Consider the following 144,179-nt stretch of genomic DNA (forward strand, 5'->3'; position numbering starts at 1 on the left):
GCTAACAGTGCACCAGTAACTGATGTTGAGTAGGAAGAACAAGTGGGAGAAACGCTGACAAATAACATGTGCAGGTGATTAAGGGACGTTTCCGTGGTGGATGCGTGTTCCTAAGTTGAATGTCAGATGTCTTCAACGGAATGTACAATCCGAGAACCATTATCTTTTGAGAGTAACAATTTGTAGATCATAATTTCAGTGGGACTACTATTTCTTACTAGCTTCTTAGTCTTCTTTGCACGCTTTATATGCCCTATCTTTACGATGAAGGATGTAACTGGATGCATCGATATCTAGATTAAGCAAAGTCCCTTCACGTGTTGCGTCCACTAGGAATAGATAAGCATTCTCATTTCCTTCAATAGCCTGATGTCCCGGTATGCAGAGGAAGTTCCTCGAAATCCTATATCACCTCTATATTATGTTTAAAGATAACACTGTGGTTCCTTCGTACTACTGCGGTGCTGAGAACTGACAGTACGCTTACCCAGGATGGTAAGCCCAGGGTCTAGTTCACTCCAAGCCGTGTGACGAACCAAGTAGTTTGCACGACGACCAGTGCCGCCGCACTATGTTTGACGTTGTCGGGAATATGATGTTAACGCCTGATTTTACACAAAAATTTCACTTGTTTCTATGGACACTGAAGTATTTAGGCTTAACTCGACCTACAAACTCGTAGCTTTGAAACATTAATTTTTGTCTTTGCAGCGATTTTCTGCAGCACCTGCAAGGAATTAGTTGAAGGCAGTGTACTGACTGTTAGCACTCTACTTTTTCAAGTCCAATAGTCGGACCATACATCCTCTCTGAATGGTGAATTAGTGAACCACAGAGCGAGGCTGCGCAGTGGTTAGCACACTGGACTCGCATTTGGGAGGATGACGATTCAAACCAGAGTTCGGTCATCCTGATTTAGGTTTTCCATGATTTCCCTAAATCGCTTCAGGCAGATGCCGGGATGGTTCCTTTGAAAGAGCACGGCCGACTTCCTTCCCCGTCCTTCGCTAACCCGATGGGACCGGTGACCTCGCTGTTTGGTACCGTCCCCCTAACCAACCAACCAACTAGTGACCACTTCAACTTTACAGGGTGTTACAAAAAGGTACGGCCAAACTTTCAGGAAACATTCCTCACACACAAATAAAGAAGAGATGTTATGTGGACATGTGTCCGAAAACGCTTAATTTCCATGTTAGAGCTCATTTTAGTTTCGTCTGTATGTACTGTACTTCCTCGATTCACCGCCAGTTGGCCCAATTGAAGGAAGGTAATGTTGACTTCGGTGCCTGTGTTGACATGCGACTCATTTCTCTACAGTACTAGCATCAAGCACATCAGTACGTAGCATCAACAGGTTAGTGTTCATCGCGAACGTGGTTTTGCAGTGAGTGCAATGTTTACAAATGCGGAATTGGCAGATGCCCATTTGATGTATGGATTAGCACGGGGCAATAGCCGTGGCGCGGTACGTTTGTATCGAGACAGATTTCCAGAACGAAGGTGTCCCGACAGGAAGACGTTCGAAGCAATTGATCGGCGTCTTAGGGAGCACTGAACATTCCAGCCTATGAGTCGCGACTGGGGAAGACCTAGAACGACGGGACACCTGCAATGGACGAGGCAATTCTTCGTGCAGTTGACGATAACCCTAATGTCAGCGTCAGAGAAGTTGCTGCTGTACAAGGTAACGTTGACCACGTCATTGTATGGAGAGTGCTACGGGAGAACCATGTACAGCGTGTGCAGGCACTATCAGCAGCTGATTGGCCTCCACGGGTACACTTCTGCGAATGGTTCATCCAACAATGTGTCAATCCTCATTTCAGTGCAAATGTTCTCTTTACGGATGAGGCTTCATTCCAACGTGATAATTGTAAATTTTCACAATCAACATGTGTGGGCTGACGAGAATCCGCACGCAATTGTGCAATCACGTCATCAACACAGGTTTTCTGTGAACGTTTGGGCAGGCATTGTTGGTGATGTCTCGATTGGGCCCCATGTTCTTCCACCTACGCTCAATGGAGCACGTTATCATGATTTCATACGGGATACACTACCTTGTAGCGTTGCTCTTCGGGGTCGAAAATAAAAAGAATTGTTACTTTTTTTTAATGTCGAGAAAGTGAATATTTTTGGTGAGCCACTTGGCAACAGAATCAGGGATTTATTACGCTATTATAATAACTACGTTGACCATTAAATACCTGAATAAGAGCAGCATATTGATATATATATTTGAGATCGTTCGGAAGAAACATTATCATTTCTGTGCATTTTTTATAGTCGCGATGTAGTCATACCCGGATCAACACTAAGGGACCAGAAGATTTATAGACTTTAAAAGAAATGCAACACTACACAAAAAAAGTTGGTTCAGAAATAAGAGGAAAACTATAATGTTCCTTCTGCCTCATGCTGCGTTCGGCCCATCAGCGTGATCGTAATTTCTGATGATGAAGTAACACAAAAATAATTATCATTCAGGTAAATAAGGAGATGGAATCATCAAGGTTAATTTACGAAAATAAGCACACTTATCTTTAACACACGTTTTTTTTAATGCTACGTACCTTTTCATATTAAATTACAATAGATGACCATAGTGGTTAAATACTTTATACATAACAGTCAAAATGTCCTCTTGATGCTGTCTGTTCGTAATCAGTTACCAGAAACTACATGCTTTCTGATTGAAAAAAAAAAACATTTAGCATTTTCACTCAATATTTTCACATAGAATATAAAATACAGTTGCGGAACGCAGCAAGTCCGCGTCCGCTTCTCATGGAATACAAACAGTAAAAGGTGAGGCGCCAAAAGCCTCATTTGTCTTGAAACAACAGAATTCTTTTTTATACCATTAATCTATACATGTACATAGAGATTTACTGGCACCGCGCAAGAACGGCAAAGATAAAGAATAATAGATTCTGTCGCTGCTATGCGATGGTTCATTTCTTTTACTTTACAATTGTTCGATAACTTTAGGCCATGAGGCGTTTACTATTGAGCGTATATTAATGTTTGTGAGACGAAAATTACTAATATTACACTGCTTCCCATGAGGAGGGAAGGAATACCGAAGGTATTACTTTCATCCTCATGCCCATTGGAATATTTGTAATTTTCGGGTGTAACATACAGGTTATTAAAATTTTCATTTCACATTCATTCTATAATAAAAGAATTATCGTTTCAATTTCTAATTACTGATTGTGGATCATTGTGAATTTGTTCTGTGTTTCTATCAGTGTTTGCATGGATTCAGTCTTTCTTGATGATTCTTAAAATTAAGGCTATAAGCACACATATTTACAAAATTTATAAGGAAATAGAGTCACACTTCATTTTTCATCGTGCAAAAGTAATTTGACTATCACAACTGGTACACAACTTTCTGTTTTGACTGTATTCATTATATTGTCATCGTCTTGTCGATTGATTGCCTTGTCCGTTGTCGCACTTAATTATACATTTATTTTCGTCGCACATACACTATTTATGATAGACTTGGATTGTAGAGCGGCCACTGGTGATGGCTTCGACAAGGAAGTCCATTTCTTTCACTTTCAGGGCTCGAGTGTGGCTCGCCGAATTATTTCACATATGAAACAGATAAAATATCTTTTATTAGAATAGCTTACAAAACTAATTTTATATACGTGTCGGATGGGATATAGGAGGATAGGATCCTTTGACGTATTTTCGTGTGCTTATTTTCATTCGTATCGTGACCTCTCGTTAAAGTTTACATTTCAACAGTGTTCAGAGGTGACCTTGTGACTTGTCTCTGTGTACAATCAGTCATTATAATAATTACGCTAACTTCTCTATCTTAGAGTCTCTCAGAAGGTTTATGATACATACAAAAATGTTTTCAGTACTGGGTGTGAATGTTTTTGCTACAGAATGTAGCGCACAGCAACCGTGTTGGCGGTTGAACGTTTACATTATTTCGTCACGTGGTGGCTGTCCGCCTCCAATGTTGCGAGCAATCTTGAAATTCAATCTGTGCGCGCGCACGTGACCGTAGCTTTCTTGCAGAGCGTTGATTTCGCGTTTGAGATGCCGTGCGTCGCTTTTGTTCGGCTTTGTGGGTTTTAGATTGCTGGAGGGAGCTTCTGCCACCGAAACTGCCTCACATCACTTCCTGTCCACTATCCAATTATGGATTCACAGGTAGCTACCGCTGCAGCTGCATGTGTGGAATGACACTGATTATTACACACTGCACACATCAATGAATTTTTCACACATATGGTGCAGTAGAATACTGCCACTGAAAATCGTCGAACTTTAAAACTTCACTTGCACTGTGGTGAGCGTCTGCGTGAACGGTGTATTAAAAGAAATTCTCGCTTCATAACATCACACGGTGTTTACAAGTTGATTTACATACTAATATTTACAAGAGTTCATTTAAATCGAGAAATAATCTAATTGACCACTTTGAATCAGAACAATTGTTTCTTAATTAGTCTTTTTCTTTTTATTTATGCCTACGGTCACAGGTAGGCTATTATAAGTCCTTTTTCTTTGACCAAATTCATTCCAATCTCCTTTACAAATTAATTTCATTCATAGTAATCTTCATCACGCTTGCTTATTCATTTTGTAGGCCCAATACATTTTTTAGTGCTCATCTTATTTAGTGACTTGTGAGGGGAGCTTCATTTATGTCAAAGTTTTTCTCGTATGTGCTTGTCTTTAAAGAAAGTTCGAGGACAGATATGAAAATAGCAATTCCGCCTCTGAATTTCATGTAGAAATACAAACAGTCGAAAAAGAAAAGTGGGCAAAGCGGGCCTACTCGCAAATCGTCGACAGAATTTAAATTACTCCTCAACCAGGTCGAAAATTTGATTTACATTACACATTATAAAAGCAATTTGCGCGTTGCGAACCTACTCATTTTTATTTGTAGTGCCTCACTTCCCAAGCACACGTGCATCTTTACAAGTTGATACTGAGGAGTGGATAGGATCAAGGATCTCAAAGGATTTGCACTTAGGAAAGGGATTCAATAATCACATAATCACAGAGAAAACAATAAATATTGCAGTGCGCACTTAAAATAAAATCTATCACTTCAAGCATGTATATCTAATATGTATCTTGCTGCAGCTTGCTTACTACTCTTTGCTCATTTCTTAGACTAAGTCAAGTTTATGCATTACGCATTTGGGTATTAATTATCATTTGTATATATAAGCCTCTCACTAGAGTGTTGTTGTTTGCTGCTGTCGCGACCTGTGAAGCTTGGGTGAGATCCTTATTCTATTTGCTGCTAGCTTGTGAATTTGCAGTATCGCTAATGCTCAATAGTACTGTGAAGTTGGCATAATAAATCATGTTACTCATATGTTCTTTTACTCAGCTTCTTTATAGTCTGGACTCATCTTACTTTGCGTTGTATAATAAACTTCCTTTTTATTCCATCACGCTTTTACTTAAGGTTAACGTCAGGCCTTTTTAGAACAATTTCACTGCGTTATCAATCTGTTCATGCTTAATCCTAGGTATCTGTTTACTTCAAAGAGGTGTTATTTCATCGCTGGCACAGCACTGTGCTGGAACTTAGAAGTTAAATCTACCGACTGTTTTACGCTAACAGGTGGTACCTTATTTACGTCACATTTGAAAATAGCGAATAACCTCATGGAATCGAATCTTTTCACACAACTTTCCTCTTTTGTCTGGACGTTTAAGTATTTCCTTTTAAAACAGGTCATTAATTTGTCCTCGATTAAATTTCACTTACTAATACTAAGCACATATAATCATCATTTTAATATTACTATTTAGCGAGAGAAGTGCATTATTCGCTCCTTCCTCTTTCCTCATTTTAGTACCTCGGGGCTAATTAATACCTCTCGAGTACATCATTTTTCTTACATACTAACTTAGAACTAAAATTGAAAATCGCCTCTAGGACATGTCCTCCTGTTTACATAAAGATTATTCATGTAAATACTTGTCTACAACTTATTCTGTATTTTATTTTCCAGACGCGTTGTTTTAATACATAAGGTTTCCCTTTAGCACCGGTTAACGTCCGTAGTCAGTTCAGTTCCGTTCATGTTACTCATTGGTTAATCCTGAACTCCAATACCTTAGAATTTTCTTACAGCTTAAATTAACTTAATTCCTGGCGTTGTAAAATTTTCTTAAATCATGATGGTGGAACAATCCTTTGATTTCATTCGTGGCAGGGTCAGATAACAAATAGCTACCAATGTGTGGTTTCCTCATTATCACAAAGGGACCTTCATAAATGTGTTGCCACTTACGATTCTTCTTTAACAACAGGGATGGTTTAAAGTGAGTCCTGACTAATAACTAACTCCAAGAAACTTCTGCAGATGCTCTTCAAGAGCCTCAGGTCTCGTTCTTATGGGTACTATAATTTTATTGATTAATCTTGCATCTAGGACTAGCCTTACGCTACCATCTGATTTTAGTACAGACAATAAAGGACTCGAATAAGGTGAATGAGATTCTTCTATCACATTCCAGCGTAACATTTTCCTGATCTCGCACTTGACAGCTTCTCGTCTCGCATATGGAATGGAATAGCTTGTTCTACAGTAGGTTGAATGGGGCCGGACATCCATTCGATATTCAAAGCCTTTTATTAGTCCAGGTTTCTTAGAAAATACTTGAACGTAATCTGTTAACAAATTGTAAAGCTCATTCTTCTGTTGTTTGGATAATTCAGTGGACTCACTAGCTTTACCGTATAATTCATTCTGACCGGGAATTAGGTCTTTATACTCATCGTCATTAACACTTTCAGGATCTGTCACGTCTTCTGTCTGACTGTACTGTTGTCTTTTAGTCCAAGGCCGTACTGCTATTTGAAGCACCCCAAAGTTTGTCTTCACCTTACTTCTTAACAAATTTACAGTTACTTGTTGCTGGCTCGCTACTAGAGTACAGATTCCACACTCGATGTCAATTTTAGCTTTCGTCTGCCTCAAGAATTTCATACTCATGATACATGGCACTGATAGGTTTTTAACAATAAGAAAAATGCACGTTACTGAAATAGATTCTATCTGGATTTGAAGCTGAGTCTGAAGATTTACACCTTGTGTTAGTGGACCAATTGCTCCCGATACGGTGCAACCTTGAATTGGAAGTGATAAAACTTTGCATACAGAGGATATTTGCTTAAATAAACATAAAGATAATACATTTATATTAGCTCCTGTATCTACAATGGCTGTTACTGGTATGTTGGCAATTGATACTCTTATGGAAGCTTGAACTTGTTCGTCCCATACGTCATCATTGTCTTTCGTCTCAGTGTCTGCTACTAGATCATCCCGTAAGTTTGTCTCTTTGTCACACCTAATTGCTTTAATTTCGTGTGGACTAAGGGACAGGGTGCCCCCATTCAAACCTGCAGCATCCTCTAGGAGGCTCAAAGGTGCTGCTTTTAATTTTCCGCTCGACGCTTACTTTCCTGCTGATTTAGATTTCTTAAAGTTTCTTCCGTCTGTAACTGGTGTTGGTTTTGTGGTACGAACTCGGTTGGAAATGCATCTTGTTGTCCTGGCGTATTCGCTTGCGCATAATAAATTTGCGTATTATGCGGGCGTTTAGGCTTCAGACTTCCCAAAGGTCCGTTCGCTTGTTGCGTGAAGTGTATATTTTGTGGCTGAAAGGTATTTTGCTGTTTCTTGTGTTGATTGTAACCGTTACTAAAAGGTGTACGTTGGTCTCCACCTTGATTATGCCATTTATTTCCTTGATTTGAATCGTAAGACTGATCGTTTTGATAATTACCGTTGATCGGTTGCGTGTTTCCATATTGCTGGGTCCGTGTATTATAAAGTGCATTTCCGTACTGAGGTGGTGACGAATTATATATTGGATTGTATCTCTGGCCGTTATTGTACTTATTTTTGTATTTACTGTTGGAGTACGAAGTGTCTTTATTTTTGAAACCGTTGTGGGGTTGGTACTGGCCGTCACTGTGACGCGCTTTCGCTCGGCCACCATTGTTGCCTGCGTATTCTGTATTGTGCTGGCCGCCTGCACTGAAATGGGCGTTGCCATCAACTCTAGCGTCCTCGTAAATCAGATCTAACGAGTCTAACACAGATAGGAAAGTGTCCGTATCGTCCTCAGACACGTTTACTAACTTTTCTCTGATCGCAATCGGTAGCTTAGTTTTTAGAATCATAATAACGTCTTTGGCGGTGATCGGCGAATCCCAGAACTTAATTTTCGCTAAATATTTTTCAAAATATCTTCTCAAACTACCGCGCTTACTGTTAAACACTTCGGCGTTGTAAACCTCTTTTCTCAGGCGCTGCTGCACACCAGAACTCCAGAATTTAGCTAAAAACATCTGTTACAAACTCTTTGTAACTTTTACAAGAGTCGACCATTTCGGTTCACCATAAGGCAGCATCGCCTACGATAAATCCACAAACGAATTGAATTAGCTGGCGGTCACTCCAGCTATTCGGGAAAATTCCTGAAAAATTTCGGAGGAACACTATAGGATGAATTTCTCTTTTCTGTGGGTGAAAGGTAGGAAAAATACGATGTTTGATCACGCTTTCCTCCTGCTTCAAACTGACAAAAGTGGGTGGGCTGGTACTCTGGTTAAATTGTGCTTATCAAATGGTGAACGGTAATGTACCTGCTGTTGTTCATTACATCGTGGTGAATTATTCCACTCTTCTGACACGGAAGGTGGGGAATTTTCAACTTGACATTTTAGTGTACGAACTTCATCAACTATCTGTTGACGCCATTCAGGTAAATCTTGAGCTAACGTTCGTCTTATCTGGCCTAATTCTGACATGACCGTGTCTCCTGTTTTTCCAGGGGCTGCCAATATTTCAAAGGTCACGTTTTTGACCGTTTCCCTGAGTTCGTTCTTGACCTTGTTTTCTATGAATCCGTCTTTGTTTTTAATCCACTCTTGGTAGTGGTCGGACAATGCTTCAGCATGTGCCTTAACAGTATTCTTTATTTGATCCTCTACATTAAGAGTCTCAATCTGTTTGGAAAGACCATCAACAACATTCTCGATCGTTTCTACTGCGGTTTTAACTCCTTTGACCTCATCAGAGATTGCAGTATAATCTTCTTTTAAGGTCGCAGCTTGTTTTTGATATTCCATCACTTTTGAATTTATTTCTCCCTTGGCTGCTTCGATTTTTTTATCTAACCGTTTTGAAATATCCTCTATTTTTTAGTCTACTTGTGTGTCAATGTCTAGCCTCATGGTCGTGATCTGACTACTGATTTGGCTTTGGACATTACCCAACAGTGTATTTAAATCAGCTGTTATGTCTGCCTTAGTTCGGCCTTTACCGAATTTAACCGTGTATTTAGGTCATTTATCTCCGTTTGCAGATCTGTTTTTACTGAATTTATGACTGTTTTTACTGAATTTATGTCTGTTTTTACCGAATTTATTTCTGTTTTTACTGAATTTATGTCTGCTTTTACTGAGTTGCACAGATTTGTAAGGACCTGATTTTTATTGTGCCGTCTTTCGGCCTTCTCTTTTTCTTCGCGGGCCTTTTCATCTAATCTTTCCTGTTTTTGGCTTTCGAACTTGCGTTCCATTATTGCTTCGATCATTGCAGCCAAGTCATTTTTTTCAAAAGCGGGAATAGTTTGCACACTAGGACCAGCTTCTAAAACTTCGGTCGAGGCTGCTTCTGCCTCCGCTCGTGTACCTATCGCGCGTGATCGTAATGGATAGTGAGGTCCATTCGCATCACCGCTGTCGCCTGCTTTTGTTTGTGTCCGCTGTTTACCGTCAGCCATGTTCATGGATTATTTCTCAAACGTCAAAATGCTACAGATATTGTTTGTCACTGCCGTCAGTCGTTTGTCTGTGACGTAGTGCTATGGCTTACTGGTACCTAAGATGAAATTTTAACTCTGGGTAACCACTGACGTTCATATACGCCAAGAAGACAAGATGGTTCTACTAATTACAAACAAATGAAATATCACACGTTTTACCAGTTTTGAGCGTAGTTATCCGCCATATCGTAATTTTTTTTATGCACTGACAACAATGGTACACTTTCACTGAATTTAACTACATAAGAATGGACCATGGACAAATTGAAATAAAGCTGTTTCAAGGCAAGGAAAGACAGGTTTACGTTCTGATCAGCTCGAAAGATGCAACGTCACTACGAAAGCTTGGCTACTGCGTATAAAAATTTCACTTACTATGTCCGTCTTGATGATGATACGGCTGGATACTCGCGTTTTTTGGTAATTTCATCAATCGTCCTTCTGAATTAATTAAAAGGTTTTCCCACTTCTCTTTCTCGGTTGAATACATACATACATGAAATGATTTTTGATCAAGTCCCTGTTCGGGCGCCAAGTGTAGCGTTGCTCTTGGGGGTCGAAAATAAAAAGAATTGTTACTTTTTTTTAATGTCGAAAAAGTGAATATTTTTGGTGGGCCACTTGGCAACAGAATCAGGGATTTATTAAGCTATTATAATAACATACGTTGTGTGGTGTCACCGCCAGACACCATTCTTGCTAGGTGGTAGCCTTTAAATCGGCCGCGGTCCGCTGGTATACGTCGGACCCGCGTGTCGCCACTGTCAGTGATTGCAGACCGAGCGCCACCACACGGCAGGTTTAGAGAGACGTCCTGGCACTCGCCCCAGCTGTACAGCCGACGTTCATAGCAGTGGTTCACTGACAAATTACGCTCTCATTTGCCGAGACGATAGTTAGCATAGCCTTCAGCTACGTCATTTGCTACGACCTAGCAAGGCGCCGTATTCAATTGATAATTGAAGCACGTACAGTCAAGAGCGATGTACTCCAAATATGGATTAAAGTTAAGTATTCCAAGAACTACGTTCATTTCTTATTAGACTCAACTCCTTTAATTGTTCCAGACCTCACGCCAGTCTGCGTGTAATTAAACGCGTGCATTTCGGCCTTCTCTAGCAACACGGTGTTGGCTCTTCTGCCAACACAGCACGTTGACCATTAAATACCTGAATAAGAGCAGCATATTGATATATATATTTGAGATTGTTCGGAAGAAACATTATCATTTCTGTGCATTTTTTATAGTCGCGGTGTAGTCATACCCGGATCAACACTAAGGGACCAGAAGATTTATAGACTTTAAAAGAAATGCAACACTACACAAAAAAGTTGGTTCAGAAATAAGAGGAAAACGATAATGTTCCTTCTGCCTCATGCTGCGTTCGGCCCATCAGCGTGATCGTAATTTCTGATGATGAAGTAACACAAAAATAATTATCATTCAGGTAAATAAGGAGATGGAATCATCAAGGTTAATTTACGAAAATAAGCACACTTATCTTTAACACACGTTTTTTTTAATGCTACGTACCTTTTCATATTAAATTACAATAGATGACCATAGTGGTTAAATACTTTATACATAACAGTCAAAATGTCCTCTTGATGCTGTCTGTTCGTAATCAGTTACCAGAAACTACATGCTTTCTGATTGAAAAAAAAAAAACATTTAGCATTTTCACTCAATATTTTCACATAGAATATAAAATACAGTTGCGGAACGCAGCAAGTCCGCGTCCGCCTCTCATGGAATACAAACAGTAAAAGGTGAGGCGCCAAAAGCTTCATTTGTCTTGAAACAACAGAATACTTTTTTATACCATTAATCTATACATGTCCATAGAGATTTACTGGCACCGCGCAAGAACGGCAAAGATAAAGAATAATAGATTCTGTCGCTGCTATGCGATGGTTCATTTCTTTTACTTTACAATTGTTCGATAACTTTAGGCCATCAGGCGTTTACAATTGAGCGTATATTAATGTTTGTGAGGCGAAAATTACTAATATTACAACCTGTGCTGCTAGAACATGTGCCTTTACAAGTACGACACAACATGTGGTTCATGCACGATGGAGCTCTTGCATATTTCAGTCGAAGTGTTCGTACGCTTCTCAACAACAGATTCTGTGATCGATGGATTGGTAAAGGCGGACCAATTCCATAGCCTCCACGCTCTTCTGACCTCAACCCTCTGGACTGTCATTTACGGGGGCATTTGAAAGCTCTTGTCTACGCAACCTCGGTACCAAATGTAGAGTCTCTTCGTGCTCGTATTGTGAACGGCTGTGATACAATACGCCATTCTCCAGGGCTGCATCAGCGCATCAGGTATTCCATGCGACGGAGGGTAGATGCATGTATCCTCGCTAACGGAGGACATTTTGAACATTTCCTGTAACAAAGTGTTTGAAGTCACGCTGGTACGTTCTGTTGCTGTGTGTTCCATTCCATGATCAATGTGATTTGAAGAGAAGTAATAAAATGAGCTCTAACATGGAAAGTAAGCGTTTCCGGACACATGTGCACATAACATATTTTCTTTCTTTGTGTGTGAGGAATGTTTCCTGAAAGTTTGGACGTACCTCTTTGTAACACCCTGTATATCGCAATTCAGAGCTTCGCTGCTAACCTTTATTTAGACAATTTTAAAAGTGCTGCACTGCCAGGATTTGACTGCGGTCCGCCTTTTCTTGAGCAGTGGAGCAATACGGCGCGTAATTTGCCTCGCGACCTGGACATCGCTGACACTCCATCGTCGGTAAGCGGCCTGATGCGAATGCGGCTCGCCGCGGGACTGCGCGAACGTTCTGGCGACCCAACGCGAACCGGTGCGACGCGGCTACTCTGTCGTATGTGGCCAGCGCAGCCGGGAGGCGAAGCACTCGGTCGGACGCAGCGGACGCTATGAAATACTTATCGTACGATTATAATAAAAGTATTTGCTGAAAAAAGTGGTTCATGCCCATCCTAGAGCCCGATACCTTCGCTCGATACAGGACTGAATTTACTTTAGTTATTCGTCGTAGTTACTGTGCTGCATCAAAATCAGTAAATCACTGGACGCAGTTTTAAGAATTTGCAGAGATAAAAATGCATTGTGTAGACTTTGCGTATGGTTCATTTTAGTTCATACATTCGTGCGTATAAAATGTAACTAACATATAGAAATCGTATTTGAAGTTGAGAGCAGAACGATATCTGCTTCGCCGGCCGCAATGGCCGAGCGGTTCTAGGCGCTTCAGTGCTGAACCGCGCGACTGCTACTGTCGCAGGTTCGACTTCTGCCTCGGACATAGATGTGTTCTTAGGTTAGTTAGGTTTGGTTCAAATGGCTCTGAGCACTATGGGACTTAACTTCTGAGGTCATCAATCCTCTAGAACTTTGAAGTACTTAAGCCTAACTAACCTAAGGACATCACACACATCCATGCCTGAGGCAGGATTCGAACCTGCGACCGTAGCGGTCGCGCGGCTCCAGACTGTAGCGCCTAGAACCGCTCGGCCACCCTGGCCGGCTAGTTAGGTTTAAGTAGTTCAAAGTTCTAGGGAACTGATGACCTCAGATGTTATGTCCAATAGTGCTCAGAGCCATTTGAACCATTTTTTTTTCGATATCTACTTCCGCTCTCAAGATTTTGACATGTATTGCTACGGTACAGTTATGGGCAATTCTGTACATATGTAACATGAATCATGTGCTGCTAACACCTGTGATATTCCATAAACGGTTCGAGATATCGAAACGAGATTCACTGCAAATGATGCGTATTTTGCCATGCGATTACTACTCGAATTTTTTTTATCCATCAGAGTCTGAGACCATCTCTGTTTTTTTTTTTTTTTTTTTTTTTTTTTTTGGAGCATTTACTAAGTCGTCCAAGATGAATACTGTAGCACTGGACACGTTAATATTTATGTAATTCTTTGTGAGCTACGTAGCCTTCTTCGAAACATGTTTGTTGTTATGTCGCAAGATAAAATAGCTAAGTAACTACATGTTTTGCCCGCCCGGTTGGCCGTACGGCCTAAACGTACGGCTTTCCGGGCGGGAAGGAGCGCCGGTCCCCGGCACGAATCTGCCCTGTGTATTTGTGTCGAGGTCCGGTGAGCCGGCCAGTCTGTGGATGGTTTTTAGGCGGTTTTCCATCTGCCTCGGCAAATGCGGGCTGGTTCGCCTTATTCCGCTTCAGTAACACTATGTCGGCGATTGCTGCGCGAACAAGTTCTCCACGTACGTGTACACCACCATTACTCTACCACGCAAACATAGGGGTTACACTCGTCTGGTGTGAGACGTTACCTGGGGGGGGGGGGGGGGGTCCACCGGGGGCCGAACCGCACAATAACGCTGGGTTCGGTGTGAGGCGGTGGAGGGGTGAAGTGGACTGCGGTAGTCGTCGTGGGGTTGCGGACCACTGCGGCTGCGGCGGGGACGGAGCCTCTCCGTCGTTTCTAGGTCCCCGGTTAACATAACATAACGTAACTACATGTTTTAATTGTTTCCGCTTCCATCGAGACATTTTGTTTACTTACAAAGTTTAGAACGCTTTATAGCTCCATGTACTGACAGCAGCTTACAAACTAGTCTCTCTAGCAACGTTACTAGAACGGTCTTTATACGGAGGCGCCTGATGCTCTACTTCAGTTCCTCTTAGCCTGTGCAGCCAAGTACCAAACGTAACTGCCTGTCATCATCTTTACAAGCGAAACGTTCTGTAGAACGGTGCAGCACGCCATGTGAGCTTCCGCACTGATCAAACACTGATTAACAGTTATGTAGAACCGTAATTAACCTTAAAGTGACCACTTCAACAGCAATGATACGAAGCTATATTCACCACTTGATTGCGAAAATACCGAATATACTTTTGATTAACCGGCATGCCCAAAGCAAAAACTAATTAAAAATAGTTTCATACGAAATTAATGTCCTCTTCGATCAGTTTTGCGCGCGACTGCATGACATTTGGAATCAGCATAAAAAGCACCCATCCCAAAATGTATCAGTTGAACAGGAAAAAAGCTGAGTAGGGACATCGATAGATATCGTGCAGTCACCAGCGCGAGTGTGAACATTATCGCAGACTCTAGCGCCGTCTCTGTCCACAGTACGTGTGACACAAGATGATACTGCAACGGTGAGTGTATATCGAGAATGCAGTAAGTTTGTATTTTCTATTACTCACTGTGTTCTGCGTTACGTTACGGGGAAGTGATAACAAACCCCTTAGCCGTAATAATTTGTACAATAGGACACCTCCTCTGCCATGCACTTGACAGTGGTTTACAGGATATGGATGCAGATCTGCACAACTTTCTCAAACAGAAGTGACCAAAATTTCAGACATTGTAACTTAGAACGCAAACCACACACCGTGTCCACTTAGAGCGAAAGTATCAAACGAAGAGTGCGGCTGTAGCGCCGCGGCTGTGTGAACGCAGTCCGCGCCGAAGTAACCTGTGGCACTGCTGTGAAGCAACAGACCGCGGCCGTAACCTGCCAGAGCGCTGCGTCCAGTTAGATGCAGGGCCAGTCAACCTGGGTTGGGTTGGGTTGTTTGAGGAAGGAGACCAGACAGCGAGGTCATCGGTCGCATCGGATTAGGGAAGGATGAGGAAGGAAGTCGGCATTTCCCTTTCAGAGGAACCATCCTGGCATTTGCCTGGAGTGATTTAGGGAAATCACGGAAAACCTAAATCAGGATGGCCGGACGCGGGATTGAACCATCGTCCTCCCGAACGCGAGTCCAGTGTCTAACCACTGCGCCACCTCGCTCGGTAGAGTCAACCTTGTCCCCACCGCCCACTATTGGCCGCTCCAGCTTACATGGCGGGCGGCAAGCGGTAGGGATTTTAAAAACATTTTCAATAGGTTTTTCATAAAATCTAGACAAAGTATTTGGCAAGTAATTCTTATTATACGCTGTAACCTGCCGCAACTCTGCTCCGTAAATTTTATAAAGTGACGTTAGCTATAGCGTGACCAGACGTCGGATAAATCCAGACATGTGCTCCTTTTTATCTCGTTGTCCATGGTCCGGAGAGATTTTTACATTGTCCTCCTTTCTCTCACAGTTCACCATAATGAAATTATATTTGCAATTATTCCCGTTCTATTGCTCTTTTCTTAAATACCTTATCTACAGATGGCAGCAGGATCGCCGATTTTATCGATTTCTTAGCACTCATCAGGGATCGATCAATAAGTGAGTGCAAATATCTATTATTTAAAATTTCCGTTCCGTATTTTCAGTTCCGGATTCATATTGTCTTGGTTTGGCATTACAGATTTCATGTCATATAGTCAGTACTCAAGTGTGAGAGTGATCTGCTATGTAATGTAGCCGAGTGAGTTTTATAAAATATCTGGCACTGTGACAATTCGTCGTTACTTTTCCATGTACACTGCTAGAAAGGAACAGCATGTGAAAACTAACTGATTGCCTCTTTACAAACCCCTGAAAGGGTACTGGAAATATATCCTGCCCAGAAATCTTACTTTCTGTCTGAAATCAAGCCACCAAAGGTTTTGTTTCAGTTTTTTGAGACTGGGTTAACCGAAGCCTACTTATGGCATTTGCATTCTATGATGGCTGTGTTCAATTCAAATATTCTGCAAACAGAAAAGAAGAAAAATTGTATGCTTGATGAGACTGAAATTTTAGATTCCGTATGTAAGGTTCTTGGGAACCGATTGAATGAAAAATTCATTTGCCTATAGGCTAAACAGAAACTGGAAATTGCAACAGAAGGAAGGCTTGGTAATGAAATTACTCTTTGTATGGAAGAAGCATATGTTCCTGCATCAATCGTCTCATAAACATTTAAAACGATGACTCTGTATGTTTGATGTCTTTTCCTGTTTCAAATGGATCTCTCTTAAAAACGCTAAAAGCCTTCTGTATTTACAAGATGAATGTAAAGCTTTTGAAATTGAAGATGTAAAATGTTTTGACCAATTCGGTAATTTTAGACAACTTCTGAAACAGAGTAGTGACGATACCAAAATTAGTTGGTTATCTTGTAGCTAAAAAAAGGGCCAAGTATTTTTGTGAAACTTGTAAGGGGTTCACTACCCTGCTGGAGCAAATGTAACCTCGATGTATTGCTCACTTGCTAGAACGAAAATTCACAGGCGCTGCCTGAGACATAAAATATCTTTCCCCCTGTTACAAGAGAGCTGCAATGGAGTCGCAGGTCAGAGCAGTCTCTGCGGCAGTTGCAGTCGCTCGCTGCTTCACTGTAGTTGCAGCCTGTCGCTGGTACAGCGCAGTTTATAGTTAGTAGTTGTTAAAGTCACAGTGCAGAACAAATTCTAAAATTTTACTGTATGAAACTGAATGATAATTGCGATCAGCTGCAGAGCTAAATGATCCCATGGAATCAGATGATGATGAACAAATGAATAATTGTTAATATAATGAAAAATCAACTGTAATTAAGTCAACCATATATTGTAAGGTAAATTTTATTATTTTTATTGGCATGCGTGTAGTTAAGTCACTTATCTGAGATGTTCATGCGAATTTGTTTCAATCTTTTCTTTTGTGATTCGTCAGCAACAGTTGACCCAGATTTGTAATATATTCAATTTTTCCATGTAATAGATTGTAGATCTTTATCAATAACGTAAAAATTTTTCATAATATAATTGTTTTTATCAGTCAACTATAAAAGTATAATTTCCCCTTCAGTCATTACCAGTCCCGATCCAGACATTTATCTAAATTAAAATATTCCAGAATTTTTGTCAGACCATAATCATGCGTTCTTTAGTACAGCTGTGCAGCTGTGTCACTAAGTAAAGTCAGTTTTTCTAGTAATTCAGATCTCAGACAAATGTTATCCAGTATTAGTAGATAGGCCAGCATTGCGCTAAGATGTGCCGTTTACGAGCAGATATATAGACAGCGTTATCCGGCGATACCATCACGAGGTAAGAATTTTTCAGTTTATTTCTCACGGAAAGATTCAGACTGATTTCACAGTCCATGGCGTAGCGCTGCTTACGTCAAAATTTATCAGTTTTTCATAAGTTAAGATTTATCAGTTTTCATACGTCAGAATTTAATTATCCAAATTTAATTATTTTTATTTTCTGTTCGGTAAGATTACAGATCTATATTTTATATTTTTTTATTTATACTGGAAGGCTACAAACTAAGTGTGTTGAATGTCACTCAGAATTGTTAAAACTTGCCGAATAGTTGCAATTTCGCTCATTGCAACACAGTGGACTGATAACAGGGAGGGATAGGTTCAACTTTGAATCTGTTAAAGATATTTTGATGCTCCATTATAATTTAAAAGAATTTTTCTGTGTATCTTTTTACAATTATCTCCTAAACAAATGGTTCAAATGGCTCTGAGCACTATGCGACTTAACCTCTGAGGTCGTCAGTCGCCTAGAACTTAGAACTAATTAAACCTAACTAACCTAAGGAGATCACACACATGCCCGAGGCAGGATTCGAACCGTAGCGGTCGCTCGGTTCCAGACTACGGCGCCTAGAACCGCACGGCCACCCCGCCTAAACAAACATACACTTCTACATAAAACTGGATCTTCAGAGAAGTAGCAGTAAAAGTTAAAGAATTTATGTTATATCTGTTAACTAATTCATTTATGAAATTTGAACGTATGCTTCCGTGTGTTCTCTTTTTTCCAACTTCGTGCTCCTTTTTGAAGCTGTTTGTTCTCTTTTTTACACGCCTGCATCTGGTCACCCTACGCTTTCTTCTTTATAAAACTTCATTACTATGAAACCAGTGGGTGGTTACAAAATTTTACTTCTGACAGAGATGCAGCCGCAGCACTATAGTCGCACCTTAAAACGTGAGTGCGTGCATCGCGGCGGCGGCGGTGAGCACGGCAGAGCGTCTATGCCACGGTGTGGCACCACGGACGATGAGGTCGACAAACCTTTCGACACTGACAAGCCAGTTGGCGACAAGACGGCACTTGAGCTGCCTATATCGAATAACAGAACTATAAATCCAACATTTTTCATATTCGTCTGATCACACTCGTATGTCTCTCTTGTAATTTGTGAGTAGATAAAACACCCGATGGCTATTCCAACTTACATATCACGATCATATGTTTATCTCAATAACAAGCAAGTAAATATTCTACAGGGACAGTGAACAAGTGCATTACTTTTATTCCCATCTTGATGTTAGTGAAGATTACGAGTTATCGCCTTCCATCAGCCTGGGTGTGCCAGAAGTTTCACCGTCTGCTCTAACGAGTGTTTATGTCCTTTGGAATGCGCTGCATTAAAAGGCCACTGATCGACGGCGCTTTCTTTCTCCACTTCAACAACGCACTTTCCCTTACAATCTGCCTTCATGAGATACCGAGAAAGATAAGTACAGTATGTGTCATCATGAACTGTACACTACGATTCCTCCTACAGATGTAGGTGTCTTTTCACTATGTATGTATTAAAGGTAATACTGTGTTCCTTCATTTCATCTCCCTCCATGTGAAATAATTAAGAAAATAATAATATAAGAATCTGGTAGCGACATTCTTTGGAAACAATAATTATTTAGGGGCTTCACCCGACGAGATATGCGTAGTAAATAGTTTCAACCTGTTTTACGCAATATTTGAAGCTCATTACATTAAAGTCAGACTGATTAAAATCTGAATTTAAGCGATGATAAAAATTCTAGCCTGTATCAGTATTAATATCTTTGTTCAATAACAGTGAGATAACAATGTCATTAAAAAATGAAATAATTTCTATTAAAATTTTTAAAAGCATTTCTCCATTAAAATCAGGTTAGAACTGGATGTTATCATTAAGTTTCTGAAAACAGCCACAAGTCGCACTTAGTATATTTTATTTAACGGTTTCGTTTTTCAAGTGAACAAAAGCATCATCACATTATATAGTTTAAAACGGCTGACAGCACTAAAAACTGCGTTTAAAATTTGCTAACGGCTCTAAAAATTAAACTGTCTGTTTTATAGTACTTAAACTACGATTCAAAGCGCGTTTAATGTACAGTAGTATCTTATAACTGCAGATTATAAGGGAAAGTGCGTTACGATGGAGCTGTTGAAGTGGGCGGCTTCGAGAAAGAGAGGTCCATCGATCAACGGCTTGCAGAAGTCGTTCTTCTAATCCAGCTCGTTTCCAAGAACATAAACACTCGATACAGTAGCTCTCAATGTCACCATTTATTACTGTTCTTTAAACGTAAGTAGACAGGCAGTTTAATCTCTAGTGCTGTCAGTCAACGTTGAACTGTATATCTGAAGAACGAAAACGATGAATAAAAAATACTAAGTGCGACTTGTAGCTATTTTCAAAACCTTAGTTTTAACAGTCGCTCCCCATGCCAGCAATCTCTACTCTTACTAATAAAGAATATTATCATTATGATTTTGCCTTACGTAGTTTATTTCATTGCTACCAACATATAAAACTATCCATTCATGCGAACGTACGAAAATTCATACGGAAAATTATCGACACACTTAATTTATTGAAGGAGAGAGACTATATAATTGGCGTCCTGTTTATTCCAACAGTTCCGTAAATTTAGGGAGCCCCCGTGGCAGGCGCGATAGGGCGTCTGCTACCAGGTTGTCAGGTGTTTCTTTGTTGTGAGTGGCGGTAATTAACGAATTCCATTTACCTTTTTCTCGTTCTAACTATTGTCGCTGCCGATATGATATGTCCCGAAAATTTTACTCGGGTCCTACCAAACTTTGACTTCGTCTGTTTAGCTGTAACGTCAGCATTGGGGAATTTTGTGAGCACTTCCTCTATTATTTCTACATGATGTTCCCGTGTAGGCCTAGCAATTACTTGTAGCTATTTTCAAAACCTTAGTTTTAACAGTCGCTCCCCATGCCAGCAATCTCTACTCTTACTAATAAAGAATATTATCATTATGATTTTGCCTTACGTAGTTTATTTCATTGCTACCAACATATAAAACTATCCATTCATGCGAACGTACGAAAATTCATACGGAAAATTATCGACACACTTAATTTATTGAAGGAGAGAGACTATATAATTGGCGTCCTGTTTATTCCAACAGTTCCGTAAATTTAGGGAGCCCCCGTGGCAGGCGCGATAGGGCGTCTGCTACCAGGTTGTCAGGTGTTTCTTTGTTGTGAGTGGCGGTAATTAACGAATTCCATTTACCTTTTTCTCGTTCTAACTATTGTCGCTGCCGATATGATATGTCCCGAAAATTTTACTCGGGTCCTACCAAACTTTGACTTCGTCTGTTTAGCTGTAACGTCAGCATTGGGGAATTTTGTGAGCACTTCCTCTATTATTTCTACATGATGTTCCCGTGTAGGCCTAGCAATTACTAAATCGTCTATACATAGTGTGACGTTATCAACTAACTCCGGCCCCAACACAGTATCCAGAGCACTGATAAATACCCCGGCGCTATTATTAAGCGCAAAGAGTAGGACTGTAAATTGGTAACTTCTACCAGTAGAAAGCTGTATACTTACACGAGGCATCAATCAGTACAGTCTGCCAATATGAGGATCATACATCAACACTAGTTAGAGAGATGGAAGAAAAAAAAAAAAAAAAAGCTTTTCAATCTGCTCCTCGAGATTTTCTAGCCTTGTGCGTATCGGTAGGATTTTTCAATTTATATCTCTGGCATCTAACACAAGCCTAATGGTTCGGTCTGCCTTCGCTACAGCCAATAGCGGACTACTATACGGGGAACAAGATGATACAATAATACTCCATTAGTTCATTTTCATAATTTCCCTTGCTACAGCTTCCTTATCAGCCCGAGGAACAGAGTAGGTTGCACGACAGTAAGTTTTTTGTGGGTTCGCCTCCGTGTCATAAACATATACCTTAATCGTTCTCCGTTTCTCAGAAAATATCTTGCATATTATGTTAGTAAACACGCAAGCTGTACATTCTGCTGCACATCCAAACGTTCAGATTCGGCAACTTTCTGTAGAATCAGTTCCATAGTGGCACTTATTTCACCATCCTGACTGAGCCTTAAGCTACAGTTCTTCTTTGCAGATAAGGTATTATCCATTTACAAGAACACTGGTCTGTTATACTTAACACAGATACGCCGACAGTATTTGCCATGTACCTCCTCAGTAGCAATCAATTCCAGTACAACTCTTTCACCCAAATTATCTGCATACAAGTGCTAGACGGGAAGTCGATTCTTCCGTTCCTCTGTCTAATGAAATCCCAACCCATAATAAAAACCACTGATAAACGCTTTATCACTACGAGCATTCACTTAAAGGCCCCGTTTACCATTAACAGCTCCACCCACATCTGAGTCTTAACTACCTGCGATTTGGCACCAAAGGCACCAACTACCCTACATCCTTGGACTGGAAAAGACAGTATTTTGTGTACGTGACACAGTTCTTTAAAATGCATAACTCACCACACGTCGTAGCTACAGTATTGATTACCACAGCAAGTGGAATATCTCCTATCTTTGCACAGACTTAAGCTTCTACTATATATCTGCCAGTTTTCTGAGACATGCTCAGCTCAGCGCATATTTCACTGGTATATCAACGCCGTCACTGTACCTCAACATGTTTATTTCATACAATGAGGTGTCTTCGCTCCAATCCAGGACCACTACGCGAAGGCAAGGTGTGGTCGATTTTAGTTTAACCGCATAGACGGGCCAGGCTGTCTCTCATCTGTGTGCTCTGCTATTCCTCCTCGTTGATCCTGATTGGGCTGCATTACGTGGCTACGTTGCCCTTGCAGTTACCTTCTTCTTGGTTGCTTAGAAGATGATTTTGTCCGGTGGCTGGCTCCCAGTTTTATTCTGACTCGACTGACCTGCCTGTCGGGTTTGCCACTTGTCAGAATTACATCTACTTGCTTATGAATGTTGGAAACCAGTAGCGTTTCCATGGAACTTCCAGTTTCCATTCTGCGTAATGTTGTCGTATTGATTTTGGTTTGGAGTTTGGAACGCGTTACTGCCTTGTGATTGTTCATAACCACCATTTTCATTATTATTCCGGTACCTGTCTCTCCTCCGACTGCCGTTCCCATTTTCGTTGTGATAACTTTTTATTCTCTCTTCGGTGTTGAAGAGAATAACGGTCACCCTTTACATTATTTCGTTTTATAGCCCTGTGTGTGGAGTCAATGCAATTCAGTGTCAGTATCGAGTACGTTTATCAACTCTTCCCTTACCGAAATGGGCAGTGTAGGCCTGTATTTGCATTATATTTTGTGTGGATATTGGCTCGTCCCAATAACAGGTTTCACTAATGTAACTTTCAGTATAACGACGCATACTACCCTGCTTTCGGCTGTACAGCTCTGGACTATAATCTTGCTTACATAATCTCTCCTGAACGCGTGTACTCCAGTACTTGGCCAGAAACAGTTTTTTAAACTGCTCTGGTGTATGACAGCGGACTGCTTCCATACCCATAGAGCAGCGTCACCAACAATGTGTGATGTGACGAATTGTATTTTTTGTTATTCCGTCCAAACTTCTGGCAGAACACGTTTAAAACGTTTTATAAATTCTGAAATTGCCTGTATTTAATTAGATTCCTGTAGTTTGATATTTGACCAATTCGGTAAAAGCTAACAGCTGTTGCTGTATTTTCACGAATATAACTATGACTAGTAGGTTCAGGTAAAGAGGCTGACGTATAACAGCACTCGTGACCACATCTTCGTTTGTCCAGCGCCACACTTCGCTCACCGTCGGACAGAGTAGATCCATTTTTCTCTATCATTGCTATCTCTGACTTTTTCTCCGCCCTCCATTGCCGAAGGTCTGCGTATAGGGTTTGAGGAACGTGACTTAATTCTGATCTTAATTCAGTAGTAGATTCCCCGCTACCGAACGCTGTTTCCATTGGCACTCTCTGAACTACAGTTTCAGTTTCAGCAGTTACATGTTCCTTTATTTCTTCGTCTTTATTTTCTAGCCACGTAGTCACCTCGCCTTCTATTTTCGTGTCCGAGCCTTCATACACTAATCGGCCAGAACATTACGACCACCTACCGAGTACCTGGTATGCCCATCTTTGGCTCGGATAACAGCGGCGACCCGTCGTGGCATGGAAGGGGTGAGGCCTTAGTATGTCTCTGGAGGGAACTGGCACCACATCAGCCCACACAAGTCACCTAATTCCCGTAAATTCCACGGATGGGGGCCATGAGCTCTGATGCCACGTTCAATCACATCCCAAATGTATTCGATCGGGTTCAGATCTGGCGAATTGAGGGGGGGGGGGAAGGGGGGAGAGGGGGCAGGACATCAATTTGAACTCGCCACTGTGTTCCTTGAACCACTCCATCACACACCTAGCCTTGTGAAACCTTGTTGAAAAATGCCACGGTCGTCGGGTAAGATGATCGTCATGAAGAGGTGCACGTGGTCTGCAACCAGTGCACGATACTCCATGCCCGTCACGGTGCCTCACATGAGGTTCACTGAACCAATGCATGCCCACGTGAATGTTCCCCAGAACATAATGGAGCCGCCGCCAGCTTGTGTCCGTCCCGATGTACAGGTGTCATGGAGCTGTTCTCATGGAAGACAACGGATTCTCCCCCCCGCCCCCCCCCCCTTTCCCGTCCGCATGATGACGCTCTGCCACTGCCCCAACGACCAGTGCTGTTGGTGACGTGCCCATTTCAGTGGTAGCCGCCGATGTCGTGGTGCTAACATTGGCACTTGGATGGGTCGTCGGCTGCGGAGGCTCATCGTTAGGAGTGTTTGATGCACTATTTGTTCAGGCCCACTTGTACTCTGTCCAGCATTAAGGTCGGATGTTAGTTCCATCACAGTTCGTCGCCTGTCCTGTTTTACCAGTCCACCGAGTCCACGACGTCCGACACCTGTAATGAGGGGTGGCCGCCCAACCCCATCACGTTTGGAAGTGGTTTCAACTTGGCTACACCACGTGTTGAAGGCACTCACTACAGCACTTCTCGAACACCCGACAAGTGGTGCAGTTTCCAAAATGCTCGTGCCGAGCCTCCGGGCCATCACATTCTGCCCTCGGTCAAACTCTAATAGATCGCCCCCCTTCCCTATTCTACACACGGACAGCACGCTCACTGATACTACACGCACCCTGCACGTGTCTGAATAGCAGTCATTACTCGCCTCGTGATGCTGCTATCGCCTGGACGGGTTTATATCAATGTTCTGGCTGATCAGTGTATGCTCCTCCACTTGCTCTGTCTGTCTGACAGTAAGCTGGTCTAATTTAGTAGTTACCGCCTATACAATTCTGTTCAGATCATCCTTTTAATGTCCGACAATTCTGCACATCAATCGTCAGTTTCTTCTAGATTCCAGTAGGTCTCGTCTAGCTTCCTTCATCTAAGTTATTTCATTCTGAATTGTACCTCACTTCAAATCGATTTTATTGACTACAGCTTCGTCTCACCTTATCAAAACTTCGTTTATCTGGCTGGTGATATTTTCATCCGACGTATCTTCACGTTCCTTATCACGAGCTTTCTGTTGCTACTTAGTTTCAACAACAGCGCTTCGTCACGTTCCTTTTCTCTCAGCGCTAACATCCTCACGTTCTGACTGATCCTCGCGTTCTTTTTCTTTGAGAGCTGTCCGACCTTCGCGTTTCTTTCCTTTAGCTACAGACCTGACGAAGAAATTCACAAAAAACTATTACTGGACATTGATGTCAGTATCGTATTAGTTAATGCGGCATCTACACTCGTCACTGTACAATTGGATGCTATATTTTGCCGACTACCCACTCCGAACACAACATTCTGTGCTTCACTTTTGCTGGACTGAAGTAGTTCAGTTTATGAATTAATGTCCTGAAAGAAGGATACACTAACTCATTGTCCTCGCCTTGTGCTTTGTAGATATTGTCTTCAGAGACTCTGTCAGACAAACTGTCTGCTTTGCTTTTCACTTGTTGACGAATTGAGACACGATTCATTCTTATGGAAGGTAATTCTATTCTTTTATACCGACTATCCTGTCGGAAAATGCAACTAACTTTTTAACAAACTTTAATACGACTGTGAGCAGTACTGTACACTACTCCTGGTCGGACTTGAGTCTAACATCATACTTTACTCACTAATCATGAAATACCGCCTCTTGGCCCGCACGTAAGATTCTTTTTCTCTAACACAGGAAATATACCATGGATCACCCTAGCACAAATTCTTAAGCTTTCGCCACATTAGTGCTCTTCGTTGAATGTATTGGTGTGATTCGTCCATTTTTTTTAATACTTAATGTTCCTTGGCGCTAAGGTTGTCTTTATTGCTGCCCAGAATGACTCTCCGTTGACTTTTTCCGTTATCGATGCTTGACATAGAAAAGAAAATGGACAATAATTACCACTACATAAACAGCTATTTAATACGTATGTCATCTGATTCGAGCCCCACAATGTTCGGGCACCAATTATATCGTCCCTCTCTCCTTTAATTAAGTGTGTCGATAATTTTCCTTTTGGGTTTTCGCACATTCGCATGAGAGGCTACTTTTATATACTGCCAGCAACGAAATGCGCTACATAGGCCAAAACAGCTTAAATTTCTTCTTTGCGGAAGTTCGCTTCCCAAAGCGCTACCAGCACATAGCATACGAGTAGTAGCTTGTTAAAAAATCGTGTCAATATTTCCCGATACAAAACAATGTTACGGAGAGAAACGATACAATCAACTGAATAGCTATATTGTGGCACGATTGTGATAATAGTATTCTGTTCTGACCTGATTTTAACGGCGAAATTCTTTTCTGTATTTAAATTTTTAAATGAAAACTGATATTTCACTGTTATTGAGCAAAGATATTATTACTGATACAGATTAGAGCTTTTATTGTCACTTCAATTCAGATTCTTTCTTTCTTTATTCTGACTTTAATGTATTGGCCCTGAAACATTACGTGAAACTGGCTGAAACTATTTCCTACGCTTACCTTGTCGGGTGAAGCTAGTTAATAATTAATGGTTCTAAGTTTATCGTAATGGATGCCCGTGCGCCATAACGACAACCGAAAAGCAGATGGCCAAAAGAATCTCGCTACCACATTCTTACATTATGATTTTCTTATTTATTTCACATGGAGCGGTATGAAATGAAGGAATACACAATTACGTTTAATATATACTCGTATATTATGAAAAGACACTTACATACATTGACCTCTACAAGAAAATAAGGCCGTAGATTTTCATTTTCAGAGCAAAAGTAAAAGCATTCTTCTATAACATTACAGATTTAGTTCATTATCAATGACTTTCTATAATGTGGCTTCTTTGGACCATTACAATGCATAGATAATACATAATTGTATTTATTTTTCCATATACAACGTTAACTTAATTTCAGTGTTCTTTCTCCTTCTGCAGTTTCACATTTATTTACAACTGTGGGTAATCCGTGTTTTCAGATAACACGTAACTTTTCTTTCTCTTTCGTTCTTACACTTTGTTAACGGGACGCATTTGTGACAGAATTTTTCCAGCTTAAGGTAGACTCTGTCTTTTCGAACCCATCCAGTGCAACAGCTCCATCAGGCTGCACTTTCCCTTACAATCTACATTCGTAAGATATCGATGAAGACGAGCATAGTTTGCGTCATCATGAACTGTACATCACCATCCCTCCCGAATTTTTCTCTCGAATACTGAAGTTCACAATTTCTACCATAAGGACTCCTAAAGGCGGTTGGCCACAGAAATATGGAGGCACAGAGGTCTTATGTGTTGCCTCATTCCCGCTGTTAAACACTTACGAGTGCAAAACTGTCTCCAGATTCTAGAAGAATCTAGATGAACGGTTATAATCAGAGTCATAGTTAATAATGAGATATCAAAAACTTTGCTCTCTCTAATCTACAACGAGGCACCCTACTTTCATTCTGCTCAACAGAAAACAAAAGATCGTTTTTGAGACAGTTTGTCACAAATTTTACTCTAGAAGAAGAAGAGATTTTACAGACTTTCTTGAAAATATTGAAAAAATCCGATGAGATACATATCAGATGCTACAGCGATTGTAGGAAAGCAGAGTACCCTACGTCACTGGAGCAACGAAGCAGAAAATAACGACTGGAGAAAAGCGCAAGTTTTCGCCATTTTCGAGAAGAGTAGTAGAAGATATAGGCAAATACACTGCCCAACAAATAAAATGAAGCACGCAGTGGAAGAGGATGAAACGGAAAAAAAGTTAACTAGTTTAGAGGCTATGTTATAGCAGTGATTACAAAGCCACGTAAAATATACAGAGAACTTGGCAGCGTGAGCCCTATCGTCAGTATGAAGAAGCAAGCACCCCCTCTGGCGTGCGTTCTTGCACTGATTCCGTCGGGGACCTGTCATCAAACCGTAGTAGCCTTGTAAGTAGGCTGTTAAGGTTTTTATGTTGGTAACGCCACGTAGCGCTCTGTATGAAAATCACTGACTGCGCTGTGTGCAGTCTGTGGCTGGTTGGTCTCATTGTTGAAATATTCGCTCTTGTAGTGTTGGGCGGTTGGATGTGAACAGCGCGTAGCGTTGGGTATAGTGATGGGCTAAACTGCGATTTTCCGATATCAGTGATTTCTGTGAATGCTACTTTTCAGTATCTGTTATTCTTAACTGCGATTTGTCGCAGTTAAGAGTCGCAGTTAAGGAACATAGGTCGTGTATCCCTCCGCCACTGCTATTTCTGCGATTTCTGCTACTTCCGCGATTTCTGCTACTTCTGCGATTTCTGCTACTTCTGTGACTTCTGCGATTTCTGCTACTTCTGCGATTTCTGTGACTTCTGCTACTTCTGCGATTTCTGTGACTCCTGCGATTTCTGCGACTTACTACTGTATGAAAAAGTTACATCTGTCAACACGGAAAATTGCATCGCAACAAACCTGTCATTGGCAAGTATGTTTTACGTTTTTTCTTCCGTTGGCTTTAATTTTGTATTAAAGAAACAACTGTGAAAATATTAATAGTGTAATTAATATGTAAGTAGCCGTACAGTACCGTAATAGTTCGTCTTTAGAAAATGAATTCTAACATATTGTTATGTTCACAGGTACCTGAACTACATTTCAGTCACTCAGTAAAGTGATAACTCAAAATATCATTGTCAACAGATCTGAAGAAATTGCCACTGCGTCTTTAGACCGTTTTCGTCAGACGAGAGGTTAGTTTCTAAGCGTTTCGATGGACTTAATTACTTCAGTGAGATCGTTCTTGCAAATGTGATATTCATTATAGCAGATATTAGCAATCTACTCTGTCAATTATATTTCTAGTAATTAATGACAGCAAAAATTGTTTAATAATCCTTGTGTTTTTGCAGACACAGTTCTGACTCTGATTACTGGTTGCTGTACGTATCTATCCACATCAAGGCTGTTGGGAGAGACTCGTGAAGATTCAAGACAGCTCTTAGAGGATTTGCAGTTTAAAAGTGAAACAATTGTGAAATAAGTGTGTGAATGATTAAGCTGTGTTTTATTGAAGTTGTTGTGCGATTTTAAAGGAATAATAAATGTCAAATACAGTGAGTGAATAATAAAAATCTCATTTTCCACATGTTAAGCCGTCGTATACCCATAATTTTCCGCCACTTACTTATTGGTAAACACTTGTTGGAGAGCGACGTGCCGCCCCCCCCGCCCCCTTTCTCCACAATCTTGGTGTGACACTGACCTGTAACATATCCCGAAGTCTACAATATGCATTTTGAGGCTGTTGATATGAAAGTGAGAAGTACAGATCTTCCAGTTAAATCAGGAATAGCTTAAGTGCATTACTTGAAAGTAACACAGGAAAAGCTTACTTATGTAGGTGGTAGTAGTGTCGGCAAAAAGTTCTTGTGTGTGAAGTTGCCATGTAGAACACCAGGTGTAAAACTTTTCTCCCGAGTCTTGAACTGTGTCGGAACAAAAGTGAGGCATTCATATGACTGTTTTCATTTCTCTACACTTATACAGATGTCTGAGTTCTGCTGTGTTAACATTGCAAAGTCCTGTAGGCATGTGGAGTATTAACCAAAACTGTCATATTGGAAGCAGAATCAAACACATTTGTTACGTTACTTGATATTTTCAGGAGAAAATGGCAATGTTGCTTCTTATTAATATAATACATTCAGAGTCACAGCAGTATTTGACCAACCATAACTGATGCTGAATGTGCATGTCGTCATATAATATGAAAGGCTTATTTCAATAGTGGTACAAGTCCATTACCTCCACTTTTCTGTCTATAATGCTTCTGAAATTAGTGATCCAAACAAACATAAATAAAGGTTCATCTCTAGCAAGAAGCCATATGCTTGAATATTTCTGGTATCTCAACTGCAGATTTTTCAGCGCTCATTTAACTTTACGTCTCTATATCTCAAAATTAACAAAAATGGACTTGTACCACTATTGAAATAAGCCCTTCATATGCACACACAGCACATCGATCTCGTGAGGCACAAGGCTCTCATAACGAAGTACGTACGTCGGTCAACAGATGACACTAGGAAAAGTATGTTAACTGCGCTTTTTAGTTGCTACTTGCGACTCTTAGTTGCGATTTGTCACAGAAATCGCAGTTTGACTCGGTAGCGAATAGCGTAGTATGAACTTTGCTCAACAGATGGCAGTTCTAACTGCGCTTTTTAGTTGCTACTTGCGACTCTTAGTTGCGACTTGTCACGGAAATCGCAGTTAGACTCCATAGCGTACCGCAGAGATGGACGTAGTACGAACTTCGGCCAACAGATGCCACTGTTAACCGCGCTTTTTAATTGCTACTTGCGACTCTTAGTTGCGACTTGTCACTGAAATCGCAGAAAGCAGTGCTAAATTCGACCAATAGATGGCTCACGTCTTTGAATGTGAAATACTACTTGCGACTGCTAACTGTGACTGAAATCGCAGTTAGATTCTGTAAAGTTGCTACTGTGATATCTGTGACTTCTCAGTCACTGCGATTTCTAACAGATACGCGATTTCCTGCCCACCACTAGTTGGGTAGTTGGAGGTGAGCCGCCAGCAGTGGTGGATGTGCCAGCAGTGGTGGATGTGAAGAGAGAGATGCCAGAGTTTTGAGAGGTTACTATAAGCGGACGATCTGGACGTGTGTCCGCCAGAAAAAGGAAATTTGCAAAGATGGTCGTCATGAATTGATGGATATATATGATGACTTTTGAACATTATTAAGGTAAATACATTGTTTGTTCTCTATCAAAATCTTTCATTTGCTAACTATGCCTATCAGTAGTTAGTGCCTTCAGTAGTTAGAATCTTTTATTTAGCTGGCAGTATTGGCGCTCGCTGTATTGCAGTAGTTCGAGTAACGAAGATTTTTGTGAGGTAAGTGATTCCTGAAAGGTATAGGTTATTGTTAGTCAGGGCCATTCTTTTGTAGGGATTATTGAAAGTCAGATTGCGTTGCGCTAAAAATATTGTGTGTCAGTTTAGTGATGATCAGAATAAGTGAAGAGAAAACTGTTTGAGTACGTTGAGTTTGCTCAGCTGTTTGAAAGTCAAATAACGTATAAGTTTACCAGCACAGTCATTCATAATTTTTCAAGGGGATGTTTGAGCCTCTCCTGAGGCAAGCTGACCCACAGCTGTTGCAAGTGGTCTTTGTTATCTTGGATAGTGCTCTACACATATTGTACTGGGCACAGACCTGGGGACTGTGTTGGCGACGGAAGTACCTCAACATCACGCTCATAGAGATAAGTTCCATGTGCATGCGAGCATTGCCCTGTTGAAAAATGACACCTCTACACTGCCACATGACAGGTAAGACATTAGCACGCAGGATGTCTGTGACTTACTGTTGTGCCGTCATAGTTCCCTCAGTCACTACCAGCCGTTGCCTGAAGACATACCCGACGGCTTCCCACACCACAATGCCAGGAGTATCACCTCCAGCAATGGAAGTGTGGGACCTCTCCCGAGGTCGTCGCCATACTCACGCACGACAGTCAAAAAATGGTTCAAATGGCTCTGAGCACTATGGGACTTAACTGCTATGGTCATCAGTCCCCTAGAACTTAGAACTACTTAAACCTAACTAACCTAAGGACAACACACACACCCACTCATCACGAGGCAGAGAAAATCCCTGACCCCGCCGGGAATCGAACCCGGGACCCCGTGCTCGGAAAGCGAGAACGCTACCGCGAGACCACGGGCTGCGGACACACGACGGTCATCTGGGGCGGTAGTGCAGACTCACGATTCGTCGCTGAACACAGTGACTTCACTCATCAGCAGTCCGTGCTCCTGGGTCAAAGCACCGCAGTGGTTTCTGCCGTAGTGCTGACGGCAGCCTTCGTGTGGGACGAGAAGTCCCTAATGGAGTTGCTGCAACTCCCTGACCAATGGTGTGGGTAGCACAGAATGTCGCAGGTAATGCATTACTTGTTCTCGGACGGCAGGAGCACATGTGATGCCGTTACGATGTACAGGTTGCACAGGATACGGTGGCCGATGCTGTGGTTACGATGTACAGGTTGCACAGGACACGGTGGCCGATGCTGTGGTTACGATGTACAGGTTGCACAGGATACGGTGGCCGATGCTGTGGTTACGATGTACAGGTTGCACAGGATACGGTGGCCGATGCTGTGGTTACGATGTACAGGTTGCACAGGATATGGTGGCCGATGTGCAGTGATCAGTTTTTGTACAAAGAGCTGGGTGACGTCATTCGGTTGTTCAGAAGAGGAGGCCGACAAGCGTTTGCCACCTTTCGGTCGGTCGGCGATAACAGCACGCGCACACGGCCTACAGTTTTTCTCAAACGATTTTAGAGAAACTATTCGGTAGAAAAAATCATTTTTTGCTTTACTTGTAGTTTTATATGTCAGGTTCATTATAATATGCCCACCATTTCGTTAATGGTCATAGTTATTGGTCTATTTATGTGGGAGTGAGGCACAGCGGAAAATTCGAAATAGTTTACAATGAAAAATAGGGGTCGCTATGATTTTGCTAACATGTTATGATTTAGCTAACATATTGAATTTTTCTTTAGACTTTGTTGGATATCTCTATCTTTCGCCAATCACGAGAAAATTGATCTGACGTAGCTCACTCATTTGCGATCGCACCGTGCCAGCGATAAAGCCAGAGTGAAATATTCCTCATATTTCATAAACGGTTTGAGATATCTCAATGAGACTTTGGCAACTGATAGCACACAAAGAGGAGAGTATTTTTCTGTATGGTTACTATGCAAAATCCCATTATCTACCGTGTTATTCAATTAACTACAGACTTTTCCGATGTAAGAATGTAATTTTTTAAGGACCATCGATAGCTGGTGAAACGAGAAATGCTATTGGTTTTGGAAAAACGTACGTCATTGCACTTTTGTATGTCTGCACAGCATGTCAGTGAGACTGTGCAAACTGCGTTGAGTTTTGGCAAAAGAACCAAATTTTAACATGGTAACAAGAGAAATGTGTAGGATTTACTAAAAATTCCCCACTCGTGACTCTCCTGTGAAAGTTACAAGTGGTTAACAAGGCAGGTTGTAATGGTACTTGAATTACGTAACCATTATGGTACCTCACCTGAACCTCTCGATGCCAGCAATATTTTACTGTGTTTCTGTAAAGTAGTTAACATATTTCTGAGACAACATTTAGATTTGATTTCATTAATGTAGAGATACTTTGATACATCGATATGTATATGTTGCAATGATATTAATCTTATGTGTATTCTTTCTTTTGTCACTACGATCTTTGTCGTACTTGTAACTCTGATTTTTGGGCGCGTAAGCGATTATTAGTTAGTTAGAGAGTCGGACCTTGAGAAAGTCAAGTCTTGGACGTCATGTTGGAAAGACGCATAACGTAGTCAGCTTATAAAATGTGAACTTTAACAGTGAGGAAGATGTTTTCAAGTATGTTTTGTATTGTGAAGTGATGTTTTGTGTGTTACGCGATATTGCAACAAGAGCAATAAAAAGGAAGTGTAACTTACATTCGGAGTGCCGATTATTTTTTACATCACCATTGTGCTAACTTTCAAAGGTTTAATCTTCAAGAACGGTTTGTGAAACACATCTATAAAACTTTTGAATATAGCAGAATAAAACCTAGGCCTCTTTGCGTCCGTGCTTGGAATCATCACCACCTAGATTTTCGACGATTGAGCCATGATTTTACAACGACACCAGCGTGAGAAACACGAAAAGATGAGTGCCTAGTTTATTCATTATTACATGAAATGACTTTATTATCTGTGCTCTAATGACACCTGCCACATAATAACTATGTTGTTGCCCGAAAATGCAGTATTTAGCAGCGTCAGCAACACCACAATCATTATTAAATTTTGACCTTTGTTGTGGTAGGGTTGTTAGAAGGTGAAAATAAATCACTGCAATTTCGGTGGAATTCGTTTTAGATACTAACAAAAGGAGATGTGACAAATCATTTTTGAATGGTCATCATGCAGGTGCGGACGTGGAGGGGCCCCATATAATAAATACCAAAAATGTGAGTGCACGCTTCAGTTTAGAACGGCACTTCCCCTCCAGGGCTTGGCATTCCCCCCCCCCCAAATCACACTGAGTAACCCCCGACCACTGCCGCTTTTCCCACACATCCCTGGCCAACTGCGCATCTAGCGGCCACGGCATTTTACGGGCACTGTAGCTGGTGCACAATACAGCTACTCTACTTTGTGGTGATCAGAGACTGTCGACTTGAACCTTGACGATAAGTATGCCTGCCCTCACGTTCCTGTGCAGTCCAGTATCGGTCCACTGTCATATAAGACGGCCAAGAAATATGGATATTGCACAATTCGATCAGACGGCCAAACGGAGGCCTACAATGATACTCCTAACGAACTCTGTCAGTTCCGATGACGCTGTATCATACAGGTATATCGCATGTCCGTGTGCTTGACAGTGGTGGCTCACTATGTGATGCAGTTTATGTCCCTTATACACTTTACCAGGGCTGGTAACAACAATTAACATGAACAATATTAATGCACTCTGATGGCCATTCTACATATCATAGAAAATGCCACCATACCGGTGATGTATACGTGTACAAAGTTACACTGACATGCACGCTTTTCTTCTGGGTACTTCGCTTTCTTTGTCAGACAGTGTATATTGCTGACGTCATCCTGCTGTGGAATTATGGAACGCGTTGTACGCTCATGTATTATTAAACATTTGGAGAAAGAAATTCTCCCTTATACAAATCAACGTGTATTCTCCAAACTCAGACTTTGTGAAACTTAGCTCGGTCTTTACGTCGATAAGGTGCAAGGCTTCGTCAACAAAGGCGCCCATGTTGATTCCGTGTTTCTTGACTGCAGAAAGGGATTTCATACAGTTTCGCATTTTCGTTCAGTGAACAACATTCGAGCTTTTTTGCAAACACACTGTTTTTTCTTTTTACCCAAACATGTTTCAGCATCTCTGTGCCATAATCAGTGAGTTTTTGTTTATCGAAAACTGTAAAAAATGAACATATTTTATATTGTAACTGATCTTACAAATTCAGCAGTAAAGAAAGTTTTTGTTCGCTTTGCTTCTTACCATGATTTTACATTACATGGTTCTGCGGGAACAACTGTGTGGTGTCCTGCGCTGATAGCTTGTCATTTGCAAACCAAACGATGTAAATGTGAATTTCATAAGCGAGTTAACACATCCCCTGACTTTTTAAAAAAACGTGATTTTGGCGAGTGAAAATGTTTTGCGTGTATATTTCTTATTACTCGCGGTTTGCTGTGACTGATTCTTCTTCTTTTGCGTTCTGAGCACGCTGCACACACATATTAATGTACTTTGTGTAATTTCGTTTTTTGTAAACGCCTTTTTACTTCGCAGATTGCGGTTAGAGGCAAAACGAACAAAAACTTTGTTTAGGCCTCAATTTGTTAGATCAGCTACGACTTAAAGTATGTTCACTTTTTACAGTTTTCAGTAAACAAAAACCCACTAATAATGGCACAGATGTGCTGAGACATGTCTGGTAAAATGAAAAAACAGTGTGTTTTCAAAAAGGCTGAATCTGTTTCCTATAATTTAACTGAAAACGTGGAAGAAAAGACAAAAAGAACCAAAAGATGAACATAAGAGCTCATTGAGCATCGGATCGGATTTGTGATTTGATCCTTACAGAGCGAACTTCCATCATCGCTCTTCAACGGAACAAACCTGACAGATATAAAAGTAACAGCAGGAGTACGCCAATGAAGTGTGATATGACCGATACTGTTTATAACGATTGTAAATGATATAGCGGATGACGTAAGAAGCTCCATGACGGGGTTAGCAGTTCGCTAATGAAACAAGATTAAATGAAAGCTAACGTATTGGGAGGCTTTCCCAACAGTTCCCCCATGAACGAGAGCTCTCTTTTGGCCTTTAGTTTCTCATCCACATCGACTAGCGCTCAGCTTCCATTACTCACTTCTCCCATAGTAGACCCGGCGACAGAAAATCCCTGACAATTGCAGCGGGCTTGGCACGGATGCTTCGCGTGCCTGCCGCAACTAACCACGTACATGTCTCTACGGCAGCGTCTCAGTGTTGCCGCAGTTCTGTAGTCGACTACTGTTTTCGCCTGCAGCAGTTGACACTTCGCAGTTGAAAGCTGGCAACAGGCTGACAGCTGTCAGAGGTCTTATTTCGTCGACTCTACTGCAGGTCGCCGTTTTTCCGCTGATATCCTTACTGCAGTTGCAGGAGCCAACGTAGACAGTAACGGATGATCCACAAAAATGTCTCGAATACCACTTAAAGGTTAAGGTTTGTGGGATTGAAGGGACCAGACTACTAGGACCATCGGTCCCTTTTTCCACGAGTATAAGAACAAACAATGGAGATGACAAGAGACGACACAGGACAAGAAAGACACAGACAGGGAACAGACAAAAGGAATTAAAATCACACCGAGTGTGACAGTGGTTGGCCGACAATAGAAACAAAAAAGGAAAAGCCAAACACCAACAAATGCACTAAAAACCCCTGTCTTAAATCGTAGGCCAACGGCCAGACTCAACACAAAAAAAAGGACAAACACTTAAATCAACCGATAAAAAAACCCCTGCACGAATAAAACTAAAAACTAAATCTGCCATCGCAACGTCATCCGATAAAAGCGCAGGAAGCGTATCAGGCAGCGCAAACGTCTGCCTGAGCGGAGTTAAAAGGGACCAGTCCAACAATATGTGGACCACCGTCAAAGCTGACGCGCAGCGACATAAAGGTGGGTCCTCGCAGCGCAATAAATAGCTGTGTGTTATCCAGGTGTGGCCAATGCTTAGGCGGCAGAGGACAAGAGAGTCCTTGCGAGAGACCTGCAAGTAGGAGCGCCACGCACCGGTAGCCTCCTTGATAGCCCCAAGTTTGTTGGGTGAAGGAAGGGTGCGCCATTCTTCACCCCAGGTGCGAAGTACCTTCTGCCGCAAAACTGATCCACTCTCCGAAAGGTATATCTCCAAGGCTGGCGCACCGACAGCCTGTTTGGCCAGCGTGTCAACACGTTCATTTCCCGGAATGCCGACATGACCCGAGGTCCACACAAAGACCACAGAGCGGCCCCAACGGGCAAAAGTATGGAGGGACTCCTGGATAGCCATCACCAGACGATAGCTCGTAAACCGCTCAGGGATAACGAAGGACTCATCTGAGGAGGAGCGGATATACTCTAGGGCGCGAGAGATGGCGACCAACTCGGCAGTGAAAACACTGCAGCCATTCGTCAATCAGTGTTGTTCATAATGATCCCCTAGAGTAAGACCCGCAACCACCGAACCGTTAGTATATACAACGATAGAACCTTGAAACCGACCAAGGATTGAAAGAAAGCGGCGGCGGAGGGCCTCAGGAGGGACTGAGTCCTTCGGGCCCTGTGGCAAATCGAGCCAAAGGCATGGGCGGGGCACACACCACGGTGATGTACGCAGAGGGGCCCGGAAAAGCGGTGGAAGACGGAAAACATCAAGGCCAAAGAGAAGAGCTCTGATGCGAACCGCGATCGTACACCCTGACCTGGGCCGCCGTTCCGGAAGATGGACGACGGACTGAGGGAACAGGAGACGATAATTGGGATGCCCGGGCAAGCTACAAACGTGTGTAGCATAAGCGGCCAGTAATCGTTGGCGCCGGAACCGCAATGCAGGGATACCTGCCTCCACAAGTATGCTGTTGATAGGGCTTGTCCGGAAAGCTCCAGTGGCGAGTCGGATCTTGCTGTGAACGATGGGTCCAGCAACCACAATGCGGAAGGCGATGCCGAACCGTAAGCCAGGCTCCCATAATCCAGACGGGACTGAATTAACGCCTTGTACAGTCGTAGAAGGGTAGACCGATCGGCACACCAGCTGGTGTGACTCAAGCAACGAAGAGCTTTAAGATGCCGCCAGCACGTATGTTTAAGCTGCCGAATATGAGGCAGCCAAGTCAACCGGGCATCGAAAACGAATCCCAAAAACCGATGCGTCGCCACCACAGCAAGAGGTTCGCCGTCAAGATAAAGCCGTTGCGCAGGGTGAACAGTGAGTCGCCGGCAGAAATGCATAACGCAGGTCTTGGCAGCCGCAAACAGCCACTTGTAACAGCAGGCACCTCAGGTGTAGCAGTGTGCAAGGTATCAGTCCTTCCACTCCTTCCAAAATGCAAAGTATCAGAGCTGGACAGGTTAAAAGTACTTCGCGCTCTGAAGAAATGCACAGGCCTCCACCAATGGGGTGGCAAGGACACTGACGACGACAACCATCAACGGTCGAACAGCGCCCGCATTCGTAACTCACGTGATGTTACGCTGCCCGGTATCCGACAGAATACTTTAGCGTCAGTCATTGTGTGCCGGCGTGCGCTCCGCGACACCATCGACCTCCTCACACGCACCCCTCCCCCCACCCACGACGATGATATTCTCTGCAGACGGGGAGGAAACGTTGGGTCATCTACCAGATCCCAGAAGACCACGGCACAATAGCTGGGAAAACTTTAGTAATGTTATTTCATCCCCTCGCCCAGTTTCGTGTCGCAGCTGCCTATGATCATGGGTAACGGCCGTCAGAAAAACATTGCCCTAAAATCTGTGAAGCACTCCATCGCCCGAGAACCTCAGCACGTCAGGAACCCGTAATCAACATATTTCCACAGCTCACGCACAACATCCCTAAACTAAGTAGTGTCAGTGCAGCACAAAACCCAATTCAATCTGTTCAAAAATGGCTCTGAGCACTATGGGACTCAACTGCTGAGGTCATTAGTCCCCTAGAACTTAGAACTAGTTAAACCTAACTAACCTAAGGACATCACAAACATCCATGCCTGAGGCAGGATTCGAACCTGCGACCGTAGCGGTCTTGCGGTTCCAGACTGCAGCGCCTTTAACCGCACGGCCACTTCGGCCGGCCAATTCAATCTGTGTCAAGTTTCGTTCGACGATAGTAACACGTGCCGTTAAACCATAACGGACAAATTACAATATTTCTTTAAATACAGGACACAATACACCCTTCGATCTCAGGCCACTCCTGCACTTTCTGAAAGATACAAATGTCACCATCTACGAACAAAGTATGTAACCTACTGATTCGCGAAACCCTTGTATATAGGTGGTTAAAACACAGAATTTTAATTATAGACTATGAATAGAAAATATTTTGTAAATATGTGTTACAATTTCAGATTTTTTGTTCCATTTCTGTATGATGGGCTGCATAATGAATTATGTTCCTACCATATTTTGAGTTTCTAGCCATAATAGAAGTATTTTAAATTTTAAGTCTAACATACGGCAGTATGGACAGAAAAGAAAATGAAATGTGTGTATGGCATCGTTGGCCGGGAGGCCCCATCGGGGAAGTTGGGCCACCAAGGGCCAGTCTTATTTCAGTCGACGCTACATTGGGCGACTTGCGCGCCGATGATGAGATGAAATAATGATGGAAACAACACAACATCCAGTCATCGAGCGGATAAAGTCTCCAACTCGGCCGGGAATCGAACCCGGGCCCGCTTGCATGGGAGGCGAGGACGTTACCACCCAGCTAATCAGGCGGACTATCGGGAGACGGAGGCGGCGTAATGGACTGATATTCGGGAGCAAAGCGGATCAGGTTGAGGTTGCTCGTGATTCGTTTAAATCGGGCGGTTTCTTTGTGAAGGCACGGTTAATCTTCCCCATTCTCAGCTTCTCATCCTGTCTCTAATGACCTGAAGCAAAACCCTAATATTCTTCCCCTTCTCCTTTCTGCTACGTGCAACGAGCTATTTGTCGATGATATTTCCAAAGAAAGTTCGTCATGGGTGGGTTGGTGGTGAGTCACGTTCTATGCCGGTTGATGAACGGAGAAATGCCGATAAGAGTACAGTGTTCAGGTAGCAACGCGATAAGAGAGGTCGCCGAGAAAAGTGTTTACCAAAGCTGGGGAATAACAGGCCACCTGCGTAGAAACAGGACTCGTTCAAATTACCCTGCTGTCAGCGGTGTCACGTAGCGGAAAATTTTCGGTGATCAACGGTCGAAAGATGAAAATATACTTGAAAGTTCTCGTGTAAACAGCGGTCTGCGCTCGAGATACTCACACGGAGATTAGATGGAGAGCGGTGATACGGACACCTGCACCAGTATAAGAGCACAACTCGCGACAAACCGGAACAATGGCGCCGGCCGAGATGTTGTCGCTGTGCTTGTTGGTGGTGCTGGCGGCGGCTTCGGCCTCCGCTCAGGAGATCAACAACCGCTTCCCAGACGGCTTCATGCTGGGCTACGCCACGGCCGCCTACCAAGTGGAGGGCGCCTGGAACGAGGATGGTGCGTACTGCAGCTCTCAGGCTCCTCAGTCGCACGTAGCTGATCGTAACGAACACTCACACAGCACCGATGATGGTGTGGGCTATGAACGTAATGGCAGAGTAAGGCACGCATATACTGTATTGAAACGAATTCTAGTATCGCTGTCTGTACGCCCTAACTCCCGCAGTATTGGGAATACAGACACTTCGACTGTCACAATTTTTTCAGTAAACTGTCGAAGTACTCACGATAAATTCCCCGAATTTACTGCCCTTCAGGAAAGTTCTCGCTCTCAAATTATTCTTGGGACTGAGAGCTGGCTGAAAACCGAAGAGGAGAGCTCTGAGATATTCAGCGAGTCACGAAACGTGTATCGGAAAGACAGATTAAAGGCCATAGGAGTGGGAGTTTTCATTGCAGTTAACAAAAATATTGTCTCTATTGGTGTCGAAGGAGTGTGACAGTGAAGTCGCCTGGTCGCGTATAATAGGTGCAGGTGAAACTAAGTTAATTTTAGATGTTCTTACCGGTCACGGGATTCTGCTGTAACAGTTATAGAGCCATTCGACGGAAGTCTACGATCAGTAGCACGAAAATATCCTGATCATACATTACTAGTTGGAGGTGACTTTTCAAAAATGGTTCAGATGGCTCTGAGCACTATGGGGCTTAACATCTGAAGTCATCAGTCCCCTAGAACTTAGAACTATTTAAACCTAACCAACCTAAGGACGTCACACACATCCATGCCCGAGGTAGGATTCGAACCTGCGATCATAGCGGTCGCGTGGTTCCAGACTGAAGCGCCTGAGGCGACTTTAACCTGCCGAGTATAGACTGGAATGTCTATCGATTCATTGAACATGTTTTCTGAAAGCTTTTTTGAGCAGCTAGTTCGGCAGCCAACACGCAATGGAAATATCTTAGACCTTGTAGCTACAAATAGGCAGGACCTTATCGACAATGACAGTATAGAAACGGGGGAGAGTGGAGGGATTAGCGATCATGATGTCATTACAGCAACTGTGATTACGAAAGTTAATAAATCATTCAAGAAGGGCAGGAGAGTGTTTCTCATAGAAAGAAGACATAAGCAGTTGTTAGCATCTTACTTAGACAGTGAATTGACATTAGTTAGTTCCAGGAAGATGGACATACAGGCATTATGGGTAAAATTTAAGCACATTGTAAATCGTGGTCTGGAGAATTATGTCCCTAGTAAGTGGATAGATGATGGAAAAGACCCACCATGGTTTAATAAAGAAATTCGGAAGATGCTGATGAAGCAAAGACAGTTGCACTCTACGTTCAAAAGGGGACACACAAACGACGACAAGCGAAGGTTGGTGCGTCTGTGAAAAGATCTATGCGCGAAGCATACAACAACTACCACCGTCACGCCTTAGCAAAAGATCTGCAGATAACACGAGAAAATTCTGCTCGTACGTAAAATCGCTAAGCGAGTTTGAGGCTTCCATTCAGTCCCATGTTGACCAGTCTGGCGCGGCAGTTGAAAATAGCAAAACGAAAGGCGAAGTTTTAATTTAACGTTCAAGAAATCGTTCGAGCAGGGGAATTGTATAAACATGCCGTCATTTGACCATTGGACAGTCTCCTGTATGGATGACATAAAAATAAGTATACCTCGCGTAGAGAATCAACTTAATGATTTGAAAACAAATAAATCACCAGGTCCAGATGGAATCCCAGTTTGTTTTTATAAAGATTACTCTACGGCATTGGCCCCTTGCTTGGCTTTCATTTATCGTGAATATCTCAACCAGTACAAAGGTCTAAGCAACTGGAAAACAGCGATGGTGACTCCATTATATAGAAAGGCAAAAGAACGGATCCGGAAAACTACAGACCAGTATCCGTAACTTCTGTTTGCTGCAGAGTCCTTGAATACATTCTCAATTCGAATATAATAAACTTTCTTGAGGCTAAGCAGCTTATGTCCGGGAATCAGCAAGGTTTTAGAAAGCATCGCTCGTGCAAACTCAATTTGCCCTTTTCTCATATGATATACGGATGAAGAGCAACAGGCAGATTCCATATTTCTAGATTTCCGAAAAGCATATGACACGATACACCATCTCAGGCTGTTAGCGAAGGCACGAGCATATGGAATAAGTTCACAGATATTTGAGTGGCTCGAGGACTTCTTAAATTATAGAACCCAGTATGTGGTCCTCGACGGCGAGTGTTCATCAGAGACAAGGGTATCGTCAGAAGTGCCCAGGGAAGTGTGATAGGACCCCCGTTGTTCACTATATACATAAATGATTTGTCGGACAGGGTAGGCAGCAGTCTGCAGTTGTTTGCTGATCATGCCGTGGTGTAAGGTAAGATGACTGTAGGAGGATACAAGACGACTTTGACAAAATTTCCAGTTGGTGTGATGAATGGCAGCTAGCCCTAAATGCGGAAAAATGTAAGTTAATGTGGATGAGTACGAAGATCAAATTGTAATGTTCGGGTACCGTATTACTAGTGTCCAGCTTGACACAGTAAAGCCGTTTAATGTTCGGTTATTGAGAGGATTTCAGGAAAGTGTGGTTCACCTGTAAAGGAGACCGCATATAAGTCGCTGGTGCGACCTATTCTTGAGTACTGAACGAGTGTTCGGAATCCATACCAGGTCGGATTGAATGAAGACATCGAAGCAATCCAGAGGCGGGCTGCTAGATTTGTTAGCGGTAGGTTCGAACAAAATGTAAGTGTTGCGGAGATGCTTCGGGAACTCAAATGGAAGACCCTCGAGGTAAGGTGGCGGCGTTCTTTTCGGAAACACTATTAAGGAAATTTAGGGAACCAGCATTTGAAGCTGACTGCCGAACACTTCCATTGCCGGCAACATATACCATGTGATCAAAAGTATTCGGAGACCAAGCTGGCCGGTGTGGCCGAACGGTTCTAGGCGCTTCAGTCTGGAACCGCGTGACCACTAAGGTCGCAGGTTCGAATCCTGCCTCGGGCATGGATGTGTATGATGTCCTTAGGTTAGTTAGGTTTAAGTAGTTCTAAGTTCTAGGGAACTGATGACCTCAGATGTTAAGTCCCATAGTGCTCAGAGCCATTTGAACAATTTTTTTATCCAGAGACCCCCCCAAAAACATATGTTTTTCATATTAGGTGCATTGTTCTGCCACCTACTGCCAGGTACTCCATATCAGCGACCTGAGTAGTCAGCCGGCCGCTGGTGGCCGAGCGATTCTGGCGCTGCAGTCTGGAACCGCGCGACCGCTACGGTCGCAGGTTTGAATCCTGCCTCGGGCATGGATGTGTGTGTTGTCCTTAGGTTAGTTAGGTTTAAGTAGTTCTAAGTTCTAGGGGACTTATGGCCTCAGCAGTTGAGTCCCATAGTGCTCAGAGCCATTTGAACCTGAGTAGTCATTAGACATGGTGAGAGAGCAGAATGGGGCGCTCCGTCTGTACGCGAGATTTCCAGACTCCTAAACGTCCCTAGGTCCACTGTTCTCGATGTGATAGTGAAGTGGAAACGCGAAGAGACACAGCACAAAAGCGCACAGGCCGACCTCGTCTGTTGACTGAGAGAGACCGCCGACAGTTGAAGAGGCTCGTAATATGTAATAGGCAGACATCTATCCAGACCATCACACAGGAATTCCAAACTGCATCAGGATCCACTGCAAGTACTATGACAGTTAGGCAGAGGATGAGAAAACTTGGACATCATGGTCGAGCGGCTGCTCATAAGTCACACATCACGCCAGTAAATGCCAAACGACGCCTCGCTTGGTGTAAGGAGCGTAAACATTGGACGATTGAACAGTGGAAAAACGTTGTGTGCAGTGACGAGTCACGGTACACAATGTGACTATCCGATTGCAGGGTGTGGGTATGGCGAATGCCTGGTGAACGTCATTTGCCAGCGTGTGTAGCGCCAAAAGTAGAATTCAGAGGTGGTGGTGTTATGGTGTGGTCGTGTTTTTCATGGAGGGGTCTTGCATCCCTTGTTGTTTCGCGTTGCACTATCACAGCACAGGCCTACACTGATGTTTTGAGTACCTTCTTGCTTCCCACTGTTGAAGAGGAATTCAAGGATGGCGATTGCATCTTTCAACACGATCGATTCATAATGCAAGACCTATGGCGGAGCGATTACACGACCGTAACATCCCTGTAATGGACAGTCCTGCACAGAGTCCTGACCTGAATCCTATAGAACATCTTTAGGATGTTTTGAAACGCCGACTTCGTGCCAGGCCTCACCGACCGACATCGATACCTCTCCTCAGTCTAACTGTCCGTGAAGAATGGGCTGCCATTCCCCAAGAAACCTTCCAGCACCTGATTGAACGTATGCCTGCGAGAATGGAAGCTGTCATCAAGACCAAGGGTGGGCCAACACCCAGCATTACCGATGAAGGGCGCCACGAAATTGTACGTTATTTTCAGCCAGGTGTCCGGATACTTTTGATCAGATAGTGTACATCGCACGTAAGGACCACGAAGATAAGATACGAGAAATTAGGGCCATACGCGTGCATATAGACACTCGTCTTTCCCTCGCTGTATTTGCGAGTGGAAGAGGAGGGAAATGACAAATACTGGTACCGGGTACCCTCCGCCAGTATCTACGTAGATGCAGATGTAACAAAACTATATTGACAGACTTCTGGAGCATGTAGAGGATATGCAGAAGAACAAAGGGAGGATATGAACCCCTGTAAGGAAACGTCATCCAAGCACCACACCACAGAGTCGCTCGGCCAGGAACTGTTTCTAGGCACCTGGTATGTGTACATAGGAGTATTTCACAGTTACTGTTACAGGCTTACAAGGAGACGACACGCTAACCCGATTTCAGTAATTTTGTTTTTACATTTATGGCACGTGAGACATCAGTTGCCCAAAGCTGTTCGATGCAACTCTCAAACATTCTCGAGAAAATCTACTTTGAAGTTTGCCGAGCACATTTAATAATGTAAATTTTTCGAAAAGGAATGTGGCTCTGCAGTAGACAGCTTGCTTGTCTTTGGGGGGTCTCAGGTCGATGCCCGACGAATCAAATTTTTAAACAAAGGTGCATGTTCCACGAGCATTTCCGTGAAGATGAAAAAAAAAATCGGAAGCTCTTTAGACTAGTAACCTCTGGATCGAATCTTGTTTCGGTCATTTTTTCTTTTTTCGTTCAGTTGGAATTCCAACGTCATTTAAATGTAAAATTCATCAAGTAAATGCTAATTAACACATCTCTCACAAATTCACGATTTTATGAACGTCTTGTTCTTTCAAGTTGTAAATTGCGCAAAAATCCATTTTTCATTGCATATGTGAATTCTTAGTTATCAATCTTTTATACAAGATTGTTAATATTAAAAAATAATAGCAATTAATTTTTTCCCTCTCTACGTGTTTTACTCTTCACAGTGTTGGAAACTGAACACAGGGTGGGAGAAGCTTCGAAAGGCTGTTTATGGTGTCTTGAGAACCAAACCGAGGACGAAAATTATTGTTGTTAAACGTCATCCAAAGACGCTATAGAGCGTCAAAATTATAGGGCCAGCATTTAATCTAGGCCACCCCTTTAGCAGCAACTAAGCTATCGGGTCAAACGTATCCGGACGTTGCTATGTAAGACGGTCTTGACCACTAATGTCGCGTGGACCCGCTAGTAGAGTATCCAGTCACATTATGGTGGCCACGTGTCAGAAGCCTGAATAACCACCTTTTTGCAGCGAGGACCGCTGTGACACGTGCAGGAACAGGGTCAACAACATTCTGGGAGGTACCGGCAGAGATGTGCAGCCGTGCCGACTCCACTGCCGTGTTCCTCGGTTGAGGATCCCTGACGCGAACAGCCCAGTCGAGGTGTTCCCACAATTTCTCGATTGGTTTTCAATCCAGGGAGTTTGGCAGCCAGGGGAGTAAGGTAAACGCCCGTTTGCTGGCCAGGAGAATACGGCAAAGTCGTGCTGGAGCTCTTCGAACTACGCACGTGCACTGCGAGATTTGTGAAACGTTACATTGTCCTGCTGGTAGGTGCCATCCTGCCGTGGAAAAGTAAACGCATGCATGGGTGGACATAGTCCCGAAGGACAGATGCGTCCTTGAGTTGATACATTGAGTCTTCCAGAATGATGAGGCCACCCAGAAATGCCACTAAAACGTTCCCCACGCTACAATGCTACCTCCTACGGCCTGGACCCTTCTGACGATTGTTAAGGAGTGTTTGCTGTCAGAAGTTTCACGCCGAACACGACAAAGGCCATGCGTCATCTGAAAAGACCAGCTGTGGACTTCCAGTTGCGGTATTGGCGTGCAAATTCCACCCTGGACAGTAGTCAGCACAGGTTCATGAACTGGGCGTCTGCTGCCCACGTGCAGCAACGTTCGCTGAACGGTCTTTGAGGAGACACTGTTGCTAGCCCCTTGGTTCATGTGAGCAGCCAGTTGTTGAACAGTAGCACGTCTGTTCGCCCGTACACACCTCCGCAGCCGTCGCTCACCCCTGCCATCTACGGCCCGTGTTGAACCACAGTTTCCGTGGCGCCGATTTTGAATAGCGTCGTTTTGCCATGTACGGTATACAGGGTGATTCTAAAGTCGCTGTACATTTTGTACATAAACAAATTTTATTAACCAATATGTAATGGCACTGCAACTTATGTTACAATAGGACTTAATTTCAGTTCATTTCAGTGTGACCAACTTGCATGTCTAGGCACATCCCCCCAGCGCTCCACTGTAGACCGAAAAACCTGCCCAAGCCTATCTGGTGTAATCTCAGCAGCTGCGCCTCGAATGCGCTGTGTTAAGTGTTCAGTGTTGCGGATCTTCACCTGGTATACCTTAGACTTGATAAACCCCCATGCAAAAAAGTCTAAGGGTGTCGAGTCAGGAGAGCGGGGTGCCCACATCCGTGGAGAGGCACGACCAATCCATCTGCCGGGAAATGCTTGATTCAGATAATCCCGAACAACGAGGGCAAAATGGGGTGGTGCACCATCCTGTTGAAAAACAACAGTATCCATAATCCCATCAGATATCAACTGGGGCTCCAAAAAGTGTTCCAACATATCTAGGTATGTGGTTCCAGTAACGGTTTGTTCTGCGAAGAAGAAGGGCCCGTACACTGTTGACCTCGTTATCCCTAACCACACATTCACTTTTGCTCTGTCCCATTGCCATTCCTGCAGCACACTCGGTTGTTCGTCTGCCCAGACCCTGCAGTTGTGTCTGTTCACATGTCCACAGGTATGAAATGTAGCTTCATCACTGAACAACACATTTTGCATCAAATTATCATTTTCCACAGCTTGTAGCAGGTCATGACACATAACTTGTCTGGCTGCGTAGTCCTCCGCTTCAAGCTTATGTACGACCTCGATATGGTACGCACGTTTGTGGAGCTTGTAACGAAGAACCGTCCACACAGTGGTTGGAGGAATACCAAGCTCCCTACTAAGTCTTCTGGTAGATGCGGAAGGCTACGTCTGATCGCATCCTACACACTTTGCACGGTGTCTGGCGTTATGGCCGGCCTTCCTGGACGTTCGTCATCTGCAACACTACCAGTACGCTGGAATTTATTGACGAGGGTCTTGATAGCAAGTCTGGTGGGGCCTGTTTTCCGGAATCGACGGGCAAAGTCTGTCCGCACCTGTTCATACGTCATTCCACGAAGACGAGCAGAAACAACAGCGATTCGTTCTTCTTTCGTTAGCATTCTGTCGTAGTACCTGCAAGAAACAAATATTCCGTTACTATATCACTGAAATGTATAGTGACTTTAGAATCACGCTGTACTTTAACCACCAAATTTACAAACATAGGCATTTCGTAAATGCTTCCATCCTTGGCCCAAGACCCAACTATCATGCCCTTTTGTACCTCAGGTAAATCGCTCCATTTCGGCATTACGGCAACGACTGCATTGTTTACCACGTCTCCCCAAAACTCCTTATATACCGGGTGATCAAAAAGTCAGTATAAATTTGAAAACTTAATAAACCACGAAATAATGTAGATAGAGAGGTAAAAATTGACACACATGCTTGGAATGACATAGGGTTTTATTAGAACCCCCGCCCTACCCAAAAAAAAAACAAAGTTCACAAAACGTCCGACAGATGGCGCTGGACAGTAAAACGTCAGTGACTGCTACCGTGACGGGTGAGAGGAACGCCGATATGTTACAGAATCGCATCATCCCCAGCCTGGCTGATAAACACCTGCTGGAACGTACGATGTTTATGCAGGATGGCGCTCCACCCCATATTGCTAGACGCGTGAAAGATCTCTTGCGCGTGTCGTTCGGTGATGATCGTGTGCTCAGCCGCCACTTTCGTCATGCTTGGTCTCCCAGGTCCCCAGACCTCAGTCCGTACGATTATTGGCTTTGGGGTTACCTGAAGTCGCAAGTGTGTCGTGATCGACCGACATCTCTAGGGGTGCTGAAAGACAACATCCGACGCCAATGCCTCACCATAACTCCGGACATGCTTTACAGTCCTGTTCACAACATTATTCCTCGACTACAGCTATTGTTGAGGAATGATGGTGGACATATTGAGCATTTCCTGTAAAGAACATCATCTTTGCTTTGTCTTACTTTGTTATGCTAATTATTGCTCTTCTGATCAGATGAAGCCACAGCTGTCGGACATTTTTGAACTTTTGTATGTTTTTTTTTTTTGTTCTAATAAAACCCCATGTCCTTCCAAGCAAGTGTGTCAATTTAAACCTCTCTATCTACATTATTCCGTGATTTATTCAGTTTTCAAATTTATACTGACTTTTTGATCACCCGGTACCCTCCAGTGCTAGTGGTGCCACCTGCCAGGTGAGTGATTATTGCACGTTCACGTCGAACATAGGCCGTGATCACATTTAGGTGACAGGACCCTGTAGAAAAGCACTAACAGCAGAGTGGACTCAGTGATTTCGAACGTGGACTTCAGTTTCTCTATCATTAATTTCTCTGTTCTTTCTAAATGTTTCGCTTGCTCCCATAGTTCAGTTTTCACGTAACGTACAATTGTTTGACAGAAAAATAAAGCCAATCACAGCAAAAATGATGAAACGTCACCGAAACATGTATGAGGGGGCACAATGTTATCAAAACATGTTTAAAGTAGTCCTTTGGTAACAATGTTGACATTTTTTTTTTTTTTTTTTTTTTGATACAGTGCTAAAGTGGTGTTCCTGATGTGTTCCCACAGGCAAGGGCGAGAGCATCTGGGACCACATGCTGCACGAGCACCCAGAGTGGGGCTGGAACGGCCAGAACGGCGACGTGGCCTGCGACTCGTACCACAAGTACGCCGACGACGTGCAGTGCCTCGTGAACGCCTCGGTAAGTCGCCGGCCACCTACAGCTGGCTTTCATCCGCCTGATGTGCAGCTGTTGTAAGGTTACGTAGATTCTCTTAGCGGTTGGTTTTTTATTGTCTTTGACAGTCTGATGAACATTGTCACCTTAGCACTTCCATTTCTTTCCCACTTAAAGCCCTGTTCCATGTCAACTCGTAACTTTGTAATATGATAAAAATGTATCAAATATATGAATAACATGGTCCCCATAATCCTTCAATACTTAGAAAAGAAAAAAGTAAGTTCTGTTGCTCTTGGAGCGGCGACTCAACTTTCCTGACCAAACACTACCTGATCAAAAGTATCCGGACAATCCTTTGTGATTTTTATCGGACCACTAGATGCCACAAGATGTGGACCGCCAATATAGAAGGAGATAGGGTGTAGCGTGTTGTCAGTAGAGAAGCAATAAGAGCGGAATGGGCCAGTCAGGAGAGCTTAGTGGTTCCCAAGGTGGACCAGTCACTGGATGTCACCTGAGAAACAGAACCACCAGGGACATTTCAGACGCTGCTGGTGCTGCCCAAGTCGATGGATGCGGATGTGACTGCGAAGCTGAAATTCGAAGAAACAACCTCAGCCAAAGCAGCACCAGGCAGACCTCATGCAGCGACGGACAACGACTGTCGATCATTGTGGACAGAGGTTCCACAAAATCGTACGAAATCAACAGAAGGGCCTACCTGTGAGTTCCTAAGTGCTTCCAGTAGCCCCGCTAGCGCAATGACTGTGTGCAGGGAGTTAAAAGCAATGATATACAGTGATGCAGCAGTTCCTCATAAGCCACACACCTCTTTAGTCGAAGCTAAGCGACGCTTGAGGTGCTGTAAAGAGCGACGTCACTGGAAAGTGGATGCCTGGAATCTAGTGATTTGGAGTGAGGAATCGCGAGATACCCTGCGAAGTTTGGTGGAACCGTTTGGGTTTGCAAAGCGTCTGGAAAACGTTACCTGCTTACTCGATACTCACAGCAATTTGAGTGTCGTGCCACAAATGTATGTAAACACTTTTCCCGACATCGCCCAAGACCCTGCAATCTACATAACTGTAGCAATAGGAAGGATAGCGGTAGTGCCAGCTCTGGGAAGTAAAAAATAGAAATTGGAGGAAAGGAAACGAACTCCAATGGGCCCAGTACCTCGCGTAGTAGTAATGGGATGCCATTGGATACGCCACACTATCACCTTAGTTCGCATGGTCGGTAATCTATTCAGCAGCCAGTATATGCTGAGGCCAATAGTTGTATGGCCTACCTGCAAGTTTTCGTGATGATCCCTTTCATTGCGATAAAGATTTCCATATGTTACCCATGCTGTTCTGATCCACCTCTATAAAGAGAGTTTTCGACTGTTTCCTTGGCGAGCGAGAAGTGTTACCAGTAATCGTTCTTTCCGCAAACCATACGTGACTGGAGCAGGAAAAGGGGGATGCGACAGTGGCACATAAAGTACCTTTCCTTGCGAAGTAAGATGTAGATGTAGATTGGAGGCGTCCATCTCTGTTAAATAGTTGATGCTCACTTCTCTTGCAGGCCGACGCGTACCGGTTCTCCATCTCATGGCCGCGGATACTACCGACTGGAGACCTCGACAACATCAACCAGGCCGGCATCGACTACTACAACAACCTCATCAACCTGCTGCTCGCCAACAACATCCAGCCTCTGGTAAGCCCTCAGCTTAAGCAAAATCTCTGTAGTTTACAATCATGTGGAATTCGGCTCCACTTGTAACAATTTTGTGCCTCAGAAAATTATACGTTTAAGATGAAGGGGGTACCCTGATCTTGTGTGCAGTAAAGCAAGGTATCTCTCAAATTATATAGGCATTTTATCGATGTATAAATTAATTAATATTAATTACAAAATTGTCATTTGGATGAACCAAATTACCTGTTCAAAGTATTTTGTCTCCGACAGTGATATTTCGTTTGCTTGAAAATGCTTTTTAAACAAAGTGTCAAAAAGCAAGTTGAGCACTGCTCTCATATTAGACCTACTTCACGGAAGCTGTGTCCCACAAAACCTCTTACGCCGCTGCGAATAAGACGTGGTTCTGAATTTCAATACATGTTCCGCAAACTTAGAACCGGGCAGTGACAATTAACGTTACCACTAAAGCAAAATCGGATCTGCTTTAAGAAAGTAAGATATGTCCTGTGGCTGTCATAACCATGCTCTGCATTACGCTCAGAAGTTATTGCCTCAGATTGTGAAGGTAGGTACACAGTTACTAAGTGACACAGCTGAAACAAACTCAGCACATTCACTACAAGAGCAGCAAATACAATTCTGACTACACAATCTTATCGACGTAAAATATGCAATTGCACTAATGATCACAAAGTCCTAAGGAAAATTACTTTACTCGTCCCATATATTAAGTCCATTCGAGGGGCATTGGTCTGCAGGGGTCGTCCAGAAAGTAAACACTTGTAGATCCGTGTACAGCAGTTGATCACATTCGTGTACAACTTGCAGACAACCCGCTGATAAAAGGTATGCCGGAATTGAGAAGTAGACCCTCACTGTAGCGGCGTTGTATATGATCCCAGTGAGTGACTGTGTCTGCAGAGAGATGGCGAGGTGGTATTCCCAGTTGCTTAGGCGCATTTGCTTCGCAGCAATTTCCTCATTTCTGGAGAGTTGTTTCCGCAGTTCATTTCATGACGGATTCCTCCTGATAAGCATAAAGAGCGGTTATCCAATTTCTTCGCTCAGAAGGGTAGCATGTTTCACGAATTTATCGCAGGATGAAAGAGGTGTACGGAGAGTAGTATCTCGCATGATGCACAATAATATTTCGGTGGTGTCAGCCTTATGAAGCGAGATCTGTAAACACAGAGGACACGCCATGCCCTGGGCAGGCACACGTTGTCACAACTGATGGCACAGTTTCGGGTGTGGAAGATCTCAAACTGACGAAACGTCGGATCACCACACGTAACATTTCTGTTGCACTGTCTACAAGCAAAGGAACTGTGCAGCACATAATCCACGAGAAGTTTGGTTATGGCAAAGGCTGTGCACATGGGTCCACAATTATATTTCAGAGAATCAAAGGACTGTGACAGTGGATGTTTACCTGGCCCATGTGTTGATATACCTCGAACAAGGAACGGATTTCGTTGCTCAGACTATGACATTTGATGAAACGTTGTGTCAAACATTTCGATCATGTTGCCAAACGAATGAGCATGGAATGGCGGCATCCCCTGCTCCCCTCATTCAAAAAATGCCCACCCTGCCTCCAAGGCGAGAAAAAGTATGCTTAGTTTCTTTTTGGACGAAGAAAGTTGTCTACTCATCCACTGGCGACCACGAGGTGCAAAAGTTAATGCTGAGCAGTATCGCACCGCACCGTGTCGCTGAGGTTAAACAACAAGCTTAGGGGCAAGCTCTCGAATGAGATATCACATCTCCAGGACAACGATAGGCCACATGTGGCCAAGAAGACCTCTACTTCCTTCAAAAATTCCGATGGGAGTTCCTGGAGCATCCACCTTACAGCGCCGATACCTCCCCCTGTTGCTCGCTTATCAATCTCTGAAATGTCTGAGGTTCATCTGTGACAAGGAAGTACACGACACCGTGGAAAATTGGATTCGTCAGCAACCCGACGGTTTCCACATGAAGTGTAACTGTAACACTGTTCTTAAAAATTTCCGTACATATAACAGTAGTTTCCTTTTCATTTCGGCACACCTTATACGAGTAACTAGAGGAGAGAGCGAGAAAAACTTTCTGCTCGTGGACCATTCGGCTCTCTAAATAACCGATGAGCGGAAGGATACTGGCACGCTCTAGTCCAGCTCACATGACTGCCGCTGCAGAGCAATGCGTGAAACGATCGCCTCTTGGCCGTGACCCTGGCCGGTGCCACGTTTTGGTTGTGCCGTTTACGCCTGGCGAGCAGGCAGCCCCGCAGATACAGCTGTGCTGCGGAACGCCGCAGTGCCCCTTGGATACAGTAATATATTACGCTAAGAGACGACGATTTTCCCGTATATTATCAAGTAATATGAAAATAAGAAAACAATTAGCTGCGTTAATGTGTAGGATGTATCATATTTAATAGGAAAACTGACATGGGTACAAGCATACAGTTACAGAAGGAAAAACTTCCCGTAAGCGTGAATCAGCAAACGAGAGACTACTCTCGTATCGAAGGTAGCAGCATTCACTTCCCGTACAATATTATGAATGTGATATTTCTAAGGAAGCTTCTCATCTGTCTCCAATCCTACGAGTTAGAGAATACGAGTTTCCTCATTACATGATCAATAAGTGTCAACAAAATTTCAGATTTATGAGTGTTCTATGGCAGAAACTGAATGCGGTCTGCTTTGTCCCATTTGATACTCTGTCCTCTACAAGCGACCAGATGATAGACAAAGTTTTCGGTCGTTTATAGCTGCTGATAACTGATACAAACCAAGCAAAGCTGTTGACCTGCATAAAAAATCTTGTGGCACACCACTGCCCCCCTTTACACTATTATATCCTTAATTACCCGTAAATATTTTATCTCAATTAATAATGAAGAAACGGTATTTCTTAAGAATACGACGACGTACGTTTTCAAAGGCTTTCAAGAATTGTTAAAAACTGGAGTAATATGACGCTTTACTTGGGTGTCGGAATGAAACGCTTACACAATGTAGCTCTCGAAATTTCTGCGTCTAGCCTTGTACAGCGCATCTTTAAAACGTTGTTATTCCTAATAGCGTCATTTCATCTCAAATGGCCCAGAATTTAAATGAGATCATCACTCGACCCTCTCCTAGTTGGAGGAAATTTTTACGGGATTATAGATATGAGTCTTACATAAAGCCATGCCAAATTAAAGCTCGTTAAGTAGTATGACGAGGCCACAAGTTATGCTTTTTTAAGGGCCAGTTTTTCCATATAGTGGCAGATATGAATAAATCACCAGGTTCGCTTTGCTGTTTCTCATGATCTAAGGGGCTTCCACGCCGAAACTCGTTGATTCTGATCTTTCTTTTTTTTTGGGGGGGGGGGGGGGGTGTACAACACCATAGTTGCAGAATATGTGCCCAGTGTAATGAAGATTTATCACAATTTGCCGTCAACATACCTCATAAATCTTGACATCACAAATTTGTATCATGTTTTGGCAGCTAGTGTCTTATGATGGAATGAGTTTCTGTTGCCGATCTTTTCCTGATTTCCCGCCAGAGAGCGTGACATAAGGTTGTGTAATTGATGTCGTGATTACTCAATTAAAACAAGTTTACCGTCGGTTTAAAAACTTATTCATTAATTTTTTTCCGATTTTCAAAAGTCTAAAACAGTAATCAGCACAATATAGTCTAATTATATATTGCAACATCTAACATGAATACATGTCGAGGTTGGGTAACATTTATCTACCCGTTTTAGTATTAGCTTATAAACCTGCAGGCAGAATAATATAGAAAGACCAAGGAACAGTTGGAAACATAATACGAAGAGATTTAACATGTTTAAATGCTAGTCTATCAAGTTCAGAAGAAGGAGGGCATTTTACCAGTGGATCCTTGATGCTTACACATTATTAATCCTTTCTTCTGCGATATATAATTTGTAAGCATATGTGGTCAGTTTCTTTATTGAGTATAATACTTATTTTCTGCGCGATTCTGATTTATACTTGTAGCGGTAATGTTTGTTCTCTGTAAAGCATGCAGCAGAATGCTGGAACTCTCTGTGGCGTTGTTGAGATACGCTGTTATGTAAGGTCGTGAAGCTTTTCAACTACAATTATTATAGATGCTGAAAAGGTGTGCTGTTACTAACGCTTTCGTTTAGTTAGGAGAAACTGGCCGGCCGCTGTGGTCATGCGGTTCTAGGCGCTACAGTCTGGAACCGCGCGGCCGCTACAGTCGCAGGTTCCAATCCGGCCTCGGGCATGGATGTGTGTGATGTCCTTAGGTTAGTTAGGTTTAAGTAGTTCTAAGTTCTAGGGGACTGATGACCTAAGATGTTGAGTCCCATAGTGCTCAGAGCCATTTGAACTATTTTTTTTTTTTTTTTGAGAAACTGACTGATCTATTACGTTCATACTGTGTTAGGGCGGTGTAGTGTATGTTACAGAGTAAAAGTAACAGGCCATACAATTCTTCTTTCTTCGAATAGGAAAGCAAATATATGATAGATCCCTTTGTAAAGATGTACAAATGATGTTGTTACTCTCGCTTCCCACGCCCGGGTTCCCGGGTTCGATTCCCGGCGGGGTCAGGGATTTTCTCTGCCTCGTGATGACTGGGTGTTGTGGGATGTCCTTAGGTTAGTTAGGTTTAAGTAGTTCTAAGTTCTAGGGGACTGATGACCATAGATGTTAAGTCCCATAGTGCTCAGAGCCATTTGAACCATCTTTGATGTTGTTACATCATAATCGAAAACGTACATGGTATGGCTACTATCCAGTAGTCCTTATTTATAAATACGTATAAATAATCTCATTGCACCATAATCAGAAACATACAGGGTGTTTCAAAAATGACCGGTATATTTGAAACGGCAATAAAAACTAAACGAGCAGCGATATAAATACACCGTTTGTTGCAATATGCTTGGGACAACAGTACATTTTCAGGCAGACAAACTTTCGAAATTACAGTAGTTACAATTTTCAATAACAGATGGCGCTGCGGTCTGGGAAACTCTATAGTACGATATTTTCCACATATCCACCATGCGTAGCAATAATATGGCGTAGTCTCTGAATGAAATTACCCGAAACCTTTGACAACGTGTCTGGCGGAATGGCTTCACATGCAGATGAGATGTACTGCTTCAGCTGTTCAATTGTTTCTGGATTCTGGCGGTACACCTGGTCTTTCAAGTGTCCCCACAGAAAGAAGTCACAGGGGTTCATGTCTGGCGAATAGGGAGGCCAATCCACGCCGCCTCCTGTATGTTTCGGATAGCCCAAAGCAATCACACGATCATCGAAATATTCATTCAGGAAATTAAAGACGTCGGCCGTGCGATGTGGCCGGGCACCATCTTGCATAAACCATGAGGTGTTCGCAGTGTCGTCTAAGGCAGTTTGTACCGCCACAAATTCACGAAGAATGTCCAGATAGCGTGATGCAGTAATCGTTTCGGATCTGAAAAATGGGCCAATGATTCCTTTGGAAGAAATGGCGGCCCAGACCAGTACTTTTTGAGGATGCAGGGACGATGGGACTGCAACATGGGGCTTTTCGGTTCCCCATATGCGCCAGTTCTGTTTATTGACGAAGCCGTCCAGGTAAAAATAAGCTTCGTCAGTAAACCAAATGCTGCCCACATGCATATCGCCGTCATCAATCCTGTGCACTATATCGTTAGCGAATGTCTCTCGTGCAGCAATGGTAGCGGCGCTGAGGGGTTGCCGCGTTTGAATTTTGTATGGATAGAGGTGTAAACTCTGGCGCATGAGACGATACGTGGACGTTGGCGTCATTTGGACCGCAGCTGCAACACGGCGAACGGAAACCTGAGGCAGCTGTTGGATCACCTGCTGCACTAGCTGCGCGTTGCCCTCTGTGGTTGCCGTACGCGGTCGCCCTACCTTTCCAGCACGTTCATCCGTCACGTTCCCAGTCCGTTGAAATTTTTCAAACAGATCCTTTATTGTATCGCTTTTCGGTCCTTTGGTTACAGTAAACCTCCGTTGAAAACTTCGTCTTGTTGCAACAACACTGTGTTCTAGGCGGTGGAATTCCAACACCAGAAAAATCCTCTGTTCTAAGGAATAAACCATGTTGTCTACAGCACACTTGCACGTTGTGAACAGCACACGCTTACAGCAGAAAGACGACGTACAGAATGGCGCACCCACAGACGGCGTTGTCTTCTATATCTTTCACATCACTTGCAGCGCCATCTGTTGTTGAAAATTGTAACTACTGTAATTTCGAAAGTTTGTCTGCCTGAAAATGTACTGTTGTCCCAAGCATATTGCAACAAACGGTGTATTTCTATCGCTGCTCGTTTAGTTTTTATTGCCGTTTCAAATATACCGGTCATTTTTGAAACACCCTGTACATGGAGTGACGATCTGGAAATCAGGATGGTGAAAATCATGACAATCGTAATTCACGGACAGAAGTAATCACATGTTATAGTGACTGTATTTTTACTTTCTGACGTTGATTGGTTACGAATTATTTTGCACCTGAAATACAAATAAAGGGATTGAGTGCGCAAGTTGCAAGAACGTAAGCAGATTGTCGCAGACATTTATTTCGACAAACAAAAATGCTTTGAGCCAAAAGTAGACAAACCTAACAAATTTCTGTTAGAAAATACCTGACCTCTTTCCATTGCTAATGATCAATACATAAGAACTAAAGAAACTTTCGAATGATGTGTCGTCACGCGGTGTGGCCGCGCGGTTTGAGGCGTCATATCACGGACTGCGCGGCCTCTCCCGCCGGAGGTTCGAGTCCTCCCTCGGGCATGGGTGTGTGTCTTGTTCTTAGCATAGGTTAATTTAAGTAGTGTGTAAGTCTAGGGACCGATGACCTAAGCAGTTTGGTACCTTAGGAATTTACACACATTTGAACATTTTGAATGATGTGTCACTGCCAGGTAACATAGCGCGATGAAACTTGGACCACACGTAGAAAGAACTGTCATAGTATAACTGAAAGAAATGCGCAGTACGACGAACACAAATAACACTTTTATTCAAAGACGATAACCACACTGAAGTCATCCCGACACTACGAAAGGTGGGCCTTGGTTCCTAAACGCCATGTGATCACCTGGGACTGCAATGCATTCTGCGCAGACATGCTGGCCGCAAGCTTGGTGAGGAGTTTTTGTACCAGGGCGTTCCATTCCTCTATCAGCGTGGTTGACAACAGCGAGGCCGTCATTTGCTTACGTGGAGGTTCTGCGATACATCTGCACAAAGCATCCCACACGTGCTCACGAGTGAACGAGCAAGCCAGTCCATTCACTGAATACCGTCTCGTTCCAAGAGATCCTCCATAGCATTGTTCGATGCGGTCGGGGTTTTCACTCATAAAAGTGAAGCCAGGACCGAACGCACACCTGAAAAGACGTGCACAACAGTGTCGTAGCAGCGTTAACCGTTAAGTGTCCCGCGTTCAATGGTTTCGACATCAGTACGCCCATGTAACACTATGCCTCTCCTTACCATAACACCTGCACCAGCAAAACGATCATTTTCGACAATGACTGTGTAAGAGTGTGGAGGGTTTCGTTATTGCCTATTCTTGAATTGAGAACAACTGTGTAAGGTGAAATGACAAGTTTAATTTCGCAATATTTCTCACCAAATTACAGCTTTTCACACACTTTTCAACTCGCCAACATAAAAACAGCGCAATGGATAACGCACCTTGCCAGCATCAAAAAGTGAAATAAGTTCATACACAACAATGTTAAATATTAATTCTCTGAAAGAACATTAATCTTAAGCACAATATTACGAAAGTTTAATTCGAAGTTTCTTTACATTAATCCTAAGCACAATAATATGAAGGTGTAATTAGACGTTTCTTTACAAAATCGCTCCTACACATACGTTATGATGTTGGTCAGTACTACGAAAATCGTCCGATTCCGGTTCGAAGTTCGGTACTATTTAGGATGACAATCAAGTCTACGGTGAATGGTTAGTCAAGTGACAAATTTGAGCGCAAAGCTACCCAAGGCCGCTCGAGTTTACAGTGGACGCAAGCTGGTGAACCAACAACGTTTACACCTTTGCACGCGGTATTTACCTTAAGCTGCGACGTGCTGCTGTCTGCAAGGCCGCTCTCTCCCATTGAAATTCCTACAAAACTAACCTGGCCTTTGCTGAACTTTCCAGCAGAAACTTTCCCTATGTTTCTCGTATTGCGACAAAACATGTACTCAACCCTAGTCTTATTGTATGGCGACAAACACGCGCATGGTTGGAGCAGCGTGCATATTATAGTGCCCACTCAGTTCTCGCAAGAACAGTTAACTACTTTGGCTGGTTCGTTTCTCCACATTTGGAGCTAAACGTTGCTACAGCTAATTTTAGCTGGAGTGTAGCCGCTGTGGACGCAGTGTCACACCAATTTCGTCTCTGCGTCGTACGGAGAGTTAAGCGCTCCATTCTGCACTTGACGCCAGTTCAGAGAACCTCACACAAAATTTCTCTCTTGTCCTCTCATGGCAGAACTGCCTCCCTCCACTTGGGTTCCTTTTTCATGTCACGGCTTTTTTCGACCAATAGGAGCGTTCCTCCCACTTTGTAGAAACACCCTCTACCAATCGCAACGTCCCTTCTATCAAACTGCGTCGAAACTTCAGTAGTTTTCTCCTTCCTAGTGAGTTTCCGCCAATCGGACGTTTTGTGCCCGTTCTAGATGCCTAAAGTACATTGACCTTTCTGTGTGTCGCACTCAGTGGAGGAAAATGCGTCACTTGCTTTTGTTCGCATCCCGTTGGAATTTCGAAATGCAGTTTTCTAAAGCTTCTTCTCTGCTCTTGCACCGATGCCCTCACTACAGGCAGCCCTCCAGCTTGAATCACCTGGCCCGGGGTCGCTGTCCTCCTTTCTGCCACCCCATTAAGTGGTTGCCGGCGTAACTCCCACAGCACGGCTTTGCTACGCCATTGTGAAGCTGGATTTTCATACTAAAAGTGACTAGACTCGCGTTCCCTGTTCTACCTTCCGCTCAAAGACATGCATTGTATAGGATTTGTGTGTTAATTACCGTCGATTGACTGTCACCCCTTTTTGCATTACATATTGATAGGCAAATGTTCTCATAAATGTCGATTTACGTTAGGTGTCATCTTAACCTTCTCTTTGCGATTTGTAAAGGTCCCATGTAAGGTGTGAATCTGACGATTTATTCTGCCACCTTACAACTGACTTACGCTCATACGGCGAGAAATGGGAACACTTAATCCGCCAACGAATATTGTCGAACATGATCGTTTTGGTCGGCCAGGTGGTATGGTGCGGGGGCATAATGTTGCACGGGCGCAATGTCCTCCAAATCTTTGAACACCGTACACTCAGGGGTCAACCTACTCCTTCCCCATATCCGTCTTTTGAGGGGTGCATTCGGTCCTGGCTCCATTTTTATGGGTGACAATGAGCGACCGCATCGAAAAGAAGGAGATCTTGGAAATGGAGGATATTCGGCAAGTGGACTGGCCTGGCGTTTCGCCGATTTAAATTTCATAAAGCACGTGTGAGATGTGTTGGGGACATGAACTGCGACACGTGCACATGCACCAGCGACCGTCCAGCAATTGCCAACCGTGGTGGTGGCGGAGTGGCACGCCCTGGTGCAACAACTCCTTACCAAGGCCGTGGCCACACAGTAGCACATTGCAGGGCACGCATTGCCATCGGTGGTATTAAAACCATGCCACACCTTCTGTAACGTCCAGGGGACATCATGAAACGCGATTGCTTCATTGCAATATCATTATCTTTGAACAAAATTGTCGTTTCTTTACCTTTTCATCGCGTAATTATTTCAGTTACAGTACAGAAAAATATAGTAATTCCAATTCCAAAGGAAGCAGGTGCTGATAGGTATCAAAATTACCGAACTATCAGTTTAATACCTCACAGTTGCAAAATACTAACACGACTTGTTAACATAAAGATGGAAAAACTGGTAGAAGTCAACCTCGGGGAAGATAAGTTTGGATTCCGGAGAAATATAGCAAGAAGGGAGGCAATACTGACACTATGACGTCTCATAGAGGACACGTTAACGAAAGATAAACCTACGTTGATAGCATTTGTAGACTTAGAGAAAGCTTTTGAGAAGGGAGTGAGATAGGGTTGTAGCCTATCTCCGATGTTATTCAATCTGTATACTGAGCAAGCAGTAAAGGAAGCAAAAGGAAAATTTGGAGTAGGAATTAAAGTCCAGGGACAAGAAATTAAAACTTTAAGGTTTGCCGATGACATCGTAATTCCGTCAGAAACAGCAAAGGACTTGGAAGAGCAGTTGGATGGAATCGACAGTGTCTTCAAAGGAGCAATAAGACGAACATCAACAAAAGCAAAATGAAGATAATGGAATCTAGTCGAGTTAAATCAGGTGATACTGAGCGAATTAGATTAGGAAAAGACACACTTAAATTAGTAGATGATTTTTGCTATTTGGGAAGCAAAATTACTGATGATGGTCAAAGTAGGGGGGGGGGGGATTATAAAATGTAGGCTGGAAATGGAAACAAAAGCGTTTCTGAAGGAGAGAAACTTGTTAACATCGAGTATAGATTTAACTGTCAGGAAGTCTTTTCACAAATTGTTTGTATGGAGGGTTGCCATGTATGAAAGTGAAACATGGACAATAAGCAGTTTAGACAACAACAGAATACAAGCTTTTTAGATGTGGTGCTACACAAGAATGCTGAAGATTATACGGGTATATGGAATTGGGGAAAACATAAATTTGTGGTACAACCTGACTAGAAGAGCGGATCGGCTGGTAGTACACATTCTGACACATCAAGGGATCACCAGTTTAGTAATAGAGGGAAACACGCGGAAGAGGGGGAGGGGCTGGGAGGGAGGCGGGGGTATCGTAGAGGTAGACCAAGAGATGAATACAGTAAGCAAATTCAAAAGGACGTAGGTTCCAGGAGTTACTCGGAGACGGAGAGGCTTGCACAGAATAGAGTAGCATGGAGAGCTGCATCAAACCAGTCTTTGGACTGGAGACGACAACAACAGCAGTACCTTCTGTACTATACTGTGACAGTTCTGTCTATGTATGGTTCAGATATCTTCAACGTATTTACTTGGCAGTGGCACATCATGCGAAAGCTACTTTCACCCTTAAGGTTAGCACACCAGTGTAGAAGTAAGATAAAAAGCAGTGTGCCTATTATCGATAAGAACCTCTGAAGGTCGTTACCAGGGCCTGAAATTATGGTTGCTAGGAGAGATCTGGTAGGCGGACTTTGATGAGAGCGTTGCAGTGGAAAGTCTTTCACCTGCGATGGATGACTGCTGGCTGAATTCTCGCTGCGGTCGGCTGGCAGCGAATAGCGGCGACGGCGACCTGGGTGGGACGGGCGGCGTGGCAGCAGCCAAGTCTCGCCAAGGCCTTCGTCAACGTCCCTCCTCTGGCGTCTCCAGGAGTACTGTGCGGTCTCACAATAAAGCAGCTACTCTGCTGTTTCGAAGTCAAATTCTCCACAAGGTCGACCTCTCTCCCAGAGTTCTGCCGAGATCTCTCTGCGGACACGGTCGGGCACCCAGGTGCTCAGCTTACGTTCTTTATCGGGCAGATCATATTGCAACAGCTTTCTTAACTGTTGAATACCACACACAGTTTCCACGGTAAGACCACACTCAACCGCCAGTAACGTTATTACTGGAAGTCTTTCCCTCATTTGTCTAGTTTCATATCATCTGTTAAGTATTAACATCTCGTGTCCAATAATTGCGTCCGTTTGTCATTTCTGCTTTTGAAGATCGCCTTTACACCTGCATCTTCAGCATGCCAAAATGCGGTTTGACCCACGACACATTCGATACCTGTTCGGACATATGATAGTGGCCGTGGGAGGGCCTCTGGCTCCAAGCTGCACGGTGTTGCCTGCTTCAGTGTCACGCTGCTGTTGTATATGGGCGATAGGCTGTCTCGTATAGCCGAAATATTACGTCGTCATTCCAAAAAGCTAGTTACTGTATTATAATACACTTTTGATCATAACCAGTATTTATGTCCTAAGTGGACTAATAAACGTCGAGTTTCAGAAGTAGAGGTGTGCTTTTTACAATTAAATTTTCCATTCGATGGACCTATACTACTACTGATCTGTAGGCGCTGCTACAGGGTTCTCACCAGGACGTTATTTGGTGTGCAGGTGACGATGTACCACTGGGACCTGCCGCAGGCTCTGCAGTACATCGGAGGCTGGCCCAACCCCATCATGGCGGACTACTTCGTCGAGTACGCCAGACTGCTATTCGACACCTACGGCGACAGGGTGAGTATGAGTTCGCCTCTTTTTTTCTACATAAAGGTGAACTCTCTTAATCTGCTCGTAAAATGATGGGTGCCTGCTTGACTTAAGTGGCATGGATACCGTAACAGTAATAAGGATATGATTGTACAGACCAATGTTATCTCGCGCCACAAGAAAGGGAGGCAACTTCACACTGAGCCACTGCACTCAAATAATAGCCGTTGCCCTGGTTTGGTTCTGAGAGGTATCCTCAATTATTTCTTCATCCAGAGGATACGAAAGCTGTTAACACGCCAAAATAGACACGAGACTGTCTGTAGGACTTGGAAATGAAGAGGCTCTTAATGGGTGGTAGGGAAAGGTAGCCAGTGACAAAAATAAAATTCGCAAACTCAAGCTCGGAAAATTGGTTTCAATTCTGAATACCTAAGGAAATAGCTACAGTCTCCTATTCGTCACTCAATGCTGAAATTTCTGCGGCTGGATACCACTTCAGCGCCCAACTCATCCTGTATCTTTAGCCGGTAATTTTCGATAGTCAAAGTGTGTGCTATCTTGAGCGTCAGAGCACAAACGGTTGTATCTGAGCGATACCAAAACTGTGAGACATGCGTTAGCATTAAGAGATGCATGAGCATTAAGTTCAGTGATACAGTTCTATGTAAAATCGTGAGAGTATAACAGCTAATGGCAAAGTGCATACCCGACTAGTTTTGTAGAGCACCACTCCAGTGATAGCCTTGCTGCCATGTTGTGATGAGCCGTTGGATTTTTCCCAGCTCTAGGTCAGACGTAGCTGCCTTTGCACAAACTCACGTCTCACAAAACTTGTAAGCACCAATTAACTAGGCTGCCAATGATCATGTTATATTAATACCACCAATATGTCAACTAATACAAAAGTCCAAACTGGCATTTTCAAGCACGTTAATGGAGTTACTTGGTAAGTTGAGTATTAATTTCTGTTCCAGTCATATGATAGAAAATAGACAATCAGGCGAACTGCAATACCGCTTTACGCACATATACGAAGAGAATAGCAACGGCTCAAATAATTACCTTCGTTGCTACATGGTACTCTTACGTTTTACTCCCTGACTTGAACGTTGCAAGTCCATTTGGAGTAAAACCTTACTTTCCTCCCGTACTGAGAACCATTTACTTATTTTCGATAGACGAAAACATTATTGCATGCTGCACAACCATTCATTCACATGATATAAGATATTTACGAGTGTGAGACGTTCTTTTGAAAGAGCCGGCCGGTGTGGCCGTGCGGTTCTAGGCGCGTGAGTCTGGAACCGCGGGACCGCTACGGTCGCAGGTTCGAATCCTGCCTCGGGCATGGATGTGTGTGATGTCCTTAGGTTAGTTAGGTTTAAGTAGTTCTAAGTTCTAGGGGACTGATGACCTTAGCTGTTATGTCCCATAGTGCTCAGAGCCATTTGAACCATTTTGAAAGAGGCGCTTTTATTCCTTCCCTCGATTCGTCTGACCACACGTCTTGGGTTTAGATTCAGAGCTGTGAATAATTCATAAATGACAGATCTGCTCTTTTTACGATAATTTCTCACTTTATTCAAAAAGTGGATATATTTGTTTCGTATATCTAAAGGTTCAAGTAGCACCTTCCCGTTATCTGATGACCTTTATCATCTGGGAAGTGTTACACAGTGTTAATTATACGAGCATTAAAACATCAAAATAAAAGAGAAACAAAAAGAAAAAAAAACCTCACGTGCGTAAAGCCTAACTTGTGTGGCACGAATCGTAGTGACAAAATGCCTCCTTTAAAGACTTATCTTCTCCGATTAATCGAATTAACGTCTTTAATATCGGCACTTTCTGTGCCACTGCTATTTATCTATTAGTCTCCTGACAAACTGTTCAGCAATGAGTAGTGATGAGAACAATCGAATTGAAACAACAGGTTCTATCTATTGTTGAGAAAGAGTCGACTCATTCAGTAGTACTTTCACATATCAGTTGGACTATTGTTCATTCGTTCATTCATTCATTCACTTCTTTCGAGTGAAACCAGTACGTGGAAGCAACCGAATGAAAACAGTCTGTACCGTCTGTTGTAGTTTCCCATATTGAGTGAATTATTCATCCTTCATTTTCAAGTGAAACCAGTCTGCAGTCTTTCTGTTGTTTGTCTGTCCAATCTGAGCGTGATTTTCGACGGTTCGCCTCACTCGTCGATGTGAATGCTGAGCTTGTTAAAGATTACAAGAAAATTGTCGAATGACAATAAATATTTTGTGCGAAAAAGTACTTCTACAAGTGATAGCATATGCTTAAAAATGATGATTAAGTCACCAAATACTTCGGCATTTACCAAAAGATAATTATCGGTGATGGTTGCAAACCAACAGGAAGAGAGAGAGAAAGAGAGAGAGAGAACATTCATAAATTTAAATTAAAAAATTAAATGGTCATTTATTTAAACGTAAATTTACTATATAGCACCAGTTATCAAACTTTTCAAACCAGCCAAACATTTATATTCAATTCGTATTTAAGTATAAGGGGCAGTCAAACGAGAACGATAAAAAAGTAAGTAAACTGTTTATTATTTCAAAAGTAATAGCCGCAACTGTTGATACATTTATCCCACTGTGAGACAAGACGGTCACTGTCTCCATGGGAAAATGTTTGCGGTTGCCCACGGAACCACGATCGTACCCCGGCGTGCACCTCTTCGTACGGAGCAAATCGACGGCCACGAATGTCTTTCTTCAGGGCTCTAAAAGTACAGAAATACCTTGGGGCGGGATCGGGACTGCATGGAGGATGTGTCAGGGTTTCCCAGCGATACAGCTGCAGCGTGAAGGAAGCAATCTTCGGAACATGCGAGCGGGCACTGTCCTGCTACAGAGTGATGTCTGTCAACCTCGGTGGCGCGGTTCAGTTCTTGCAGTGTGTCCACGTAGCGCTGAGCGTTAATCGTGACGCCTTGTTCCGAAAAGTCACCGACCAGCGAGCTCTTACAATCAAAGGAAAAGATCATCTTGACTTTCCAGGAACTGGTGTGCCTGTTGTATTGACTGCGCTGCTTCAGTTCCATACTGTCCCGATTTCTCCCTATGCACTTTCCACATTTTTGGAGCCCTGAAGAAAGGCATTCGCAGCCGTCGATTTGCTTCGTACGGAGAGGTGCACGCTTCAGTACGATCACGGTTCCGTAGACAATTCCAACCATATTTCCCTTAAGGCATTTACTGTTTTGTCTCACAGTGGGGTAAATGTGTTAATAGTTATGGAGAAATAATAAACAGTTTACTTATTTGTCTCGCTTTTATTTCACTGATTCTTATAAATAAACAATAAATTTTGAAAACACTTCGTTATTATAAATATAGTTTTTATTTCCCTATCCTTTTAATAATATACGTTATTTATCTCCAAAACTGTTGGCAAGCCTTATCATGGCTATGTGTAACTGGAAATGCTGAAGAAGCATGCAAGTGAAATCACTCTTACCTGGAGACCGAGGGAAAACATTCATATGACTGACGTGCCGCCAGACACTGGATCAGTCGATTGTCTCATGTTAAAGGGAAACGACTCACACCAAGAGGGCGAGCGCAAAACACTGACATGGTTGACGTGCCCACAGGGGCTAGCTTCATTCCGTTGTCTCACTCCACTGAAAAAACGGACTGAGTGAAAAATCAGTCGACTGCCCAAATGGGTAATTAAAACCTGTCTGTTCTTGCATCACTCGCAATCAGGACGACAATGCGTTTCTGCACCGGGGCTACGATATTCGGTGCAATCGGTACCATTCGCTGTTTCAACTTGACAGTACTACGTACACGGAAAATCTGTCTGCGAATTGGCACGAAAGGAAAGTAGAAAGATTACGGTTTCACGCCCCGTCGGCAGCGAGAAAAGAGTACAAGTTCAGGTTGAGGAAGGAAATCCGATGTATGCTACCTTAAGTGATATAGGAGAATCTAGCGAAACCTAAATCTGGATGGCTGGGTGGGGATTTTGACCCCTACCTCCCTGATTTTGAGTCGAGTGTACATCCAGTGCATCACCTCGGCCATTCCGCGTTGTCGGCGAGACAGACTTCGTTGCGTGCCAAGGAGGACGCTGTCGCGGCGTCGCGTCCTACAAGGGGGCCGCTGCATTATACGCTATGGCACTCAACAGCGCTAAAAGTAGGAAAGAGCCTTTATGGGCGAAAAGGCTGCTGAGCAGTCAAGAGGAGAGGAAAAGCTTGACATTTCTTCTAAAATAAGTTCAGAGGACAGACCTGTATCGAAATTAACTGGGGATGACCGAACATAATTATTAAATCCTACTGGACCTTGCCCAACAGAAATTAACGTAGCATGACACTGTGATGAGAAAAGCGATTACTTTTTCTAAGAAGTAATCGGCAGCTCTTAAGATTCTACTTCTGAATAGAAGTCTGTCAAGTAACTGTACTTTCGTTATGTAAACACCCTCACTGCCAGTACCAATTCTCTTCGGGTCACAGTGCCACATGTTTCTCGGCAGTACTGTGAACACCGAGTTCTTATTTTTATTATTTCCTCCACCGTTGTCTGCGGCCTACACTCTTTTAATATGCACAATATTTCGACTGATGCTGTATCACGTTTGTTGCTGTTGTAATAACCTTTATTTTTGATGTCAAAACAACGCGGCTTCGGTTCGTATTGTTTAATTAAAACACTCAAGCGTTCTCTGCAGGAAGTTGCTAACTTCTACGTTTATTCTTCTCGAAATCAGTTTGTTAGTGCGCCGCATGTATGAAACAGACGTCTTATCTGCTGGAAAGTACGCACGTGAGTGGGTACATTGCTTGCTTGTGTTCAGTCATCGCTGTTGTTGTTGTTGTGGTCTTCAGTCCTGAGAATGGTTTGATGCAGCTCTCCATGCTACTCTATCCTGTGCAAGCTTCTTCATCTCCCAGTACCTACTGCAGCCTACATCCTTCTGAATCTGCTTAGTGTATTCATCTCTTGGTCTCCCTCTACGATTTTTACCCTCCACGCTGCCCTCCAATGCTAAATTTGTGATCCCTTGATGCCTCAAAACATGTCCTACCAACCGATCCCTTCTTCTAGTCAAGTTGTGCCACAAACTTCTCTTCTCCCCAATCCTATTCAATACCTCCTCATTAGTTACGTGATCTACCCACCTCATCTTCAGCATTCTTCTGTAGCACCACATTTCGAAAGCTTCTATTCTCTTCTTGTCCAAACTGGTTATCGTCCATGTTTCACTTCCATACATGGCTACACTCCATACAAATACTTTCAGAAACGACTTCCTGACACTTAAATCTATACTCGATGTTAACAAATTTCTCTTCTTCAGAAACGATTTCCTTGCCATTGCCAGTCTACATTTTATATCCTTTCTACTTCGACCATCATCAGTTATTTTACTCCCTAAATAGCAAAACTCCTTTACTACTTTAAGTGTCTCATTTCCTAATCTAATCCCCTCAGCATCACCCGATTTAATTTGACTACATTCCATTATCCTCGTTTTGCTTTCGTTGATGTTCATCTTATATCCTCCTTTCAAGACACTGTCCATTCCATTCAACTGCTCTTCCAAGTCCTTTGCTGTCTCTGACAGAATTACAATGTCATCGGCGAACCTCAGTTTTTATTTCTTCTCCATGGATTTTAATACCTACTACGAATTTTTCTTTCGTTTCCTTTACTGCTTGCTCAATATACAGATTGAATAACATCGGGGAGAGGCTACAACCCTGTCTCACTCCCTTCCCAACCACCGCTTACCTTTCATGCCCCTCGACTCTTATAACTGCCATCTGGTTTCTGTACAAATTGTAAATACCCTTTCGCTCCTTGTATTTTACCCCTGCCACCTTCAGAATTTGAAAGAGAGTATTCCAGTTAACGTTGTCAAAAGCTTTCTCTAAGTCTACAAATGCTAGAAACGTAGGTTTGCCTTTTCTTAATCTTTCTTCTAAGATAAGTCGTAAGGTTAGTATTGCCTCACGTGTTCCAACATTTCTACGGAATCCAAACTGATCTTCCCCGAGGTCCGCTTCTACCAGTTTTTCCATTCGTCTGTAAAGAATTCGCGTTAGTATTTTGTAACTGTGACTTATTAAACTGATAGTTCGGTAATTTTCACATCTGTCAACACCTGCTTTCTTTGGGATTGGAATTATTATATTCTTCTTGAAGTCTGTCGGTATTTCGCCTGTCTCATACATCTTGGTCACCAGATGGTAGAGTTTTGTCATGAATGGCTCTCCCAAGGCCATCAGTAGTTCTAATGGAATTTTGTCTACTCCCGGGGCCTTGTTTCAACTCAGGTCTTTCAGTGCCCTGTCAAACTCTTCACGCAGTATCTTATCTCCCATTTCATCTTCATCTACATCCTCTTCCATTTCCATAATATTGTCCTCAAGTACATCGCCCTTGTATAAACCCTCTATATACTCCTTCCACCTTTCTGCCTTCCCTTCTTTGCTTAGAACTGGGTTGCCATCTGAGCTCTTGATATTCATACAAGTGGTTCTCTTCTCTCCAAAGGTCTCTTTAATTTTCCTGTAGGCAGTATCTATCTTACCCCTAGTGAGACAAGCCTCTACATCCTTACATTTGTCCTCTAGCCATCCCTGCTTAGCCATTTTGCACTTCCTATCGATCTCATTTTTGAGACGCTTGTATTCCTTTTTGCCTGCTTCATTTACTGCATTTTTATATTTTCTCCTTTCATCAGTTAAATTCAATATTTCTTCTGTTACCCAAGGATTTCTATTAGCCCTCGTCTTTTTACCTACTTGATCCTCTGCTGCCTTCACTACTTCATCCCTCAGAGCTACCCATTCTTCTTCTACTGTATTTCTTTCCCCCATTCCTGTCAATTGTTCCCTTATGCTCTCCCTGAAACTCTCTACAACCACTGGTTCTTTCAGTTTATCCAGGTCCCACCTCTTTAAATTCCCACCTTTTTGCAGTTTCTTCAGTTTCAATCTGCAGTTCATAACCAATAGATTGTGGTCAGAATCCACATCTGCCCCTGGAAATGTCTTACATTTTAAAACCTGGTTCCTAAATCTCTGTCTTACCATTATATAATCTATCTGATACCTTTTAGTATCTCCAGGATTCTTCCAGGTATACAACCTTCTTTTATGATTCTTGAACCAAGTGTTAGCAATGATCAAGTTGTGCTCTGTGCAAAATTCTACCAGGTGGCTTCCTCTTTCATTTCTTACCCCCAATCCATATTCACCTACTACGTTTCCTGCTCTCCCTTTTCCTACTACCGAATTCCAGTCACCCATGACTATTAAATTTTCGTCTCCCTTCACAATCTGAATAATTTCTTTTATTTCATCATACATTTCTTCAATTTCTTCGTTATCTGCAGAGCTAGTTGGCATATAAACTTGTACTACTGTAGTAGGCTTGGGCTTCGTGTCTATCTTGGCCACAATAATGCGTTCACTATGCTGTTTGTAGTAGCTAACCCGCACTCCTATTTTTTTATTCATTATTAAACCTACTCCTGCATTACCCCTATTTGATTTTGTATTTATAACCTTGTAATCACCTGACCAAAAGTCTTGTTCCTCCTGCCACCGAACTTCACTGATTCCTACTATATCTAACTTTAACCTATCCATTTCCCTTATTAAATTTTCTAACCTACCTGCCCGATTAAGGGATCTGACATTCCACGCTCCGATCCGTAGAATGCCAGTTTTCTTTCTCCTGATAACGACGTCCTCTTGAGTAGTCCCCGCCCGGAGATCCGAATGGGGGACTATTTTACCTCCGGAATATTTTACCCAAGAGGACGCCATCATCATTTAATCATACAGTAAAGCTGCATGTCCTCGGGAAAAATTACGGCTGTAGTTTCCCCTTGCTTTCAGCCGTTCGCAGTACCAGCACAGAAAGGCCGTTTTGGTTAATGTTACAAGGCCAGATCAGTCAATCATCCAGACTGTTGCCCCTGCAACTACTGAAAAGGCTGCTGTCCCCCTTCAGGAACCACATGTTTGTCTGGCCTCTCAACAGATACCCCTCCGTTGTGGTTGCACCTACGGTACGGCCATCTGTATCGCTGAGGCACGCAAGCCTCCCCACCAACGGCAAGGCCCATGGTTCATGGGGGAATCAGCAGTCATCGCTAGCGGTAGCGAAATACGTTTATTCTGAAAAACATTCGGTACAACGAGGGGCATCATGTAATGACACAAATCGATTCAACTGAGGAGGAATGTGCTGATTTTGAGACGGATTGTGATTATCAGCTCAGTTGACAGTGTTTCATAGCAGAGACTGTAATTCAACGCTTTTGCTGCTACCGGCAACATTTGTGTATCATCTGATGTGCCTTCGGGCATATATACAGGGTGGTTTTTTCCACAGTGTACAAACTCTAGGGACTGATCAATGAGAGGATACAGACCAAAAAAAGGTCTAGTGTACCTATGTCTGGGCCGGCCGTTGTGGCCGAGCGGTTCTAGGCGCTTCAGTCCGGAACAGCGCGACTGCTACTCTCGCAGGTTCGAATCCTGCCTCGGGCATGGATGTGTGTGATGTCCTTAGGTTATTTAGGTTTAAGTAGTTCTACGTTCTAGGGGACTGATGACGTAAGATGTTAAGTCCCATAGTGCTCAGAGCCATTTGAACCATTTGAACTTATGTCTGGACATCTATGGTTTCCACACCACAGACCATTTATTCAGTCATACATCGTTACATAGACTGCAGTCTAATACGCGCTGTACCATTCAGCCACTGTTACAGTATGTGCTGAAAATGGTTTCCGAGTGAACGCATGCGTGTACGTGCTGTGGTACACATTCACGTCGGCCGGGTTGCACTTGAACAGTTTCAAAGGGAGCATGAATACGTAGAATCAGTGTCTTCACACCTGCAATGCGCTCTGCATATACGATACTTCTGAGATGGCCTCATAACCAGAAACGACACAGGGTGAGATCTGGTGAACGAGAAGGCCATGCAAGTGGACCCCCTCCTCCGATCCATCGAACAGGGAAGACACGACTGAGATACGTCCTGACGTTAACGGCGAAGTGGACTGGAGCACCATCATGTAGCAGCCACATAACCCTTCTGATCATCACTGGCACTTCTTCCAGTAGAGGAGGCAAAGTCACCCGCAAGAAACCCCGATAGTTCCGGCCTATTAGCCGACGTGGAAGGAAGACTGGTCCCAAAATCTGGTCGCCAATTATCCTGGCCCATACATTCCAGCTGCACCCATGCTGATGGTTCTCTGTCAGCATACCATAGGGGTTCTTCACACTATCACACAGATGACTGTTATGAAAGTTGAAGACACCACTCTGTGTGAAGGTAGCCTCATCTGTGAATAGGATGGATGACGCAAATCCCGGAATGATGGTTGCCTGGTGAAGAAACCAGTGGCGAAACTGCTTCCGATGTGGAAAGCGTGTCGCTAGTAAGCCCTGCACACGCTGTAATTGATAAGGGTAGCAACAATTGTCATTAAGAATGTTTCACACGGTCCTCTGGCTTACCCTGTACTGGCGGACCAATTGTCTGATACTGCCACGGCCGTCGCCTTCCACAGTTTGATCACATTTTCCTCCAAGTCTGGTATCCGAACATTTCGGGTACGTCCTTCATAATTTCCTGCTTCCTGAAATGACTGTCTCAGACAAACGGCGAGACACTGTTGCAAACATTGAATGCTGTGGCTGTTATCTGCGGGGATAGGTCTCCCGATACAACCTTGCTACTCGCCACCCGTTGCCATTTGCCTTTCCGTAAGTAAACACCACGTCGGCAAGCTGTGATTCGAATACAGAATCACTGTGTACAATGCTGTATCAAATCGACTACAAGGTGAGTCAGCTACAGAAGTGGATCAGGTATTATGGTAAGAGAGAGCGCTGGGGCATGACATATGAGTAACAGTACCGTCCTCTAGGAGGAAACCTCGCATACTGCAACAGTAGCTGCATCATACAGCGCGTATTAGACCACAGTCTCTGTAAGAAAGTATGAATAAATGGTCTCTCGCATGGAAACCACGCATTTCCGGATGGAAGTGCATTAGACCTTTTCTGTTCCATATTCTCTCGTCGATTAATCCCTAGAGTTTGTACACAGTGGAAAAAAATCACTCTGCACAGACTTGCCTTCGGTTCATTGCAACATGCACCAGAAGGGTGGGGGTAACGAGTTTAGGCAGTCTGCACATCTACACAGATTCTTGTTTTACACGAAAAGGGGCGACTAAATGCGCGTTAAAAGACAACTGCATCAAAGTGTCCCTGACATACGGCGTTCAAACTTGAGTCTAGCGATAGTCTAGCGATAGTCTAGTGATACGGAATAGCACAGGGCTCATTTTGCTGCTTCCATTGTGCTTTATCACGATTTCTGTGTGCCGTCTGTACCTGTGTCTTTAGTTGTACTTCGCTTCCGCTAATTTTTTAACGACTCTAGTACTGGCGTACACCTCGTGATGTGGCTTCCGCTTTGTTGCAGGTGAAGTGGTGGATCACGTTCAACGAACCGTCGGTGTTCGCGGGCGGCTACGCCAGCACGGGTGGCCAGGCACCGGCGCAGAACGCCGTCGGCATCGGCGACTACCTCACCTACTACACCGTCATCAACGCGCACGCGCGTGTCTGGCACCTCTACAACGACACGTACAGGGCCACGCAGCAAGGTACGGGTGCGCGCAAGATGCCACGGCCGCTAGATGCGCAGTCGGCAGGGGAAATGTGGGGAGAGCGGCAGTGGTGGGGGTTAGCTCAGGGCGCTGTAGGAGAAATGACGAGCGCTGCAGGGGAAGTGCCGTTCTAAATTGAAGCCTACATTCACATTTTTTGTAAATATTAAGTGGGGCCCTTCCACATGCACACTTGCATAGTGACCATTAAAAAAGATCCAATGTCATCTCTGCTTTCGTCAGCACCTAAAAAGAATTCCACCGAAAATGCAGCAATTTATTTTTGCCTGGCTTTTTAGCCATTTGTAATTTTCAGTGAAGCGTCATAAGTGGTGAATTTTGAGTACAACCTACACATTTCCCTGGTTTCCATGTCAAAATTTGCTTCTTTTACCAAAACACAGTGGAGTTTACACTGTCTCACCTAACTAACATTTTGTGCAGACGCAGTTGCGAGAGATTTCTGAAACAGTGGTTTATTAAGTGAGGAACAGTGGAAAAGTAAAGTCAGTAGCTTATGAAAATGCACATCCTCAGTACGGAAGAACTTGTAATGCCTTCACATATGAGGTTCCAAAACCCGTACCATTTTTCATTTCACCAACTATTTCTGACCCTTAAAAATTACATTCCTTCACTAAAAAAGTCTGTAGTTACTGGAATAACATGCTAGATAATGTAGTTTTACATAACAACGATAGGGTAAAATACCCTCCTCTTTGCATGCTATCATTTGCCAAAATCTCATTTCGATATCTGAAACTGTTTATGAAATGTGAGGTATGTTGTGGATATTTCACTCTGGCTGTATCCCTGGCGTGACACGATCGCAAATGAGTGTATTACACCAGATCAATTTTCTTGACCTCTATTCTTCACTGTGCACAGTATCTTACTTCCACACAAATATCACAATAACTATGATCATTAACGAAACAATGGGCATGTCATCATGAACCTGACCCATAAAGCTACAAGTAAAGCAAAAATAAAATTTTTACTGAATAGTTTCTGTAACTATTGGCACTGTTGGCACTATTTTCCAACAGGATTAGCAAGTCTCTGTCAACAACGGTGGGGACATTCTACCAATCACTCAGTTCCTTGACACCAGAAATCTGCTCCTCAGTCGTGGAACTAATGGGGAACCACTGCCTGGACGTCCTCACCACTCGGTGACCGCTGCAAATCTGTTCATCGGTAACCCGGACATTGCCGTCTGTGCTCGATGTCGCTGGGCCCTCCTTCATGGCCAGCATCACCCGCGCCTGTGCGGCCTTGACCAAGTCGTTGGCACCATTTCCAATGACTACACGTGACATTGCATTTCGTCCACAGGCCGCCAGAATTTCACGGTGTACCGGTGTGCAATTTACACGTGTTTCCCCCAAGAATCGTACTGTCCTAAGCACTTCACCTATGAAGCAGTTTCGCAGTTGCTGCGCCGTTTCGCTCCAACATTGTAAAGCACCTGTGAACCGTACCGCAGCAGAACTGCGTCTGCAGGAAACCCAAAGGATGTACTCTCTTCTGACAGCATGCCACTTTTGGTGCGCGGTAGTCTTACTGCAGGACGACACGTGGTAACTTACATTTTGAAGTCCCCTAGTATGTTTGAAGGCAAAATTTCGAGAGAAATTACGCCTTATACAAAAGATACAGTCTCTTTATTTATCCTTTACCCAAACAGGTTTCGGTACTTTCTGTGCTTTCTTCAGTCGTTTTTTGTTTACTATTCTGCCACTTTTGAGACCATAGCAATTTTGTGCTTGTACTTTGACCTGTACCATACATTATACAATTTATCATGGTTTCTGACGCTGTAATCTTGTTTCCTGTTCTGTCAAATATGTTAAAATACTCATTTTTTTACTGTCGCTCTTTTTAACCGTTGAAAATTCGTTTTATTCATTTTCTCACAAAACACAAGGTTTCCTCCACCTTATCACATGTTATTGTCAATCTACCATCAGAAAAACAGGACAGGTTACAAGATCAGAAACATGACAAGCTGTACAACTACAGTGACACGGACCTAGCTATGTTAACGGGGACTGCAGAGTACGAAGAGTAGCCAGTGGTCCAGCAGCAACTGGGTAGCGCTGATGGGTTGTGGTGGCAGACATACAGCACGGTGTAGATGTTCTGTCCAGCCACATAAATGTCACCACCTGTCAAAAGCCTGAATAACCACCCTTTCCAGCGCGAACTGCTCCGAGATGTGCAGGAAGAGAGTCTGTTAGGTTCTGAAATGTACCGACGGGGATTTGGAGCCTTGCGGACTCCAGTGCTGTGTCCAGATGCGCTAAATTTTGCGGTTGAGGATCCATGGCGTGAACAGTGGTCCCTCAGATTCTCGACTGGGTTTGAATCCACGGAGTATGGTGGCCAGGGGATGTGGTCAACTCATCCTGGTGATCTTCGACCCACAACTGAACACTGCGAGCTGTGCGACACCTTGCGACAGAAAGGGAATCTCACCACTTCTTAAATTATTCATGCAAAGTCCGTTAATAACCATGTAGACCTTGCGGTGATGCGGAACAAAGGTACGAGAAAAGGAAAAAGTAATTGGTTTGCAGGGGGAGAAGAGGTGGTGACGTAAAGTTCCTAATCACTAGACTGCCTTTAAGTGTCTCATTTATTGAGGACTTCTGAAGTAACTGGCAGTTCTATTTGGGATGAGTAGCTTACGTTCGGGCACTGGGCTTATTGTACCCAGGCCAGGAGAAGTCGCAGCAGCTCCTAGGCTGGTCGCTGTAGTCTGACGTAGAAGCATTATCTATCTATCGCAATAACAACGAGATGCTGACATGGGCGTTCAAGATAGAGAAGATTACGTCAAAGGAAAAATACTCCAGTCACGCAACATTTAAATATAAGAGTAACTCAAATGTTTCGAAAACATATTTTGCCACGTCATGAAAGCACATTTCAACTACTACGTGATTGTTTCTCTTTATCTCAGTAGTTTTTACAAGAAAAAATTATTTGGATCTTAAATAACTGCATTTACTTATTTCCAATAGCTGAATGTTAGGCGAATGCATAATGGGTGGTTCTCAACATTGTTCAGTGACCTTTTCACCGCGAAATTTTCATGAAATTGTTACAATGTGAAAATGTAAAACAGGATAAAACTTAATATGATCAGACTGTCTCATACAAAGATAAGTTATATCTCTAATGCGAGAATGATTAACGAAAACAAAACACATGAAGCTCAAAACGTTCCGTCATTGAACAATGTAGGTTGCAGTCCTATTGAAAACGATATTCTGTGTACATGAGAGTTTACAGTTGTGGTTAGATAATGACATACAAATGGATACTTGAAACATTTATACCAAATAAAACACTTTTTATCCAGATGATTCAAAAATTGTTTTCATGAGTAACACAATATGCTTCCAGCCAAGATGAAGGCAGAGAATGAAGCGACATAAATCTTATTCCGGGGAAAAAAGGAGAGTAACATTTCCCCGTTTAAAATATAAATTATGAAGACATACCAGCAGTATCTTAGAATGCCGTTACATTTTTTCACACTGCGTAATTGACTATTTTCATATACGTAGAGATCATGAAAATGTTGAAATGATTAGCAGTTTAACATTGTCGGCCAACGCGTTCGAGGTCACTATCGATATAGCGGCGCAGCATCACCTACCAGTAAAATGTGTCTGCAGCTCTCGTTGTCGCAATAAACCGCAGGTAATGGATCAGTGTCACTTGAGCAGACGTGCGCGTCGCAGACATATGCACGAACCATACCGTCAAATCACTGTTAGAAAGAGGGCACATTATTGGCATGAGAGAATGTGATCCATCCATCTGGAAAACTGCAGTTCCTGTGGACGAAACGTTTCGGCAGTGCAAGGGTTGTGTGCAGAATGGTTCACGGAAGGCCGTAGAACACGACGAGATGGGTGAGGTCGCACCAACCCCCGATAAGATCGATACCTCATACGAATGGCATTGCAGGACACACCTGTATCCTCCTCAGCTCTGGCGCAACATTGGAACAGTGTAACACATCGTAGACTATCAGGGGTGACAGTCCGTCGCCATTTGTTACACCATGTGTTACGTGCGCGTCGTCCAATTCTCCACCTACCTCTGAGAAATGTGCAGAAACATGCTAGACGGCGATGGTGTGTCGAACGACGTCACTGGTGACAGGAATGCCATCAGATAGTGTTTTTGGACGAATCCAGGTTCTGTTTGTTTGAAAATTAAGCTCGCATTTTGGTTCGCCACAGAAAGGAGGAACGGCATCATAGTGACTGCATTCGCAAAAGACATACAGCCCCAACTCAAGGCCTTATGTTCTGGGGTGCTATTGGGTACAACCACAAATGACAGTTGTTGCGTGTCCAGGGCACTGTAAACGCTGTGCCTACGGACATCCCGCGATCCGTAGCCATACCCTTTCTGCCTTTCTGCACAAGACCCCAGACGCCATTTTTCAACAAGACAATACACGACCACACTTTGCTGCACGAACACATGCATTCATGGTGTCACAGGATGTCAGCTTTTACCTCGGCCCGCCAGATCACCAGACTTGTCGCCAACCGAAAATGTGTGGGATATGGTGTAAGGATGGTGCAGTGGTGTTGCCCAATGCCAACCATCACAGATGAACCTTGGAAACAGGTGAATGCGGTACGGATGGTTATTCCACAGGACGCCATTCGCGTCTTCTAAGCGTCGATGCCATCACGCATGGAAAACGTTATCAGGTCCCATGGCGGACCCTGTGCCTACTAGGCAACAGGACATATGCTGAACTGAGGTGACTAAAATGCTAAGCGTTCTACGTGTTCTGTTTTTCTGAACATGAGTGTGTAGTACAAACACAACACTAACGTCCACACTGACAAAAATGGTTCAAATGGCTCTGACCACTATGGGACTTAACATCTGAGGTCATCAGTCCCCTAGAACTTAGAACTACTTAAACCTAACTAACCTAAAGACATCACACACATCCATGCCCAAGGCAGGATTCGAACCTGCGACCGTAGAGGTCGCACGGTTCCAGACTGAAGCGCCTAGAACCGCAGAGCCCACACTGACGCAACACTACCGATTACATCAAACAGTTTCACTTAATACACAGTACTCGTATTTGCACAAAGGAAAGTGCCCCATTGAAAGTATAACACGGAGATCTGTTAACGCAAACAGCACCAGTGTCATAGCCACATTACAGACAACTTGACTATGGTAATGTACTCCGAGCGATATGGTACGCAAACTGTATTGCAATTTGGGAGAATCAAACTCTGTTCTGCATTCTGGTCACCCAGTTTTATATTTTGCGTGCAGTCCCTAAATCCTTCTTCAAGTGATGGTTTTTGCAACAAGGGCAACCAAGCTATCAACTCTAAAGTATTGTTCTAGAGTCTAGGATCGGCAATAGACAGTCAGGTAGACAGTACTTCGCGCTACATCAACAATGGAAACGTCAGTGTGACTTTGAAGCCTGCTGGTAGTTTTTCTTCTGGGATAATTTAGATGGAACTTTTCGAAGAAAGGATGATTAGCGTTTTAATGTGTTGTGTTGGGCGAAAAAAAACTCGTCGGCACTGTGGTGGGTTCTTACATTTACTTCTGGAGGACGCCGATTGGATACTACAACACACAAAAAATATTGGATCATTTTATTATAACTTGTACAATATGAAATACATAGCTTTCAAACAATCTATGGCCATGGGACTGGTCCGCAGCTAGTGGCCTCGCGGTCGCGTCCTCGCTTCCCGAGCAGGGGGTCCCAGGTTCGATTCCCGGCGGGGTCAGGGATTTTCACTGCCTCGTCATGACTGGTGTTTGTGTTGTCTCATCATTTCATCCTCGTTCATGAAATTGGCGAGATTGGGCTGAGCAAAGGTTGGGAATTTGTACGGCCGCTGATAACCGAGCAGTTGAGCGCCCCACAAACCAACATCATCATCATCATCACCATCATCCGCAGGACTGCCTATGTATATTTGTTACTTTCACTGAACACTAACGTATCACTTGATACACTGCAGAATAATAGTCTCCATAAACTTCGTTCTGTCCAACGCGAAGTGCGACTGGTGGTCTTGTAATTGTACAATGGTGGCACTCACATGCTACTGGGATGCATCCCCTTCAAAATAGTCCCCATCTCACTAAGCACACCGACTCCAACGGTGTTTCCACTTTTGGAAAAATTCTTGGAAATTTTTTTCCGGAAGTGTGTTAAGGACACTCTTCGTATTTGCCTGGATGTCTTCAATCGACTCAAATCGCTTCCCTTTCAGTGAAAATTTCAGTATAGGAAACGGGTAGAAGTCCGCAGGGGCCAAATCAGGGGAATATGGCGGTTGTGGAAGCACAGGAATTTTTAATTTGGTCAAAAATTCAACGATGGAGAAGGCACGATGAGCCAGAGCATTGTCATGGTGTAGCACACAACTCCTGTCTTTCCACAATGTAGACCTTTTCTTCTGCACCTTTTCGCGCAAACGCTCAAGGACAGATTTGTAGTATTCCTGGTTAATTGTCTGTCCTCCAGGAGTATATTCATGATGCACAATTCCGGTAGAATAAAAAAAAATCACCAACATTGTCTTCACCTTCGACCGATTTTTCCGTGCTTTTTCCGGTCGTAGTGAACCTGGAGTCTTCCGCTGCGAAGACTGCACTTTAGTTTCAGGATCATATCCATATACCCACGATTCATACTTGTAATTACCCTGTTTAACAAATCTGCGTCATTTTTAATCCGATTAATCAGTTCTTGGCACACTTCAAGTAGGCATTGGCTCTGGTCACTTGACAACACTTTTGGAATGAATTTTGCGGGCACTCGACGCATGTTCAGATCTTCAGTTAAAATTGACTGAACTGCATAGAAACTTAAACTAAGTTCATCAGATATCCCCCACGATCACAGTGCACTAAGTCGCGAACTTTCACAACATTTTCATTTGTTTTTGAGGTGGAAGAATGGCCGGACTGTGGTTCATCTTAGAATGATTCGTAGACATTTTTAAATCTCTTGAACCAGACAAAAGCTGTTTTTATTAGTTCGTAAGTCTCAGAAGCTGATTTTCCGGTTTCAAAACAAAAGTTCACGCAAACGTTCTTACGTCCACTTTCACGCAGACAGAATCCGGCAACAAGCCCTAACAGACCCACACTCAACCATCTGCCACAACGAACTGAATAAAGGAAACGCAGTTCGCTGTCAGAGGGCGTTCAAGGACAAGGCAATGACTCACTGCCCACCCTCTGTGTACAACTCTCTGTAGTGAAATGAAGGTGTCGTCTTCGGCTACGATTGCAGAGTGGGGCTGAGCGACACTTCGCTCTGACGTATGTTCAAGTCTTCATCAGCCGCGGAAACTCGTGGGAGTATGTCTACGCCGACGTCTCTCATTCGTCCCTGCGTCTGGCAGCGAGCGTGCTTACGTGTGTTTCCGTCGAGAGGTACCAACTTTGTGATGCTACGTCGTTCTTCAGACGGCACCACATTAGTGTCCCGTAGCTGGCAATCCCTTTAAAAGCAAAGGCCACAATTCCAAAGCTCTCAAGAAGATACTGTGGATAGATGAGAAATTACGACAGCTAGGAATGAGCTATAATTATATCAATAGTTACGTTGAAAAGACTTACTAGCGGTGTACAGGACGTTATTAAAATTTCAGCACCATAAAACATCAAATATGAAGAACAGTAGGAAGAAAACAAGATTAAATTTTTAGGTGAGTTGGGCACACACGATGTGCGAAATTCAGCGCATAGAGATGTCACCCCAGCAGTGGAGTCATTCCCTGCTACTTCACCTTGCAAGAAACTCCCACTTCTGTTAAACCTCCAGACATGTTTCAGTTTAGCCAGTGACTCCGTAGAGGATGGTATAAGAGGCTTATTGTGTGACTGGCCGTACTTTTCTATCCGATTGAGACAACCCGCCCTTGGATTACCTTAGTCAGTCTTCAAGTAGGATTCCTTCTACCTGTTTTGCCGTGAAGCCTTCTATCGAAGTTTATGTCCTTCGCAGAAGCAGTATCAGTACCTCGGGTTCCCTGTAAATTGCAAGTCTCAGTGATTGTAAGTGATGAAGCGGGAAGCTATATTATTCAGAATAACGTTCAAAACGGATGCCATTATGATATATTTATTCACTGAACGCCATAAACTGGTAATATCGACAGAATTAATCATGATTAAATGGAAACTAACCATTTCCTGAGAGCATGGAATTACGGCAAAACTAGCTCGGAAGGCATCCCATCGCCGACAGGCGACTGTGTTGCGCAGCCTGTGGCTCGTACTTACAGTAACCGTTTGTTCATTTTTGTTACCTTAAACATTATTCATTTATTTATTAAGATGATCGATTTCTGGCGTTGTACATGTCGATGTAAGAAAGTGCTTATGACCTGTAGCTTCTCCTGATATCTGTATTAGAAAAAGCGACTTTTATTAGCAAATATTTTTTAAGCGGCATAACTTGCTTCGAGACAGAATAATTGTCCCTTCCCTACGTACCTGGCTGCTAACGTAGCGGCCGTTCTCATGTCTAGCCACAGCGCCTCACACCACAGTCTTCTGGCAACGCGATATGGTCCACCGGCTCCTTCAGCAAGATGAGAACTAAAATGTTACTCTCGCCTGTGTGCGCTTTGCTCACTGAATGCTGCATGATATCTGCAGACGCGATAAAACATTGTGAAACTGGATAATGAGGAAACAAAATGTGGCTTTAACAGTAGGGGCACCTTACAATTTCTGTAACAGAGCCCATAAATAGTACCGTAGTGCTTGCCGACTGGCAGCCCATCGGCAACCTACCTGACTGGAAGTTTTCAGTGTGCAAAAGATCTGGAGAATATGTTGGCCGCGACGACATATGAACCCCGTACGTACTGAGGCAGGTCAGGACGAAACGAGCGCCTGCGGTCTTATTGAAAGATAACGTCACCGGGACTTGGATCACATAGTGCAGCCACCGGCAGAGATGTAATGCCTACTGTCCATTGTTACCTGCTATGCGGACGAGAGGTGGTCGTATAGCGTGTCATCACTGCAAGAGCTGCGCCCGTACTGCGCAGAAGAACGCAGCCTGGATAACGTTCGTTCTCCTCGTAGCTCCCTCATACGGATACGTGCATGGCAGTGCTGTGCGCAGACAAGTACTTGTCTGGTAAGACGTATACAGCCCCTCCTGTGTCCATTGTTGTCAGCCGCACCACTAGAGGCTCGCCTCTCTCTGCCGTGACCACAAGGGGAGCCGCAACAATGGTCACCTTGCTGACAATGCCTGGTGGTCCAGGCGTCATCGCCCTGTCTGCTGCTAACAGTGCCACTCGTCAACTCAAGATATGTGACGTGGCTGTACAGTAGTGCACGGTCGAGCGAACACTACGAACTTACCCTAGAGTCGTGCGGGGCCGTTAAGATCCTGCACGGTATTGGGTACGGCCTTCCTGAAACCCATCGATTTCATATTTGCGTGAGAGTCGTTGCATTCCGAGGACGCGAGCAACAGTACCGCGGACCCACACGATCTTCTCACGACCAAACGACATTTAAAAAGCCATTTCTGAATGAGTAACCCGCTTTGCAGTCTTTCCTTATACGTAGACTGTAGATGGCATCAGTCCTACAAAAAAAAAATGGTTCAGATGGCTCTGAGCACTATGGGACTTCACATCTGAGGTCATCAGTCCCTAGAACTTAGAACTACTTAAACCTTACTAACCTAAGGACGTCACACACATCCATGCCCGAGGCAGGATTCGAACCTGCGGTCGCAGCGGTCGCGCGGTTCCAGACTGAAGAGCCTAGAACAGCTCGGCCACTGCGGCCGGCCAGTCCTACCAAAACATACGCTCGCACTAAAATGCTAATTACTAACGATGTGATGCCAGTTTCATGGTGTTGTATGTCGTCCTGACGGTGTTACAGTTCTTGTGGCGTGCAGTGTAAGTGTGCTGCAGACCGTTTGCGCGCTAATGCGTTTTCAGCGACAGCTGCGCCCTTTTCTGCCTTCGCTCTTTCTCACCTTACTGTCGCCTCGTCCTGCTGCAGGCTACGTGGGCATCACGCTCAACAGCGACTGGGCCGAGCCGCTCAACGCGTCAAGTCCCACCGACCAGGAGGCTTCTGAGAGGAGTCTGCAGTTTGGGGTAAGTTTCAAGGGAAAGAAAGCTGTTACCATCTGCCTCCAGCGATACCTACTACCAACTACAGACAAATACAGGGTGAAACATAACTCCACCGGCAAAGTGTCAGGGGTGGGTAGTATGTCAAGTAAAAACAAGCTCTAAAACGCGTACCTCAGGCACTATGAACACTTATCTGTAGGAGAGATGTGTCTCACAATGGCGACGATAAACAGGTGCTAATAGCTCTTTAGAACATGTTTACTGGAAAATTTTTCTTATTTTGGTCCGTACTACCATCTCTCAAAATACGTAAAGCAAAGGGATTTCCTTAGAAGAGATGTGTACGCCAGCAGTGAGGATGAATAAGTGCTCCTATCTCTTAAGGTACGCCTTTTACAGCCCATGCATACTAGACACTTTTTTGTTGTTTTGGTTCATACCACCAGCTCTGAAAGTTAGTCGGTGGAGCTCTGGTTCACGTTGTATGTTCTTCTTTCTAATTCTCATTTATCCTGCTTGTATCGAAACAACAACGCCACATCGGCATGTTAGTGTGATAAAAGATATACTGATGCAGGCACATCAATGATGGTTTTGACTATCAGTAACACTTTGTCCGATATGTCTGTCGCTTGAGATTTTTTATAATGTCTGCTTTTAGCTACTCGGGATCACACAATCAGCAGTCTCCAGCAATGGCTGAAACTTTCAACCCACGCATCCCCCCTCCCCCCAAGTCAAAGAATAGTGTCACTAAGCAAAGTGTGCAGTCTGAAACGGATGCGCCAGTTGAACACCAGTCTCGCTTTATTGCGACCAAATGCACAGGGGATGTAAGTTCGCCATTGTAAGCGTCGCATTTTAACTCCATAGCACGTGTCACACTCGCACGAACGTCCTCCAATACGTGATGAAAGGCTGTATCTAGAGCGTTAGTTCATGGAGAACTGTAATAACTATAGTTATTGAAGTCTGTCTTTGTGATCGGACACTATGTTGGTGTTCCAGAAACTTTCACAATTATTGACGTGGATATCTATTAGGAGCCTGAAAAGGCATTGGCGGTCAAATGCAAGAGATCGGAATATCCAAAGGGTCCTGCACCACGACATATCCATGTATCATAGCGATATCCATGTAGCACACTGATGTCCTCAAGTTCTCTCCTTAGGAAACGATCTGTCATTTCTCCTCAGGAAATATGGAGGCTGGAAGGAGCCATTCATGCTCGAAATCAGCAAGACAGCAGCACCTAGCCTATCAATGAGTATGATATAAGAGACATTATGTAGGAAGCCACAATATGATTGGTGCTTATAAAAAGCTGCTAACTACGGCAATCAGTTTGTAATCTCTCAAGATTTTCTGATATTTATGGAATGTGCAGTACTTCCGTGAGTACGACTACGGAGAATTGTCGACTTGTCAAAACGACTGACCAACGCTTATCAGTCTCCAGAGACCAAAATTTTCTGTCACCCTGTCGAACTCTCGACCTGTGGATGCCCATCAATTTTCGACGTCAGTCGTAAATAAAAAACAAAAAAGTTTGATGTGATTTTGTAAATAAAGACTGCAGATGCCATCAAGTCTCGTGACCAGATCTAAAGTCCTCGAGCTCCTCTTTTTTTTTTCTTTTTTTTTTTGTCTCGGGAGCTGTCGTCTTGCAACAACGAGTACTGTCCATCTAGTGTACGTAGCAGCGGGCGTCGCAGTGTCTACACAATCCGACACCCTCCTCCAGAGTTGCTTCGATACCGATGTACGTCGCAGAGGGAAGACTGTGGGGCCCATCGCGTTAATCATCTCATCGCTCTTCCAGAAGGGTGTGACAGTTCTCTTGCGTTTTGCAGTACCTTATATTGTCCCGCGTACTGCCTGGAAACAATTTCACAGTCCCTCTGGTGAAACAGTGCAGCTAAAGTTGAGTCGGTAAAAGCTGACAAAACAGTCACTTCTCTTTGACGTCCGCAGCTCGGCGCCTTCGGACACGCCCTGTTCACGGCGGAGGGCGACTGGCCGCCCGTCATGAGGGAGCGCATAGACGCCAACAGCGCCGCCGAGGGCCGGCCCCGCTCACGGCTGCCAACGTTCACGCAGCAAGAGATCGAGTACAACAGGGGTGAGTATCGTCTACTGTGTTACGTCCAGTTCCTTCATCGTCAACCACAATACGTGGAGTTTCGAGTAGATTCATCCTATTTCACTCAACTGTATCAGCTACGTGAATGAAGAAAGTTTGAGCAAATTTTAGCTTATGCGGGGGGCCAATTATGTTTAGCACCACAAATTTCATTTAGAGTTACAAGAAAATTACTTGCCGCCCCCCCCCACCCTCTTGCGCAGACGGTACGGTAGGAGAGGGACGACGGTAGTGGTGGGGCTTTCCTTGAGGACGGTCCAGAGCACTAGCCAGGTGTAGCTCTACAGCTGAAGCTAGATTTCCGCTCTACTAAAACTACCGAAATGTAGAATGACGCAGTAAATGGCAATGGTGGTATAACTGGTAGGGAAAGAAATGTAAATGAATGTGTACGAGAGAAAACGGGAACCGACAACTTTCTTTTCTTTGTTTGATTGGTTGTTTGTTTTGCACGTAATTAGAACGGCACATCATTCAGTGTCAGTCCGTTGTGTATTTTATACCCTTACAGAAAGTAAATTGCATGTTATAAGTACTAAAAATTAGCTGATTGTGTAACTTCTGCGCTTTTATGTAACCGAAGTGTTTGCTATTGCTACAAGTGCGGTTTACATGCACAAACATAGAAAAATGGACAGTAAATTTTTTCTGGGTTTGTGGCCGCATTGTCAATATATAAAACTACTGACGTTTCGGTCCCTGTTGCATGTGTTTCAGATTACACACCATGAAGAAGGTCACTTGCAACAGGGACCGAAACGTCGGCAGTTTTATATATTGACAATGCGGTCACAAACCCAGAAAAAATAAATTTCATCCATATTTCGCAGCTTCAAACGTGACTCCAGAAAAGTGTTATTGGGTTTGATGATGGCAGCGGAAGCCTACGTTTGTATAAAAAATGCACATAATTATTGCCGTTATTTTCTGCTCAATAGAACGTCCTTCATCATGGTCAACAGTAAGAGTTTCCTGTTATTACTGATAAATACGAAAGTGTTTATGAATAACAGAAACACGTTTTATACAAGTTCGACGAAGTATTGAAGCTACGTTTGATATATTTTAGTTTCCGTTTCTTTTTATTGTATCTTTTTTTTTAGGAAATCCCGTTTTCTAGCGCTCAACGAGAAATCTGTATTGTTTTCTTTATTTTTACTGCAACATCCCTCTGTTTCACATTACAAATCAACAATTTTCGAATTAAACAACGGCAATTTCAGTTTTGCCATAAATAGTGTTTATTCTTAATTAATTTGTAGGAGCATAACTACGAGTATGTAGAACAAAAACGTTGTATAAAATGCATTTTAAACATCAGGTGCTTATTTCTTCCATTAGTCATCTATTAGTTATAAACCATCATCCCGAATGTAGGGTACAACAGATTAGTTACAAGCATCTCCTATTCCTCTGAAGATCAACAGTATCGAATTATCCAGTGAAATTGTACAAAAACCTGACGTAGTTTGTCACAGAATACTGACAGCCATATCTCATGTCAAATAGACAGACACCACAGGAAAAACAAGACGAACGATTACGAATAAAAACGGCAAGGCGAGCGCTCGCGACAAGCGGGACATGACGGTTCGAGTCCCGGTCCGGCACACATTTTCACTGTCGTCAGTCCACTCTACAGCTGATGCTTGTCCACATTCGCAATGGCAAATGCATTTCATGTATCAAGTGACCAAAGCAAATAGGAAAACTGCTACAGTCTGCACTTACTTGTAGTAGTCTATGGAGGCCTACAGTAGTTCTACAACTTTGCTGAAGCCTTAACACAAACACTTACGTCACAGACCTTCTGTGGTACACTAGCGAGTCTAAAAACGATAGTATTCACACTTAGTCCAGAAACAGCGATTTATTTTCAAACGACTTTCAAGCTTTTTCTTCTTTCTCTTGTTGCCATACTAAAATTAGTTTCACTTGTCAAAATACAGCGATATTTACATAATTTCACCTCAAAAACGTGCTAACATGGTTAAAATAGTGACAGAATGTTGAAACAGTCCGTTACTAAACAAACAATAGCTTATGAAAAGCTCACGCTCTGAATGCAAATAAATGTGTGATTCCTTCACTTATGTTATTGTAAACCCATACTAATTCTCATTTCAGCAGCTAGGAATGGCCCTTAATATAATTGCCAAATTTTATTGACAAAATTCTAAAGTTACTCGCACATAACACTAGATAAGAGAGTTTTACATGTTAACTTTATTAAAAAACACTCTAGATTGCATGCTATCATTTGTTAAAAACTCGTTGAAGTAGCTCAAGACGTTAACGAGATATGAGGGATGTTACGAACATTTCTTTTCACTCTGTCATTTGCACGGGTGATCAGAAGTGAGTGCATTACATTTTCTCTGGACTGTAAATAGACAATCCTGCCTCAAATTTAAAGAAGAATTCAATATGTTACCTAAATTTAGTTCAGAGCAATGTATGACCCAACCTGCACCAAATGAAAACTTATAGTGAGCCCAATTTTTCATTGCAAACTAATCGAATTTTGTGCAGTAGCTTATTTAATGTCCAAATATCACTAGTCCTACGACCATTAACTGAAGGATAGGCACTTCATTGTAAAGCTGCTGAATGAGGCTCCGAGATCAGAGAGGATCATCTTTTCACCAAATAGTTTCCTTCAAATGGTTTGGGAAACATTGCAGAGTAGGCAGCATGCACATTCTGCCACTGCCGTAGCACAGTTGAAGTGGACAGAGGATGTTTCGTTCGTGACGGACAAAGTGGACGGGTCATTAGCTGACAGCAGACTGTGGCGGCCACCCCTTCAGAACCGATGTGTGGACTCTCCCAGAGTCTCAGAACGGGAATACATTTCTGCACAGGGGCCAAGTGTTCTAGTGCGATCTCAGCCTTTCACAGCCGATCAACGTACCCCATCGGACCCAGTACAAACATCCAGATAGTCACACACATCCCACCACTTTCAGTGCACATCTGCAGCTACTGCAGTCAGCGCTGCTGCTAGGCAGCGTTCCAGTTGGCCAAAAGTTTTTGGAAAGGGAGATACGCACACGGAATCGTTCACAAACCATCACAAAAGAGATCAGATTACGTATTTCGTAAAATTTACTAAAATACGACATTTATGAATTAGAAACTGTAAGTGATCAATTATTTTGTGCACTTAACCTGAAACTGAACACAGACATTTTCTTACGTGACTTATTTCCTCGGGTGTGGAACATTTCTGAGTTGTGAGATGGATGTGAAACATTCGCAGAAAAATTTTCAACATTATACAATATATTTTGAAAGACGTAGATAACCGTGACTCAATTACGAACAGTTTCAGGACAGCTGTTTCAGAGGTGAAACATACACAGGATGATCCACTGGAAATGATCGCTGTTTCAGCGTTTCTCTCTTACCTATTGCAGGTTTCGATAATTTTGGTGATAAAATGAGTTCGCTATTAGACCGGTAACGTTAACCAAAGATATTGCATAAAATTTCATGTTTTACTCAATATTCTTTATCCATAGCTCGTCAGGAAACTAGCTTGCAGTTCGAAGAATCGAATGACATGACAGAGAGGTATTTATAGAGAAGATAGTGAGACGGCTGTAATCTATCCGCATATTATTCAATATGTACACTCGGTAACCAGCAAAAGGGAACTAATGGGGAATTTAAGAAAAGGAATTGAAGTTCTGGGAGAAGAAATAAAAACTAAGGTTTCTCTCTGATTCATCCTGTCAGAGATGGCAAAGAATTCGGAACGGTGCGTCAATGAATTGAGGTTATACGACGAACATCTGAAAAAGGAAACAAGGTGATGATGTGCAAATTAGATTAGGAAATAAGACAATAAAGTTAAAAGATGAGTTTTGCTATTTGGGTTGCATATAACCGATGATGGCAACAGTAATACGTAGACTGGTAACAGTAAGAAATTCTTTTCTGAAAAAAAATAATTATGTTAACATCTAACACTGCTTTGCATTGGTGCAAGGTGCCCTCGCGAGGTCACACCAGCGATCGGACAGTGGTTGCAAGTAACGATTTCCACTTGGCCACGGCTTCACAGCGAGACATCCGGCCGAGGGCAGAGCTAGGGGAGACAGTTCTTGGCCGACAAACAGGGCAGACGCACCTGTAACTATGTCCCACTATGGAGTGCTAAACATACAGTCCACTTTTACCAACCACGTACTTTTATTTTCAACCGCGCTCCCTTTACACGTACGTATATGGACTAGTCTGGACTATGGAAAGAGAGAGGCAGCGCGGAAGTACGTCGCGTTTGGCGGTTGCCTAGAAATATAACTTTACTTGTCAGGGAGGCTTTTCTGAACTTATTTCTCTAGAATTTACAAGCAACCCCTCGAGGGCGGGGTCGCAAAAGGCCTGTGATCTTTATGACAGTCGACATCCCACATACGATTTTCTCAGAATGGAACCCAAGGATTATCGCAGAGTGAGAAAGAAGTGGCAGATCAAATATTATCGTTTCTGCAAGATGAATCAGTGGAATGTGTGGTGTCGTGTGCGCTCGACTGTGCGGACAATGTACTTGAGGAGTATAGTGATGATAGGTGCTCAATAAGTGAAAGTGATATTGAAACAGGTGTTGAGCCCTGTAGTTCATCATCATTGTCTGTTGTCGCGGATCATGGGCCTAAATACTGGGGAGGTGAGGAAACATTTTGGAAAATCCTCTTCCCTTTCCTTTCATGTAGCCATACCTAACCACCCGCCAGGTTAGCCGAGAGCGCTCGTGCGCTGCTTCCTGGAATCGGGTAGGCGCGCCGGCCCCGGTTCGAATCCGCCCGGCGGATTAACGACGGCGGTCGGTGTGCCGGCCAGCCTGGATGTGGTTTTTAGGCGGTTTTCCACATCCTCCTAGGTGAATACCGGACTGGTCCCCACATCTCGCCTCAGTTACACGGCTCGCAGACATGTGAACACGCTCGCACTATTCCATGGATTACACTAATCGCAGACAGTTGGGGTACACAAATTTCGCCCAGGGGGGTACAGGGTGGCGGCAGGAAGGGCATCCGGCCACCCCTTCTACTAACATTGCCAAATCCGTTTAGCCATGCCGACCCTGCCAACCTGCGGGAAAAAGGCAGAAGCGAAAGAAAGAACCTAGTGTCCCTAACCACCGCTGCTACTACTACTACTACTACTACTACAAGACGACGACAACCATAACTACTACTACTGCCAAAGACACTCACTTTTATTTACAAACGAACTAACAGATTGAGCGTTTGAGAGTTGTTACTTGTAACAAACAAACTCGATGTAATTTCTTCTTCCCGAATCATTCGACGACATCGTCATATCTTCTATCTCGGCTTCCAAGTATTCGCTGCACTGGTTTTTCAACTGACGTCCAAGCAAGAGCTGACAAGTGAACCTGGGCCACGATGTTCCCCAAATACGTTTTTAAGCGTGTAAGTCAATGAAAACTCCTTTCAGCTGAAACACTTGTAGCACGAATTGAAGCATTTCGACAAAACAGTTTGAAATCTTCTGGAAGATTTTTATCCACCCCGTTCTCAATCATTCATTTGCTAACGTCTCCTAAACTGACAGAGCGCAACTGCGAGCGACTGAAAGACACGCCACAATGGATGCTGAGAACTAATGGCGAACTGAGCATGTAGGCATACCTACGCCTAATATAACGAACAGAAGTTCATCACCATGTGAAAATCTTGTTTGCAGCTGTGTTACAATATTGTCCAATACATCCAAGTACACCTGTTTGAATTCTCTGTCGAGAATTGCCGTGCGTTTGGAAGACTGGTGGAAGAAATTCTTACAGGTATTATACAAGAACATCTCTACCGCAAAACTAAATTTAAGGGGGTAGGACGTCAAACGGGCTGACTTGGAGCAGGAGAGGCACCAGAGGACATTTTAATTTCCACTGTCTATACTTTTACAAGTAAATTCATAAAACTATGTCAGCATGACCAGGAAGGATTCAGGATTCACACTCGTAGCAGCGGAAGTTCAAAAACATAACAAAATAATTTTTTTTTACATGTGAAATTTCATCATTTTTTCACTTACTATTGGCTGATTTATGCTATAGGTACACTTTTCTTCATAAGTAAGAGAGATAGTTCGATGAATTTTGCACAGCATGCAAACCATACTTACAGGTGTCTGAAACTCTAGAATCTATTTAATTTATGAAAAAATGAATGAGCTGTTACGTTTTAAACTTTATGTTTAGAAAAAAAAATCAAATTTTTTAGTTCATTATCTCAATTTTTACCACAGTTTTTAATAGATTTGGAAAATTCTAGAGTTTATTCACCTGTAAGTATGGTTTGTATGCTGTGCAAAATTCATCAAAGAATCTCTCTTATTTGTGAATAAAAATGTACTTATAGCAACAAATGCAGCCAATAGTAAGTGAAAAAAGATGATGAAATTTTATATCTAAAAACAATTATTTTATTATGTTTTTGCACTTCCACTGCTATGAGTTTGAATCCTGAATCCTTCCTGGTCATGCTCACAAAGTTTTATGAATTTATTTGTAAAAGTATAGAAAGTAGAAAATAAAATGTCCTGTGGTGCCTCTCCTGCTCCAAGTCGGCCCGTTTGACGTCCTACCCCCCTTAAGAAATTCTTACTGGTGTTATACAAGAACAGCGCTGCCGCAAAACTAAATTTCCACGGCCCATTTAGGTCTCCTTATTCACTGCACACGCGACAACTAACATTAAAAAGAAACCCTGAGTGGCACTACCACAGCTGCTGGCCTCCCGCACCCCCCAAGCGCGCCGCTGTGTGTCTACGACAGCCTCCATCCCTTCTCCTGTTCGTGTAGTGACGTCAGGTTACCATGGCAACCCAGCGTTTGCAGGCGACGTGGAAAGGTTCTGGCCTCCCGGCCACATGCTTCGCGCCTCCAGCTGCTTTCGCATTTTGACTTGCTCTTTACTCCTGAGGGTTTAGAAGAAATGCTGACGAAGGTGCATAAAGGTTTACTGTAAAAGCAGCTACTCCTGCTACTACTACCACCACTGAAAAGTAAGCAGGTCCAACCCTGCTTGCCTCCTCTGATCAGCCGCCACTGCTTGTCCAACATGGAGCCACGAGTCTCGTCCCTAGTGAAACGTAACAAAAAGAACGTTTGTTGTCCGAGGAGCGGGTGCTAAACATAATTACGTACACGGAAGATCATCCACAGCATAGTAAAAAAAACAATTATGAACAGTTTTCGAATAAGATTGTAGCAATATAACCGTGTTGTGCATAAGAAAACCTACGGATATTCAAGGGAGGACAAGACACACTTGTCACAAAGAACCGGTGTTTGAGCATTTGAAGGACGATAGATACAGTTTACAGATGTGTATGACTGTGATGTTCTACGTTATGCACAACAAACTGCACGCGGCGTAGGTTACAATGATTTGAAGGGAAGCAGTGGACGGTTGCATAACTTCAAACAGAGCTACAGAATTGCAAGATGTAAGATAATGAAATTTCAAACAACGCGTCCAACTGATGATACACGGCAAACTGCGGAATCTGGCTGAAAATCTGTAGGTGAGATTATGAAGCCTGACACATTTCTTTCCACCCGACCACATGGGTTCTGTTGCACCCGCGGCCGACCGCGTCGTGTAATAAAATTGGCTGCGGAGCCGCCTCTGTTTGTATTTCCCGGTGCGAGCGAGCAGCGAAACCTGCTGCTTATAGAGCGGAAACTACTGTACCGTTTCAACGTGTGCTACATAGGAAAGTACAACTACTCGATAATTCGATTTAGTCGAGTCGACTGAGGAAAGAAACGAAGGAATAGCGTGCGGCGGCGCGGGCGGCAATGCTGATGGTGCCGCAAGGGGGGGGGGGGGGAGAGGGGGGGGGCGCTACCACATGTATCCGCCACAGGCATGAGCAGTACTGCTTTTGGCAAATAGCTGTTCAAAGTAACTTGCCTTTGCTTGATTGCTGATCTGCGTATGAAAATGCTCCTTTAGGACAAACTATTCTTCCTGAAAACTGTAGTTCATAGCACCTGAAACCATTGGACAAACTCAGACTCTCGATGTTTGTTTCTTCCGTACCTATAAAACATGTTTCGCACTATCTGCAGCTACACCTTACAGAATAGCCGGTTCACGATAAGCTCCCGACACTCTGTTTCGCATTCGGTTGCATGCCATCACATTCCGCTATTTCTCATCACACCCCATTACACCAATATAATCCTATATCCATTTTTAAGACCGAATACCTAGCTGAACGTCCTGCACGGTTCGTAACTCCCAAGGGGTTCGGCTTCGATCTTCATAGTACGGACCTTTGTGGTCACTGTGTCGCGCCATTTTTCATTCTGCCCATTTTGTTCCGCCCTCCTGGTGCACATGGCGAGTAATTAGCAGCTAACATTTTTCCTGTCATACCTGTTAACACAACGCTTTCAAATGAGCGTTACTAAAGATAAAACCTGTGACCTCGCACTCAAGGCGTTCCTTCTTAACCTTGTAGAAAAATTAAACTTGGGCGAAAGGCAGTGCAGACGAGAAAAGAATAGAATCACGCGAACTGTGGTACTACAGAAGAATGCTGAAGATTACGTGGACAAATTCAGTTGATAATGAAGAGGTTCTTAATCTAATAGAGGAGAAAAGAAATTTGTAGCCTGACTTGACTAATAGACGGGATAGGGTCTTATAATACATCCTGATGCATCAAGGAATAGTTCACTTGGAATGGAGGGAAGGGTGTGCAGTAAACACTGTAGGAGGTGACCGCAGGTGGATTCAGGTTTCTGTGGTTGTGTGCGGATTAGGAGGCTCGTAAGTATAGACCACCGTAACGAGGGGCATCAAACCAGCCCTCGAAATGGAGACCACCGCCATAAGAACATCAACCAAACATTATATCCAACATTGGGGAGTTTCTACACAAAAAATTGGTACACTACCGGAAAGAAGTTCCTCATTTTGACATGTGTGTTGTAAAGATTAATTATTTGTGTGATCATCTGAGTAAACCTTTTAATACTCTACTGCTCTAATTACTCAAATGAAGCACTAACGTACAATATTATTAATTAATAACGAAAGCATCGGAGAAGGCCTTCTGCTTTTCCAAACAGGCAGCCTGGAGAGGAACTGCAACTTTTGTGGCTGTGTTGACAGGAACGACGGACTTCATCGGCATCAACACGTACGGAACCGGTCTGGTGACGTTGGGCGAGACGGGAAGCATTCCGTCCTTCGCTCACGACCAGGGCGTCATCGTGTCCAGGGATCCTTCCTGGGTTGTCGGCGCCAGCGGCTACGTCTACGTAAGGAATCATGCTTTCTCAGGTTTACAACACAAAGTGCACAACAGATACTTTGCTTGTACCATCTTCCTGTTCGTGTTGTGTTACGTGGCTAGACTTGCTTACCTGATTAAACGTAACTGTAGACATGCGAATAACTTTCTGCTAAATGCTGCGTTTGTTTATGATAAAAAATGAAAATGAATGAATAAATGATGACGGTCGTTGATAGTGCTGCAGACTGGGCAAACGGAGCACTGCAGAATAATTTCCGCAGCTTGTTATTCTGTTGTTGGAGTCTTATGGACACGGGCAATAAACTACGCACACTTGTGCGAAAGCTGATGTCAATAATGGCGAAGACAGTCCCCAAAACACACACACACACTTTTTGCTGCGGAACTTGATGCCAGAAACCACAGCTCTCGCTTGCACACAGCACGCCTTATGCCCTGAAGGCGTTCAAGTGTTTTTTCCGGACGTGCTCGAAATACGGAGTTAGACAATTAATAGTATAAAATGTGAATAAGTTGAGGCATAATTGAGGTATTTATTGTTCGTTTGTTTCTACAAGTATGGCAACTCAGAATATTTTCTATGTTTGCTTACGGCATTTGGTACCGTGTGCACATGCGAGCACCTGCTTCGTTCACGTAAACGCGCCTCAGTATCCGTGTGGTGTCCACAGCAGAAGGTGTCCTGCGTGCTTTCTTTCGCGGAGAGAGCCACAACATCCTCGTGACTTGGTATTTGAAAAAGGTGGCGCACCAAGTCATTTTGCGAAGTCTGTGAGGGATTTCTTCGATCGCAGATTGCTGGGTCACGAAAGGTAGTCTATCGATTGCTTGGCCCCCCAAGAATCAACTGTACCAGGAACAGGCCGAGATCCATCAGATCTGCGCCATCGCATTCGTGCAGCTATCGCAAATTTTATGCTTGCAATGCTGCAAGAAACTTGGAGTGAAGTAGAATGCAAATTAGATGTCTGTCTCACCACTAACAATGCGCATATCGAGGTGTAATTAGGTCTGTAAAAATTCATTTTGAATTACGATACTTGCAGAAACATACCGTCAGTAAATATCTGAATCAAGTTATTACCTTTTTACATTATTATATGTTTAGCACAGAAACACAGTACTTTCAGCACTTATTTTACAGTCGCAGTTGTTACTGTCAGAGTAACTATTTGTCATAGTTAAGTTCGCATAAGGATCATAACTCTGAACACATAAAATATTAATTCATCACTCAAATAATTGAATATATAAATGTGAAATATCATCGATCTAAGGCCAGCCTAAAGCATTTGATGGTGTGAATCACAACGTGTTCTCAGAGAAACTCCAAAATTGTACCAATTAATGGCAACTAATCATTATTTATCGTACCATTTAACAGAGAATTACTTAGGGCCGATCCATGCATCTAACTCACATTCTGTGATAAAGGGGTAATGGTTTTCCTTGCAGAAAATTCAATTAAAGAGGCTAGAAACAGACCAAAAGAGCAGTCCCATAAACAAATAATTTTATCTCCTGGTTTCACAGAAACTTCAGGAAAAAAAATGCAATGTATACAAATTACGAGAAAGATGGAACTTCACCAATGAGAATAGGAAGTGGTGGAAAAACAAAATGTAAAACAAATAATAACTGCTTTCTATGTGTCGTTCACCATTTTGCAAGATAAGTCTTTGAGCTGATTTTCGAGGTCATGTAATATGCTGTTGACCTTCAATAAAAGCGTCCGGTAAATAAGTTCTTTTGTCCTTCACTTTTATAGCACATTCCATTTACACCACTTTTTAGCAACATTTATAAAACACCGATTAGTTTATAAATAATATGAAATTTATTCCGTCTTCAGTGACTGTAATAAACCATTATTAGGACCAGAAGAGTAGCGCTTTGTTTAAAGAATTTTCAGCGGTCAGTGTAACGATTGTGTTTCTCTGATAAATCGAGGTCTTAAACAATTCTTACCTTTAAAATGACCATTGTTACGTTTATTGGCTTCCACGTTATTTCACACTTCCTTCTTCTGCACACAGGTGTTCGATTTTTAGCACACTGCAGTGCATTGGAACACACTTCTTTTTCCTTTGTATATTATAGCTGGGCTTCATAAACCAGTCGCGGGATTTTCCTGTTCTCTCGATTACTACGCGAAAGCTACTTTTTGTAAGAAATTTAGTATAATTAAGTTTTGTACCGGGATCCGTTTTCGCTGGAGGCCACGGTTTTCGAGTTATTCAAGAAAAACGCACAAACGTGACCTTCAAACGCACCTGCACCAAACACTCGTCCCTCGTGTATTCACGCGCTCCCGTGTTGCCGTGCAGTACTCATTTTCCTTTGCAGAATCGTAACAGCCTTACCACTTTTCTGTGCACTTTCGCTGTTAGATCCAAACACTCTGTTACGTAGATGAAATATGTCATACAGAGAAACAGCGAACACGAATCGGTACAATTAGGTTATCATGCGCAATAATCGTCTTCTATCGGCTTTGTTAACCGTAACCAGTACTTGAGCAGATGAGCATAATGACAACACATGCCATAAACACGCACCCACCGATCGACGGACCGCCAATTTCGTTTGCAGCCCACGCACGTCCTGATCGGCTTCACTCAGCGCTTCCTATCGCTGGATGCGATTTGCACATAGTAGGTTCATTGACATTATGTTCGACGAGATGACGCTCGTTTTGACACAAAAACAGAACTTTGCCCAGGCTTTTACTATTATTTTGAACTTCCACTGAGACCATAGTTTGCTAATTTATATTTCGGCTAAAAGCAAATACAGCTGCCTATTTCAGTGTCGGAAGCTGCCTTTAATTATTTCGAACAGTGTCGTTAAATCGATACACATGCTTTAATATCAAGGACAAAAATTCCAATGTACAAAAACCGGAAGTGGAACAAGCAAGCACTTGATATTATTTATGGTGGGGTATTATCAAATTTGCCCGATTGGTCTGCGTTAACGATAAGTGACAAGTCTTCTCTAAAAAAGTGTGCCTTTTCCGCTATGTTAATTTCTTGGACAGCCGTTAGTCTGAACGACGATAATCACTTACGGTCGATACAGTAGCAATAGCAAACAGGCATAACAACAATCACTCTCTAGCAAACAGTTCACTGTGTTTCCTCAAAACCAGAAAACATTCAACACAGCCTTTCTGAAACAGCGTTAAAAATCTAAAACGTTGTCAGTTTACTTCAGTAATTGTTGTTTCGTTCAAATTTGTAGAACGAGATCACATCTAGTACGAATCCTAGTAACTTTTCTTAATCAAAAGAAATTATTTGATCTAATTTTTAAAGTAAACATTTTCGAAACCTGTTACACCGTGTATCGTGTCTCCGCAAACACAAACGTATCGGGGAAAATGACACCTTTCCTCCAAAAACACCCTTAACTCTTTATTTTTCCATTAATGGCTGCTTCAGCAACGTTAACTTACAAAACAGATTTGGAACAAAATTATATCAGTGAGACGTATGTAATGAATATCTTAATTTCATCTGAGTTGCGTGTTACACATACCCGCATAACTTTTAATAAAATATTACAAATAGCAAATTTTCAAATAAAGGTGGTCTTAATTGTGTTTGTAAACTAATTTTTACTATTTGATAAATTATTATCTATAACTGGCGACTATTCTCGTTCAGCACGTCAACTGAAATTACTTTTCATAAAAATATCGGACTGGCTTACTCATCAGGCAGCCGTGACATTCTTCCATTGTGACAACATCTTCGAACAGAACATCTTCTTGGCAAGAATGTAACAGTCCTTTGTGACTCCCTCAGTTCTATTTTTTAAGTTCATGATACTCCGAAGAACGAGCTAACCATCACTGTTGAGTATCATCGAACGCACAATTAACTGTGGGCTGTTAAAGACTGACCGCTCCTCGCGCGCCATTAGCTTTTTGACGTTTGTAGTTGTTTGACTGACGGACGGCTACCGTGTTTCTGCACTGCGTGCGATCACGCCACCGATCGCAACATATAACCATTGTACAGCTTGCGGTAAGGACCTTGCATGCTTTGCACAAATGTGGAAGTCAGTAAATCACAACTTGTCAGGAACCCATACAAGTCACATACGTGGTTTCTACGATGTACATACAGAATAAATAGGCATTAATAAATAGTGTACTAAATTATAGATTCCAACTAACTGATGAAGATTCAATAATTTCTCCGTTAATTTTTCGTGAGGTTTTCAAAGATTCAAAGATTAAAATATTAATTTCTTATCAATGCCAGTTATGCCTCTCCTATTAAATTAACTATTAACCATTTGGAACTGTAAAAAATTTCACTTCATGTGAGAAACTAACACCGCTAAGTAGTAAATGAGATAAGGATTCTGCAAATGCAAGTTTTATTTCCAAGAGTATATCGGTCATTGTATAGCTGTATATTTATTTATCGCCGTCATTTGTTTCTTCTGGACACACAGATGGTGCCATGGGGATTCAGGAAGCTGATGAACTGGGTATCCAACACGTACCCGCAGTACCCCATCATCGTGACTGAGAACGGCTTCAGCGACCTGGGCGAAACGCAGGACGACCAGCGTATAAGTTACCACGGCGTGAGTGACCATTTTCTCTTCCCCTGTGTCCAGTGTGAAGTGGTTCAATCAAAAGATTAAGAAATTGAGACCTGCAAGAATTATTATTACCTCCACTGTATAACTTACCTGTTCATTTTCTTCTCTTTTTAGCACTACTTGGCGGAGCTACTCAATGCAATCAACATTGACGGAAGTAACGTGATTGGGTACATGGCGTGGAGTATTATTGACAATCTTGAGTGGGGTCAGGGTTTCAGGTAAGCAAATACCGTCTATAAGGAACATACATTTATTTAGGGTCTTGCGCAATAACATGAAGCTAAACAAAAGTCATATACTTGTCTGTGTCTTAATGTCCATAAATTGTTGAAGTATGTTATTTTATTCAAGTATTTTAAGGCCTGTATATCCCATATGCAGTCCGAATATGCCAATACGGAAACTCCTTGAGCGAGGAGTAGCGCTACTAGGTTCAGAAAACCGATAACGGCTGGGAGAGCGTATATAACTACCGGTATTTCCTTTGTCTTCACATAAATTAATTTCGAAAAATTAGACATAACAAACTGACGTACAATTTTAACGTATTTTTCCTGTTCGCAACTAACAGTTCCGAAATTCCATTACACATTTGGGAGAAAAAGCTACATCTTTAAAAAGTTCAGACGTTTGCAAAGCTTTTCGTAAGCCATGAGTGATTTGCATAACCTATTTCGTAACAAGCCGGCGTTAGTGATTTACAGTTCCTGTGAATAAGTAACATATCGTGTCACAATAGTTGCATTCACAGCGCCAGATTTGCACCTGGTGGTCAAAACTGGAACTAATTTTTTTTTTTCCAGCGTAAAGTGGTTCCACAGTAACACATTAGAATATCTACCAAGTTTCTCTGCCGTACTATAAGTACAGCCCACAATGAATCTATGTCAGTAGCTGCACTTTAATTAGAACCACCCGGCATTATCCTCTCCTGCTGAGTCTGTTTCTCCTGCAGGAAATGTGGGGCCGATCATCACTCGTCCATGTGACTGTGAATGGCGTGTCAGGGGTAGGTCTGGGCATCCTATATGGTGGATACAGAGGTCAGGAAGGACTCAGGACTAAGAATGAGTTAGCGGTGGTGTCTTTCACTGAAACCGAAACTGAACCAGTGAGACTCGATTCACCTGTTGGGAAACCTGCTGCATCCTGCGCCAAGAGCCAGGTTCGCTCAGTGTGTATGCCTCGAGGTCTCATTCAGCATGCTGAAGAGGCTATTCCAGCAGCCGTTGAGGGACAGGGTGTAACGAACTGCAGACTGTGACGCACGTCGAAACACATTACGCCTGTTGTCTTCACTCATAAGTCATACTTGCATCTTTATTCCAGCGACAAGTAGAGAAGGTTGAGAATACCAGTTTTGCTCATGGACTTTCAGCTATGCTCACAATCTGCAGCGTTGTCCCCAGAACAGATCACGGCCCCCTGATTTATGAAGCTAGTGGAAGGCTTGAACCCGAGATTGACGATGTTCTGTGACTTCCTTGAATTGTGCCATAGGATGGAGAGTTGTAGGACCCACCTAAATGGGTCAGGTGTGCAACACACACGAGAAACAGCTGTCCAGGTAGCTGACTGAGTGTGGAGTGCACACAAGGCTCTTTTTGTAGATCAGGCGAATCTTCATCCTATCCAGATAACGTTAGCTGTAGGAATCCCGGAAATAACGGAGTGAGATCCAAAGAAATGCCCTCCCGCTGGTGAGAGTATTAAAATCCTAGTCATTAACTGTCGAATCATCCGCAACAAAGAGGCAGAGTTTGAAGCTCTCCTAAAGGACATCAGGTTCTGTATCCAGGACGTGGCTGAGTTAGCCCTTCTATTCACTATAATCCATCGTAAATCCATTGAACAAAAGAGAGAGCGCAGCAAGTGGAAGAAAGCACAGGTGTCTCCTGTTTACAAGAATGTCACAGAATGTTTGTTAAAACGTTTAGCTGACAGTAGTAAGATTTTTGGAGAAATAGAGGTCAGAGTAATGGAGGCTGTGTATTGCTCGCAGTAGACAACAAACTCATATCCACTAAGATAGAAACTAAAGCTGCATGTTAGATTGTTTGGGCAAGACTCAGTGTAAATGGTGAGCATAAACTTACTTACAATAGGATCCTTCTATAGACCAACAATTTCACCTCCTGATGTAACCGAAAACTTTAAAGAAAACCTCATTTCGCTTGTAGATAAGCCCCCAATCATACTACAGTCATTGCGGGAGACTTTATTCATCCGATAGTCATTTGAGATAATGAGAGGTGGACCTGTGAAGCTTTACTGAATGCCTTCTCCGAAAACTTCCTAGAGCAGGTAGTTCGGTACTCTGCTCATGAGAGAAATAATTCAGACCTAATGGCATGAAACGACCTGACCTCTCTGAGGGTGTCCACATCGAAACCGGCGTCAGTGACCACAAAGCAGTTGTAGCAACAATGAATACCAAGTACGAAAGATAAACAAAAACAAATAGAAGGATTTATATGTTCAACAAACTACATAAAAAAGCACTAGCAACAATCTCAATGAGGAGATTGAAACTTTTACCTCAGCACAGAAGCACGAAGAGGAACTATCGCTCAAGCTTAAAAGATTGGTTGACCATGCACTGGATAGATACAGGGTGTTTCAAAAATGACCGGTATATTTGAAACAGCAATAAAAACTAAACGAGCAGCGATGGAAATACACCGTTTGTTGCAATATGCTTGGGACAACAGTACATTTTCAGGCGGACAAACTTTCGAAATTACAGTAGTTACAATTTTCAACAACAGATGGCGCTGCAAGTGATGTGAAAGATATAGAAGACAACGCAGTCTGTGGGTGCGCCATTCTGTACGTCGTCTTTCTGCTGTAAGCGTGTGCTGTTCACAACGTGCAAGTGTGCTGTAGACAACATGGTTTATTCCTCAGAACAGAGGATTTTTCTGGTGTTGGAATTCCACCGCCTAGAACACAGTGTTGTTGCAACAAGACGAAGTTTTCAACGGAGGTTTAATGTAACCAAAGGACCGAAAAGCGATACAATAAAGGATCTGTTTGAAAAATTTCAACGGACTGGGAACGTGACGGATGAACGTGCTGGAAAGGTAGGGCGACCGCGTACGGCAACCACAGAGGGGCAACGCGCAGCTAGTGCAGCAGGTGATCCAACAGCGGCCTCGGGTTTCCGTTCGCCGTGTTGCAGCTGCGGTCCAAATGACGCCAACGTCCACGTATCGTCTCATGCGCCAGAGTTTACACCTCTATCCATACAAAATTCAAACGCGGCAACCCCTCAGCGCCGCTACCATTGCTGCACGAGAGACATTCGCTAACGATATAGTGCACAGGATTGATGACGGCGATATGCATGTGGGCAGCATTTGGTTTACTGACGAAGCTTATTTTTACCTGGAAGGCTTCGTCAATAAACAGAACTGGCGCATATGGGGAACCGAAAAGCCCCATGTTGCAGTCCCATCGTCCCTGCATCCTCAAAAAGTACTGGTCTGGGCCGCCATTTCTTCCCAAGGAATCATTGGCCCATTTTTCAGATCCGAAACGATTACTGCATCACGCTATCTGGACATTCTTCGTGAATTTGTGGCTGTACAAACTGCCTTAGACGACACTGCGAACACCTCGTGGTTTATGCAAGATGGTGCCCGGCCACATCACACGGCCGACGTCTTTAATTTCCTGAATGGATATTTCGATGCTCGTGTGATTTCTTTCGGCTATCCGAAACATACAGGAGGCGGCGTAGATTGGCCTCCCTATTCGCCAGACATGAACCCCTGTGACTTCTTTCTGTGGGGACACTTGAAAGACCAGGTGTATCGCCAGAATCCAGAAACAATTGAACAGCTGAAGCAGTACATCTCATCTGCATGTGAAGCCATTCCGCCAGACACGTTGTCAAAGGTTTCGGGTAATTTCATTCAGAGACTACGCCATATTAAAGCAAAGGACTGTAGGTAGAGACATGCTGAATGAAACGTGTGTGGCAGTCCAAAAAGAACAACGCGAGAAGCCTTCAGTGACAGTAGCAAACTATTGTCGAAAGGTCTTTCACAAAACCCAAAGAAATTCTGGTCGTGTATAAAGGCTGTTAGTGGCACCAAAGTTGGTGTCAAATCACTCATAAACAAGAAGCGAAATGAAATTGAGAGTAGCGAAGCAAAAGCAGAAATCCTTATCTCTCCTTCAAATTTTCTTTGCAAAAGAAAATCCAGTGTATTGTCCCAGTTCAGTCCCCGTACCACTGGAAACATGAGCGAAATAGATATTAGTGTCAGTGGTGGTGAGAAACATCTCACGTCGTTAAAAGTAAACAAAGCCCCAGGGCCCGATGTAATCCCCGGCCGGGGTGGCCGAGCGGTTCTAGACGCTTCAGTCTGGAACCGCGCGACCGCTACGGTCACAGGTTCGAATCCTGCCTCGGGCATGGATGTGTGTGATGTCCTTAGGTTAGTTAGGTTTAAGTAGTTCTAAATTCTAGGGGACTGATGACCTCAGAAATTAAGTCCCATAGTGCTCAGAGCCATTTGAACCATTTGAACCCGATGTAATCCCTATCAGACTCTGCACCCAGCTTGCGGCTGAGTTTGACCCCCTGTTAACTATAATCTGTTGTAAATTCCTTGAATAAAAAGGAGTGCCCAGCAGCTAGAAGAAAGCACAGGTCACACCTGTCTACAAGAAAGGTAGCAGAAGTGATCCATGTAACTGTCGTCCAGTATCCTTGACATCGATTTCATATTCTGAGCTCAAACATAATGAGGTATCTCGGACAGGACCGCCTCCTCCACGCCAATTAGGATGGATTTCTAAAACTTGAATCACGTGAAAGCCAACTCGCACTTTTCTCACATCACATCTCGAAATCCGTGGATCAAGGCAATCACCTAGATGCAGTATTTCTCAATTTCCGAAAAGCTTTCGACTCAGTACCACACCTACTCTCATTATCAAAAGCACAATCGTACGGGGCAACCACCGAAATTTGTGACTGGACTGAGTATTTCTTGGTAGGGAGGACGCAACATTTTATCTTGGATAGAGGGACATCGACAGATATGGAAGCAACTTCGTGTGTACCCCAGGAAAGTGTATCTGATCCTTCGCTATTCACGCCGTATATTAGTGGGCTTGCGAACAATATTAATAGTAACCTCAGACTTTTCGCGCATGATGCAGTTATTTACAATGAAGTACAGTCTGAACAAAACTGCTCAAATATTCAGTCAGACCTTGATAAGATTTAAATGTTCAGAAAACGAAAAAACATAGTTTGCTATGAATATAATAGCAAGGAGTCACAGTTGGAATCGATAAACTCCTACAACTACCTAGGTGTAACACTTAACAGAGACACGAAATGGAATGATCACGTAAGCTCAGTCGTGGGTGAATGAGGTAGCAGACTTAGTTTTAGGGAGAAACAATTAGTCTAGAAAGGATGGTTCAAATGGTTCAAATGGCTCTGAGCACTATGGGACTCAACTGCTGAGGTCATTAGTCCCCTAGAACTTAGAACTAGTTAAACCTAACTAACCTAAGGACATCACAAACATCCATGCCCGAGGCAGGATTCGAACCTGCGACCGTAGAGTCTAGAAAGGAGAGTGCTTACTAATCACTCGCGTGACACATCATGGAATATCGTTGAAGTGTGTGGAACACACACCAAAGATACTGAACGTAAGGGGCAGCACAAATGGTCACAGGTTTGTTTGACCCGCGCGAGAGTATCACTGAGACGTTGAAAGAACTGAACCAACAGACTCTTCAAGATAGACGAAAACTATCCCGGGCAACTCCACTAACAAAGTTTTAGGAATCGGTTTCAAACGATGACTCTAAGAAAGTAGTACAACACCACAATTTGCTCTCATAGGGATCGTGAGGACAAAATTAGATTAATTACATCGCACACAGAGGCATTTAAACAATTCTTCCCGTGCTCGAGGTGTAAATGGATCGGTATAAAACCCTAACAGCTGGCACATACCCTCTGCCATGAAATCCACAGTGGTTCACAGCGTACATATGTAAATATGGAAGTGGGTGTAGATATCAGAAGATAACACACCAAAGCCAACGGAGCCGAAGGTGGGAATATCGTACAGACGATAATACCTGATGTAAGCAGAAAACGGATGGAAAAGCTACCACTGGCCGATAAAACGAAGTATATTTTCAGCAGTTGTATAGACATATTTCAAATGCCAAACTTTAAGGTTTGCCAATGACAACATAATTCTGTCATACACGCTAAGTACTTTGAAGATAAGCTCAGTGGAACGGATATTGTCAAGGAGAGACATTATAAGATGAATCTCTAGAGCAGCAAAATAAGGGGAATGAATGGAGTGTCGCCGAATTAAATCGGACGATACTGAGGGAATTAGACTAGGATACGAGAGGCTAAAAGTGGTAGATGAGTTTTGCTATTTCGCTACTAAAATAAATGACGTTTTCAGAAGTAAAACGGATATAAAATAGATAGCTACTGCCAATAGCAAGAAAGACACTCCTTAAAAAAATAAAAAAAATATGCAAACACGTTATGTAAATTTAAGTGTTAGGAAGCCTTTTCTGAAAGTGTTTGTCTGGATTGTAGCCTTATGTGGAAAGGAAAGATAAACAGTAGAGAGAGAAGGAAATCAAAGCTTTCGAAATTTGGTGCTTCAGAAGAATGGCGAAAATTAGATGGGTAAATCGACGAATGAGGTGCTGAATCAAATGGAGGAAAAAAGAAATGTGTGGCAGAATTTGACTAAAAGAAGAGTAATAATACTAGTTCCATCGTGAGCAACCAGTGGAGGGATGTGTGAGGGATGGAGGGTAGAAATTGTGGAGGGATGCCACTGCTTGATTTCAACAACAGGTCCATGTGGATGCAGGCTGCATTAATTACGCAGCGATGAAGAGACTTACAGAGGGCAGACTAGCTTGGAGAGCGGCCTCAAACCAGTCTGTGGTCCGAAGACCATGACAACAAGGTAAACTGAAAAACTAGGATCGGTATGCACGCCTTCTGAACCAACTCGATGAGACAGTACTCGAGAAGAGTCCTGTGAAGCGAAGGAGAAACTGAAAACATCTTTGTTTAGGCCAATGCACTCAATCACAAATGTGCTTTGGCACTTGGGAGCGAATGAACAAAATCGTATCTGACTTCCACCCACTCTCGCGTCAAAAGTCCGCAGCTCGTGGTCTTGCGGTAGCGTTCTCGCCTCCGGCGCATCGGGTTTCGGGATCGATTCCCGGTGGGGTCAGGGATTTTCTCTGCCTCGTGATGACTGGGTGTTGTATCATCATTGACTCGCAAGTCGCGGAAGTGGCGCCTACAAAAAGGACTTGCAATACGGCTGCCGAACTTCCCCGCATGGGGCCTCCCGGCCAACAATGCCATACGATCATTTCATTTTTTATTTTTATTTTTTTCATGTGAAAAGAAATTGTACCTGGAAATCTATTTCGATTTATGAGCGCTCTGTAGCTGTACTAGAATAAAATTGTGACTGAAACACGCCAGTCACGGGATGCTGCTTAGCCAGGCTCTCTCTGCCGACAGCACACCGCAAAACCTACCTCAACTGACGAGGTAGTGATGGCAACAACCCAATGAAAACAATCGAATCAGTTGGCTGTCGTTTTACGTATCTGTTGCATTACTGTTCATTCATTTCTTTCGCATGAAAGCAGTCTCTGCGAGGAGATGCTCCAAATGAAAACCCTTTCTTTCCATGTGAAACCAGTCTTCACTTTTTCTGTCGGTTGAAGCATGTATTCATTCGTTCATTCAGCTGAAAGCAGTAGTTTAGTTGACTGTGTTATCTAGTTATTCTTCTGAGTGAAAGCAGTCTGTTGTGCTTTCTTTAAGTGAAGTAAAGCAGTGGTATACAACAGAAACAGGGGTACACATATCACCAGAGATAGACCCATCCCCAGGTGCACACGGAGACATTTCAATGGTTACATCAAGATTGAAGTTGTTGTTGTTGTGGTCTTCAGTCCTTAGACTGGTTTGATGCAGCTCTCCATGCTACTCTATCCTGTGCAAGGTTCTTCATCTCTCAGTACCTACTGCAACCTACATCCTTCTGAATCTGCTTAGTGTATTGATCTCTTGGTCTCCCTCTACGACTTTTACCCTCCACGCTGCCCTCCAATGCTAAATTTGTGATCCCTTGATGCCTCAAAACATGTCCTACCAACCGGTCCCTTCTTCTAGTCAAGTTGTGCCACAAACTTCTCTTCTCCCCAATCCTATTCAATACCTCCTCATTAGTTACGTGATCTACCCATCTTATCTTCAGCATTCTTCTGTAGCACCACATTTCGAAAGCTTCTATTCTCTTCTTGTCCAAACTTGTTATCGTCCATGTTTCACTTCCATACATGGCTACACTCCATACAAATACTTTCAGAAAAGACTTCCTGACACTTAAATCTATACTCGATGTTAACAAATTTCTCTTCTTCAGAAACGCTTTCCTTGCCATTGCCAGTCTACATTTTATATCCTCTCTATTTCGACCATCATCAGTTATTTTACTCCCTAAATAGCAAAACTCCTTTACTACTTTAAGTGTCTCATTTCCTAATCTAATCCCCTTAGCATCACCCGATTTAATTTGACTACATTCCATTATCCTCGTTTTGTTTTTGTTGATGTTCATCTTATATCCTCCTTTCAAGACACTGTCCATTCCGTTCAACTGCTCTTCCAAGTCCTTTGCTGTCTCTGACAGAATTACAATGTCATCGGCGAACCTCAAAGTTTTTACTTCTTCTCCATGAATTTTAATACCTACTCCGAATTTTTCTTTTGTTTCCTTTACTGCTTGCTCAATATACAGATTGAATAACATCGGGGAGAGGCTACAACCCTGTCTCACTCCTTTCCCAACCACTGCTTCCCTTTCATGCCCCTCGACTCTTATAACTGCCATCTGGTTTCTGTACAAATTGTAAATAGCCTTTCGCTCCCTGTATTTTACCCCTGCCACCTTCAGAATTTGAAAGAGAGTATTCCAGTTAACGTTGTCAAAAGCTTTCTCTAAGTCTACAAATGCTAGAAACGTAGGTTTGCCTTTTCTTAATCTTTCTTCCAAGATAAGTCGTAAGGTTAGTATTGCCTCACGTGTTCCAACATTTCTACGGAATCCAAACTGATCTTCCCCGAGGTCCGCTTCTACCAGTTTTTCCATTCGTCTGTAAAGAATTCGCGTTAGTATTTTGCAGCTGTGACTTATTAAACTGATAGTTCGGTAATTTTCACATCTGTCAACACCTGCTTTCTTTGGTATTGGAATTATTATATTCTTCTTGAAGTCTGTGGGTATTTCGCCTGTCTCATACATCTTGCTCACCAGATGGTAGAGTTTTGTCATGACTGGCTTTCCCAAGGCCATCAGTAGTTCTAATGGAATGTTGTCTACTCCCGGGGCCTTGTTTCGACTCAGGTCTTTCAGTGCTCTGTCAAACTCTTCACGCAGTATCTTATCTCCCATTTCATCTTCATCTACATCCTCTTCCATTTCCATAATACTGTCCTCAAGTACATCGCCCTTGTATAAACCCTCTATATACTCCTTCCACCTTTCTGCCTTCCCTTCTTTGCTTAGAACTGGGTTGCCATCTGAGCTCTTGATATTCATACAAGTGGTTCTCTTCTCTCCAAAGGTCTCTCCAATCTTCCTGTAGGCAGTATCTATCTTACCCCTAGTGAGACAAGCCTCTACATCCTTACATTTGTCCTCTAGCCATCCCTGCTTAGCCATTTTGCACTTTCTGTCGATCTCATTTTTGAGACGTTTGTATTCCCTTTTGCCTGCTTCATTTACTGCATTTTTATATTTTCTCCTTTCATCAATTAAATTCAATATTTCTTCTGTTACCCAAGGATTTCTATTAGCCCTCGTCTTTTTACCTACTTGATCCTCTGCTGCCTTCACTACTTCATCCCTCAGAGCTACCCATTCTTCTTCTACTGTATTTCTTTCCCCCATTCCTGTCAATTGTTCCCTTATGCTCTCCCTGAAACTCTCTACAACCTCTGGTTCTTTCAGTTTATCCAGGTCCCATCTCCTTAAATTCCCACCTTTTTGCAGTTTCTTCAGTTTCAATCTGCAGTTCATAACCAATAGATTGTGGTCAGAATCCACATCTGCCCCTGGAAATGTCTTACAATTTAAAACCTGGTTCCTAAATCTCTGTCTTACCATTATATAATCTATCTGATACCTATTAGTATCTCCAGGATTCTTCCAGGTATACAACCTTCTTTTATGATTCTTGAACCAAGTGTTAGCAACGATTAAGTTATGCTCTGTGCAAAATTCTACAAGGCGGCTTCCTCTTTCATTTCTTCCCCCCAATCCATATTCACCTACTATGTTTCCTTCTCTCCCTTTTCCTGCTGACGAATTCCAGTCACCCATGACTATTAAATTTTCGTCTCCCTTCACTACCTGAATAATTTCTTTTATCTCGTCATACATTTCATCAATTTCTTCATCATCTGCAGAGCTAGTTGGCATATAGACTTGTACTACTGTAGTAGGCATGGGCTTTGTGTCTATCTTGGCCACAATAATGCGTTCACTATGCTGTTTGTAGTAGCTAACCCGCACTCCTATTTTTTTATTCATTATTAAACCTACTCCTGCATTACCCCTATTTGATTTTGTATTTATAACCCTGTAATCACCTGACCAAAAGTCTTGTTCCTCCTGCCACCGAACTTCACTAATTCCCACTATATCTAACTTTAACCTATCCATTTCCCTTTTTAAATTTTCTAACCTACCTGCCCGATTAAGGGATCTGACATTCCACGCTCCGATCCGTAGAATGCCAGTTTTCTTTCTCCTGATAACGACGTCCTCTTGAGTAGTCCCCGCCCGGAGATCTGAATGGGGGACTATTTTACCTCCGGAATATTTTACCCAAGAGGACGCCATCATCATTTAATCATACAGTAAAGCTGCATGTCCTCGGGAAAAATTACGGCCGTAGTTTCCCCTTGCTTTCAGCCGTTCGCAGTACCAGCACAGCAAGGCCGTTTTGGTTAATGTTACAAGGCCAGATCAGTCAATCATCCAGACTGTTGCCCCTGCAACTACTGAAAAGGCTGCTGCCCCTCTTCAGGAACCACATGTTTGTCTGGCCTCTCAACAGATACCCCTCCGTTGTGGTTGCACCTACGGTACGGCCATCTGTATCGCTGAGGCACGCAAGCCTCCCCACCAACGGCAAGGTCCATGGTTCATGGGGGAAGAAGATTGAAGTAAACAATATAAATATTTATTTCATTATGCACTGAAAGATTAATTGTTGTTTTCACCATTTAAAACTTACAGACTGTTGTGTATTCCAGGTGCTATTAATAATGAATGAATGCATGCATAACTAATAAAGCAGCTTCGTTGGAAGTACAAAAGCTGAGCAAGCATAAAGGGGTACACAAAGAAAAAAGGAATATTGCCAAATTTTGCGACTGTTTGCATTCTGTTTTACTGAAAGCGTGAGGATAAATAATTAATCCAGCAAGCAAGCAGCACCTGAGTGACGCCTCGTGCTGCTGCCTAGGCCAGGGTAGCAGGCGGTGCGAGGAGGTGGCCAGTCGCCGCTGGCGCAGGTCCCTGCACTGCTGCGCCGAGCCGGACAACACGCCACCTCCTCGCGCCGGCTGCCGTTCTGGCCCAGGGAGAAGCAGGAAGAGGCTACGGCAGCGGCGCCACGCGGCCCCGCCTGCAACACTCGACGGAAAAGGGTGAATGAAAAAAGAACCCAGAGGCTCAGTGGAAACATTCATATAATTAACATTCATATACCTGGAATAACCAGTTGTCTCACATTAAGTGAAACCACTCAAGCCGGGAGAATGTGTCCATTCATTTTGGATGTCCTTTTTTTTTCATTAGACAGAAAAAACAACCTGAAAGAAAAAAACAACCGATTCTCCAATCGGTTGTTGGAAAAAGTCCCAGACGAGGCTCTGCACCTACGCCCAGTAATGGCAACACTGTGAACACGTGGACTCTTCGGAAGAAGAGATGCAGTTGCCTATTGTCTGGCCCCTACCACTCCACCCATTCAAACTCAGTCACAAAATTATTCTAATCAAAGTATAGCTTTTTTCAGGTAGGCCACAATAAAAAAAAGAACGTTTCTATCTAAATAACACAGTCTCTCATCTCTCATTACCAGACTAAGAAGCATGCAAGCTTCTCCTCTATACCCTAAAAATCTCAGCCTGCTTCGTCACACTAAAGACGGATTTTGTTTCTGCAGCGTCTGTAGGTGACATTACAATTCATGTCTGAAGGACATTGTAACATACACACATGCATGCTGCACGTCTCAAAGACATCGTAATGTTACATACAGAAACTGTATAAAGACAAACATTCTGAAACACATTGGTCTATCTGCCTCCAAAGGCATACTAAAATTTCTCTCTTCTTGTGCAGGAATCACAGAGTGCGAGTGTAGGTAGTATGGACAATATGACATATGATGGTTTGTGTCTGTCTTGGGAGTATGCGTGGATAGTCAAAGTTATTAAGGCGACCTCTTGTGTTTAGCAGGAAATCCGAGTTCGAGTCCAGCTCTGGCACAAATTTTCACCTTTCATTAAGATGCACACAAGATTCACAATTTAGGAATCCATTTCGTAACATTAAAACTGTTCTCTAACATTTGAATTCCATATTTCGTTAACAAGTACTTTCTGCTTTGCAATAATTACCGAACCACATTGTATAAATTACATAAGCCAAAATATTCAAAAAAGAAAAACCTGAAAAAATCCGATGAATATCTGCTGTCGAAGTTACCAACGCTGGAACACTGGACTCAGAAATATCACAAACTTATATAACCTATATTGTTTGTAATGATAATTGTCCACTGTGTTATTTTTCTCTGCCTCCAAAATTCACACTATGTTTGTATGACGTCAGCATGAGTAATTTTGTTTGCTTGCAGGCCAAGGTGGGGAGTTTTTAAAGTGGACACTGACGATCCAAACCTACCCAGAAGCCCGAAGGCATCGTCAGAGTTCATGGGCAACATTTATACGACCAGGACTGTGCCCTTGGAGTATTTCAACAGCACTCGAACGACATGATGTTCATAAACTGGTCCATGTTTATACTGTCAATTTTGTACTCTGTATTGCTTAACACTGTAATAAATTCTTTTAAAAACCTGTATATTTTGTGTGTCTTTATTAAACCATCAGCAGCTAACATATGGTTCTAACTCATTTTCAGTTCTTTCGTGGCCAGAATGACAGAGCCCCTTGGTACATATTGTCCAGAGTTTGCAGTTGCTTACACTCATTTGTGTTCTATGGATTGCACACCAGGAACGTTAACTTTTAATATGGTTATCACGATATTCACCTTGGTATATACTTTACCCTCAACTTATAAAATGTTTCAATAATCAAATTACCAATGGGAAGATACCATTACTTACTTCAAATCTGGATAACATTCTACTTTGAAAGACAGCAAGTCGGTAGCAGAAACCTAGTTGATTTGCTCACAGTAAGAAAGTTGTGATCATGGTGAAGACTACGACAATAGTGGGTCAAAGTGGATTCTGACACACTTCTAATATCAAATTAATTATATAAATTAAATAATTGGTCAATTAATTACCCCATCCCCTGGTGACATCATGGGTGCTCCCTAGCCAGCACATGAGTCACCCTCAGCGAACTCTCAATCCCCACTCCTCCCCCTCCCCTACCATGAAATGTCCAAGATAATGGCCTGAGAACAAATGGCGGAAAATTTAAATTTACTAGCAGGAATATCAAATTTTGTGTGTTCACCATGCAGTTCAGAGACCAACTGACCCAATTTGTAACACCAACACCAGACAGCACTGTTTGCCACATCCACTCCCATTCCCCATCCAATTTACCTGTTACCTCCAGTCTAGTCCAGCAACATCTACCAGGTGTATTGTGTACCCAAAGAGCCAGCCAGCTGGGGAGCTGCCGCCCACGACAGACCAAGCTAACCCTCTACTTCCTGCCACCTGAGCACTCCTGCTGCCACCCACAGCACACTGCAGCCTGACTCGGGCTAACTGCAGCCCCATACCTAATATAGAATCCTAAGTCTAAAAAAATATATCAAACACAGATGTTGTTTTGTCAGTACACCTCAAACTTCTCACATGAAATGTAGATTCGTCCCGTTTATACAAGTTATTTTCGAAGATAAAAGAAATTGGACCATACACATGTTTACATGTCACTTAAGTATCGTTACCTGTCGTGAAAATTCTCATTGGGTAGGAAAATATGACCTTATCTGCCACATCCTGCATCACAGGACTACAATATTACACCCATTTTCGGCTCATGGTGGAGTGCTAAGAGCACATTCTACCTCTGTCAGAGGATGCCTCCTCATTTTTGAACTCTCTTAAAGTGTAAGGTGCCCGGATTTCACAGACCTTACATGAGCTTCATCCATAATGACAGGAAAATACAGTATGAGATCCTCAGAAAATAATAATTACACTATATCAACAAAAGGCAATTGCAGTTAATCTGATGTACCGAAAACTAACAAAATAATATCTACCAATATATGGACTGGCATGAACAAACAAGTTAAAGTGAAACGCATTTTGGAGGCGAGCCACGCAGATGGTTAATGATATCGTAAAATTCCCATTTAGCAAGAGAATGGTGAGCTTCAGTGCAGAAAGGGATAAGGCCAGAACAATACAGTGTTCCTTTTAATGTAAATAAGGCCGGGATTGAGGGTAAGTGGCTGCATGTCACTGACAGAGCTAGGCTGCGACCCAGCTAGAAAAATATAAATGTGTTCACATCTAGTGAGACTGGGATTGGCTGCAGCCATACTTGGCAATGTAGACGCGACATGGTGGGGAGATCCCCATTATATAAAAGCATTTTGAGACCTAATATTTCTATCTCTGTCTTGCAACAGACCCCGCAAGTGTGTGGAAATAAGCGAAGGCATTGAGAGTTTGCTTTCTGCGAAGTGAGGATGATATGCTTCACATATCGAGGCAACAGATAGCAAAGCAGTAGTTAATTATTCCTGCGGGAATTTTTGCAGACAAAGAAATTGTGCACGTTGCTCCAACCCATAGCGAGTGTGCAATAGCCATTATTTCAACTAGGGAAAGATTAACGTTCTATGGAACGCAGGAAAGTTGCGACTGAGTGAACTCAGTCAAGGCCAGAGTAAGGAATTAACGAGGAATTAACTTTTCAGATCCAGCATGGAGACAACGCCATTGCAGATGCCGCTTGATAAAGTACCATCATGCATTAGGTGACAGTAAATGTTGAGTCTAAATTCGGCTCACTGCAACTTGTGTACGCTTTGACCACTGAATATCAAAAGCTAGGATACTAACATACCCTCCCATTGAGTACATGAGTTTTTTCATTGGTTCAAAAAAGTAAATTTATTTTCCACAAATTCAGGGCACTGACCAGCTACGACAATGTAGATTTAAATGAGCAGGTGAGGATTTAATAATCATTCTTTCCTGTGATATAAAATTTTCATGTGTAGAGATAACGATTTTAATAATCGTCATTTCAATATGTCGAAGAACTAAATATTTTGTTATTGAGTGTCAAAAGCAATTGAACATGATTGTTGTTTAGCACTTGACCCCTGAAAGCAACAGTTGAAAAATTATAAGTGGAATAAAAAAGAGAATAGCTGTTTTGTATTTCTAGAATAGACCGCAAACTTTCACTTTTATTAATTCATGCACTCTAGGTACGTGACTACAGTATTTTTGTTATGATCTGCACCTGATATTAGCTGCCTTGCAGGGCCAGGTTCATATTTATTTAGAACGTCTGTTTGACACCCTGGGCCTGATTCACCCAGCCAGTGCGACGACATTGATATTAAATTGGTAGGCTAATTAATTAATTTGATCATGAGACACCCTTTGCATAGTGAGTAATTTTGTTTCCTGCAATCGGATTACACTCGCCAGGCAACAGTTCCAGGCACTTCTGTGTCATCCATGGAAGCTTCCCACAGGCTATGTAAACACATCCTCTGATACTAAAATGGGTAGTAACCATCATCAAATAGCTGAAGAGATCCTACACTATACACATTCAGTCCTAGGTTGTCTTGTAATGCTGGTGGAAGTAAGTTATTTAGAATTCTGGTATACTACACCCAATCTAATCCTAAATCCTGCTGAGATCTGTTGGTCTATGGCAGCAGTATGATCTTTCCCTCTCTTCTCCATCCGTGGACTGCACGGGAACAGCTGTCACTGGGGCTCAAACCTCCGGCTGCATGTCAGGGCTCTACCACCCCCAGCTGACAACCCACCGTTCACAGTGCCACCCAGCTATTAATGATTCTAGACTCGCAAAATTGTCCTATCCCTCCCAGAATGGAGATTAAATGTCTCTGGGGTAAATACTGGGGTGCTGTACAATATGCCTCCCCTCATCCGTGTTGCAGGAAACAGCCTACTTTTCCAATTTTGGTATTGGTGGATACTGGAAATATTGTTTGATTGGTAGAAAATCAATTGCAGTGTGTGGAATACAGGTTAAACAATTTATGGGATGCAAAGTAGTTTGTCGAATTGTAGCACATTTTTTATTCCGCAACACATAATTATACTGTCACATATTGCACAAAATATATCTGGCAATCTGTCTCGGCACCTGCCAGGTTGCAACATGTGTCAGTTGCTGGGCCGCTCCACAGCCTCCAGGGCCAGAGATGCTGCAAGTAGCAGAGTGCTCGGGCTTGTGGTAATCCCTCCAAACAAAAGCAAAATCCCTGTCATGTGGGGAAAACCCAGCCTTTCTCCACCCTGACCACTTTCTTTCACACCGATCACGCCACACGTAGCTGGCAGCAGACCAGAAGCTGTGCTCACTTCCTCCCTGAGCCATTTGCAACACACATACAGACACAGACATACAGAAAACAGAGCAAATGCACTGCAACTGTAGAATATGCGACTGGAAGTGACTGGATGCATTCAAGTACAGTGCTATACTACATTGTCCGACCAGAAAAACGTGTATTTGACAGCTGTACTACATTAAAAAAACCATTTTAGAATACATGGCGAGAAGTGATGTCATGATCGCTTGGGCAGAAGTGACATAAAATCAATAAAATTGCGAAAATCGGCGGAAAATAGATATAAACTGAGAGATAATACGCCAAAATACGGGGAAACTGAGACGGAATGAGGGTGTATTTGCATGTCTTGTGCTTGTTACAAGAAAATTCTTGTACATGAGGATGAGTATGTGGCAGCAAGACCAATATGAAAAAAAGTTGACATGGAAACGGACATTTTTCGTTGACAGCGACAGCTGGTATAGAATGTTTAACATGGATGACCATCAAATGTAAAGTAATAAATTTATATATGTCGTATCATAAGCCCAGGTGTGAAACCAAAGTTATCGGCAACTACCTTCTAGATTTTTATTAAATGTCCTTAGCTACAGAGTGTTGTATTACCAGCTGTGGAACTGTAATATGCAGCTACAGAATTGATCGCGTGTTTGACCCTGTGCAGGACTGTTTAGGTGTTTTAAATCCTAACAAAAAGTATTTACTATGTGCTTCACTGTACTCTCCACCAATCGCAACCATCCGGTGTCAGCTAACAAATACGTTACAGAACAGTTGCTGTATGCTTTTTAACAACATTCTGCTGTATGTGTATGGTGATAATAGTGTTGATTGCTGTCTTTGCTGCTTTCTTAACAAAGAGAACCATCTGCCTCGAAATTGACTTGGATGAACGTTAAAGGATGATAGGAAATGGATGGAGTAATCAGTTGAGATGGGGTTGTAACAAGATATAATTTAATGTTAGACTGATGATGCATTATAGTGAGAGGGAGATGTTGCTGCAGGTCATTTATCATGTGTTTAAGCATTTTTTCCCATTGTTCTCCCAGGGTGTATCCGTTGTGTGGTATAGTCTGTGTTCAACTTGAATACAACTGCCTGTTCTGTGTGTGACTTAGGGCACCATCTACCTGAGATCGTTAACAGCAAAGCTCTCCATATCACAGTCAGCAGAAGACTTCCAACGCATGTGTGATGAAATAAGTCCCTCAATGGAAAACCTGTTTCAGCACCCTCCTCTAGATGAACATAGATATATGCAATGTACTCGATTCCCTTGGAGCATCTGGGACATAAATCGAGTCTTCAGTTTCATATTTACAGTGATTCTAAATTAGTGGCAGGTGTTTGACAGGTACTGCAATTCCTGTGTATACATTTGCTTGACAGCTGTTGTGTATGTGAAACAGACTGTGTTCTCTTCCTGGAGTTAGAGCTGCATGGCATATAATTTCACGTGTCAGACACTGCTGCTATGCTTTTGTCTGTTTCCTTGTAAGAGGCATTCTCCACTGCTGACAATCATTTTATATAACTGATGTGAGCATAGTATAATTTCTGAACCACGATTGGATGTGAACAGTGGGTGCTATACACCTCTGGAAAGCTATACTGTCCACGTATCACAAAGATGTTTTTCTTTGGTCTAGAAGGAAGTAGTTTTACCATCTTAAAATTTGTCACTGTAGTGAGTGGGACAGAAAACTTGGAGGATTGGTGTATGTCAGATGTTGTGTGTCCTGCATTAGAGTATTAAGAGCGTTGCACTCCATATGACTAATATTTCGAAAAGCACATGACTTCAAAGTTATAGTATGTTTAAGTGCAGAAACATGTAGCCTTTGGAGTGTGTGTGTTTATCTTCTATGCTCATTTCTCTCTTTCCAGTATCGTCTTGGTACTGACCCCGGACACTAGAACAATGCAATTGATAGCGCAGTTGATTTACGTAAAATGCTTCAAACTCCCTCCATCTGAAGCTTCATCATGATTAAACCACAGATTTGTTCTTAACTGTCTGTATTTCATCACACCACTCTCATATCTACAACACCCCGATAAGGGGTGCCAACATCCTCAACATGTGTGTTTTCGCGCTCCAATATTTCTTCTGTACACTGGTTTACTTTGGTTAATTGTATGTTGCGAACAAATGAGATTAATTATTATTATACTGCAGCTGTCTTCTTATTAAATTAACAGTTTTGTTACTGTAGCTCAATAGAATGCACAACATATCCATCTCTGCTACAACTATCGTAAGAATGTTCTGAAATTATTTTTGTTATCAAAAATAATGAAGTTACCGTACGCAATGCTTAAAGAACCTCAAACCTTGCAGTGGATTTTTCGTCAAAATTAATTATTAATCAGTGCCACGGCTAACACTAGAGCATGAGACTATCACTGCTAAGCAGAAAATGATTTTTCTGTAACTTTTACCAGTCCATAATTTTTTCATAGCAAGATTTCCTTTCGAAACACGAAAGTATTTTAGCTTTGACACTGTTAAAGTTTACAATATTAGCAGCCCGCGCCCACCTGTGAAACTCAACGTAAAATCTGCTGCTTTGTACTCAGATCTCGAACTTCTGTAAGAAATAATTGTAAATTCACTTGTTACCTGACCGCTTATTGCGGTCTGATTGGCCTCATTATCAGATTTGAATCTGCCGCGGCGGCGGCTCGCTCCGTCGTGTCGCAGCTCTGCACGACGAACTCTACTTAAAAAGCTGAAAATGTCTTCAATAAATGGATAAAATACCAGGCAAGCTTCCTAATAATACCATACGAATTCTCATTAAATAACTATATTTAAAACTCGAATAATAACAAGTTCACACACCTTTCTTTATAATCAGCGCCTAATGGCGTCCTGCTTACAATATTGACAAATGAAAGCTACCTATGCGTTAAACATAGCGTCACAGGTTCCTCTTCTCTACGTGGCTCCAAGAAGACGACAACGACATTATTATTCTTACACTACAATTTACGCAATGGCTGATTGTCACGAAATCTTTGAGTTTTTCTTTATGAATTCTTTTCTGTTTGAGAACACGCCGACACAGATATTATTTCACAAATCCTCTACTGAATCCTTTACAAATACAAAATATAACATAATTGTCTCTATTCTATAATTATTCATAGTCCACAGACGTAATCAATGCATATATATAAATAAAATCGTAATTGCATAGCTATAAGCATGTTTTACCAGGAAACGTTATAGTGCGTCGGGAGAGGTGCACTTGGATGGGTGCCGTGAGTAAGACTAGTGCAGAACAGTCTTCGGTGAACAGCAGTAATGGACTCGGCTTGCTCTGTTCCTTCATGAGATGTGGAGTGTAGTGGATATAGTACCCTCCCACTTCTGGTCAGCTGTAACTTAAATCAGTGACAGTGTTGTAGGGAGGGTTGGTACAAAGTCAGAAGATCTTCCAGTCTCCAACTTTATCATCAGAATGCGAGAATGCTCTGTGAGTCCATCCACATAGGAAAAGATGGACAATCGTAATCGTAAATTGCGCATTATGATCGAAGTGCTAGAAATATGTAGATAACCTAACTGTATCGGAATATGATGCTATCTGGTATACTTTGGTGTATATATTCTAGAATGAACCATGAATGGACGCGCTGCACAATCATCTATCTATGTTCGCAATCTATTATATGATAAATGCAAAGTAATGGATGGGTGGATAAATGATATTCAGAAATTGGGAGCCACACTGTTGTGTCGTTGGTCGGTGTTGAAACTACAGAAAAACTGGTAAAATAGCTAAAATTGATCACACTATCAACTTTGGTGCTTATTACAGTGCATTGTGCAAAATCGACACCATCTTCTCGATCCCATCGATCCATTTTTACGCTGTTGATTACCAGATAATGATTGCCTGATACCACTCGTTTGAGATGGAGAGTCTTGGCAGGAACAAGACTTTCTGGGGTTGGTCAGCACTGAACTAGTGATAGTGTAAGTGGCTGCAATATAAGGAATCAGTGTTCTTGGTCTGTTCAAAATGGAACACCTAGACATCTGCTATCCCAACTGTGAGAGAGAGATTAAATGAAGAGGTCATCACCTTCGGGCAGCGTTTTGGAAACGCTCCATAATGCAGCAAACTCTTCCAGTTTCCATATGTTGTGATGTCATCCACATTTTTGTCAATAAGGAACACCGCCTGTCTTTTATTTCAACCATACTGTGTGTTGTTGGAGCAGCATAGTTTACACCATCTGATGCTCAGCTTTATGTGAGAGCCAATAGATTTAAATGTGTTAATGTCAGTTTAGTACCTGACGCAGACCTTGAAGCCGTGGTAGAAAAAGAAGATATATGGCAGTGTACAAAGCTCCAGTCATACACTGCTCGGAAGTGTTACAGCAGAAAAAACAACGTATCAAACTGTTTATGAAAGAACAACACGGGTATGCTCTGTTGCAATTGACAGTCAGTGGAATATAGTCCTCCTACAGTACATGTGACGAAACTCTACACTGGTCTGTCCAAGCGACTTCGATCACTGTCCACCTACTGCAGTGGACCAATACCTACATATTTAATAGGATCGCCATATATGTTCAATGTCAGCACTCAGACGGTATTTGTTATCAATATATCAGAAGAGAGGGACTCAGTAATATCTTATCAAGTTCTCCACTGGTTGACGTCAGTGGAGCTATTATAGTTTGTAGTTTTTCTCTGTTGGATGGTACAAAATAACAAGAATAAAGATATGTTTGGGTGACAGACATGAATGCACCCTGAGGGATGCGGATCTCCTTTGGACTGTAGTACCCTTATCTACTGTAGTTTGGAGATGCACCACAATGCAGTAGCAAAATCTTCATCCTTCTTCCAGTTCCTGCATGATGTGGAGTCTTCCTAATTTTCCCAATAGGAAATACTATTGTAACTGTTCATACTAGTGTACTACCTCCAATTGCAGGAGAAAGCTTCGTGTGGCACTGGCTTTATACATTGTACACAGTTCGTGGAGCTGTGACAACATGTCCTCATTTCCACTGAGTGGTCAAAACACGCTCCTGTCGCATTACGATTGGCAGAGCTAGGACAACATGTTCTCGTTTCCGCCAAGTGGTCAAAACACAGTCCTGTCGCATTGGATCAGCTCATCCCGTTTCTTCGTGGAATGCAGAAAGTCTTAGATACAGTGGTCTCCGACTTCTGCTCAGTTACGACTTAAAATGATCACATGGACGAAGTGGCAGGAAGGGCAGGGCAGAGACTGAGACTGAGGAACAGTTACAAGGTGCAGAGGGACTGTCTAAAACCACGCTGGAGTTTTGCCGTAAGGAGACCTTAGGAGATAGGTCCCGAAAAGGTGACTTGTTTCGAGATATGAAAGTGCCACGAATATGATTCACCAGTGGCTGTAATCATTAAAAGACATCTCCATAGGAATGGAGAGACATGATGCCAAATCGCTTACAACATTTCTACCAGAAAGTTTAACACTATAGATCTGAAAATCCAGTGTATTGGTCATAGGATTTTGTATATTTGATAGTCAATATGGTCTTCCTCCAGTACAGGCAACAAAACTTTACACAGGTCCATGGAAGCAACTTCGATCTCTAGTCGTCTGCTCCAGTGGGCCAATACATGTATATTTAGTGGGATCACCACGTATGGTTGATGCCAACACACACAGGATATTCGTTTCCGAATGTATCGGAAGAGAGAGATGTGGTAAAATCTTATCGAGTTCTCTAGCGGGTGAAGTTAGCGAAGCTTTTATAATTCGTAGTTTTATTCAATTGTGTGTTACAAAAATAATGAGAAGAGAGAGAGAGAGAAACTCTGCTGTCAGGAAGGACTCGGACACCATTACACTGTCGTATTTCTAGCGTGCTAATCATAGGAATACGATAAAGGTGACTACATCGTGTACAGGAGGGATTTTTGAGGTCGGTCATTGGATATCGATGAATTGTAGTTGTTATGCTTCTGAATTTCTTTGTGCAGTCCATGTATATTCTTCTGGATTATGAATTTTCTCCTGTGGGTTGGCATGCTATTTGCGGCAGCTTTGCCTGTCAGCCTTCTAACAAGGGAACCTCCCCATCGCACCCCCCTCAGATTTAGTTATAAGTTGGCACAATGGATAGGCCTTGAAAAACAACACAGATCAATTGAGAAAACAGGAAGAAGTTGTGTGGAACTGTGAAAAAATAAGCAAAATATACAAACTGAGTTGTTCATGGTCAGATAGGCAACATCAAGGACAATCGTAACGCAGGAGCGCCGTGGTCTCGTGGTAACGTGAGCAGCTGCGGAACGAAAGGTCCTTGGTTCAAATCTTCCATCGAGTGAAAAGTTTAATTTTTTATTTTCAGTTTATGTGGCAAACTCTTATGTTTTCATCACTTTTTTGGCAGTGATTATCACATCCACAAGAAAACCTAAATCGGGCAAGGTAGAAGAATCTTTTTACCCATTCGCCAAGTGTACAAGTTAGGTGGGTCGACAACATATTCCTGTCATGTGACGTACATGTCGTCACCAGTGTCGTGTAGAATATATTATATGTGTTTCCCTGTGGAGGAATCGGTTGACCTATGACCTTGCGATCAAATGTTTTCGGTTCCCATTGGAGAGGCACGTCCTTTCGTCTACTAATCGCACGGTTTTGCGATGCGGTCGCAAAACACAGACACTAAACTTATTACAGTGAACAGAGACGTCAATGAACGAACGGACAGATAATAACTATGCAAAAATAAAATTTTCACTTCAGGGAAGACTCGAACCAAGGACCTCTCGGTCTGTAGCTGCTCACGTTACCACGGGACCACGGCGCTGCTGAGTTCATATAGTTCATGATGTTGCCTATGTCGCCCATGGACTACTCAATTTGTATATTTTGCTTATTTTTTTCACAGTTCCACACAACTTCTTCCTGTTTTCTCAATTGATCTGTGTTCAGTTTATCAAGGCCTATCCACTGTGCCAACTTATAACTAAATCTGAGGGGGGTGCGATGGGGAGGTTCCCTTGAAGGTAATGGAACAGTGCTTTTGGAGTGTGATGGAGTTCCGAGAGAATTAGGAGGGTCTCTAACTTGGTGGGGCCATCACTTACTCATCTAAACCTGGTTTATTCAAATGCTATATGTCGAAGACTGGAAGACTCGTGAGAATATGGCAGGTAAGCGATACTGTGACGAAAGGGAAGTTGAGAGGTGAGCTCTACACCGTTTCTTCTAAGTATTGTGGGCAAACATATTACAACCTCCCACATATGTCTCACGAAGTGACTGCAATGAGAAAACTAAGGGCTAACATGAAGGTCTCAAAACAGAGACAGTCAGCAGCAGAAATTCCGTCTTTTGTTTTCGCAATAAATATGAGTCAACATTCTTCCATGAGTTTTGTATACCTGTAAATAGATAGACTAAATTTACATCTATATGCTTACTTCACAAGTTGTCGTACAGTGTGTGGTGGAGGGTATCTTGTAACTCTACTAGTTTCCTATTCCACTCGTAAAAACAGCGAGGGAAAAAGGTTGCTTATGTGTCTCTCTATGAGTGCTTATCACTCTTATCTTATCTGCATGGTCCTTATGCAAAATGTACATTGGCGGCAGAAGAATCCTTCTGTGGTCAACTTCAAACACAAGTTCTCAATACTGCTCCTCGAAAAGAACATCATCTTCCCTCCAGGGATTCCCATTCGAGTTCTCGAATCATCTGCCCACTAATTTGTCAGGAGGCAATAGCAACGTTTCTACAGGGCTGTATTATGACGCAAAACTAAGTTTGCAGACTCGTGGGATGTGGCAGTCTGTGTAATGGTTTTTTTATTGGGATATTTGGAAAACCCCTCACCGATCATTTCGGTTTGAAGGAGGGATGAGGGGAAGTATAAAGTTCAACATCCATTTACCCCAGTGACATTTAAGTGCCCTGTCCTTCCGGGAAGGATAGGACAATTTTGCAAGTCTGGAATCATTAACAGCTGTCTGGCACAGTGGCTGCTGGCCAGGAGTGGTACAGCCCTGGCACGTAGGCAGAGGTTCGCGTCTCCGTGACAGGTGTTCACATGCAGTCCGGGGGCGAAGAAGAAAATTAAACATCATACTGCCCCCATAGACCAGATCTCAGAAGGATTCGCGTTTATTTTGGGAGCAGTATAGCAGAATTCTAAGTGCCTTACTATTCTAAAGTTGTACCTCAACCTTTTTCACTTTATATAGTCTACCTCTCCTCCGTCCAGTCCGCAGCAGTTGTGGCAATGGGCAGCAAGTCTATTGATTACTTTCTGTTGATTCTTCGAGTTGCAGAGCCATTTTGTAAATACTCGTCGTTACACCACAAGGCTAGTAAACGAAAAAGGAATTACGGCTTCAAAATGTATTTGCGAAATAAATAATTCAAAGACGTACAGAACACATGTGGTGTTAATTAACCTATACACAGTCTACCTACTTTGAAAAGTGTTATCGTGCAAAGTAAACCTCTGTGAGTGGATTAAATGTAAACCTCACGCTACAGATAGAATCAGAATAGCATGTAAAATAAGTATCAAATGGCATGGATGGTTAGAGGATTAAATTACGTAACAAAATATATTGTAAAGTTCTAAACAAAATCATTAAGTACTGAAACGTCCAGAAATTTAAGGGTGTAGCGTTCCGTCAATGATGATGTCATTAGAGATGGAGTAAGATCTCGGAATGCGGAAGGATAGCGAAGGAAATCGACCATGCCCATTTCAAAGGAACCATCTCGGCATTTGCGATTCAGGAAATCAGGAAAACCTAAATCTGAACCCCCGAATGGTGTTTTGAATAGCCATCTTGCTGAATACAGTCCGTATGTTTATTTTGTTTTAAAATAATCTCCGGCAACAAAAAAACTAATATTTAGAAGACACACACTTCTAAAACTCTAGACACTTTCTGTGTTTTTTTTTTTTTGTCGGTGTCAGATAATAGGTCCGAATAGTTTATTTTGGGTGTTAATTGACTGACATACGGTCATGAGCTGTTACTGCTGCTGATCGTAGCAGTTTATCTTAACAAAACTCCCCGACACAATGGCATTCAAATTAATGGTTGAAGCTGCTTGATGTATGTGGTTAGGTCGATCAGAGCGACCGATTGCAGGGGTGTCGCCCCAAGATTTCCAGCGATAAGTCGATCTTGTTTGGGGCCCTTGTAATTAATAAATAACGTAATTTATAATAAACTAATAATCGGCGGGACTTCTCGTTGTGTCAGCCCCGGGGAAACGCAACGCCATAACAGGCCATTTACAAAAGATACTGATTGCTATAAATTATTTATCAGCAAAAAGAAATACAACATGAAGCAATGGCAACTATAGGGTTTATGCTCGCAGTATGATTTGATTTGATCACAGGCCCGGACACGGATCTATGAGGGGGGGGGGGGAGGGAGGGGGGACAAACCGGGGTATCTGCCGCGGGCGGCAGTTTCAGGGAGCACGAAACTTTTATTCTTCAAGAAAAAAAACCTTGTTTCTAAAAGCGTCTAACATTCAGCGCACGTTGGTCCATCGATTATTCATATATTTTTGAAACGCATCCCAGTTTGTTTTTGAACATTTTTGAACACATTGTAAGTTCATTTCTGAACGAATCATAAGTTGATTTTTGAATGCGTGCATAGTGTACGTGATGTCTCTGCCAGGGGAATCCACGGCGCATCAAGAAATGAAAAACTTTCCCGCGGACAAAAGGGGAAGGGGGTATACAAGTTACGCCGAATATACCTGAACAGGAGAAAGTCGATCGCTGTTTGTTTATGGGGTTGATTGGGTCTACGAATGATCAGCGTAGTTGTAATTACTAGCGAAATCCACGGATTCAGACTACCAGAGTGGAAATGAACGACTGGCTGGAATAACAGGTGAGTAAAATTATACATTATCTTCTCGGTGTATCCAAGAAAATGAAATTTTGACAGAAAATTTCTGCCAGAACGCTACACAACCAAGGGCCAGTTGTACAGTCGTCGGTAACAATAATAATAACGTCGTGTGACGAGGGCCTCCCGTCGGGTAGACCACTCGCCTGGTGCAAGTCTTTCGATTTGACGCCACTTTTTTTTTTCTTTCTTTATACCATGTCTCAGTTATTTCTATATTATCCCTGAAAATAAAATGAATTCCGGTACCGGGAATCGAACCCGAGCCTCCTGGGTGAGAGCCAGGTATCCTAGCCACTTTTTTTTTTTTTTTTTTTTTTTTTTGGGATGTGAAGTGGTACAAAGGATGCAGTTGGTGCATTATTGTGATTTTTTTAAGTTTATTTATTCATTTATTTATTTATTTATTTATTTATTTATTTATTTTTAACGGTAAGGAACTGAAAACTAGTAAGTGCACTCTTTGCGTCGAGTTGGGGACGTACATAACTAGAACCATGCTAATAGTTGTAGAAAAAGGCATAAAGAAAGAGAGCAAAGTGCAGGGCGAAGGAAACCATGAAACAAAACTGAAGGGTGGAATCCATACCACCATTAACCAGTGCTACATCTTGCACCGGATGGGAAAACTAAAACTGCGAAGACCTTTTCGCACCGGGGACAAAAAGAGGAAATGGGGCCAATACTGCTACAGAGTGTGAGGGTTCACAACGAAACTCTCCATCTGCTGTATCATCCAGGTATGACTTCTCGTAATTATGAAAGTAGATCCCACGTTGTACCGTGTAGTGTTCTATCATCGTATGTAATTTTAGCTTCTCTTACCCGTGATGTTCCAGCTACGTGGAGGGTCGTGGAACGCACTCCACAAAAAATTGGAAAAATATTGGCGATACTTAGGGTTACGGAGGATCTTGCAATGTCGTTCCTGCAAATAGTTCCAAAAGTCTAAAGTGTCCTTAGTGCCGTCTTGAAACAAATAATGCACTGCATGTCCACGAAGCCACGTCATTGCATTAGTTTTAGTGCGTGGGTAATACGTTTCATCCGGGAATAAGATAGTCTTGGGGTCGATATGATTCGGCGTTACCCGAAGGAAGTATGCTGACATTTGCCTCACTAAGTGCCACACTGCCGTAGATTCGCCACAGCTAAGACGGTGTCCATCGTCGTCTTGAACGCCACAGCTCGTGCACGTGGGTGAGTCTACCATGTGGATCGCTTGTAGCCTTGATCTGGTCACCTGCTTACCGTTGACAGTGATATACCACATCGCCGTGACGTCAGTGTCCAGTGTTACGTGGTGAATTGTCCTCCACACTACTCGCCAGTTGACGTTCGGGTGCTTCCTCTCCACGACGTTATCGGGTCGTCCACGTTGCAGGACCCTATAAACTGTCTTTGCCGTCGCCATTTGAGTCGCTGGTAAGGCAAGTCGAACGTAACTGAGTTCGAGGTAAAAGACACCGATGTAGAAGAGCGAGGAGGGGACGTGGTGTATCGGCACAGGCGGCAACAGGGAGGGCGGTGCTAGTTCTTCTATTAACAAACTGGTCAGACTGTCCGGACGGCGGTGCCATAGTTTGACTAATGTGCTCACAAATAGGGCGACCGCTCTGTCATAAACGTGGTAAAGGCCAAGCCCTCCCCGATCCGGGGGAAGGGTGAGAGTCTCATATTTGATCTTGAAAAGCATTCCTGAACTCACGAAGGACCCAAAAGCCGCAAGTATACGGCGAGCTAACATCACCGGTATAGGTAATATCTGGGCGATGTGCGGAATGCGTGACGCTAAATGTGTGTTAACATACTGGGTCCGTTGGACGATGTCCAGGGCTCGTAGACGGTTGTTGGCAATTCCAGTCCGAACATTCCGTAAAAGCCGTCGAAAGTTGTGAGCAGCGGTCCGTCGTATATCGTCTGTAAAGTCAATGCCGAGACATTTCAAACTATCTCTGAGCTGTAAGGGGGTGACACTGTTCTCAGACAATCCGACCCCGATGTTCATCGCCACCGATTTTGTGACGTTGATACGACTACCAGTGGCCATGCCATATTTCGTTATCCAATTTAGTGCGCTAGCGGTGTCGTCACCGTGGCGGATGACAATCACCAGGTCGTCAGCGTACGCTTTCCACCGGAAAGTGTGGCCTCGTAACGTCATACCCGTTAGTCGTTGGCGCAGGCCGCAGAGGAGAGGTTCCATGGCCACAGCGTAAAGTAAAGTGGACAGAGGGCACCCTAGGCGTATCGATCGAGAAATGGTGAGGGGCTGCGAAGGTCGGCCGTTGACGATCACCTTGGACGTCGCGCCACGGAGTAGTCGCATGACGACAGTGACGAATGGCTGTGGGTACCGCATATGTTGGAGGACCGCTTCCAAATAGTTGTGGTCCACTAGGTCGAAAGCTTGACTAAAATCGATTGCCGCCAGTGCACCCTTCAGACGACATGCCCTCGCCAGTGAGATCAAGTCACGATATTCACTGAGTGCTGTTTGAATAGTATTGTCGCCTCCTAATGACGTTTGATCGGGTGAGATAACATTTCGTAGGGTCAGGCGTATCCGTGCCGCCAACAGTCGAGAAAAGATCTTAAAGTCGCAGTTCAATAGCGTCAACGGGCGGTAGTCCTGCAGTCGTGAGCCACCGGACGGTTTGTGAATAGGAATAATCATCCCTTCCACAAGGGCCGCAGGGAGCGGCACGTCCGGGGATAGGAGTTCGCGACAGATGTCCGTCCATCGGGAGGCTAATAAATATTGAAAAGTCCGGTAAAATTCCAAGGGGAGGCCATCAGGACCCGGAGACTTGTTGACAGCACCTTTTCCAATGGCGTCGATCACTTCTTCTTCTGTAATTTCTTCCATCAAGGCCGCTTCCATTGCCGGGGTGACGGTGCCGTAAATCGTCTGAGAGACGTCCTCCAGTGCTGTCGGATCAGGGGTCTGAGCGGAATAGAGTTGGGAATAATGATTGTAGAACGCTATGTTTATGTCTTGTTGCGTGGTGAGGCGATGACCGTCCTCCGTGTCGATGAAGCGGATCAGCGCTCGTTGGCGTCGTTTACGTTCACGAAGGACGTGGAACATTGACGGGCGTTCGCTCGGTATCCGATCCTGCGTCCTCGAGCGGATGACTACCCCCTCTAGGTGGCGTCGCATATGAGCGAGGATCTGAGCCTTAGCACGGTGGACCGCCGTTTGTCGTTCCGGAGACGGCGCCATAGCATCGCAGTCGCGCAGGACCCGGAAGTAAAAGTCGAGTGTATGTCTTCGCCAAGTAGCGTGGTCACGACCGTAGGTTATCAACGTTCGCCTCAGTGCCGGTTTGGCGCAGTCCAACCACCAGCGGATCGTCGTGGGATATGCACGGAGGCGATTTTCACACGAATGCCACGTATCCTCAACGGCTTGGCGGCAATCCGGGTACGACAGGTGACCGATGTTTAATTTCCACGGGCTGCGGCTTCTCCACACTTGTGGCCGCCGCAGGGTGACGGCACAAATGTAAGCTGAGTGGTCCGAGAATGCTGCAGGCTACAGTTCTGCATCCTGTGTTCCAGCGGCGAGAGAGCGTGAGACATAAATCCGATCGATACGACTGGAAGAGTGACTTGTGAAGTGCGTGAATCCCGGTCGGTGGCCGTGAAGATGTTCCCAAGTGTCCACCATCTGCAGGTCTCGAATTAGCGTCCCGAGTTCCGGGCACGGATTATGTCGTGGGAGTTGATCTCTGGGCGCCAGCACGCAATTGAAGTCACCTCCAAACACCAGATGGTCGTGGCGGCCTTGGAAGAGCGGGGCGACGTCTTCCGCAAAGAATCGTGAACGTTCGCGACGTTTGTCCGTCCCGGAAGGTGCGTAGATATTGATAAGGCGGACCCCCAGTACTGTGAGTGCCATTCCTCTTGCCCCAGGCAGAAACAGGATATCGTTCGCCACTATCCCTTCCCGAAGAAGTACAGCGACACCGCTGCCTGTTGGGGAAGCTGGAGAGACGCAAGCATCGTAACCGTACATGCCTGGGAAGTCGTCGACGTACACTTCCTGGAGAAGGGCTATGTCGATGGAAGCAGAGTTCAACATATCCTGAAGCAAGGATAACTTAGCGCGCGTTTGTATAGTGTTGATGTTTATAGTTGCAACGCGATAAGTTTGAGGTCTATCCACAGCATCCGTGTTGGCCATCAATACCCTGGTAAGGCTGTCTCGTCACTGTAACTGACGGCGGGAAAGGATCAACACTGGTGGGGTAAATTTCCCTCCGTGTCGTCCGACACGATGGGCAAGGAGTGTTCCTCACAGTCGTCCGCCCAGTCGCCATGAAACACCATCGGCTGTTGGTGGCTGTTAGTGGCTGCTGCGGCACTCGGCGCTGACTCCATCGGCTCTGCTGGCTGGGAAGCGGCAGCGGTTGTCTGCTTGTGATCCTGCTGTGCTGTGGGGTCTGAAGTGCTGAAGCCGTCACCACGGCGATCTGTTGAGTTTGAAGTTACAGCGGCCTCTGTACCGCCGGTACCGTCGTCGGAAGTTCCACAGTCCATGTCAGACGATCGCTGCAAACACTCGTCCGATGGAGCACGTCGCCGTCTCTTGTGTTTTCGCGGGGAACGCTGTTTACGGACGTGTGTTTCAGTATCTGAATGTGGGTGGATTTCGTCAGCTGCTCCGGTGTCTGGAAGAAAAGCCGCTGTCGGCACAACCCGTGGGTCAATGTCCATCCTGACATCCACGCCTTCTTGCAAGGTCGGTCGGTGATTATCTTCAGGTGGGGGCGCCGTTGTAGAGGCCGGATCCTGTACTGCAGAAGCCATTTTGGTCTCTCCATCGGGGGCGGCTATCGGACTACTGTCGTCAGCATCGGAAAAGGTTGCTGCCCGTGTAACTTCGGCGTAATTGAGAGGAAGGGTCGTCACCGTAGAAGGAGTCATAGATTCACCTGCCGGGATTTGAGTAAGCCGTCGTCGGAGACAATCCGACCGGACATGCCCTACTTGGCCACAACCAGAGCAAGTGCGTGGCTGACCGTCATACATAATGATCGCCCTACATCCGCCGATGACAAGATATGACGGAACATGTTTGGTCAGTTCAATTTTAATCTGTCGTACCCCGTTAAGAACGGGGTACGTTGTAAAGGTGGTCCATTTTTCGGCCATATGGCTGATCACTTTGCCGTAGGGCTGGAAAGCCGCGGTGACTACGTCCGGTGGTACTTCGAAAGGGAGTTCGAAGACGCGTATCGTACGGAGGCCAAGCCCCGCGTGATCGATAGAGACCGCCCCAATATGGCCATCAGAATGTTTGAATTTAAGATCGTTCGCATGTGCGCTCACGATTCTGTTGCACACCTCGTCACTTACTAGCTTGACGTAGACAATACTGCTCGTGATAGAGAGATTGATACCAATTATGTCTCGCGGGTCAATTTTAACGTCGTCACGTAGAAAACGTTCCACTTCAAAAGCTCGCGGTCGTGCATGATCGGTTTGAAAACTGATCTTGATGGTGGTTTGTCTGTATGAATGTGCCATGTTGCGTCGATAGTGATGGACTCTAAACTAGCCGCGACGAAGTAGTAAACAACTACGGGCACTCGCGACCGCGCGGACGGGACGTAAACAAGACGTCCTCGCCGCAGCGCTGCGGAAAGCAGACTGACGTGTAAAATAAGCATCAAATGGCATGGATGGTTAGAGGATTAAATTACGTAACAAAATATATTGTAAAGTTCTAAACAAAATCATTAAGTACTGAAACGTCCAGAAATTGAAGGGTGTAAGAGTAAGATCTCGGAATGCGGAAGGATAGCGAAGGAAATCGACCATGCCCATTTCAAAGGAACCATCCCGGCATTTGCGATTCAGGAAATCAGGATAACCTAAATCTGAACCCCCGAATGGTGTTTTGAATAGCCATCTTGCTGAATACAGTCAGTATGTTTATTTTGTTTTAAAATAATCTCCGGCAACAAAATAACTAATATTTAGAAGACACACACTTCTAAAACTGTAGACACTTTCTGTGTTTTTTTTTTTTGTCGGTGTCAGATAATAGGTCCGAATAGTTTATTTTGGGTGTTAATTGACTGACATACTGTCATGAGCTGTTACTGCTGCTGATCGTAGCAGTTTATCTTAACAAAACTCCCCGACACAATGGCATTCAAAATAATGGTTGAAGATGCTTGATGTATGTGGTTAGGTCGATCAGAGCGACCGATTGCAGGGGTGTCGCCCCAAGATTTCCAGCGATAAGTCGATCTTGTTTGGGGCCCTTGTAATTAATAAATAACGTAATTTATAATAAACTAATAATCGGCGGGACTTCTCGTTGTGTCAGCCCCGGGGAAACGCAACGCCATAACAGGCCATTTACAAAAGATACTGATTGCTATAAATTATTTATCAGCAAAAAGAAATACAACATGAAGCAATGGCAACTATAGGGTTTATGCTCGCAGTATGATTTGATTTGATCACAGGCCCGGACACGGATCTATGAGGGGGGGGGGGAGGGAGGGGGGACAAACCGGGGTATCTACCGCGGGCGGCAGTTTCAGGGAGCACGAAACTTTTATTCTTCAAGAAAAAAAACCTTGTTTCTAAAAGCGTCTAACATTCAGCGCACGTTGGTCCATCGATTATTCATATATTTTTGAAACGCATCCCAGTTTGTTTTTGAACATTTTTGAACACATTTTAAGTTCATTTCTGAACGAATCATAAGTTGATTTTTGAATGCGTGCATAGTGTACGTGATGTCTCTGCCAGGGGAATCCACGGCGCATCAAGAAATGAAAAACTTTCCCGCGGACAAAAGGGGAAGGGGGTATACAAGTTACGCCGAATATACCTGAACAGGAGAAAGCCGATCGCTGTTTGTTTATGGGGTTGATTGGGTCTACGAATGATCAGCGTAGTTGTAATTCCTAGCGAAATCCACGGATTCAGACTACCAGAGTGGAAATGAACGACTGGCTGGAATAACAGGTGAGTAAAATTATACATTATCTTCTCGGTGTATCCAAGAAAATGAAATTTTGACAGAAAATTTCTGCCAGAACGCTACACAACCAAGGGCCAGTTGTACAGTCGTCGGTAACAATAATAATAACGTCGTGTGACGAGGGCCTCCCGTCGGGTAGACCACTCGCCTGGTGCAAGTCTTTCGATTTGACGCCACTTCGGCGACTTGCGCGTCGATATGGGTGAAATGATGATGTTTAGAACAACACAACAGCCAGTCCGTGAGCGGAGAAAATCTCCGACCACCGCCGGGAATCGAACCCGGGCCCGTAGGATTGATAGTCTGTCGCGCTGACCACTCAGCTACCGGTTAGTTATCGCTTAAGTTCTGTTCTCGGAGTAGCGCGGAAAACGCGTTGTACGAACACACAATAACATCTAACCGGAGAATAAACGCGGAGCAACTGAAATGGTGATTCCGGTAGGGCTAGTAAAATTTACGGGAGAATAAGTTGTGACAACGGCAGGCGTAGTTACAGAATTAGTGATGACAAGATTGTTAGTTAGAACGAGGAAACAGATGAAATGGGTAACCGAACAAATTATATGGAAGGATATGAAGACTGCAAATGTATATAAAAATTTCGTATTACTATTTTTCGACCTCGTGTTTGATAAAGTGGAGCGTACGAATGAAATGTGAAACTATTTCCTAACATAAAACTTTTTGCTTATAGTAGGTCTAATAGGCATTTGATACCGGTATTTCGTGAATTATTTGCTGTCGTGTTATTAATGTACATGAGGTACATAAAAATGATCATTTGTGCCAAAACATTCTAGCTTATTGGGCGTGTGTCACAACTTCTTCAACATTAGAAGGGCCTGTTTCGTTTCATCTTGTTGATAGTGACAAAATAGACGTACTCAGATCGATAAACCACACCAGTCTTGGGTACTGTTCGTATTAACAGCTTTATCAGTATCAGACAACAACATTTTTATTTCTCACGTACCAAGATGTGTGGCGAACCTTAATGAGGTAACTGATTCTTTCGAAGAAAGGAAATCACACTGCGTAGAACTGTAACAAGCCAGAGAGACAAAATACTGAGAAAGGCTTGAAGAAATGTGTATTGTCTTGGTTGTTTCTAATCTTTATTGGTTGTATGTTATCTATATATAATTTTGTCACACAAAAGAGAAAGTTGTTAGCTAACAGGTAATGGAAAGTGCAAATTTACTGAAGCGTTCTTACTCTCCCGATCACAAATAAACCCACCCAGTATTAATTATGGTTTTTTCTAAGGGGGTAGGATGGCAAACCGAACAACTTGGAGCAGGAGAGGCACCACAGCACATTGTAATTTCCACTGTCCCGAATACAGGTTTGATGGCTTCCATCCACAGAGCGAAATATAGTGACGTGCGATAGAAGAATGCTGTGTGAAGAAGCGTGGCACTGCACGTTGGCACACTTAAAACCAAATAACATGTCTTACATTTCCTCCAACAATTGTTTATATATCAAACTCTTCTGGAAGATATGCACTACAAAATGAACATGTTTTTAAAAAAACGATTTTTTTTTAATTTTTGGATTCCTATCTCAAACGCTCTAGGGGGGAGGGGGAGGGGGGAGCCATTATCAAGTTTTTGCCCTGTTTGATCACGAAAGCTGGCAGCGAGAGGAATTAAAATTTTGTCAGCTCTAATTCCAGCAGCCTCTACCGATTCAGTAAAAGAAAGACGAGAAACGTAGTAAATACAGGCGCACTGTAAAGGGACTGAGGATGCGCAATGCGCTGCCACTAAGAAAACAATGCTGACCCATTTTATATATTACACTTCATCAAAAATACAATTTCAAACTGCATTTCATTCCGTTAATATCTTGAAACTTTTTAAGATCCCTATGAATTCAATGACAAATTAGTTTTCAGACAAAAAACATAGCTTACTGCGTTAGAAATTGTTATAAAATGTGTTACTTTTCATAGGACATGCTTGGAAAATGTGTGCTTCAAGACGCAGTGGTAACAAACTCGAACTGTCGAACATTGTATAAGCGAATGCAGAAGTGCACTGGGTACAGAAACTTTTCGCGTAACGAAAAGTTTGTAGTATTTCGATTTTCCTTCAGTTATAACATCTATAAATTTTTGTCTTGTCGACCATAAACTGCTTCGGAGAACCATGATATATACTCTTGATCGCTGTTTTGCAAAATCAGATTACCCAGAATATAACTGCCACTTTGAAGTCTCTATATTCATTATACAGATACATGTCTGTCACAAGCACTGAATTATTGGAGGGGGTGGGGGGAGCGATTCAGTAGATACAATATAGTTCAGAAGATGGTCTAAACGAGAGACGCCCTTGAAAAAGTTGACGAAATTAGGACCTAAAACTGCATTTTGGAGCATTCTGGATGTCTCACATCATATATTTCAGTGGAACTTACAACTCCTTAAACGTGCCAGTTTAAGCATGGATTAAACTGTATGTTGCGGCTACTGAGTGTAAAAGCAACAGATGAAGACCTCTACATTTCTGAATACTCCATTAATCCGATTATTAAAACCTGTTTAAGAAAATGAAAGTAATCTGCCAGAACAAAATGTATTTTGTAGTTTAAAGTACAAACCTATGCTTTTAAAAAACTGTGGAAACCTATTTCTTTGAAAGAATACCTTCCAAAACTTCATACTGTGTATTTTTCGGTCTGGCCGAGCGGTTCTTGGCGCTTCAGTCTGGAACCGCGCGACCGCTACGGTCGCAGGTTCGAATCCTGCCTCGGGCATGGACGTGTGTGATGTCCTTAGGTTAGTTAGGATTAAGTGGTTCTAAGCTCTAGAGGACTGATGACCTCAGATGTTAAGTCCCATAGTGCTCAGAGACATTTGAACCATTTTTTTGTATTTTTCTTTTACTGAGTAATGCGTGCAAAGCTTCGCTGGTTCATTATAAACCGTTTTGTAGTGAAGACACAACGATTACAGGCTACATAAAGCAATTTGTCTCAGTCAGAAATACAAATTCCTCCTTAATGAAAACCAGGACAGGGGTTCCAAAAGGATCTATTCTCAGAACCTTCTTCTTCATTACAGCAATCAGTGATTTGCCTAGTAACATAGCTAACACTGTCATATGTTATGCTGATAATACAACTCTACTTAGCACGCATCAGAGAATTTCAGATCTGAATAGGATAATAATAGAAGCCCTTGATATGGTGTTGGACTGATTTGCAGCTGATAAACTACTGTCCTTGTAATGGCGCAAACAATGGTTAAAGTGAGAGGAACAAAATGACGTAATAGAGCCCATCTAGAAGATCTAGACTTTGCAGATGACCTTTGCCTTCTATCCCACGGCCTCAGAGACAGGAAAGACAGACCAGAAGTACTGAAGTCTGCGGCGAAGAAAATTGGTTCGAAAATTAATGCCCAAAAAACAAAAGACATGCGGGCAAATGGTAACAACATCTCAATGCTTAAGCTTGAAAGTCAGGTAATCGAAGGATGGATAAGTTTTGTTACGTTAGAAGTATGATTACACCATACGGTGGTGAAACAGAGGACATTAACAGCCGCATCAACAAAGCAAAAGGCGCTTTTACAATCCTCTGCTTTATCTGGAGATCAAAGGAAATGAGATTGAGGACCAAATGGCGGATATCTGAAACTAATGTAGTGTCTGTGCTTCTATATGGATGTGAAGTATGGAAAGCGACAAAGCAGCTAATCCATAAGGTGCAGACATTCAACAACCGATGTCTGAGGAACATCCTGGGGTATGGTGGCGAAATGTCATCTCTAACGAAACACCCTGGCAAAGAACCAACCAGAAGCCAGCTGAGCTGCAAATAACAAGTGGGAATTGGCGATGGTTTGGGCATACGGTTAGGAGACCAAATGAACATATTGCGAAGGAAAAACTGTACTGGATCCCGCAGTGACGACGGAGATACCGCTGGCCCACAATGACGTGGTATAATATCTCGACCAAATCCGCGCTAGACAGAGATATTTTATTGGTTATCTTTTTTAAACTGGCACGAACAGCTGACGGATCAATGAACCTTCTACTTGCGAGCTAACATCCCACAGATGTTCGGGCTCACATGCGGTTCCTCTGCGTCGAAATGTCTAGGCTCAAACTCGTCTACGGGTTGACCCGCACGTGTCGCATTACACGCCCTAAATTAGACACTTGTGACCCTCTGGTTAAATTGTCTGGCTGATGGCAAGTTTGCGAAATACAATGTTAACATAACATATAATAACAATGATAATAATATCGGTAACTAAGTTAACGACCCATAAATGATGTAGGTCACACAGTTGCGAATTGGTTAGAATAATGTTTATTCAGAAAGCGAACTAATAGCGAAAGTGGTCGTATTTAGAGTTACTGTTACACTCGAGCGCATATCTATTTGATCCAGTTCGATTATTCACAATCTCATCGCGAAACACAAGTCCAGTACTCAGCCTCCAAAACTACACGAAAAGTTAAGAGTTCAAATGGTTCTGAGCACTATGGGACTTAACATCTATGGTCATCAGTCCCCTTGAACTTAGAACTACTTACACCTAACTAACCTAAGGACATCACACAACACCCAGTCATCACGAGGCAGAGAAAATCCCTGACCCCGCCGGGAATAAAACCCGGGAACCCGGGCGTGGGAAGCGAGAACGCTACCGCACGACCACGAGCTGCACGCGGCTGCTCATCGCTTAGAGACTTAAGTCCCGCGATACCACACAACGCGAAATTTTCTAAGTCGTTTCACTTCCTAGCTACCTTAAGACCGACCGTCCGCTTTCTCGTCTCCACCAGCACTCTCTCCCTGCCCGTCCCCGGCCGCTTTTCCCGCCCACCGAATATCCTCACTCAACTGACTAGGGCAGTTCCCTTTCCTGGAGCCGTCCATCTGATTGGCTACAGCTTATTCTACATTACTTTACATTTTAACATATTTAAATAATCAAAGCTTGACCACTTTCACGTTCTAAATAAAGTAACAATAATATCCATTACATAATAAATGTTAAATTCTTTTATATAAAACCAATACAATTTCCTTCTTAGCTTTGAATGCTACAGCCAGTAGCCTTGCACTAATGTACTTCCTGATAAATAAATAAAGAACAAAAGTAACTATTATGCACTAAACTTTACAACAAATATTCGATTAGCTAATGATTCAATAATGTGTCTTGCTCCCATCGTTCAATGTGTTTAGTGTGGAGGAAATGATGATCTGATGCTTAACGGAAAATACTGATAGTTTAAATTTACTATATCTTTTAAAGAAATAAAGTTACAGAGTTGATATTAATAACGTTTCTCATTTTAATGATGCTCTTCCATATGAAAAATGGATCGTTAACATCGACCAAAGCGTTCAGACTATAGCATTCAGGTCTCTGTTACAAAACATATTAATTTAACTTTAACAGTAAATCATAAACTGTTGTAGATATGATCAATATTCAAGTTTTATTGGGCTTACCATGAAAATTTATGGAGGATGGCAGATTAAAATTACTGTGGGTTCACTCCCTGCATTACTACAGAATTAAATAGTTTTCATAAATCTTCCCCTTTATGGCCGATCTTAGGTCCGCCATATTTAACACTGCTACGTCTCCTTGGCCACAAAAGCCTTCTACTGGGTTTCCCTATGACGTATGTTCTCGTCTGTCTCCCTCGCCCACTACAGCGCTTACGCCTCAATAGACAATAGACGCCTGTGAGTTTCCCCATCTCGTGGTGAATCTGCGCCCTTTGTGGCACGCGGTCCTGGACGACAAGGTTCGATTCACAATTCCTGTAGGCTGACTCTTTCGGACATGTGTTTAAATGAGAGCGCAATGCTCTTTAACTCACATACTGTTAAAACTGAAACATAAAATACGTCGAGTCAGCGCATTTCGCCTGTGGAAGGGATGCGTTTACTCCCAGAAATAGAGTCGCTCCGTGGCGCGCGGTCGGCTATAGCAAAAAGTCTGCGATCGGAAAAAGGAACTCGATACCGAGAAATGGTTTTAATGTATAGACCTATGACAATCAGGTGCGCATAACTGTCGACTGTTGAGCACCACTCTGTAAAAAATAAACTGGTACAGAGATGCATAAAGAAAGAGAGAGATACCTGAGATTTTATCACTGAAAACCTGTACTAGAATATATATATAAAACAAGTAATTCAACTCATGTCAGTTATTCTCTGAAGAGAATTTTGAGGAAGTAAATTGTACTAGGTTTCAATAGCAATATTGGACGTTTGGCTGATAATTTCCACTGGTGGATCTGCATGCACCGTCAAGGGAATTCGGAAGTGTTTCTATTATTAACAGAAATCTGCGAAAGTCTACGAGTCATAAAACCAAATGCGGACTGAGTCTTACAGAACCAGTATCCGAGGATCCTATAAAACTTCCTATTTATGAACAGTAAAAGTTTTACAGGCGACGGGAGGATGACGGCAGTTGCTTCTGCTCTACGAGATCAACGATATTTCACCACTACAGATCTGATATTGTTTCTAGGTTAGAATCTTACTGTCGGACGTGGAGTATAGGATATATGCTCTTGTTCTGTAAGACTGTGGAGGTACAACAAGAAAAATAATTCGTGTTCTACTAATTCAGACTTTCAAGCAATAGCAAGAGAGTTTTTGCGTATTCACAACACAAACTTTTTCAGCGTAGAGCAGTAGACACAGCTTTAGACATTGATGCATTTCTATTAGCTTCAAGTTATAATTACTTCAAGTTTAATTGTTTTCTTTTCACGATTAATTGCACTTCAGTACAATATATCGGCACATACGTACAACAATGTACACAGACATAATAAGGGATATACTGTAATGCATACGATCAGTTGAAGCAGAAGGTCAACAGGAAGGAACAGGATGAGAAGAAGTGAAAACACTAGCAGAAGAAGGAGCAAGCTGGGGATCCTTTGTTACACCCCTATGCGTAAGGAGTTAGAGGAATTAATAAAATAATAATAAAAACTCCCAATAAACCCCATCAGCTCATAACGGTAACGTCAAATGAAATAGAAAATAAGTCTGTAAAACTTTTAGGTATTTATATTGACTTTGCATTCCGATGGGAGGAAAATATCAATCATGTACGTAAAAAAAGGTCTCAGGTGTCATACCTTATTTTGAAACTAAAGGATTTAGTGATCTTGGATTACCTTAGTGTGACGTACTTCGGACTGATCCAGTCACATACCCACATCAAAAAAAGTTTTGCATGCCCCCCCGTTCCCAGAACTGAAGATAGACGCTGACAGTGGGTGTTGTATCACAGACACAGTCCCTTTGACTGTTGAGAAATGTCACTAAACCCGCCCAAAGATGTAAATAACCATGCATGAGCAGCGCCTATTAGACGGAGGGGGTCCGGCAGCCGATCAGTTCCAGTCATTCCACCAAGAAGGAGGTACACGGCTCATGTTGTCTGTAGTTCAACTATGCCTAGACGGTCAATACTGCGATTCGATCGCGTCCGCATTGTTACTTTGTGCCAGCAAGGGCTCTCAATAGGAAGTGTCCAGGCGCCTCGGAGTGAATGAAAGGGATGTTATTCGGACATGGAGGAGATTCAGAGAGACAGGAACTGTCGATGACACGCCTCTCTCAGGCAGCTCAATGGCTACTACTGCAGTGGATGACCGCTACCTATGGATTATGGCTCGGAGGAACCCTGACAGCAACGCCACTATGTTGAATAATGCTTTTCGTGCAGCTACAAGACGTCGTGTTACGACTCAGTGCGCAATAGGCTGCATGATGCGCAAATTCACTCCCGATGTCCATGGCGGGGTCCATCTTTGCAACCACGACACCAGGCAGTGCGGTACAGATGGGACCAACAACATGCCGAATGGACCGCTCAAGATTGACATCACGTTCTCTTCACCGATGAGTGTTCCTTATGCCTTCAACGAGACAATCGTCGGAGACGTATTTCGAGGCAACCCGATAAGGCTAAACGCCTTAGACACAGTGTCCAGCGAGTGCAGCAAGGTGGAGATTCCCTGCTGTTTTGGGGTGGCATTACGTGAGGCCGACGTACGCCGCTGGTGGTCATGGAAGGCTCCTTAAGGGCTGTACGATACGTGAATGCCATCCTCAGACCGATACTGCAACCATCTCAGCAGCATATTGGCGAGGCATTCGTCTTCATGGACGATAATTGACGCCCCCATCGTGCACGTCTTGTGAATGAATTCCTTCAGGATAACGACATCCCCCGATTAGAGTGGACAGCATGTTCTCCAGACATGAACCCTATCGAACATGCCTAGGATAGATTAAAAAGGGCTGTTTATGGACGACGTGATCTGGACCAGTACCTTTGAAGGTCTCGCTGTATGGCGGTACAAGAAGCAATGTGTGGCTTTCATGAGCAGTAAAAATGGCGGAAATGATATGTACGTTGATCTATATTCCAATTTTCTGTACAGTTTTTGCTCTCGGAACCGAGGTGATTCAAAACATTTTTGATATGTTACATCATATGGTATGAATTCGTGCGGACACTCCTTTCAAATTAAGAATATTTCAAAAATATAAAAAAGTCTTATCTACAATGTGTAAAACAGGTCACATGGTGCACTGTCGTTACTTTGTTTTCCAGTCTCACAATACTCACAATTATAAATTTGTGCATATCTATGTGTCTGTGCTCTCTACTAAAAGTAGTATTTCATAATTTTCTGCTAGGGAAGAAATTCATGAACATAGGACCAAAGCTAAAGTTAATTTTGATAGACCAAGCCACAGGTTAGCAAGGACCGAAAATTCTCACAAACTGAACCCACTCAAACATTTTTGACAAATTACCAATCTCTGTTCGATCTATTAATATAAATATTTTTAAAATTATGTGGTACATGTGGTTATCAGGTCACACATTTAATCATATTTAAGAATTCTTTGAGATGCCTGAAAAGGACATTAGCATTTATCAAATTTTCCTATAGTTTATCTTTTTATGTTTTGTATAATTATGTCCGGTACACTCTATCCAACCATTAATGCTCAACGTTTATACCATACTATAACTTATTGACAATAGCTCTTAGAAATGTTCATGTAGTCTATTTTTTATCGCTGTGGTTAATATGTCTAACACAGTTCATTGACATTAGTTTATTTTACTATTATGTATGGCACCAGTATGTATTACTATATCCTGTATTATACAACAATAACGAAGGCTGCTTCATTGTAAAATGATCAGTGATGAATAAAAATTCTTGATTCTTGATTCTATATGCTGTATTCACCGCCCCATGAACCATGGACCTTGCCGTTGGTGGGGAGGCTTGCGTGCCTCAGCGATACAGATAGCCGTACCGTAGGTGCAACCACAACGGAGGGGTATCTGTTGAGAGGCCAGACAAACGTGTGGTTCCTGAAGAGGGGCAGCAGCCTTTTCAGTAGTTGCAAGGGCAACAGTCTGGATGGTTGACTGATCTGGCCTTGTAGCAATAACAAAAACGGCCT

The 144,179-nt window shown here is 43.1% G+C and overlaps 1 protein-coding gene across 1 annotated transcript; it reads left to right on the forward strand.

Moving 5' to 3' along the window:
- Positions 1–40,473: 40,473 nt before the first annotated feature.
- Positions 40,474–114,026, forward strand: LOC126199040 (myrosinase 1-like). Its single transcript, XM_049935744.1, has 11 exons — positions 40,474–40,629; positions 49,803–49,936; positions 51,485–51,619; positions 63,797–63,919; positions 74,404–74,587; positions 84,668–84,765; positions 86,719–86,866; positions 96,052–96,200; positions 100,664–100,798; positions 100,931–101,037; positions 113,801–114,026. The coding sequence occupies exons 1-11, from the start codon at positions 40,476–40,478 to the stop codon at positions 113,940–113,942; spliced, it is 1,509 nt and encodes a 502-aa protein (XP_049791701.1). The 5' UTR covers positions 40,474–40,475; the 3' UTR covers positions 113,943–114,026.
- The last annotated feature ends 30,153 nt before the right edge of the window (positions 114,027–144,179 follow it).

The sequence above is a fragment of the Schistocerca nitens genome, chromosome 8, assembly GCF_023898315.1.
Source record: "Schistocerca nitens isolate TAMUIC-IGC-003100 chromosome 8, iqSchNite1.1, whole genome shotgun sequence".
Taxonomy (NCBI): domain Eukaryota; kingdom Metazoa; phylum Arthropoda; class Insecta; order Orthoptera; family Acrididae; genus Schistocerca; species Schistocerca nitens.

Excerpts from the sequence above, each read along its gene's own strand:
- LOC126199040 (XM_049935744.1), top strand. The coding sequence starts at position 40,476 with ATGGCGCCGGCCGAGATGTTGTCGCTGTGCTTGTTGGTGGTGCTGGCG. Across the intron at positions 86,867-96,051 it reads AGAGATCGAGTACAACAGGG|GAACGACGGACTTCATCGGC; the intron begins GTGAGTATCGTC and ends CTGTGTTGACAG. Across the intron at positions 101,038-113,800 it reads GAGTGGGGTCAGGGTTTCAG|GCCAAGGTGGGGAGTTTTTA; the intron begins GTAAGCAAATAC and ends GTTTGCTTGCAG.